Source organism: Xiphophorus hellerii, chromosome 14 (assembly GCF_003331165.1).
Source record: "Xiphophorus hellerii strain 12219 chromosome 14, Xiphophorus_hellerii-4.1, whole genome shotgun sequence".
Taxonomy (NCBI): domain Eukaryota; kingdom Metazoa; phylum Chordata; class Actinopteri; order Cyprinodontiformes; family Poeciliidae; genus Xiphophorus; species Xiphophorus hellerii.
The window spans coordinates 4,730,038-4,853,285 of record NC_045685.1 but is presented as its reverse complement, the minus strand read 5'-3'; the positions used below and the strand labels follow the sequence as shown (position 1 = coordinate 4,853,285).

Genomic DNA, 123,248 nt, shown 5'->3' with positions numbered 1-123,248 from the left:
TGACTTTGGTGTCCAATTCTTTGACATTTTCATGACTTCTTTGAAATGTATAGCTTTAATAGGTCTCTTGCATTTGTGTTGTGAAACAAATTTGTGTGTTAATTTAAATTGTTTTGTGACTTATGTGTTAGCTTATTGACATTTGTGGATAAATGTCTGGGATATTAACAATAGTGTTTGAGAAAAATTGTTATGCTAGTTTGAATAGTCAGATTTCTGTCCAATTCTTGGCCTTTCCTTTTTTTTTTTCCAAAAATGCCTTGACAAACATACTTGGTTTCCATGGCAATCACATCGGACTAGGGGTTTATTAGGACACTCAAAGACGCTTTGCATAAAATTTCCATTCATGCACACGTTCACACACTGATGATAATAAGCTAATCATTATGACTTGTAGCCACAGATGTTTTAAAAGTTATTTCTGGTTTTAGAAGATCTGTTTTGTTTCATTCAGATCTTTGGAATAAGAAGTCAGTGCCTGTTCCAGGTTTCAAAAAATGCCTCAACAACACATTTGGTCTCCTTGGATACGTTGCTTGAAATAAAACCTTAATACTTGAATTCAATCTGGAGAGACTCAGACGGAGATAAGAAGACAATTAGAAGAGTTTATTGACAAACAGAATTTAAAGTCTTTGGCGCTCGGGCCCCCGCTGGGGATAACGGTTATCGCAGCGTTAGCGATAGGCTTCAGATGAGCATCCGCGATGCTGTTAGGAACGTCATCCCCCCAGGGCCCGGCACTGGTGGTGGAGGTTGAAGAAGGGTGCGGGCCTCAGGACCGGGCGAATGGAGGAGAAGGGGTGGTGGTGGGTTGAGCTCGGCTGGAGAGCGGAGGACACCATGAATGAAGGTCATTATCAGCTGGGACTTGGTCGATGATTGGACGTGACGTGGCTTGGTCCGGCGTTGATAGGTCGACGATTGTGGGCAGGTCGCTTCAATTAACGGGTCCCGGTGGGGATAAAAGAGTCTTCCAGTTTGAATTTGCGCCTAGGCTTCATTATTACAAAAGTTTTTAGATATATATTTCTCCTGTATTATTTCCAAGTAGTTTAGTAGTTTACTCAACACATACCTTAAGATGTATGAATATGTACAGTGGAAACCTTGACTCAAATGTTCTGCTAATAATTTTGAGTGACATTCCACAGAAAAATCCACAGACAGGTTCCACTAAGGTCCACTGTGACTAGGTTTGTCTAATTCTGCAGCGGGGCTAAAGCCTAAAAGACGGGGCTTCATCCATGCTGTTGTAACGAGGGCTATCAATAAATGTGTAAATAAAACACAGCAAAGCAGGAAGTTTTCCTTTTTAACTTCACAATAAGAGTCTCAAACATACATGACCTCAGTTTACACCTAAAAAAAAACGACAACAAAAAATCCTTCCTATATAGGACTCTTACACTTTATCAAGCGAGGTTCATTTTGACAAACTTCACATCACAAAACAGACTTCCTGTCAACAAGAACATATTGAGGTGTTTTTCTACCACAAGATCTTTTGACGCTTTAAACTGAATCAAAGTTTCAGTAAAACATCCCGTCAGTTCACTGTGTGTCTGTTTCTTTTGAGACGTTTTAGGTCGTCATTCTAGTAACATGTCTATCTACAAGCTTTGAAAAGAATAACCATGTGGAGTTATGAAACAAAAAACAAAAAGAAAAGCCATAAAGCCATGCAGTACATGAATTTTAAATTTTAGTCTTTTTCTCAGTTTTCCTAAATGTTAAACCTAATAGTTAACATTTAAGGATGATGATGTATTTGCTTCCCAACCATATATATATATATATATATATATATATATATATATATATATATATAGTCTCTGTTCCTTGTGGTATGCTAATCTGACATCAATCTTAAACTTTACCACATTAAGTGTCAGATCTAAGGTTCTTTAACTTCCAACTTGTCCAGAAACTGCTGGAACTCAGGGTGGGAAGAATCCATACAAATTTGGCGTCCATCAGTCAGGCTGACACTGGAAGGCAAAAGACACATCGCTGGGTGTAAATTATGACGTGGGATTAGAAATGAAGCGGTGATCGTAATCGCACTGCTCGTGTCACAGCAGAGAGAAAACCTTACGAGATGAAGGCGGGACATTTGGATGATTGGAGTTTCAAATCCACCAAGTGAACGTCCTTCAGGTCAAAGTCGTTCCACGGTACAATTCCTATGCACTTGGCGCAAAGTTCTTCGAGAACAGAAAAATTCGGAGGTCCAATCTGATCAATCCTATGGCCTTCAGGGACTGGTATGAAAGCAATAAAAATATAATATAAAAAGTTGTACAGCTTGATAAACACAAAGTGCAATGTGAGCATGTTTCTTGGGAATAAAGAGGCTAAACTGGAGAAGGAGAAACACATTTCAGAAGTACAAAATCAGATCAGATCATCTGAAACTTTAGACAGTGAATAAATATGGCCATAAATAACTCACAATCAATTGTTGAAGTATTATTGAAAAGTTCACTGTTTTAGTAACTGAATCCACTAACTGGAACAAACATCATGGATTCATTAGTGTCAAAGTCTGATTATTTCTAGACTTAACATCTGGTATTTTTATTTTTTATTAAAACACAACTTTTAATATTTGAATATTGCGTCGGATTATGACATCAAACTCTGAGTTTTATCAGTGTATTACCTTGAAATGTTTAAAAGCCAGAGTTGAGGCAGAAGGACCCAAAACATTTAATCAAGCATGAGAAGCGACTGTTTAGCATATTTCTTTCCCTTATGCTAAAAAGCGTATGAGACTTTTACACTTTCAAAAGTGTAAAAGTTGCCGTCCAAGAAATTACTCACATAAAAGTAAAAAAGAAAAGAAGTATTTCTTCAAAAGGCTGCTATGATAATGAGTAAACTGATCATAACATCTGTCTAAATATTTCAAAATTATGTAGCCAGACAGACAAAAATGATAAGGTTATGTGCAGATTATGGTATTTAAAAACTACAATGAATAATAAAAAATAGTACAACTAAACAATATAATGATAGCACACCAAATTTAGGCAAAAGAACCACTTAAAAAAATTTTATGTAAAATTTATGAAACAAAGTAGTAAGTAGTAAATATAGGTGAGTCTGTTTTGAGTCAGTGAAGCAAACTACAGCAGGTAGAGCAGCCAGAATTTGTATTCAAGTAACAGCAGCAGTACTTCACAATATTAGTTAAGTAAAAATAAAAAGCTGATGTTAGAAAAAAGACTCATAAAAGTACATTTCTTCCAAAAAGTTACTCAACTCACTGCAGCCAAGTAAATGTAAGTAAGACACAAATCTGTGACGCTATTTTAATCTGTGCCGTTTCCAACCAAAGCCATCAAGTAAACAAAAGCACCAAATCCTTTTGCCACATGTTGATGTCATTAAAGGCAAGCCTGTACCCCCCCCCCCAAAAAAGTATGAAATAATTTGACTGAAGCTGAATCGCTTCTGGAATTTTTGGTCTTTTTTTTTTGTTGTTGTTTGTTTTCTACCAAAGTCACTTTAAACAATCCCTAGAAAATATAGCTTTTACCTTTGAGGTATGAAATACTCTCCACTGGATTCTTAACACGGTGTGTCTCCCTGTGGGAATGGTGGAAGGTTAGTTTTTATATTAGAAACAACTCTACTGCAGAACTGACGGAAGGCTCCTTTAGGGTGAGCCATCAGAGCACTGCCAAGTTAGCATTGGATTTTTCTTTCCCAATATATATATATGTACGTTTTTTTTTTTTTTTGTCAAGCAGGAAGATGGGGATTAGGACACTGACTACATGAAAAGAGAATGTAAAAAATTACACATTATAATTACAGACTGAAAGCACTTACAAACACGCAGCAGTTGTTATAAATAAACGGATAATTGGGGGGGTGGAGAGAGAGGGGGCTGTTGCCTTGAGGGGTTCAAACCCCCGACTCGCCTCTCACTGCAGCACAACCGCAAGACAGCAGTGACCTGTCATAGTAACTGAAGCTACCCTGAATATTTACAAGCCTCATGTTGACAGACTGAAATAACTTAGCTACTGTTTGTCAACCACATTGAAAAGCTTTTTTTTAAAAAAATCTCTATAAAACATTTCTACCTTTGTTCCTCTTCCATATTTTTTCCGCCCCCAAGAGCTTCTTTTCCTGTCTTTCCATCTTTAGCTCTCTGTCATCAGCTTAGAAAACACATTTCAAATGAAAAAAATAATAAATAACATTCTCCAAAAATTTGTTCGGCGCCCCCATTAGCACAGCGCTCCTAAGCTTTGCATAGAGTGCGTACCCACTTTTTGCGCCCCCCCCGCAAGGGTAAGTGGACATAGACGATGGATGGATGATACCCAATGAACATAATTTGTTGGCAAAAGTAAAATATGACAAATGAAAACACGTTGGCATAAATTGAAAAAAGAGTGACTGAGATGAAGAAAGGATTTCTCTTATTATATTCCCTTTATCCATCTTAGAGTTGAACTAAATTACTCTGAAAACTAAGATGAGTTTCACTGTTAGAATCACTGTTAGAATCGGCTGCTCCGGAGAGGCTGCAGTGCCGAGAAGTCGGTCGCTTCTGTTTGATTTCTCGGTAAAACAACTCATATAATCATGTCCAGGCTGTAAGGTTCAGTTTAATCGGCAGCTGCAATAACAACATTGCAAAATAAATAAATAAACGAGGTCTTGTGTGAAGATCTTCTTAAATCATTTTGTGTTGTTTTTTTTTAATCACCAAGAAAATCTGTCTTTTTTTTTTTAGACTTTTGACACTTAAGCCTGAGTGTAGGCTGTCTGGAAGATTCTGTTCTAATGTAAAATATGACAGAGAACTGGATTAAAAAATTCTACGTTTTGGTGACTCAAACATACTATCACACATGACTATCATGAGAATTTCTAAACATTTGCTCTTTATTTGCCAAAGTTATGAGGGGGGTAACCAAATGTTTCAGCTGTCTGGAATAATCTGTTCCCCCTCCATAACATGGGAGCTAATTATTTTTTCCACAAACTCTTTAACTATTTTTTGCCCTCTGTTCATGAACAACAAATCCTGTGAATTTGGTAACATTCGCTCATTATTTGCCAAAGTTAAGGGGGGGAACCAAATATCTTAGCAGCCTAAAATAATCTGTTTTTCCCTGTTTGTTCATGGGAACAAATGAATTGACCAGCAAGTCTTTAACTGTGTTTTGTCCTCTCATCATCAACAATAAATCCAGTACATTTGGTAACATTTGCTCTTTGTTTGCCAAAGTTAAAGGTAAATTAATTGTGCTGTGTGCTGTTAACATACAAAATGTCTTTACTTAGACATGAAATATTGTTCAGTGCGAGCATCAGATTAACAGGTAAAACTTACAAAACGTATTCGCCTCCATCTGGATCTCTATAACGTATAATTGAGTCAGAACCATCGGTTGTGGTTGCCAGGCGTGTCGGGGTGGATGTTGTGGTCTGATGTGTAGTAGATGAGATCTCAGGTGATGCTGTTGACCTTTGCTTCGGTACCCATCTGGGCAGAGACCTGTGGGTCGGTTGAGTCGTACATTCTTATCAGTAAATCAGCTTAGGGGAAACTGTCGCCATGGATACTCAAAAAGTCGCTTTTTAATCTGCCAGGAAATAGTTTTGAGTGCACTCTGACTATGTGAGATAAGACGTCCCGCAGAAGCTGTGCCTTTCGCAGGAAACTGTGATATCTCTCTGCAGAGCAGCATCTTCTGTACGTACCGATAAAAATGAGCCACAAGGCTGAACTGCGTCGCACAAACTTCCCTTCCGTCTTTTAAAACTTCACTGAAAGACAAGAGGTGGAGGCATTGCTGATCCTGTTTGAGTTCAACAAACAAGCATTATGATGATCCCGTAGAAACTATTAAACCCCCAACTTACACAGAAAGAAATACATTCGCGTTAACAAAGAATTTTAACCTGCTCTCTTCAAGCATCGTCTCCCGTAAACACACACCGACTCACATGTATTCAGTTGATCTGCAGGTTTCACTGGGATAGCGTATGCTCAGGCTGCTGACTTGGTAGTTCTCAATGGACGGCTTCTGGTTTTGCTCTTTGCAGTAGCATCCGTCTGAGACTTTGACGTGCCCATCTGACATTCAGCAAAGCAAAATGCATGTATGATCAAACAGAACATGAACATTCAATGACAAAAACTGAAGCGACAAGTTAGCCAGCCAGGAAGAAATAGGATCTCATTTGGTGCATCTGCTCATGAATGTAACAGGGCTCAAATTGGTTGGTAAATCAATCGACAGTGACAACACTATGCTTAAGCATTTGCCAAAACTTAGCCAGCACAAAAAGTAAAAGACCTCATGAAAATACTGGCTAAGGGTTGGTTTGTCTTTAGTGAAAAGTATCCTGTAACAACAAGGCCTTTGGGCACTCCAAAAGCAACGCAAGGCATTCTGGGTACATACAATCAAAACAAACGTGCATGTCCAGCACTAGCGGGCGAAATGGCTCCTGGTCTTTTGTGAAAGACAAAAGAGAAATCCTACAACTGCTAAAATCTGACAACTTCCGCGAAGACGGAAGTTGTTCTCGAAATCATGTTCAGAAGTTTGTGTGTCATTTCCTTCACTCGTTCACGGTGCCGCGTCACCACAGGCGAGGAGAGAAACAGGTTATTCAAAAGGTTTCGTCTGTTCGACTTTGCAGTGTAGAAGTCAACCACATCAGCTGGAAATGTAAAAATGTTGCAACTTCGGTCCTCAGTTGAACCAAGTCTACCGGATTACTAAGTGTGAAAACACCTCTAAACTCTGCGGGAAGAGGCCTCACCTGGACTGTTTAAATCAACGGGGGCGATCCTTGGTACTACTTCAGGACCATCAGCAGATGGAGAGTTTTCTTCCCCAGGCATCGGTGATCTATGAACATCAGGTTGTCCTACTTGTCTGGGTATTGGTGCAGCCAGATTGAGACTGTTGGTTTCTTTTCTAGCTAGTTTGGGTTCGGACTTTGTAGGCTGTGGGGTTTCAAAATGCAAACCGGTCGACCGAGGAGCTTCGGGAATTCTCAAGCAAAACTCTTGATGATGCATCTCTTCATCATGTTCAGGTGGCTTCTGTCTCCTCGGTTCCTTCTCTGTAGAGAGAAAATAATGAATGATTAAGAAGAAGACTAAATACACTTGGTTGGACGTTTCCTTTGAAAATGAAAATGTTCATCGGTGTTGTTGAGTAAACTTGAACAGCATCAGGTGATCCTGTTCTAGTTTGGTCGCCTACTAACTGGACAGTCGGTCCATTTGGCAGGGATTGACAGATTTTAGCTGTTAATCTGAAATGATGCAACTTTGTCATTGCGTAACCCAAACCGAGCAACGAGAGGCCGCTCTTCACTCTTTTCCAGATCTGTTGATAATAGGAAAGAATTCAGAAAGGTTGCGTCAATAGGCTAAGCTACGAAAACCAACAATATCATATCAAAACTTTCAAACAGATTATAAAAACCTCGGAGAGTCGAGGCAAAAAGACACGAGGGCAGCACTGTGACCAGAACAACCCGGTGAGACAGGCAAAACATTCAGCAATGTTTTTGTGCCCAAACAATAAAGTCAACGTGTGCCTATTAAATGAACAAGATTACATTTCTTAATGTCTTTTTTTTTCTTCTTCTTCTTTGGTGGCAAAATGACATGCCATGTTTCTATAGGGTGACCAGACGTCCTCTTTTTCCCGGACATGTCCTACTTTTCAGACCTAAAAAGATGTCCGGGGGGAATTTAAAAATCGTCCGGGATTTTGGTCAACTGCCTCAAAACACATTTCATAGCTTACAGTGCATTGTAGGGCACTGCGCACGGCGCTGCGTGTCACGTAATCCCTGAGCCGCGTCAGTGCGGGCAGCCCTGTTCTAAATCAGAAGATGGCTGTCAGTACGCCAACAACATGCGAAAGCGCAAATGTATGTAGTTTTCTCGCTTTTAGACTTTCTGTCCAGCACCCCCCCCCCCGCCCCCCCCGCTCCAAGGTGTCCTGGTTCCCCCCCCCCCCGCTGCAGGTTGTCCGGGTTTTCCCAAACTAAAATATGGTCACCCTATGTTTCTATCTGTCTAGTTTGCTGTCTGTATTCATCAGGGTGAATACAGACAAAATCCCAAAGCCTCATGGTTCTCATAGGACACAGAAAGATAGCAAAGACTACAGTTCTGTCGTTGCAAAAAATGTCTAGATAATTTCACACAATAGATAAGAAAAGAAATCAAAACTGAAGAACTTTATTCCTTTAGAGAATAATAACCACTTTCATCCAGTAGGTCCCTATTACCTATATTATACGCGTAACTTGTAAATCTGTTCAACACAACTACCCCAAAAAATGGATTATTATTAGACAAACAAACAATACTGTACTGTACTCACTTTCTTCAGTGCGTTGAAGCAGCAGAGCCGTCAGTAGCAGGTGAATGAAGAAGAAGGGAACCATCCTGATCATCTGGATGTGGATTCAACCACTCAGGCTCTGATCAGACTTACTGCCTTTGGTTATGCAACATGGAGTTTAAACTATGGAGGACGATCGTAATCTGATTGCCCAGAAGCAAATAAGGAAGGAAACGAAAGCTGATAAAGAATCTGCTAATAGACCCTACAGGCTGACCTTATTTGGTTGCTCCTGTGTGTATTTGTAATTAAAACAGAATAAAATGATTTGTTATGAACTCATATTAACAGAAGTACAATCAGTCACCCCAGAGTGACGACAGTTCATTTGATTCATCTCTCTGGCTGTTAAAGGTAAATGAATACATTTTTTATTTTATTTTATTGTTGGCTGCATAGTGAGGCCGACGGTAGCACCACTGTCATGCAATAAGGTTCTGGGTTCAAATCCCAGACTGGGGCCTTTCTGTATGGAGTTTGCAGAAAGACCAAGTTTCCATTTAATTGAGTTAAAGAATTTGTTGGATTCATCGAGTGTATTATGACATCATCGTCAAATAGGTCACTGTGAAGATCGCTCACACCCAAATACCTTCGTGAGATTTCAGGACAAAATGGAGGACGCCATTACGAATGGAGATTTAATTGCTGATTGTGTGGTTTTTTTTTTTTATTCTGCGAATGTTGACTAGTTCTGATTGAGCTCGTCTCAGTTTGTGACAGAGATTCAAAACTCAAAAGACTCAACAGTCACACGCTTATGTCAATCTGTGTTCTTCTGATGTTAAATGTTCATTTTTTTCCTGTAATCTTCCTGTTTCTATGAACATTTTTAAACAGATCAACGTTCATTTTTATGAAACCCAGATTCCTGTCACTGTTAGATTTGCTGAATTGGAGCAAAGGCTGTTTGGAACAACAGGAGAAATTGAAACGGCAAAACAATTAGAAAGAAAGTTTACAGATTTTTTAGATTATAGTATATATTGTGATTATATATTATTCCATTATACATTGACCAAGTTACAACTCATGGTTTTTTTTAGGGTTGAGCAAACAACATTCTGAATGCCATACAAGGTGGTTTGTAATTCTGATTTAATCTGGCTTTTCTTCTTCTTCTGTTTTTGACTTTGTGTTGATGTTTTGTGTCTTTCCAAAAAGAGAAACCACAATAAAAGTTAGAGGCTGTCAGTTGTTTTTTTGACATGCACAAACAGACAAAATTATCAAAGCATAAAATAATCATAATCTATCTCCACTGTAAGCAAAAAATCAAAAAAAACAAAATTGGGCTCTTGGTGCCTTTAAAATCTTTTTTTGTCTAGATCCTTCATGATCTTCTGGACCCAGAAGAGCTTTGGATTCACACAGATGTAACTTCCTGACATCATGACGAACCTGAAACAGAAGAGAAGAACAAAGCTGGTACAGTTGGAAACACAACTAAAAATCAAACATTAGCACTATTTTGAGTTAAATCTGAGGCTGTAACGTGACAGAATGAGGAAAGATTCGGTCACATCTCAGAAAGTATCTTTCTTAAGACAAGATACTTTCTTAGGATAATATTAGTGATTGGTATGAACTTGCTTAAACGGCCAACACTTACAAGACTGCAGACTTTGAGCAGTGGCGACCGGTGATGTAGTATGAACGGATCTGTTCTTTTGCCACCATTCTTATAGAAAACGTAAAGCAGCAGTGAAGAGCAACATTTGGACCTGAAAATAAGACAATCAAGTATTTTGCCACCATGAAAAGTGAACTTTTCACTTTTTTTTACACCAAACAGAAAGATGCTAGTAGTTCTGACAGTGCACAGATATTTCTCTGAAAGCATTTGTCATGTTAGCCCTTCCTATGGTAAAATGGAATGTAATTGCCAAACTTATTTAAACTCCAGGGGAAGTTTTGATGGTTGTACAGCCACAGAGTTCAAGAAACAACAAAAGGCAGTGGAATGTCATTGGAGATGTTTCAGCCTCAAAAGAACAATAAGTTTTAGGCTCTTTATCCAACATGCCTGGACATAAAACTGGAGCATGCTTTTATGTTTTTTCCTGATAAATATTCAATAAATCACCTTATAAATTCAATTCAGTTCATGTGTGCTGCACCAATTCACAATAAATGTCATGAGAAGGATTTTCACAAAAAGAAAAGAGAAGGAAATACAATTTATAAATAGAAATTTGAAGTTAGATCCAATATATACTCACTGTTAAAACGTCTTTGGTTGAGGTTCACATCCCGCTGCTCAGGTGGGTTGATGTTGACCTTTGGTTTTACTTCTGGGTTGATGTTGACATTTGGTTTTACTTCTGGGTTGATGTTGATTTTCCTGTTTAAATCAGTGGGTGGAATCTTTTACACATTTAATTTTTACTTGTAAAAACTATTTGAAAAACAAGATACAATTAATTTTGTAATTGGCAGGGCCAGAATTTTTTTTCCTGTTTCTATGAAGAAAAAAAAAACTATTTTATGCCCCCAAGCCCCTTGTTAGCTGGAGATAAGCACCAGCAGCCCTCCTGACCCCACTAGGGACAAAGGTGTAAGAAAATGGATGGATGGAAGAAACCACTCACATTTGAGGTGCAGCACTTGTGAGACACTTGTCCATGGAGTTAAAGTCTTCACTCTTCCCACTTGCTGCAGAGGATGTACAGTGTAGACATGCACATGTGAGTATGGCGCAAAAATAACATGTTATTTAACTGTGGGGAAGGAGGGATGCTGCTGCTGGCGGAAAGAGATGACAGGAAGTAGTTGGAGGATCATGGTGCGGCATTATCTGTAGTTACAAACTTATTCACCTGTGATTTTAATTGCGTTTCTTATTCAATGGAAACATTTGTGAATTTATTTTTGTTAATTATGTTTTCATATATATTAGCGTAATATTGACAATGTTTTTGACACATTTGTGATGGAAACACAGCTAATGTTAAAGCAAGAAATCCATGCACGTCTTTGTACACAAGGCCTTCCGTGCAATGCCAGCTCTTTCACTACCAGTGACGTGACATTCGGTGTCTCATAGTCATGATGTGACCCTGGGAATCAACATTTCCAAGCTGCCACCCTCACCTGCCACCAAGCCTGCGTTGCAGTTGACTTGGAACATGTCTTTAGAACGAGTGTCATTAAATTTGAGGAAACTTTCCATCTCTTTTCAATAACGGCAATACAAATCAGAGTTTATAATAAAGTAAGATGTTAATCTGTTGTCCTAAACTGAAACTTGATGCCAGGAAAACTAAAGCTTACCTTGCAGAGTCGTGCCGGTGGTGATGACTTCCCTTTCTGTTGGTGTCCAGTTAAAATCGAATTTATGTGTCATACAAAACTCCGCCTTCTCAGAGCTGCTGCTTCTTTTCTCGACAAACACTGCAAATGCATTTTATTTTTTTCAAAAGGTAAAGGTAATTTTATTTACATAGCACATTTTCAGCAACAAGGCAATACAAAGTGAATTTACAGGAATTAGAAGGAAATACAAACAAAATAACAAAGCAAAGGAAAAAGCAAAAGAAGAAAAATAATCTAATGTTGATCTGAAGTATGTAAACTAGGTACTCCTATTCAGGGTTGGTAGATACGTATAAGTAAGTATCTTCTAGTCTGAATCCTTTTCTGCTTTGGAACAATAGGAGTCCTTTTCTGGATTCTAAGTTGTAATCCCTGTTCTGGGTAGCTAGCTAAGTGTAAGTAAGTATTCTCTGGACTTTCTAAATATGCTCTAAATTTGTAAAAGTAATGAGTACTCCACAATTTCTAAGTAATAATAAAAACTAAATGTTCCTGTTCTGGAAGAATTTTTTCTGGATTCTAAGTTTGTTCTAATTCCTTTTCTGGGTTGCAACAATAGGAGTCTCTCTGCATAATAATCTAAAAATTAACCTAATATTGCTCTAAATAGTGAGTACTCTAGAGTTTCTAAAAAAATAAGCTAAAGAGTGACTAATAAACTAATAAACTAGAGTCTCTGGACTCCAAGTTTGTTCTAATTCCTTTTCTGGGCTAAAAGTGAGGACTCACTCCACAGTTTCTAATAAAATAAAAACGTCACACAACGTCACACACAACGCTTTAAAGGCCGCAATTTTAAGGCAATGGCAGTTACAAAACAGAAACTAAGGCCGAACATCACAGGACATAGAACATATTATAGAAGCTGCATCAATCAAAGTTCTGCCCCTTCTTCTGTTCTTACCCAAAAAAGAATCTGGTGTTGAAAAGAAGAGGATCCACAGGAGGTTCACCAGAACCAAACTGACCCAAACCCTCCGAATCATGTTTCTGCCTGCTGATGGTTTGTAACATCCTGCTGCTGCTGTTGAAGGTGAACTGAGAAGCATGTGACAGGAAGCTGACCTACAATGCTATGCTCGCCTTGTGTGTGTGTGCATTGGTGGACATTTTTAGATTTTAACCACAAATGACACAGCCCACCGTTTACAGCCAAGCCACATTTACCAGTAAAGCACTTTCAAACAACAGTTATCAAAAAAAGATGAGCATAAAACATTAAAAGTAAAAATTGAGTGTAACAACATGAAAAATAGGAGAAAACAATTAACTAAAAATTGACGTCTTGTTCTGGGCTGAAAATCAAGCAGTTGAGGTGAGTCTTAAGAACAGCTCTAAAGGAGCAGGATTGAGTATTTTCCAGGAACACGATGCCAGTTTATAGTTCAATCAAGCAACTATGTTACCCATCAGTTCTTATAAAAATGCTGTATATTTAAAACATGACTTGAAAAAAATGTACTTTGTAATTTAACGCCTTGAAATTGGGTCTCTGCCTCTTTAAGAAGCTCCTGCTCTTTCTGAAACTCCACCCTCAGGAAGTTATCACAACATGGCTCCTCTATTAACCCTTTAACAATGTTTTTACCAGATCTGGTGCTACAGAAAGCAGGTTACAGAGACTGGAGACGTTGCTAAGTTTTTAGCAAACATCTGGTTTCAAATAAGCAGGTTAAGAGAGTCTAAAACACAAGGTTGAACTTTGGACTTTTAGAAGGTTCCTTTGTCTAAAAATCCTTAAAAGGCCTTAAATAACAAAACCAATTTATAACGGGGAGCAAATTGATTGAATGTTTAGATTTTTTTTTCTTTTTCTTTTTTAAAGAATGAGGTGCACAAGTTTGGTTTTCTTGCCATTTTCTCGATATTTTTGACCTGCATATCAAATTCTCTGTTGACATTCCTAAGGCTGGTGTGAAAACCTCAGCTGATAATCTTCATTTTGTGGTTTCAATGATGCCTGTAGAACAGAGGTCTTAAACTATTTTCACACAACACATCTTGATTGTGAATCCATCCATCCATCCATCGATCCATCCATCGATCCATCCATCCATCTTCTAACACCTTTGTCCCTAGTGGGGTCAGGAGGTGTTGGTGTCTATCTCCAACTAACGTTTTGGGTCACGTTGGACAGGTCGCCAGTCTGTCGCAGGGCAACACAGAGACAGACAGGACACACAACCATAAAGACACTCACACACTCCTAGGGAGAATTTAGAGCGACCAATTAACCAGAGAATTCCAGGTCTCGTTAAATTGTTTCATTTTTGCATACTATTGTTGGCTTGGATCAGCTCATAAAACTTCTATACGTTCACTCTGTTCATTTACTTCTATTAATAATATAAACATTATGTTGTTTTTTTAGGACTCCCAATTCAGAAGTGTGTAAGAAACAACGTTTTTGTCTCCAATATATGGAGTTTGGTTTTATCATTACTTTTTATTAAAGACACAAATACGTCCATATCAAAAAAAACAATCAAAACGGGAGTAAATGGAAGAAAAACAGATGTCGCAAATATAAGTCACAGATTTACAGAAAGGTTAAAACGCCAACGGTTCCACATTCTGGACTTCAACCTGACTGAGTTTTGTGCGGTATCCATTAGCAACAGGGTAGAATTACATTATCTCCATGTAAATCTGTACATAAGGTTATAATGTGGTTCTGACCCAGTTCTTCCAGTTACTGCATCAAAAACACAAAAGTTAAAAATTTCCCAATTTCACTCATTAGATAGATAGTTATTATCTGGCTCATATTTGCTGCAGCGCAGATCCAATGCTGGGAATAAACAATCTGTAAACTCTATGCAACTGAATCCGCCGTCGTTATACTAATCGTTGCTCTTCTGTACAAATTTTCCACTTTTAGATACTAAAACGTAATCACTAAACCAGTTATAAAAACCAAAATAGGGAAAAACGTAATCAAAGAATGAGTCCAGAAAAAGAGAGAAGAATGATACAGATTACATAAACATGTGTTTGATGTACAGGTTTACTAAATAAGTTGTGATTAAAACTTTTTGCTCATAATTGAAACGGAATAGTGTGGAAACATGGAATGTGAGGAAAATGTTGACTCGTTTCAGACTGATTATCTTTTGATTCAACTTTTAAAAAAAGCCTATTAGCTTATATAACCAGATACATATAACTAGATGTAAACACACAAGACGTGTTGTGTGTGTATAATGGATTTATACAGAACGGTTTGTTTTGCTAAGGATGATTGAAGCTGTATGTATGAATTATCTTATAGGAGACTTTAGATGGTAAAAATCAGACTTCATAATAAATTAATTGCATTGATATCATTTAGAAAGTGAAGAAATTGTGACATTAAACATTAGATGTTAGCTCTGTCTTCTTCCTGCTCCTTTTTGAACTGCATATGGAAGTTTTATTTGTTTGATTATCATAATTTCTTTTTTATCTGACATTTTACCAGTTTGAAATAAAGATTTCAGGCTGTTTGTTTCTTTGAAATTCTCGTCACTGCTTCTCTCTTGGCCTAAAGTTGAATGGAACTGTAATGCGTAGACATTTTGCAAAAGTAAACCTGCCTTCCTTTCATTTTACTGTTAGATAAATGTTTGATTTTATTTAGCAGAAAAACAGAACCTGATCAAAGTCTTGTGTGATTTTCTTCAGTCTGAGCCAAAAGCACACCAATGGTTTAAACATTAAACCAGCAGAGTTTAATGAGAACAACAACCAGTTGTTGTACAAAGCTTTGAAAAGAAATGATAGAAAACCAAACAATGATTTTTACTTTAAATCAAAATCTTTGAACCATAAGAGCTCAGATTAAAAAAAATAAATAAATCCTGATCACTTTTCCACATGTGCTTTATTGTTCTTCACATGATCTGATGAAGCAGAACAGACGGCAGACCCTTTAAAGGGATATGTTCTCCAGATGCTCAATAATTTTCTTCACCCACAGTTGCTGTCCATCCACACAGATCCTGCGTGCCCTGCTTGTTATTAAGCTGAAAGAAAAGAAATGCATGTTATTTTTTTTTCTAAAAATAGAAAATAAAATATGATTCCAGACTTTATCATATAACCTACCATGAACAGAAACCCAGTTATCAGTACTTACATAATTCCACTTATGGGGCAGCGAGGATCAGTTCTGTAATATGAAGAGACGAGATTTTTGTTCACTGGGATTCTGAAGAATTGAAAGCAGCAGTCCTCGGGAGCACTTGGAGCTGAAAACAAGACCATTAGACTGGTGAAAGTCTGAGTAAATAAAAACTCGTCTCTGCTGCAGATATCAAACTGTTGAAACTGACTGCCTCCGTTTAACGGGCAGAATGATGTCAGCTTTCTGTTTTCTAGGACAAGAACAGCGTCAGTATTTTCCTCATTCACGACGAACATTGAATGAATCATTTTTGAATTTGCAGCTGTTGTTGAAAGCAGAATCTAGAGTTGATTTAGGATCAAATGATTAAATTAATCCCACTATTTAAATTATTTAAAATCTTCCAGTGTAATTAATTTATGACAAATAATTTGGACAATTTAGAGCTTTACCAAAAAAACCAAACTTGTCTGATTTCAGGTGGAACTCTTTCCATGCGTCTTTGTTTCAGCAACAAGTTGAGGTTGAAACAAATTCATGATCCACACAGAACAACAATGATATAAGAGAACTTTAACACGTTGTCAACAATGAAGCAAATTAGAAAAGAATGAGCTGATCTCTCTTTTTTTTAACACCACCAATATTCAAAAATAATCTTTATCAATTGATCTTACCATTAGAGTGACACGGTGGCACAACTAAGGAGATCCACAGAACGAGCAGCAGAGCCGCACGGAGCTGAAAAACCTTCTGCATGTTTTCTGCAGCTCCTGTCCAAACTAAAACACACTGTAAGGAAGAAGACTCTACTGCAAACTTTACACTTTACCTCTGGTTGTTGCTTGTGACTCCTGAGCAGGTTTGGATTACTGAGTTGTGTAACCACAAAACCAACAAACTCCTCTGCAGAATTGAAAATGTGGTCACAAAGATCAAACTTCACAGATTCACCTTTAATGTTACCAACAAGACAAACAAATCCAACCTCGGCAAAACAGGAGAGGATGGAATGAAGATTTCACCTCTGCAAAGCTACACCTGCTTTATTTTCTATCATTACTCACACTGACAGTCCGTCCACTCAGAGTCCATTCAGGTGTATTTACTCTAATCCGTAGCTCAGACTGACTGCAATTCCTCATTCAATGTGACCATTTTTAACATTTTACTTTGTAAACTGACCAATAGAGGCTTTATCTTGGCTGGGTGACAGATTTCCTTAGAAACTCAACACCAACTGTGAAACCCACTCCCCTCACTTCTCCTCTACTTAGGATTGTTTGTCCTCCAGGCTGTGTACTAAGCCTCATACTGTCTGTCTGCCGTTTTTAAAAAAAATTTTTTACCAGGTATCTGCAGAGATGAATGATTGGTTTTATGGAATCCTCCACAGCCGTTCTCAAAACACTCAGAGAAGGTTGAGCAGAGGCTGAAACTGAATTCGTTCCGTTTCTGAGGCAGTTTTACTCCATCACTGTGTGACTCAGCAGCTTTCCTCCAGGTGGCGCCAGATGAAAATTGGACACAATAACAACTAAACTCAAACACAATATAAACAGCAACAAAATGATGCCCAGTAAACAACTGATCACTGAGGATAATATTCAGAAAGTACTTCCCCCCTGCCATGATGCCCCTCCCCCTGGAATCAGGCTGGGAATCGAACCCAGGGCCTTCTTGCTGCAAGGCAGCAGTGCTACTAACTGCACCACTGTGCAGCCCTGGCCTATTTCCAAAAGGTAAAATTTTCAACTTTCAGCTAATAAATCATAATCTAAATCAATTACAACAGGAAAAAACATGAGCAAAGAGCAGAACTAGTTTCTACAATCAAATTTCAGCAATTCATTTCTTCACAATTTGCATTTCACTGCTTCCTTCTTGGCTTAAATTTGAACATGATCATGTGCATAAACACAACACAGATGAGCTTGTCTTGCTTAAAGCTTCCATTCCAATAATCAATAATCAAAAATCAGTCATTTGATAAAACCTTTATTAATGAAAAACACAGCCAAAGAAAACGCTCATCTTTTTTTTTTTTTTCATTCTTAGCCAAAGAAAGCACACTACTGCCACCACTGCTGACAGTTGTACAAAATTTACAAAAGAATATTTAGGAAAACAAACAATGATTGTAACTTTAAAGCAAAATCTTTAAATTTGTCCTTGAGTTTTCAGGCCTTTTTGACTGTTAAGTAAATTCTGAACAAAGTTGACGGATCTCAGCATAATCTTCGCAGGCGAGTATATAACCAAATGTGATCTGGACTGATGCAAAACATTTTCTTGGTTCTAGTGACCAGCCTGTAGAGAGAAAACAATAAGAAAGCTAAATTATAAGAATAGTTCATGTTAACTGTGGCTGATTACACCGTTTATAATTGAAAGCTGCATCTTTTACTTACACAAAAGCCTTCAAAGAACACAGCTCTGTGGTTCTGAGTATTTGCGTAATAGTTGCTACAGATATTTTCCTATTGGTAAACTTGATGCAGCACATGTCTGGAAACATACATTTGATTGGGAAATCAACTGAGTAATAAGCTGGACAAAGATGATTAGAAAAATAAAATACATAAATGTTTTTAATATAAATGCTGAAAGGAAAAAAGGAATCAATCAATCAAATTTTATTTGTATAGCACCTTTCAGCAACAAGGCATTTCAAAGTGCAAAGTCATAGGACACACAGTTGACATTACATTTTGCACATCAGATTATTGATGAATGTTTCATGATTGTGTTTCAAAAGCAACTCTAAACAGTTGGGTTTTTAGTTTAGATTTAAAGAAACAGAACATACCAGTATCTGGAAAATTTTCGCATGGTTGAGGAACTCTGGGTGGAGTTTTATTTGGAGCCATAGCAGGCTGTGGACCGATGCTGCGGCTCACCTCGGAGGAACTCGGTGTGTGTTCATCCAAGTCTCTGAGAAGATTTCACACGATCCAAAAACCTCATCGATCATCATTCATAACATTTGTTAAAGTGCTGCAAAATAAAACTTGAGCAGAGTAAAATAGCAACTTTGTCTCATCGCTGTAGCTTCGTAGAGTCGTCTATTATACAAGTGAGAGTTTTTTGTAGTTCATTCATTTTACCCTCTGTATACCACATAGTTTCAGGACCCGACCAGAACCCTGAGCTGCCCCCTGCTGGTAAAGTGAGATACTGCACCCATCGTTTAGGAAATTCTTTGAGTTTAGTTCAATTCAAGTGTTAAACAAGAAGCTTTTTTTTTTTTTTTACATGAATTTCTTCCAAACTCATTCAATATTTCAAAGCAAAGCAGCAGGAAATGACTCACCTATTGGCTTCATGATCAGTTTGAGTAGACGGGTTGTTCTGGTCAGCTGAGCCGAACATTTCAGTCTGTTTGAGGTCTTGTTCTGCAATTACTGCAGAAAAACACACATTTGTAAAATCATATGAAAATATGTAGATTTGCAAATAAAATAAAAATTTAAAGCAGCAAATCAAACCAAAGTTTGCAATGAAATGTGTATTTTTATCGTTCAAAAATTCTCAAACAAAACTAAAAGTCTTACCAGTGAGTTCTGTGATGATGTTGATGTCCTCATCTGGTCCCCTGGCTGAAGATTCAGTTGATGTCCACTTCGTGGCAGAAGTGGACATCAAGTCCAGTTCTGCCTTCAGTTCTGGCTGAAGGCAGAACTCCATCATGAACGTCTCATCAGAGCTGCTGTTGCTTCTCCTCTGCACAAACACTAGATGTGAAGAAACAAAACCATGTCGTCTCTTGATGGGTTTTAAAGTTGGGCTTTTACAGATTGAAACATTTGGGTTAGTGTCCATAAACTGCAATGGAAACATTTTTTTCACATCACCCGAGTCACATGATCACCAACCGGATGTTGGACGACGGCAGGAAGCAGTTGGAGGATTGTGACGTGGCATGGTTTATAATGACTTATGCATGTGTGATTTTTTAAAATTGCGTTTCTTATTTAACTGAAACGCTGCATCTGCTAAATTGTGTTTTTTCAACATTAGCAGAATGCAGACGGTTTTGTGCACAGTTGTAATGGAAACACAGCTGGTGATCTGTTAGTTCATCTTTATGAAGCCATCCTACCCTCAACGTATTTCCTGTGTTAATTTCCCAGGTTGAACTCGTTACCTACAGGATCAGTGATCAATAGGAAGGTGAGAGGTCAGCCCAGAACTACACAGGAGGGCATAAAGAGCTGGGACCATGTCATACAACAGGAATTTCTTTTAAAGTCTCTCACAGTTGAGATGTACGTACGAAAAAATCTGCAGACATTTCATTTCTTTGTAGATGGAAAAACTTGAGAAATAAGTAGTGTATGAAATACTTATTTTCTCCACTGATTATTGCGCTAATATGCTGTCCTGGAAAAAATAATGGTTCATTTAAAATTATAAAGAGACTTAGGTGAAATGATATTCATGTTCATGATGAATGGATATTAACTTTCTACTAGAACCTGAGAATTTAAGTAACCAAAAGTTAATCTATAGCATTAACTGTAAATGAGATCCTACAAAGGAAAGACAGACAGACAGGAAGTCTGAATGTGACTAAAGACAAATATGTTCAAACTAATGTCACATCAGCAGCATCAACATTTAAAGGTTCCTCTCCTTTAGCTGCTCTTACCTGAGAAGTCCAGATCTGGAGTTAAAAAGAAGGAGATCCAGACGACATTCAGCAGAACCAGACTGATCCAAACTACCTGCTGCATGTTTCTGTCTGCTGCTGATCTCTGGCTTCACTCAGTCAGGAAGCAGACAGACTGTGAACATCTTATATTAGTGTTACAAGATGAACCACAAAGTCAGATGGTTCACGATTCTGTGCCGCCATGATGAACATTTTTTATAGAACCACAAACCTAACAGCAGACATTCTGCATGAGGTGTGACTCGGTGATGCACCAGGGACTGTTGGTTGAAACCCCACAGACTGCTGCTGCTAACTTGAAGAAGAACATATAGAAAGGTTCATGAACATCTATCTGACTTTTAGATATCAGCTACCAACATTAACATGGTTTTCTTTCAAGATAAGACTTTTAATTTTCAATTTCATTGAAGCTGAAAAAAAAACCAAAGCACCAGGGTGGAAGTTTTCCTTCGACATTCCAACCGTAAAATAAAACATTCATACCATCACAACACCAACAATTTGTGCATAGAATAAAACACTTTGCATGCTATCGCTTGTCACTTAGATTGGTTGAGAATGGTTATTGCCCTGGGAAGATAATAGATGGTCTTAGTTGCCATAGAAACCCTATGACACCTTGCTGAGCTCAGAGGTTCAAACTCATTTAAAGGAGGATGGATGCTATCTGCTATTCCTTGCTGTATCCGATGTTTATTCAGAAAAAAAAAGTTGAGACAGAACTTTTTGTAGTTTCCCCACTAAAGCAGCCTGTGTGGTTTTCTGTTTTGTTTATTTGGTCACATTGTTTCATTTTTTCAAACTTTTAAAAGTTTTAGTCTTTACGGAATCTCTTTGTTAATACCAGATCCTTTTTAGTATAAGAATCAGTTTTCTCTGTGCTCTATGTTTCATTCATGTCCTTTTCTCCATTAAACACCCAGCAGGTATTCCAGAAAGTGGGTTATGGAAAACCCTAAGTTCAGGTAAACTCTGCATGTCTTTGAGTGTGTATCACCATGGTAACATAATCAGTGAAGATAACTGACTTTGAGAGACAGTGAGTTTCTAGATGCCTGCCCTCCAGATGGAGCTCTCTAAAACAAGCTTTTCATCTGTAAACTCTAATTATTATTGAAGCAGAAATATTTTTTTCTCTGGCTCACACCCCTTTGAGCTCAGTTCAGATCATGCTTATTTCATTGCACAATGTTTTTATGAAACTTTGAGAACCGCGGGGTGCTGTGGTGGCGCAGGCGTGAAGCACAACCCACACAAGGAGGCCTTAGTCCTCGACGCGGCCGTCGCAGGTTCGATTCCCAGCCTGGCGACCTATGCTGCATGTCTTCTCCTTACCCTCTTATAAAGGCCAATAAAACCTTTAAAAAAAACTTTGAGAAACGTCTCTTAACTCAAACACCTTAGCCACAAATTGGTGTATTGTGGTGCTAAGCCATTGAGTGATTTATAAACTAACAGCAGCATTTTAAAGTATTTTCTCTGAGCTACAGGGACCCAGTACAGTGACTTCAGAACCAGTGTGATGTTCTCTAACTTCCTGGTTTTAGTGAGAACGCCAGCTGCAGCATTCTGTAACAGCTGCAGCCGGAGGACTGATTTGCTAGGCAGACCTGTGAAGACACCATTGCAGTAATCAATGCGATTTACTAAACTAAAGATAAACACAAGGACAAGTTTCTCTACATTCTTGCTGCAACGTAAGTTCTTTAATCCTGGAGATGTTCTTCAGGTGATAGAAGGCCGACTTTGTAACTGTCTTTATGTGGCTCTGGAGGTTCAGGTCAGAGTCCATCACTACTCCCAGGTTTCAGACGTGAGCGCTGGTTTCTAACTGTAATCACTGAAGCTGTGTGTTGAGTCCAGATCGTTCCTCTTTAGGTCCAAAGATAATAACGTAATAATAATAATTTATCTGAAATTTGCATTTCACTGCTTCCTTCTCTGCCTAAATTTGAACATAGCAATGACTTTAAATGCTACACAGAAAAACTTGCCTTTAAGCTTCCTTTTTAATAATCAGAAATCGAAACCATTTACAAAAATTTTTATTGATGGAAAACAAAACCTAAGAAAATGCATCATTTTTTCATTCGTGGTCAAAACAGACATCTGATTACAATCCCTGCTCTAGGATAGTTTACAAAATTTACAAAACAGTTAGTTTTTTAAAAAAAATAAACAATTATGTTACCTTTAAAACTAAATCTTTGATTACTTGAATGACATTATTCTGATACTAAAAACATGATCACTTTGCCACATGTGTTTTATTATTCTTCACATGATCTGATGGAGCAGGACACCGTGAAGTTCCCTTATGGGGCCTTTTTCTCTAGAAAATTAATAATCATTTTCACCCACTGTTCCTTTGGATCCGCACAGAGGTGTTCTGCTGTTTTTGTTATTAAACTGAAAGAAAAGAAATACACATGTTTAGTTGTTTTTTTTTTTTTTTTACCATTAAAACTCAACTTTCAATTCCATTCGAGTAAATCTGAGATTTTCCAACCCAGCTTGCTGTACTTACACAGCTGCACTTGTGGGGCACAGAGGATCAGTCACGTGAAACGAAGCGATCTCTCTTCCGTCGATGGGAGTTTTGCGAATTTGAAAGCAGCACTCAACCGGACCAGCTCCACCTGAAAACCAGACCGCGGCACTGGTGAACATCTGACTGAGCACATAACTCGTTTTCTGCTGCCGTAGAAACCAAAATTGTCCCAAGCACAGCATTTCCTTTCACCAGTAGGTGGCAGTGTGAAAGAAATATTTCATGGACTGTTTGGGTCCAGGAGCATTAAAAATATAAATCTGGGTTTCACCTTGAATCTCAAAGCAAAAAGAATACAAAAAATAAAATAAAACATCTGTTTCAAAGCTTCAGTAACGTTAAGTAAGCTATTGACTGTTTAACTGTGCAAATTTGAATTACAAAAATACATTTGCTAAATGGAAGCAGATCAATTTTAGCGAAACTAATATTTTTCGATTAAAAAAAAGTTCTGGTGCTGGTTCTGGTTCCAGCTGTATCAAAGTGAGAGAATTTTGAAGAAAAAATAACTGCAATAAAAACACTTTTCTCATCACGAGTCACATGATCAACCCAGATGTTACTACTGGAGGAAACGACAAAAGACAACAGGAAGTGGTCGGAGGATGATGGTGCTGCGTGTTTTTTAATGACTTGTCACTTGACCAAATTTACTGTTGTGGGATTTTAATTGTTTCTCAGTTAATGGAAACAATTCAATTACAAAATTGTTTTTTTTTTTGGTTTTTTTTGACAGTAGAATATCAACAACGTTTTGTGCACATTTGGGACGGGAACGAACGCAGCCAGTGTGTTTTGAACAACGAGCACCAACAGAACCTGAATCCCTGTCTCCACAGTGCCAGTTCTGCCTCAGAGATTTTAACTTCAACATAGATGAAAACCTGCTGCAGTAAAAACTCACGTTCTGGTTCTGTTCTGGGTGGGCTGAGGGTGATGTTGATCTTCTGATGTCGTGGAGTCGTTGGAATCTCCTGCCTCGGCATCGGTGATGAACTGACCTCAGAGAGAGTCAGGCTTTTGTAAGGAGTGGACAGAGTCAGTCCATTCAAATCCCTGAGAAATAAAACATGTTTATTCAAATGAGCTTAGTTTAAGTGATTAGTGACTAGAAAGTTAAGAAACACTTGTTTTCAGGAGCTTTTAACAAATGAGTTGGTTTGTTGTCAGTTTTATAATCCTGTTGACTTTTTCTGCGTTTAACATTTTTATTTTGTTATTGCTTCAGATTTATCCGTCTCTACTGTACAGCAGTTTGGGTAAACATATTGTTTTTAAATGTGCTTTATAAATAAATAAAAAAAAGACTGGATTAGTTACAGTTACTGCTGGAAGATGTATGTCCAAATCTTTCATATGAAATTAAAGAAAAAACAAGGATTATAATCAAAACTTTGGATTAATTGAAGTAGAATAATACTGCTACCATAATCATGATCAATTTCGACACATTCACTGTACTAAACGGACCTTGTCTGGAGAAAATAAATAATCCTTTTCACCCAGGATTCCGTTGGATCCACACAGAGAAGTTGTGCCTTTTTTGTTATCAAGCTGAAAGAAAAGAAATGCAAATTATATCAGTTGTTTTTTCTCAAATGAGTATAAAAGTTTAGCTTTAACAGTTAACGGGGCAGTATTATGTGTTTTCTGGGCACATAGTGCCATTTTATAGTTCAATCAAGTAACTGTTACCTTCAGCTGTGATAAGTTGTTATTTATATATTAAATACGACTGAAAAATTTAGAATTAAGCGCCTTGAAATTGGACCTCTGTCTCTTTAAAAACTCTTTCTGACGCACCGCCTTCAGGAAGTCATCACAACATGGCTTTTCTATTAACCCTTTATCAACGTTTTTACCAATGTTGAACTGAGAAGTAGCTCCTACAATGAGCTCAGCTGTTCCACCAGGCGTCTGCTAACTGCTGCTGGCTAGTCTGCAGGAGCTGAGTGGGGGAGGGGCTTCTCTGTGAGGTGGAATCTTGGGAACTGCAGCCCAGAGGAGGAGTTTCAGCTTGAAGGCGGGGCTAGGTCCACCCAGACGAATGGTTGAATGGTTGCCATGGAGATTAAAGGATTTCTCACACATGCATGAAAGAACCAAAGCAACTGAGAAGGGAATAACATTATACCATGATGTCAAGCTCACAAAAGTGGATTTTACGTAGTACTGCCCCTTTAACACTGCAGTGAAACATTTTGTACGTGTTCTACCAGGCAGAAACCCAACTTGCAGTACTTACATGGCTGCGTTAATGGGGCAGCGGGGATCAGTCAAATCAACGGAAGCGATAAGCTTCTTGTTCACGTGTCGTTTCATTAACACAAAGCAGCACTCTTTAGGAAAACCTAGACCTGAAAACAAAACCGTGGCATCGGTGAAAGTCTCTGCTGCAGGTCTGAAAGGGTTAAAGTTGACTCTTCCTCTGATTATCATGTTGATTTCATGTTTTTTAGGACAAGAGCAGCTTGAGCTAAAAATTTACTGCCAATGCCGCACAGAGCATTTTCACTTTGCAGTGACTGTTGAACGTAGGATTTGGTGTTGACTTTGGAGAAAATCATTTAAATTAAAGGATACTTGTGTCATTTCTTTATTGCCAAAGAATTGGATAATTTAGAGTTTTACCAATAAAATGAATTTGCAAGTAAAGCAGAATTTAAATGATTTTAGATGTAATTGTATGTTAACTGCGTGTTTTGCTTGTTGACGGAACTGAAAAGAGGTTGCAGTGGCTTGAGCCGATCAGCTCCACAGTCAGTAAAAACTCACTCGTTTGTCTGACAGTAGTGAGTGGTTCCTGCTGACCGGTTCGGCCGACGTCCATCTGATTTCTGGGAGTTGTTGGAATCGTTGCAACAAGATCAGAGCTGGAGCTCAATCCTGGTGGTGAAGTCAGTCTCTGTTCGTGAGCAGATACGGTCGGTTCACCCAAGTTGCTGAAAAATAATACAATTGTTTTGATATTTGTCAAATCTCCTGTTGCACAAATACAACACAGGACAGCTAGAATTATTCTAATCAAGGCCTTATGAACCAAAAATAATCAAGATACCTCAGAGTTCACTGCAAAAAACACAAAATCTTACCAAGTGTTTTTGTTTAGTTTCCACTTCAAAAACTTTAGTAGATTTCAAATAAGATGAAACTAACTTACTCTTAGCTTTTCTGTGAGATATAAGACCTTGCTTCAAGTCTCACTAAAGATGTCTTATTATTTCACTAATAAGACATTTTCCCATATTGAAAATGAAATAATCTACCAGTGGAACTAGCGCTTGTTTTTTTTTTTTTTTAAATCAATATCAAGACATTATTGATTTAAGCCAAGCTTTCCACTAGAAATTAGACCAAAAACTCCTGGTGAGATTTTGTGTTTTTTGCAGTGTTGTTCAGTTGAAATGCAGTTTAACAGGGGAAAAAAAATCCATCAGGCTCCTGTTCATGTCCGTGAAACGTCAAGTTGTGTTTTCTTAAAAGGATGGTGCTATGTATGCAACTATGACTGCCTATCAAGCTCAAAATAGGTAGAAAAAAGGAGGAGTAAATTAAAAAAATGATAACATTTGCAAAAGTCAAAATTCTTTGACTTTTCGAGCTCAGATGTTTCCTTCCTTCCCAGCAGTGATTCTCTACCTCAGACCAGTAAGAGCTGTTCAATAACTCGCATGTCACGATTTAAGAACGATTAAAAACAGTTCAAAGTGAATCAACCCTGAATGTAAACAGCTGATTTGATTGGGTCCGGTTCTTGGTTGGTGTTGTTATAATGTAACTCACTTCCCATCAGGATCAGGAGCTGCAGATGTTGGAAACTTGTCGTCTGGGTTGGATTCTTCATGTTGAGTTTTCTTTCTGTTCACTGCAAATAATGCAAGGATTGAATGTAGAACTGTATATGTAGTTATATAAAGCTATATTCACATGAACATGTGCAGCCAGTACCTCGTTACTATTTTGTTTAAAAAAAATAACTTGGAATTTCACCTCATTTTGCCACTTGGCTCGAATAGACCTCAGTCGATTTAATTGGGATTCCACAGAACAGCTGTATTTGTTCTGAGATTAAAAATAATCCAAAATAGAGAATAATTTTATGTTTTAGTTTTCTGACAGAGATATCAAAAACATCCAGATCTTCAGATCTGAAACCAAGCCGTCTACATCTCACCAGTGGGTTCTGTGACGGTGTTGACGTCTTCATCTGGACCGCTGGCTGAAGGTCCAGCAGACGTCCACTTCCTGTCAGAGTCCGGCTGAAGGCAGAACTTCGTCATGAACGTCTCGTCAGAGCTGCTGACTCTTCTCCTCTGCACAAACACTGAGAGACACAAAGAGCAGGTCACAAGGTCGCATCCACTCATGTTGAATATTTAATGTTGGACCTGATTTATTTGAACCAAGGCTTCTGCATGGAACTGGACATAAAACATAAACCTGTGATCCACAAACGTTAAAATTCCACAAAGAGGTTCAAATGTATCGAAAAAAATTTCAAAAGTAAAAGAACATTTGATATTTGGTCAAACATTTTTCTGCTGATTATGTGAGTCAAAGTTTTTCCAGATCCTTTTAACCGCCTTTAAATGAGGTTTAACTTAGGAAAAACAGACAGACAGGAAGTCTGAATGTGACTAAAGACAAATATGTTCAAACTAATGTCACATCAGCAGCATCAACATTTAAAGGTTCCTCTCCTTTAGCTGCTCTTACCTGAGAAGTCCAGATCTGGAGTTAAAAAGAAGGAGATCCAGACGACATTCAGCAGAACCAGACTGATCCAAACTACCTGCTGCATGTTTCTATCTGCTGCTGATCTCTGGCTTCACTCAGTCAGGAAGAAGACAGACTGTGAACATCTTATATTAGTGTTACAAGATGAACCACAGCTCAGCCTGGTTATGATGGTTTCATATCTCTCTGCAGCCATGGTGACCATTTTTAGATACAACCACAAAACCCAACAGGAGACATTCTGCGTAACATGTGATTCTGTGACACAACAGGCACAGCTGCTTGCAAACCAGATACATACACTGCTGTTAACAACTTCCTGACATTGAACTTTGGCCTCTGCTCTTGTGTCTCTCAGTGAGGTTTATCTAGAAAGCTTCAAGGAGTAACATCTGACATGTTTGGTTTCGGTGCAGTTGGAAATCTGTCGGTTAAGACAGGAGGTGCAGGGCACCGGTAAGAGGGGTGGGAATACTTTTCAGCGTATAAATTAGAGCGTTTTTTTTGGGGGGGGTTTTTTGATAAATGCAGGAAGCTGGGTGATCACTGCATGAAACATTCTCACACTGTTTTTTTTTTCTCTGCTGAACTGAACCCTCGCTTTGAGGAACAGCGAGTTTCTGCAGACGCCCGCCTACCGGAGGCAGCTAACATAAACGTTTCATCTTTAAAATCTTTCATTTTTATCATGATTAAAGCAGAAATGGTTTTTAACGTCTTATTGCGGAGGAGGATTCTCTGGTTTGTGTGCATTCCGAGTTCAGAGCACGATGTTTTTATGAAGCTGTGAGAAACGTCTGAACTGAAACACCTCTGCCTCAAGCTTGGCGTTTTCTCTGACCACAAACAAAACTGTCAGAGAAAATTTCACAAGATTTCAGTGATGTAGAGAAAAATGATATCAGGTGATGTGATTTTCTATTAAGATTAATCTCTGTAGTTGAATTCAAGTTCAGGTCAAGTTCACCTGAACAGCACATTTCAGCAGCGAGGCAGATTAAAGTGACTCACTTGTTAAAAACACAATGATCAATCAAAAATTGGGTATCGTAGTCATGGTAACTAATCTTGTTACAACCTGAGCTGTCAAATAAATGTGAACTAAAGTATCAAAGTTTCTCTCATTACTAGATATTATGAAGTCATTTATAATAAAAGTAAGAATTTCAACACAAGCAGCTCCAGTAAACATAACTGAGAAACACACAGAGTAAGACACACTAACTTACAGACATAAGCTGCCCCCTGCTGGTAAAAAAAGACTTACTGCACCTACTATTTGTGAAATTATTCACAGTTCAGCTCAATTCAAGTGTTAAAATAAAAGCCAAACAAGAATAAAAGAATTTAAGCTGGCTTATGCACGTGATTATGTTACGATGTGACAACATTTGATTAATGTATTGTTCAGTGTTTAATATATGTCTCTATTTCAGCACAACCAAGTCAAATAATGAGGTCATTAGCAGGACTCTGAGGAACTGAACTGAACTGAGGAGGTGATTCAGTCATTTGATGAATTTGATTGGACCAGGGATCTAAACGTTGCAGGAAGTTGAACTTGAGGACTGGATTTGAAGACCTGCAGCATGTTGTGATCGCAGGATTTCTTAATGTGACCACCAAACATAGACATTTGGGGGAATAAATGAAAACTCACCCAACAAGTAAAATAAAAGTTTTTAATTCTCAGCCCCCTAAACTGAGATAGGCCAAACGGCACATCATAGAGATCTGAAATTCGTTACATTGATAGATCCTTCCAAATCAACATAAGGGTTCTGTTGGAAGTATTTCCTCAAATGTACAGGACGGCGGCCATTTTGGCTCAAAAAAGTCATTTTTCATGTTTACATCAAACTTTGACATGGCTCCTTTATTAACCCTTTAACAATGTTTTTAGCAGATCTGGTGCTACAGAAACCAGGTTACAGAGACTGGAGACGTTGCTAAGTTTTTAGCAAACATCTGGTTTCAAATAAGCAGGTTAAGAGAGTCTAAAACACAAGGTTGAACTTTGGACTTTTAGAAGGTTCCTTTGTCTAAAAATCCTTAAAAGACCTTAAATAACAAAACCAATTTATAACGGGGAGCAAATTGATTGAATGTTTAGATTTTTCTTTTTCTTTTTTAAAGAATGAGGTGCACACGTTTGGTTTTCTTGCCATTTTCTCGATATTTTTGACCTGCATATCAAATTCTCTGTTGACATTCCTAAGGCTGGTGTGAAAACCTCAGCTGATAATCTTCATTTTGTGGTTTCAATGATGCCTGTAGAACAGAGGTCTATTTTCACACAACTATTTTCACACAACACATCTTGATTGTGAATCCATCCATCCATCCATCCATCCATCCATCCATCCATCCATCCATCCATCCATCCATCCATCCATCCATCCATTTTCTAACACCCTTGTCCCTAGTGGGGTCAGGAGGTACTGGTCTCTATCTCCAGCTAACATTCTAGATGATAGGCGGGCTCACCCTGGACAGGTCGCCAGTCTGTCGCAGGACAACACAGAGACAGACAGGACAAACAACCATAAAGACACTCACACCTAGAAAGAATTTAGAGAGACCAATTAACCTGACAGTCAGGTCAGGTTAATTGGTCTGACCTGACTGGTCAGGACTGTGGGAGGAAGCCAGAGAACCCAGAGAGAACATAGAAGGAGAACATGCAAACTCCGTGCAGAAAGACCCTGGGCCGGGAATCAAACCCAGAACCTTTTTGCTGCAAGGCAACAGTGCTACCAACTGCGCCACTATGCAGCCCGATTGTGAATTCAGATTTTTTTTTTTGCACCTAATTATGTGTGACTGCAATCAGACTTCTGTGTGAACTGTTTGACCCGAGCAATCCGTAAGCACAAACGAATAACATAGAGGTCAGAGCAGGGCATTTTGTTTATGGAAGTAATAACGGATGGCAACGTCTATGGATCAATTTTAAAGTTTTCAAAACAAAGGAAAACTTCGTCTTGAGGTTCAATGGAGCATTGACTCCAAATCCTGGAGTCAATGCTTAAATACTCCAAATTTGAATGTAATCATGATCTGTATAAATGCTACACAGATAAACTTAAAATTTTATTTTGACTATTCAACAAAAAAAAACCATTTGAAAATAAAAGGAAATGCTCATGATAACCATTCTCAACCAATCCAAGTGACAAGCGATAGCATGCAAAGTGTTTTATTCTATGCACAAATTGTTGGTGTTGGGATGGTATGAATATTTATATATATATTTTACTCCTCCAGGGGGTCTTTTGTGGGCTCTAGTGTCCCTTATATGACAGTAGGCTGACAGGAAACAGGGAAGAAGAGGGGGGAAGACATGCGGCAAATATCGTCGGGACCAGGAGTCGAACCCACGACGGCCGCGTTGAGGACTGAAGGCCTTCAAATATGTGTCGTGCTAACCACTACGCCACCACGGCACGCCTGGTATGAATGTTTTATTTCATGGTTGGAATGTCGAAGGAAAACTTCCACCCTGGTGTTTTGTTTTTTTTTCAGCTTCAATGGAATTGAAAATTAAAAGTCTTATCTTGAAAGGAAACCATGTTAATGTTGGTAGCTGATATCTAAAAGTCAGATAGATGTTCATAAACTTTTCTATATGTTCTTCTTCAAGTTAACAGCAGCAGTCTTTGTGGTTTCAACCAACAGTCCCTGGTGCATCACCGAGTCACACCTCATGTAGAATGTCTATTGTTAGGTTTGTGGTTCAATAAAAAATGTTCATCATGGCGTCACAGAATCATGAACCATCTGACTTTGTGGTTCATCTTGTAACTAATATAAGATGTTCACAGTCTGTCTGCTTCCCTGACTGAGTGAAGCCAGAGATCAGCAGCAGATAGAAACATGCAGCAGGTAGTTTGGATCAGTCTGGTTCTGCTGAATGTCGTCTGGATCTCCTTCTTTTTAACTCCAGATCTGGACTTCTCAGGTAAGAGCAGCTAAAGGAGAGGAACCTTTAAATGTTGATGCTGCTGATGTGACTTTAGTTTGAACATATTTGTCTTTAGTCACATTCAGACTTCCTGTCTGTCTGTCTTTCCTTTGTAGGATCTCATTTACAGTTAATGCTATAGATTAACTTTTGGTTACTTAAATTCTCAGGTTCTAGCGGAAAGTTAATATCCATTCATCATAAACATGAATATCATATCACCTAAGTCTCTTTATAATTTTAAATGAACCATTATTTTTTCTTGGACAGCATGTTAGCGCATTAATCAGTGGAGAAAATAAGTATTTCATACACTACTTATTTCTCAAGTTTTTCCATCTACAAAGAAATGAAATGTCTGCAGATTTTTTCGTACGTACATCTCAACTGTGAGAGACGGAACCTTTAAAAGAAATTCCTGTTGTATGACATGGTCCCAGCTCTTTATGCCCTCCTGTGTAGTTCTGGGCTGACCTCTCACCTTCCTATTGATCACTGATCCTGTAGGTAACGAGTTCAACCTGGGAAATTAACACAGGAAATACGTTGAGGGTAGGATGGCTTCATAAAGATGAACTAACAGATCACCAGCTGTGTTTCCATTACAACTGTGCACAAAACCGTCTGCATTCTGCTAATGTCGAAAAAACACAATTTTGCAGATGCAGCGTTTCAGTTAAATAAGAAACGCAATTTTAAAAAATCACACATGCATAAGTCATTATAAACCATGCCACGCCACAATCCTCCAACTGCTTCCTGTCGTCGTCCAACATCCGGTTGGTTATCATGTGACTCGGGTGATGTGAAAAAAGGACGACATGGTTTTGTTTCTTCACATCTAGTGTTTGTGCAGAGGAGAAGCAACAGCAGCTCTGATGAGACGTTCATGATGGAGTTCTGCCTTCAGCCAGAACTGAAGGCAGAACTGGACTTGATGTCCACTTCTGCCACGAAGTGGACATCAACTGAATCTTCAGCCAGGGGACCAGATGAGGACATCAACATCATCACAGAACTCACTGGTAAGACTTTTAGTTTTGTTTGAGAATTTTTGTGTTGAACAATAAAAATACACATTTCATTGCAAACTTTGGTTTGATTTGCTGCTTTCAATTTTGATTTTATTTGCAAATCTACATATTTTCATATGATTTTACAAATGTGTGTTTTTCTGCAGTAACTGAAGAACAAGACCTCAAACAGACTGAAATGTTCGGCTCAGCTGACCAGAACAACCCGTCTAATCAAACTGATCATGAAGCCAATAGGTGAGTCATTTCCTGCTGCTTTGCTTTGAAATATTGAATGAGTTTGGAAGAAATTCATGTTAAAAAAAAGAAAAAAAAAAAGCTTCTTGTTTAACACTTGACTTGACTTAGAGATTATGATTTATTAGCTGAAAGTTGAAAATTTTACCCTTTGGAAATAGGATAGGGCTGCACAGTGGCCCAGTAGGTAGCACTGTTGCCTTGCAGCAAGAAGGTCCTGGGTTCGATTCCCGGCCCGGGATCTTTCTGCACAGAGTTTGCATGTTCTCCCTCCAGCTTCCTCCCACAGTCCAAAAACATGACTGTCAGGTTTATTGGTCTCTCTAAATTCTCCTTAGGTGTGAATGGTTGTTTGTCCTGTCTGTCTCTGTGTTGCCCTGCGACAGATTGGTGACCTGTCCAGGGTGACCCCGCCTCTCACCTGGAATGTTAGCTGGAGATAGAGACTAGCACCTCCTGTCCCCATTAGGGACAAGGGTGTTAGAAAATGGATGGATGGAAATAGGATAGATCGGCGGTTTTCAAAGTGTGAGGCGCGCCTCCCCTAGGGGGCGCCAGAGCACTTTAGGGGAGGCGCGGTGCGAGGGAAAAAATAAACCGGAAAAGAAGCTATCTGCTTGCTGTCTACTGATGTGAGAGAAAGAATGGACAAATTTTTAGTAAAGAAAAATGCAGGGGAGACAAGCTCTGGCATAAGTAATTTCAAGGAAATGTGCAACATTTACAGATGTGTTCCAAAGATCTGATCAAAATGTTTTTGTTAAGATGTAAAAACACTGTTGGTGTCTCAAACATTAAACTCAGAATCTCAGATGTAACGTTTGTTTGAGAAAACGGTTGAAAAATGAGTTTGGGGTTGTTCTTATCATTACAAAATTGAAAAAAGGGCGTATTTGCCATACAAAGGCCCTGATAAAATAAATAAATAGGGAGGAAATGTTTTAAAATGTTCATGTGTTACATTTCATTCAGATAAAGTGTCATTTTAAAAGATGAGATGGTTCTAAAATAAAAGCTATTAGAAGGTGTTTTGTAGAGGCATTTGTTTGTGTGTGGGTTGATAATTGGGGGGGGGGGGGGGGGGGGGCGCAGCAGGCATTGTGCTCCTTGGAGGGGGGCTCACCCTTTCAAACTTTGAAAACCCCTGGGATAGATGAAGCACTTCACAGGATAAGTTCTATTTCTGCCTGTTTGTTTTTCCTTTGTTGATGTTCATTGTGAACAAGTTTTCAATTCATACAAGTTAAAATGACAGTTGCCTTTAAACACCCTTTAAATCAGTGACCGACTGTTTGCAGCTTGCTATAACTGTAAATCATCTGAAACTGAGCGAAACCTTTAGAATTCTTGTTTTATGAATTCTCATAAACATAGTGTGGCAGTAAAATTAAAATAAAACCTAAACATAGCCTGTGAAATAATTCATATTTCAAAAGTTAATCATTGCAACATTTGACTTTACAGTACAGCTGGAACTCTACCGCGTTTTCATTGGCCAGACAATTATGCAGTTTGACATCTTGAAAATAAATTAGCATACAAAAAAAATGTTTTTTGATTGTTTTTTTTTTTTTAAAGTATTGGTGCTAGGATAAGATTTTCATTTTTCTTTTTTTTTGCTGCATCAATATTGCTTTATTTCGCAAAGCTGCAGTGGAAACACTTTTTTTCCGCACTACACAAATCACTGGCGCAAACCACTGTGTGAGGTACTGACTGTACATGTTCATGTGAATATATTTTCATATAAATACATAAAAAGTTCAACATTCAATCCATGCATTATTTACAGTGAATGGGAAGAAAACTCAAAATGAAGAGTCCAACTCAGGTGACAAGTTTTCCATGTCTGCACCTCCTGATCCCAATCCTGATGAAATGTGAGCAACATTTCGAATTTTGAGTAGAAGAAGTTAAAAAGTGTAAACTAAAGAGCAAACTTCAGAGTTCTGCTGGTTGACTTTACAATTAATCAATGCAAACCAGGGAGGACTCCCAGCTGCAGTGACAAAGGTGAACCAAACTAAAGATCTATGTCAGGTTAATTGGCGACTCCAATGTTTCAACTCTACTTAGTGCAACGCTCAGCAGCTGTCTCAGCTGAACAGTGGGAGGTTGGGGGTTGTCCTGTCAGATCGTCAGTTCCCAAAACCACACACACAAAAATCTTGTAAAAGCGCATACTTAAGACCATAAGAAGGCTAAATAAGAGATTGGTTGTAGCCGATTTTGTTTGATTTTTCAGTGATTTGTATGGACCGACTGCATCTACTGATGAACAGAGACTGACTCCACCACCAGAGTTCAGCTCTGAAGCCGATCGTGTTGCAAAGGTTCCAACAACTCCTAGAAATCAGAAGGTCAACATCAACCAACCCAATCAACACAGAATCATCGACAGTTCACGTGAGTTTTTCCTCCAGCAGGTTTTCATTCAAGCAGAAATGTCATAGCTTTGGCATAAAAAACAAAAAAAATCTATGCTTAAATAAAAACATTACAGCGATTTTATCCAAGTTCAACACTTCCAGCTGTCAGAGCTTTTCTACTTATTATTTTATTCCCACAGGCCAAGCAGAAACTAAAATGAAATGTAACAAAAAACAAAAATGGAAGAAAGGCGGGTTATTTAATTTTATGGGAACATTCATTAATTTGACAGAGTATTTATTAATTATTTATTAATAACAGTGTAGCCGAGTTGACTGACACCTAAATGTGTCGGGGCAAACTTCACTCCACCTCTGTCTCGACGCTTCGTTGTGGCCACATTCACTCCAGTGGCGCTCTTCTTCTTCTCTTCCGCCTGGTGTCGCTGTCTGCCGGGTGGTTACGGTCAGTCGAGTCAAGAATCTGTAAGTGGCATTGAGAAAATGACATTTAAACATTCTTTGTTGTTGGTTTAAAAAAATTTAATCTAGAAGGGAGAACATGCAGGAGAATTTAGAGATTAGACCTGAAGTTGATGTTCATCTTTGTCTCCATGTGCAGCTGAGTGACAGCATAACAAAAACATTTAATTATGTCACAAATCACATAATGTTAAGAGTGCTCCAATTCTCCAGAGCCTTAATGACCTAATTATTCCACTTAGGTGTGGTGCACCAGGGCCGTGCAGAGACCTTTGGAGGGTCAGGGGCTCAAAGTTAAAAAAGGGCCCATTGAACAAGATCTTAAAACTGTGTTTAGGGGTGAGGCGGGTTTTGTCCCACTATTGCGAGGACAATTGTGAAAATATAAATAGAAACAGTTTTTCTAATGTCAACATCAGACCTACGTTTTTATTCACAAACCAGTTTATGAAAAATATTCTTGCCCATAATTTGATAGTTAGAGGCACAGATCCGCCCCCCTCCTCACCATGGACCCATGAACAACATGGAGGCAGAGAAACTGAGTCATTATTAGACTGAGGGCAGCCAGTTTATTTTGCTAAATTATTATAGTGAGCTAAATATTATTGCTGAGATGCACAACAGGCCTTGTGAGATATAGATAAAAAAATAATAAAAAATAAAAATAAAAAAGACTCATAAAGGGGACTAGGGGCATCAAGGACAAGAGGGGCAGGGACTCAAGCCCCCTTTGCCCCCCCTACCCCTGTGCATGTGTCTGGTTCACCTGGAGACGTCTCTTCTCCCATCAGCTGATGTTACATTCAAATCAATTTCAAATCTTAGTTGTTTTTTTAACTTTGTTGTGCTTTCTTTGCTCAATGACAATAAAAGGAGTTCTGATTCTAATTCAATTCAAATTCAAAATGACTTTATTGATGTCAAAAGGAAATTAAACGTTGTTGTAACTCATGTTCATTCAAAATTCTTCATTAACTAACGGTGTTGTTTTCAGATGGAAGTTATCAATGCTGCTATAAATTCTTCAGATTACCAATGAACAAAAATCTCATCTCTTCATATTCCATGACTGATAATCGCTGCACCAAGACAGCAGTTGTGTAAGTTCTGATAACTGAGTTCCTGTTATTCTCTGAATGTTAATTATTCTGCTTTATTTTTGACTTTGCTTTAGATCTATTAATATCAAAGTTCATTTATTATTTTTTATCTCTCTTTTGAGAAAAATGTTTTTTCTTTCAGCTTAACAGGAAAAAAAGGACGTAACGTCTGTGCTGATCCAAGTCAGCCCTGGGTGAAGAATGTTATGAACTTTCTGGACAGAATGTCTTTTAACAGTTGCTGCCATCTGTCCAGATTAAAAATCCAATAAAATACATTTGGCAAAGTGATCATGCTGTTAGTATCAGAATTATTCTGTTCCAAATAATCAAAGATTTTGCTTTTAAATGTAATCACTGTTGATGTTTTTATCATTTCTTTTGGAAACTTTGTACATGAACTATCCTACATCAGTGACTGGAACCAATCAGATTTCTGCTGAATTCATTTTTCCTTCTCTTGTTCTGTTTTCATCATTTTCTCTAATCAAACACAAAATCATCAAAAATGTTTCCTTTGCTTGCTTTTGTTCAAAAATAAACCTGACTCTTATTCAGAGTTTTCAGTCTTTTTTTTGTTTTGTGGTGGTTAATTTCAAAGTGTTAAGACATGAAAGTAGGTAAAGAGAGAGAGGAACATGTAGCAAAGGTCACCAGACCGGGAATCGAACCTGCGACGGCCACATCAAGGACTAAAGCCTCCATAAGTGGTTTGTGCTGAACCTCTGCACCACCACAGCATCCCTGAGGTTTTAGTCCTGAAAAATAATATTTAAGTAATATTATTACGATCCCTTTAAAAGTCACAACTTACCAGCAACATAAAACTCATTATTTTATTTCTGTTTGCTGTTTAACAAAAGTAACTCCAGGTCCTGCAACAGATGACCTTGGCTAACCTTTACCAGCAGGGGGCGACAATAAGAAATTCTGCTCCTATATTAAAAATGTATTCAAACTTAAGACATTATTGGACATGATACAAATAAACACATTTAATTTACTGAATTTATTTAGGTGTTTTAGAGGAAAAGGGGCTGAATACAAAAGCACCAGGGCCGTGCAGAGACCTTTGGAGGGGCAGGGGCTCAAATTTAAAAAAGGGCCCATTGAACAAGATCTTAAAACACAGTACAACAACATAGCAACAACCCATATTGTCGCCCCCTGCTGGTAAAGGTTAGCCAAGGTCATCTGTTACAGGTCAAGAATTTAATTCTGTTTCTGCTGCTGACAGTCCTGGAGATTTGAGCTGATCTGAGACTGTAGCTGTTAAACAGACCAGAGGAGAGAAGGTCAAAGGTTATGAAATTATGAAATAATAATATCATCAAAAACATGTTATGATCAGGTTGATTAGACGTGTTATTTTGGTCAACTGAACAAAACGTTTCCATCTGTTGGAGGTCTTCTGTCCCAGTTACTGCAAAAAAAATCACGAGTCTGCAAAATTGCAAAAAAAAAAAGACGAAAACTACAATATTTATACATTGAATCAAGCGTTGTCGTGTATTTAACTCCTCCACTGCTGCTGTTTTGCCTCTGTTTTTACCAATAGCTGTTACTGACAGCAAATCCTTTGTGTGCGTTAAAGCACCACCAGTTTCTCTCTGTCAGGACTCTTGTGTTGGGTTTGTGCATTTAGCGTTCCAGTTAAAAACCAGGCATTCTTTGTATATTTCCCTGAAATTATTGCTACAAACTGTCACAATCCTCAAGCTGTTTATAACTCAAATGTTATCGCTGATGTTTTAAAACATGCAGAACTAAAAAACCTGGACCTGACTCCTTAGTTTGTTTGAATTTCAGACCAATCTATAAACTTCCTTTTCTTTCTAAAATCGTAAAGATAATGATTTATTTTATTTAAATAAAAACCTTTTTAGATGAGAATGACGTTGCTGAAATCTTCCAGTTTGATTTTAAACTCTGAAACATGAAAAATGTTACCACTTCAGAACTTCGTTCTTGTTTGGTACCACAGGGTTCGATTCTGGGTCCACTTTCTAGACATCTAAAGGCTTTGAGGGCCGGAGTCCTGTAACTTTGAAATGCGTCTCTATTTCAGCACAACCAAGTCAAATAATGAGGTCATTAGCAGGACTCTGAGGAACTGAACTGAACCGAGGAGGTGATTCAGTCATTTGATGAATTTGATTGGACCAGGGATCTAAAAGTTGCAGGAAGTTGAACTTGAGGACTGGAGTTGAAGACCTGCAGCATGTTGTGATCGCAGGATTTCTTAGTGTGACCACCAAAAATAGACATTTGGAGGAATAAATGAAAACTCACCCAACAAGTAAAATAAAAAGTTTTTAATTCGATAGTTTAGGGGCCTAGCTCGTAGATGTACCAAATGGTACATTGTAGAGATCTGAAATTCGTTACATTGATAGATCCTTCCAAATCAACATAAGGGTTCTGTTGGAAGTATTTCCTCAAATGTACAGGACGGCGGCCATTTTGGCTCAAAAAAGTCATTTTTCATGTTTACATCAAACTTTGACATGGCTCCTTTATTAACCCTTTAACAATGTTTTTACCAGATCTGGTGCTACAGAAAGCAGGTTACAGAGACTGGAGACGTTGCTAAGTTTTTAGCAAACATCTGGTTTCAAATAAGCAGGTTAAGAGAGTCTAAAACACAAGGTTGAACTTTGGACTTTTAGAAGGTTCCTTTGTCTAAAAATTCTTAAAAGGCCTTAAATAACAAAACCAATTTATAACGGGGAGCAAATTGATTGAATGTTTCGATTTTTCTTTTATTTCTTTTTTCTTTTTTAAAGAATGAGGTGCACACGTTTAGTTTTCTTGCCATTTTCTTGATATTTTTAACCTGCATATCAAATTCTCTGTTGACATTCCTAAGGCTGGTGTGAAAACCTCAGCTGATAATCTTCATTTTGTGGTTTCAATGATGCCTGTAGAACAGAGGTCTTAAACTATTTTCACACAACACATCTTGATTGTGAATCCATCCATCCATCCATCCATCCATCCATCCATCCATCTTCTAACACCCTTGTCCCTAGTGGGGTCAGGAGGTACTGGTGTCTATCTCCAGCTAACATTCTAGACCAGCGTTTCCCAATTCCGGTCCTCAGGCCCCCCTGCTCTGCATGTTTTAGATGTGCCTCTATTCCAGAGCAGCTGATTCAAATGATTGCATGACCATCAAGTGCTGCAGAAACCTGTTGATCACCCATATATTCAATCCAGGTGTGTAGCAGAAGGGAAACACCTAAAACATGCAGGGCAGGGAGGCCTGAGGACCGGAATTGGGAAACGCTGGTCTAGATGATAGGCGGGGTCACCCTGGACATGTCGCCAGTCTGTCGCAGGACAACACAGAGACAGACAGGACAAACAACCATAAAGACACTCACACCTAGAAAGAATTTAGAGAGACCAATTAACCTGACAGTCAGGTCAGGTTAATTGGTCTGACCTGACTGGTCAAGACTGTGGGAGGAAGCCAGAGAACCCAGAGAGAACATAGAAGGAGAACACGCAAACTCCGTGCAGAAAGACCCTGGGCCGGGAATCAAACCCAGGACCTTTTTGCTGCAAGGCAACAGTGCTACCAACTGCGCCACTATGCAGCCCGATTGTGAATTCAGATTTTTTTTTTGCACCTAATTATGTGTGACTGCAATCAGACTTCTGTGTGAACTGTTTGACCCGAGCAATCCGTAAGCACAAAAGAATAACATAGAGGTCAGAGCAGGGCACTTTGTTTATGGAAGTAATAACGGATGGCAACGTCTATGGATCAATTTTTAAGTTTTCAAAACAAAGGAAAACTTCGTCTTGAGGTTCAATGGAGCATTGACTCCAAATCCTGGAGTCAATGCTTAAATACTCAAAATTTGAATGTAATCATGATCTGTATAAATGCTACACAGATAAACTTAAAATTTTATTTTGACTATTCAACAAAAAGAGCCATTTGAAAATAAAAGGAAATGCTCATGATAATAATAACCATTCTCAACCAATCTAAGTGACAAGCGATAGCATGCAAACTGTTTTATTCTATGCACAAATTGTTGGTGTTGTGATGGTATGAATATTTTATTTTATGGTTGGAATGTCGATGGAAAACTTCCACACTGGTGTTTTGTTTTTTTCAGCTTCAATGAAATTGAAAATTGAAAGTCTTATCTTGAAAGGAAACCATGTTAATGTTGGTAGCTGATATCTAAAAGTCAGATAGCTGTTCATAAACTTTTCTATATGTTGTTATTGCGCAATAGCCAGCCCCACCCTAAACCTCACAACTCCCATGGACTGACTACTGACCAGTTCTCCATCTAATGGGTCCAGAAAATCTCTAAACCCTTGAGTCTTACCCTGAGACAGGTCTAGGAGAGATAATCTGTCTAAGCTGAAGTCGAGAGAGATTCATCTTTTTTTGTTCTTTGTCCACTGCCTATCTGGTTTCACTTCTCTAATCTAGTTTCAAAGAAAACATTGCAGTTCCTGTTTTGGAGTTTCCCCTGCCTTCCTGCTCAGCTCAGGCCCTTTACTGGCCCTGACCTCTACTCTAATTATAACACACCTTGAGAACAACATGCCACTATGCTTCACACAATGTATAATTACTTCAGTTACAATTCTGTGTATGCTGTATGATTATCATAAATCATTAAACTTAATCATCTTTCTCATTTAATTCTTCAAACTTCTTTTAATAATCATCTAAGTTTAATTCACCATTTATTCATCATGTTATTCATTTCTTGATCTGCTTTTCATTACATCAACTCTTTGCATAATCAAAATACAAGAATACTTATTTTATAATCATTATAAATCAAAATGCAAGATTACTTATGTCTCTCAGGCTTTTGTGGTCTGTTTTCTGCATTTGCCTAGAAAGATCTCACCACTCTATACTAGTTTTCAAGACAATGTTCTGCGTCAAGTTAATAGCAGCAGTCAGTGTGGTTTGAACCATTCCTGGAGCATCACAGAGTCACACCTCATGCAGAATGTCTGCTGTTAGGTCTGTGGGTCAATCTAAAAATGTTCGTCACAGAACATTTTTAGACATGGCGTCACAGAGTTGTGAACCATCTGACTTTGTAGTTCATCTTGTAGCTCTAATCTATAATGTTCACAGTCTGTCTGCTTCCCTGACTGAGTGAAGCCAGAGATCAGCAGCAGACAGAAACATGCAGCAGGTAGTTTGGATCAGTCTGGTTCTGCTGAATGTCGTCTGGATCTCCTTCTTTTTAACTCCAGATCTGGACTTCTCAGGTAAGAGCAGCTAAAGGAGAGGAACCTTTAAATGTTGATGCTGCTGATGTGACTTTAGTTTGAACATATTTGTCTTTAGTCACATTCAGACTTCCTGTCTGTCTGTCTTTCCTTTGTAGGATCTCATTTACAGTTAATGCTATAGATTAACTTTTGGTTACTTTGGTTCTGAGGTTCTACTGGAAAGTTAATATCCACTCATTATGAACATGATGTATTTCCTATTAACATATGAAATACGTTGAGGGTAGGATGGCTTCATAAAGACGAACTAACAGATCACTAGCTGTGTTTCCATTACAACTGTGCACAGAACCGTCTGCATTCTGCTAATGTCGAAAAAACACAATTTTGCAGATGCAGCGTTTCAGTTAAATAAGAAAAGGAATTTTAAAAAATCACACATAAATAAGTCATTATAAACCATGCCACACCACAATCCTCCAACTGCTTCCTGTCGTCGTCCAACATCCGGTTGGTGATCATGTGACTCGGGTAATGTGAAAAAAGGACGACATGGTTTTGTTTCTTCACATCTAGTGTTTGTGCAGAGGAGAAGCAACAGCAGCTCTGATGAGACGTTCATGATGGAGTTCTGCCTTCAGCCAGAAGTTTTCACGAAGTGGACATCAACTGAATCTTCAGCCAGGGGACCAGATGAGGACATCAACATCATCACAGAACTCACTGGTAAGACTTTTAGTTTTGTTTGAGAATTTTTGTGTTGAACAATAAAAATACACATTTCATTGCAAACTTTGGTTTGATTTGCTGCTTTCAATTTTGATTTTATTTGCAAATCTACATATTTTCATATGATTTTACAAATGTGTGTTTTTCTGCAGTAACTGAAGAACAAGACCTCAAACAGACTGAAATGTTCGGCTCAGCTGACCAGAACAACCCGTCTAATCAAACTGATCATGAAGCCAATAGGTGAGTCATTTCCTGCTGCTTTGCTTTGAAATATTGAATGAGTTTGGAAGAAATTCATTTTTAAAAAGAAGAAAAAAAAGCTTCTTGTTTAACACTTGAATTGATTTAGAGATTATGATTTATTAGCTGAAAGTTGAAAATTTTACCTTTTGGAAATAGGATAGGGCTGCACAGTGGCGCAGTTGGTAGCACTGTTGCCTTGCAGCAAGAAGGTCCTGGGTTCGATTCCCGGCCCGGGATCTTTCTGCACAGAGTTTGCATGTTCTCCCTGTGGGTTCTTTCCTGGTTCTCCGGCTTCCTCTCACAGTCCAAAAACATAACTGTCAGGTTAATTGGTCTCTCTAAATTCTCCTTAGGTGTGAATGGTTGTTTGTTCTGTATGTTTCTGTGTTGCCCTGCGACAGATTGGTGACCTGTCCAGGGTGACCCCGCCTCTCACCTGGAATGTTAGCTGGAGATAGAGACTAGCACCTCCTGACCCCATTAGGGACAAGGGTGTTAGAAAATGGATGGAAATAGGATAGATGAAGCACTTCACAGGATAAGTTCTATTTCTGCCTGTTTGTTTTTCCTTTGTTGATGTTCATTGTGAACAAGTATTCAATTCATACAAGTTAAAATGACGGTTGCCTTTAAACACCCTTTAAATCAGTGACCGACTGTTTGCAGCTTGCTATAACTGTAAATCATCTGAAACTGAGCGAAACCTTTAGATTTCTTGTTATATGAATTCTCATAAACATAGTGTGGCAGTAAAATAAAAATAAAACCTAAACATAGCCTGTGAAATAATTCATATTTCAAAAGTTAATCATTGCAACATTTGACTTTACAGTACAGCTGGAACTCTACCGCGTTTTCATTGGCCAGACAATTATGCAGTTTGACATCTTGAAAATAAATTAACATACAGTAAACATACAAAAAAAAGTTTTTTGATTGTTTTTTTTTGAAAGTATTGGTGCTAGGATAAGATTTTCCTTTTTCTTTTTTTTTGCTGCATCAATATTGATTTATTTCGCAAAGCTGCAGTGGAAACACTTTTTTTTCCGCACCACACAAATCACTGGCGCAAACCACTGTGTGAGGTACTGACTGTACATGTTCATGTGAATATATTTTCATATAAATACATAAAAAGTTCAACATTCAATCCATGCATTATTTACAGTGAATGAGAAGAAAACTCAAAATGAAGAGTCCAACTCAGGTGACAAGTTTTCCATGTCTGCACCTCCTGATCCCAATCCTGATGAAATGTGAGCAACATTTCGAATTTTGAGTAGAAGAAGTTAAAAAGTGTAAACTAAAGAGCAAACTTCAGAGTTCTGCTGGTTGACTTTACAATTAATCAATGCAAACCAGGGAGGACTCCCAGCTGCAGTGACAAAGGTGAACCAAACTAAAGATCTATGTCAGGTTAATTGGCGACTCCAATGTTTCAACTCTACTTAGTGCAACGCTCAGCAGCTGTCTCAGCTGAACAGTGGGAGGTTGGGGGTTGTCCCGTCAGATCGTCAGTTCCCAAAACCACACACACAAAAATCTTGTAAAAGCGCATACTTAAGACCATAAGAAGGCTAAATAAGAGATTGGTTGTAGCCGATTTTGTTTGATTTTTCAGTGATTTGTATGGACCGACTGCATCTACTGATGAACAGAGACTGACTCCACCACCAGAGTTCAGCTCTGAAGCCGATCGTGTTGCAAAGGTTCCAACAACTCCTAGAAATCAGAAGGTCAACGTCAACCAACCCAATCAACACAGAATCATCGTCGGACCAGAATCAGAAAGTGAGTTTTTCCTCCAGCAGGTTTTCATTCAAGCAGAAATGCCATAGCTTTGGCATAAAAAACAAAAAAAATCTATGCTTAAATAAAAACATTACAGCGATTTTATCCAAGTTCAACACTTCCAGCTGTCAGAGCTTTTCTACCTATTATTTTATTTCCACAGGCCAAGCAGAAACTAAAATGAAATGTGACAAAAGACAAAAATGGAAGAAAGGCGGGTTATTTAATTTTATGGGAACATTTATTAATTTGACAGAGTATTTATTAATTATTTATTAATAACAGCATAGCCGAGTTGACTGACACCTAAATGTGTCGGGGCAAACTTCACTCCACCTCTGTCTCGACGCTTCGTTGTGGCCACATTCACTCCGGTGGCGCTCTTCTTCTTCTCTTCCGCCTGGTGTCGCTGTCTGCCGGGTGGTTACAGTCAGTCGAGTCAAGAATCTGTAAGTGGCATTGAGAAAATGACATTTAAACATTCTTTGTTGTTGTTGCTTAAAAAAAAATTAATCTAGAAGGGAGAACATGCAGGAGAATTTAGAGATTAGACCTGAAGTTGATGTTCATCTTTGTCTCCATGTGCAGCTGAGTGACAGCATAACAAAAACATTTAATAATGTCACAAATCACATAATGTTAAGAGTGCTCTGATTTTTGCACATGACCTTAAAAGAAACATTTATGTCCTGTAAAAATGCACAGTATCTGAAAACCAATGAGCAAAATGCACGTAATTATTCTACATGAAACGTAAAATTCTTCATTAACTGACGATGTCATTTTCAGATTCAGGTGGTCCAGACGACTGCTGCTATCAATTCTTCAGATTACCAATGAACAAAAAGTTAATCTCTTCATATTACAGGACTGATCCTCGCTGCCCCTTCATAGCTGTTATGTAAGTACTGATAACTGAGTTTCTGTTATTCTCTGAATTTAATTATTCTGCTTTATTTTTGACTTTGCTTTGGTTCTATTGAAATCAAAGTACATTTATTATTTTTGTCCCTGTTTTGAGAAAATGTCTTTTCTTTCAGCTTAACAGGAAAAAAAGGACGTAACATCTGTGCTGATCCAAGTCAGCCCTGGGTGAAGAATGTTATGAACTTTCTGGACACAGAGTCCTCTTAAAGTTGCTGCCATCTGTCCTGATTAAAAGTCCAATAAAATACATTTGGATAAATGATCATGTTTTTAGTATCAGAATTATTCTGTTTCAAATAATCAAAGATTTGGCTTTTAAATGTAATCACTGTTGATGTTTTTATCATTTCTCTTGGAAACTTTGTACATGAACTATCCTACATCAGTGACTGGAGCCAATCAGATTTTTGTTGAATTCATTTTTCCTTCTCTTGTTCTGTTTTCATCATTTTCTCTAATCAAACACAAAATCAACAAAAATGTTTCCTTTGGTTGCTGGATGTGCAACAGATGACCTTGGCTAACCTTTACCAGCAGGGGGCGACAATAAGAAATTCTGCTCCTATATTAAAAATGTATTCAAACTTAAGACATTATTGAACATGTTACAAATAAACGCATTTAATTTACTGAATTTATTTAGGTGCTTTAGAGGAAAAGGGGCTGAATACAAAAGCACCAGGGCCGTGCAGAGACCTTTGGAGGGTCAGGGGCTCAAATTTAAAAAAGGGCCCATTGAACAAGATCTTAAAACACAGTACAACAACTTAGCAACCATCCATATTAATCAAGAATCTAATTGGATCCTACTATATCATTACCATCATGTGGGGACAATGTAAAGCAAATCTAGTCTATATTTTCCCCAACAGGTATAAAGTTTCTGTTTCTGCTGCTGACAGTCCTGGAGATTTGAGCTGATCTGAGACTGTAGCTGTTAAACAGACCAGAGGAGAGAAGGTCTCTGCGCCGCAGTACTCTGATGTTGTTTTGTTACTCATTCTGCTGCAAGTTGGCTCAATTTTGACGCGCAAGACGTAACCGGTAAAATCCGGTTTAGGATTTTCAAAATAAAAGATCCGGAAGTAGTTCATTATTTCTTGCGCGGCCCGGTACCGGTCCGCGGACCGGTGGTTGGGGACCACTGCGTTAAAGTACCACCAGTTTCTCTCTGTCAGGACTCTTGTGTTGGGTTTGTGCATTTAGCCTTCCAGTTAAAAACCAGGCATTCTTTGTATATTTCCCTGAAATTGTTGCTACAAACTGTCACAATCCTCAAGCTGTTTATGACTCAAATGTTATCGCTGATGTTTTAAAACATGCAGAACTAAAAAACCTGGACCTGACTCCTTAGTTTGTTTGAATTTCAGACCAATCTATAAACTTCCTTTTATTTCTAAAATCGTAAAGATAATGATTTATTTTATTTAAATAAAAACGTTTTTAAATGTGAATGACGTTGCTGAAATCTTCCAGTTTGATTTTAAACTATGAAACATGAAAAATTTTACCACTTCAGAACCTCTTTCTTGTTTGGTACCACAGGGTTCGATTCTGGGTCCACTTTCTAGACATCTAAAGGCTTTGAGGGCCGGAGTCCTGTAACTTTGAAATGCGTCTCTATTTCAGCACAACCAAGTCAAATAATGAGGTCATTAGCAGGACTCTGAGGAACTGAACTGAACCGAGGAGGTGATTCAGTCATTTGATGAATTTGATTGGACCAGGGATCTAAAGGTTGCAGGAAGTTGAACTTGAGGACTGGAGTTGAAGACCTGCAGCATGTTGTGATCGCAGGATTTCTTAGTGTGACCACCAAAAATAGACATTTGGGGGAATAAACGAAAACTCACCCAACAAGTAAAATCAAAAGTTTTTAATTTGATAGTTTAGGGGCCTATCTCGTAGATGTACCAAATGGTACATCATAGAGATCTGAAATTCGTTACATTGATAGATCCTTCCAAATCAATACAAAGATTCTGTTGGAAGTATTTCCTCAAATGTACAGGAAGGCGACCATTTTGGGTCAAAAAAGTCATTTTTCATGTTTACTTCAAACTTTATTAAAGTAATCTGAGAGATTTTGAGCTGTGGGCTTCAACAGTGCTCAGTGTGGAGATAATGGATGGAGGATGTAAAGGTTTAGTTCAAAACTTTTAAGGTTGGTGTAAATTGTGAAGCACTTTGGTCAACTATGTTGTTTTAAATGAAGCATACACATAAATGTGACCTTTACATTTTACTGCTAATTATGGAACTTTCATGCTTTTGTTTTTTTATTTTTTTTACAACATTCCTGTACTCAAGTGTTTTGCCTCATGTATATGTTTGTAGTGAGTTCTTCTTGTTGAGTGTTAATGCAGATTCAGGCCTCAGAAAGTGCAGCTGAAGAGGAAGTTGAGGGAGAAAGATATTTTAATGCTTTTTTTAATGTAGGTTATAAAAGTAAAAAAAAAAACATGTGTGTGTGTGTAAAGTTTGATCTGGTTTGGTGGTTGAATATAGAGTCGCACAGCAGGGAGATCTGACAATGTTTGAATTCAACTGGAGCGTTTTGATTCTGGGAGGCTGATCGTTGGATGCGAATCAGGTGAGTCTGATGAGTGGATGTGGAACAGCTTCTGCAATTTTTAACAAGTTTAAAGTACAAGCTGACTTTTTATCAGCAGGAAACTAAATGCTTCATTATATAGCACTAAATATGAGGTTTCACCTTATTTCTGCAAAAAAAAATAATAATTCTAAAGTTTTTTAAGTTTGATTCCTAAGGTTTATTACTTGACGTCATTCACAACTAATTCCAGTCCATTCAGTTTATTTATACTGAGCCAATTCACAACAAATGTCATAGGAAGATATTTTACATGTCAAATAAATTTAATTCATATTCCGAAATATAAAAATCAAATGAACCTCATAATACAGAGAGTGAAATTCAAATTGATATGCTTCAATTCTGTCCTGGTTATGATGCCTAATAACTCTTTTTGTTTGTTTGTTTGTTTGGCTTTAGGAAAAATTGTAAAATCCAACATGAAATCATGCAGTAAATGGTAAAAACAAAGATAAAAGCACAAATACATACATGTAATTTAAGTCTTGTGAAATTTTGTTTCTATCTTATATTAGAATCATAGAAGCTTTACATGTGGTAAAATGTTTTTTACTTCATGCTGTGGAGATGCATGTTGGTCTAACCGCCACTGCATTTCCTCTGTAATCTTCCACTCCACCTAATCAAGTGGAAAGTTTCATTGTCACAGAAGCATTCAGTCACTGCAAAACCACAGAAACCCAGACTTTTCTGAGAGATTTTTTTTTTTTTTTTCATGTTTGGGTCTTGATAAAGGCAGCACTGCAGCCTGATGTTCGTTCAAACGATCCAGAGCGTTTCTGTCGTCGCTGTCAGAGGAACATCTGGTCATCATGAAGGCCGCTAACATCCTCCTGCTCTGCATGCTGGGAGCCGCTCTGCTGTCCACGGTCCTCTGCAACAGTAAGTTCACCTGGAGACGACGCTTCTTCTCCCATCAGCTGATGTCAGCCTGACCGTCTCATTTTTCAGGTGGAAATATGCCGGTCGACTGCTGCTTTGATCTCTTCAAATACCGCATGGACAAAAATCTCTTCTCTTCATATTACAAGACTGACCCCCGCTGTTCGTCGAGTGGAATCGTGTAAGTACTCCTGCTGTCCTCTGTGTGTCATATACGTTCATTTGTTCTGTTTTATTTTTGACTTTGTTTTCCTTCTGTAAAACGTGAAGCTCGTTGGCGAGTTTCTCTTCACTTGTCTTCTTTCCCCTTTCAGTTTAACGACAAAAAAAGGACGCTCCATCTGTGTGGACGCACAGCAGCGCTGGGTGAAGACGATTACTGACTTTCTGGAGAAAAAGTCCCGTTAAAGGATCTGCCTGTTGTCCATCTTTATCAGATCATATGAAGGTTTATAAAAGGCGTGTGGCAGAGTGATTCTAATTTTGGCATTCGATTTTGGTTCAAGTAATCATTGTTTACGCTACAATTTGTACAACACCTGCTGTCCTACAGAATTGACTGTAGTGGAGTTTTTGATTGTTGTTTTTTCCCCTTTTTTTGCTTTTCTATTCTATTTTTCTGTAATCAAACACAAAGTCTTCTGGATGTTTCCTTTGGTTGTTGCATGCTTTCTTTTACTGGATTTTATTCTAAAATAAATGGAACTTTGTCAAATGGTTCTGATTTTTTTAATATTAATAAGGAAGCTTTAAGCTAGGCGGGTTTAAGAGCAACATTGATTTATTGTTTTATTATCAATTTGCAACTTATTTAGGTAACCTGTACATAAAACGCATGTCACTAAATTTTATTTATGTGATTTGTTTTAATTAACAGCCAGTCCCTGATTAGATTGTCTTAGTTAACTCTTACCAGCAGGGGGCGAAAAGAATACATTCTGCTCTTAGATTGAAGAGGTGTTCAAACTTAAAAGATCTTTGTACATGTTAGTTTTTACATTAGGTTTTTAATGTCGAAGGTAGAATATAAAATCAACTTTATTTAGTTGTACATCATAATATAATGTCACTTTTTTTTTTTTTTTTAATCAAAAACATACCTGGAGTTGCTTTGATTCTTTGGTGCTTGTGTGAGAAATCCTTGAATCTCCTCCGACTCCTGATTTTCCCGCGCGTCGTTCACTGGTGGACGCAAAAGGCGCGCGGATCGCTGTAGCACGTAACTGCGACAGTGACAGACAGACGTACGTAAGTTATTACGCTGCCAAAAGCTATCAGTGTAAAGTTTACATATATTCATAATACAAAAACATCCATTCATAATATATAAACAACAGTAATTTAACTCTTAAATATCGTTTGCGTTAAGCCTATTAGTTATTAGGCGACAATTTAGCGCAGTAAAATATGAAATATCTGCTCGATATATTAACATATCGCTTAATTTACCGAAATGCTCAGTCGTGTTCGGACATGTCTGCTTCCGCTTCCGCCACCGGCTCGCCTCGCCCGCTCTACCGGCTGACGGGCGGAGAGAGAGCGTCTGTCTCCCGGGGACATCGCGTTCAAACTCCCGCTGGTTTTCAGCAATGAGCTAAAAGCAGAAATAATTAATAATCAGCCAATACCTAATGTTATTGTTTGGTAATATTTTTCATACTATGGAACTACAGATAAATTGATTTAATCTTTGTACACAAAGTTATTGTTAGTGAAATATGTTAAAAGTTTTACTAATACATTTTTTAAAAATGGTTGATTAATGGTGGGAGTCAAATAAAAATATAAAACAAGAACATTTTAAATAAAAGATTACAAGCCATCAAAAATATGTAAAGGGGAAGTACAGAGACAGCTTGAATTCAATCATTTTTGAATCTAAAATTTATTCAGGTGTTTGTCTTGTCCGATGTTTCGATTTTTCAGTTTTACATCCGTGATCTTCAGGGGAACAAACCACAAACTGGAACAAACTGCACAATGTTTAGCGAAGCTACAGTGACCTGAACAATCGGCTGTCAGCAACATTCAACACTGAACCCATTTCATGTGTTTCTGCAGTCATGATAAACTTTTCTAGGTAGAACCACAAACCCAACAGGATACGTTCTGCTCGATGTGTAACTTTGTGCTGCAGCAGGGACCGTTTGTTGCACCTCAAATTTCCTTAATAGGAAATTAATTATATTCAGAGAGATGAAAAGAGGAGCAAACGTTCATGTACAGTTGGGACCATACAGTCAGACTTTTAGCTGAGGTTTAAGTGGAGGTAGACCTCACCACTCGTGTCAATATAAATTTTAATGGTATGAATTTATCCATATCAATGTTTTTGTACTCTATCCATCTTGGTGAGAAAGCTCATTGGCTGTTTCTGGTAGTCTTGAAAATCAGGTTGAAGCTTTCACATTCTTCTGATGCTTTGAATATATTTTTTATTCGCGTTTGTCATTTTGTTTTGCTGATGTATTTTGTGTTATGATGGTTGATGTACATTGTGGAATACTTTGGTCAAATGTTTATGTTTTCAAACGTGTAATACAAGTAAATTTGACATTGACGTCTAGCTACTAATCCTGAAACTTTCATGTTCTTCAAGTTTTTTTCAAATGCTTCATTTGAACGTATACGAGTCTCTCATGTCTACATTTGTAGTCAGTGTTTGCTAATGGCTAATGCAGAGAAGCTGGCCTATGCAACATTCAGCTAAAGAGGAAGTTGAGGGGGAGAAATATATTTTGTGTTTTTATGTGGGTCAGTAAAAACACATGTGTGTATGTATAGCTTGACTCGGTTTGGTGGTTAAAGACACCTGAAACGACAATCTGTCACGGTTCAGAAAGGTTGCTCAGTGACAACCCAACTGCAGAAAACATCTAGAAAAACATGCAGAAAACCTGCTGGAAAAAAGTCATTTTGGTGTAAAAACTAGACTAAATCAGCCAAGTTTGGGCAAACAAACAAGGAATTTGAATGTTCAACATTTGTTGCTGTCACAGAAAACTTTCATCTTACTCTGCCGTTCGTCGAGCCTGTGACTCGCTGTTACACACTCAGCCCCTCTTGCTGATTTGTATGGCCTACAGCCTTTTGCCTCCACAGGTGAGAAATGTCTATGGCGTAGACAGTGCAGGCCTGACCATGCCACTCTGTCAGCTATGCAGTAAATACTGCAAATCATGCACTGTTTGTGGTAAGAGACCTTGTAAAGGAACAGGCCAGGCCCTTCCACATGCCTTCATCCTACTGCACAACCTCTCCGCTGTTCTTTACGAAGTCTTACAGGCTGCGAAAGCTGCATACTGACCCCCGCAGAGATCCGTCAGCACCGACTGAAGCCTGCTGACCGGACGGTGCTGAAGAAGCTCCATGGAGAACACCGGCGACTTGGCAAGGACTCTTCCTGGGGCTGTTTGCGACTCGGACTGCTGGAAGAACCAGCTGTGTCCACGCGAGCCACTGCAGACGAGTTCCTGATCCGCCAGTCGAACCCCGTCCAGACGTCAATCCACCTGATCGCAGCGAACAGATCACAGTGTAGTAACAACGTCACTCTAACGGTGCGTTCAAGTTCTAGAAACCTCTGAACCCAAAGAAAGAAGACATCCGGAGGAGATCCTGCCAGTCGCCTTCGATTCAGGCAAAATCTCAAGAGGGATTGTCTGCAGAAGCTCCTGTCCACATGCTTCATCAGCGTCATCCTCCTTCCATGAGGGTGGTGGTTGGTGCTGCCAGAGACATCCTCCACCTTCCAGAGAACATGTTTCTGAGAATGGAAAGAATTTGTCAGTGACTTTCTTCCATGGTTTTTAAGCCCAACCCCCGTCACTAACTTATTTCATCATAATGAAAAGAAGGGAATGTAAAGGAAAACGTTATAATACGTCCCCCGTCCCTCTTTTGCTTTAGATTATCTAAATTGTCTCATCATCAGACAGGAAGTAGGCCCTTGATGCTCCAGACTATACGTGTTACTTTCCTGACCCAGAACTTATCAGGATCAGAGCTGAACTCTTTAACATCAAACACAATTCTGTTTTCTTACCAAAACGCAAAAAAAAAGACTAAAAAAAAAACAACAACCTCAAATCATTCAGTAAATAAAGGTTTAAATATATTCATTTCAGCCTTTTTCAGAGTTTTTCGTTTTTCTTTTGGAATCATAGAAGTTTTACACATGACGTTTTTTTTTATTTCTTGCTATTAAGGTGCAGCTTTGGTCCAACCACAGCAGCATTTCCTTTGCCATCTACTCTTTCTAATGAAGTGGAAAGTTTCACCATCGCAGCAGCATACCGTCATCGTGTAAACCACCAACACCTCCTCTTTCATTTGACACCTCTACGCCTTTATAAATATTTTAATATTTATAAAAGGCAGCATCTGTCCGCTGTTTGTTCATAAGACCCAGAGCGTCTCGATCATCGCTATCAGAGGAACATCTGGTCATCATGAAGGCTGCCAACATCCTCCTGCTCTGCATGCTGGGAGCCGCTCTGCTGTCCACGGTCCTCTGCCAACGTAAGTTCACCTGGAGACGACGCTTCTCCTATCAACTGATGTTACATTCAAATCAATTTCAAATCTTAGTTGTTTTTTTTTAACTTTGTTGTGCTTTCTTGCTCAATGACAATAAAATGAGTTCTGATTCTAATTCAATTCAAATTCAAAATGACTTTATTAATGTCAAAGGGAAATTAAACGTTGTTGTAACTCATGTTCATTCAAAATTCTTCATTAACGAGCGATGTCGTTTTCAGATTCAGGTGGTCCCGACGACTGCTGCTTTCAATTCTACAGATTACCAATGAACAAAAAGTTCGTCGCTTCATATTCCGTGACTGATAATCGCTGCCCCTTCAGAGCTGTTATGTAAGTACTGATAACTGAGTTCCTGTTATTCTCTGAATGTTAATTATTCTGCTTTATTTTTGACTTTGCGTTAGTTCTATTAATATCAAAGTTCATTTATTATTGTTGTGCCTCTTTTGAGAAAAATGTCTTTTCTTTCAGCTTAACAGGAAAAAAAGGACGTAACATCTGTGCTGATCCAAGTCAGCCCTGGGTGAAGAATGTTATGAACTTTCTGGACAGAATGTCTTTTTAAAGTTGCTGCCATCTGTCCAGATTAAAAGTCCAATAAAATACATTTGGCAAAGTGATCATGCTGTTAGTATCAGAATTATTCTGTTTCAAATAATCAAAGATTTTGCTTTTAAATGTAATCACTGTTGATGTTTGTATCATTTCTTTTTGTACATGAACTATCCTACATCAGTGACTGGAACCAATCGGATTTTTGTTGAATTCATTTTTCCTTGTCTTGTTCTGTTTTCATCATTTTCTCTAATCAAACACAAAATCAACAGAAATGTTTCCTTTGGTTGCTGGATGTTTTCCTTTTCTTGCTTTTGTTCAAAAATAAACCTGACTCTTAACAAATGGTTCAGAGTTTTCAGTCTTTTTTTTTGTTTTATTTTTTTGTGGTGGTTTATTTCAAAGTGCTAAGACATGAAAGTAGGTAAAGAGAGAGAGGAACATGCAGCAAAGGTCACCAAACCGGGAATCAAACGTGCGACGGCCACATCAAGGACTAAAGCCTCCTTAAGTGGTTTGTGCTGAACCTCTGCACCACCACAGCATCCCTGAGGTTTTAGTCCTAAAAAATAATATTTAAGTAATGTAAGTTTATCTCAGCATTAATGTACTAAAGTTGCAGATCCCTTTAAAAGTCACAACTTACCAGCAACATAAAACTCATTATTTTATTTCTGTTTGCTGTTTAACAGAAGTAACTCCAGGTCCTGCAACAGATGAGCTTGGCTAACTTTTACCAGCAGGGGGCGACAATAAGAAAATCTGCTCCTATATTAAAAATGTATTCAAACTTAAGACATTATTGAACATGATACAAATAAACACATTTAATTTACTGAATTTATTTAGGTGTTTTAGAGGAAAAGGGGCTGGATGCAAAAGCACAGCACTGTTTCTATGTGTATTTAGTCTGTTTCCAATCCTAACACCATATTTACTGCAATTATAAAAATAATGTTAGGATTTACTTGTTCCATACTTAAAGTTTATCCCAAAACAAACAACTGAAATAGAGATCTGTGATGGGGTTTATTTCTTCAGCTCACTGATGCTCACTGACTTCATGCTTTTTTCTGGTCGACCCACAGCATTTCCTCTTCAATCTACCACTCTGTCTAACCAAGTGGAAAGTTTCACCATCTCAGAGGCGTTCAGGCGCTGCGTAGCCACAGAGACCCTGCCTCTTCTAACACCTAGGCTTTGATAAAGGCAGCACCGGTCCGCTGTTTGTTCAAACCACCCAGAGCATCTCTATCATCGTTAACATCTGGTCATCATGAAGGCTGCTAACATCGTCCTGCTCTGCATGCTGGGAGCCGCTCTGCTGTCCACGGTCCTCTGCAACAGTAAGTTCACCTGGAGACGACGCTTCTTCTCCCATCAGCTGATCTTACATTCAATTAAATTTTACTTTTTAATTTTGTGCTTTCTTGCGCAACAAAAAACAAAAGGAATTTTGATTCTGATTCAATTCAAATTCAAAGTTCGTTTATTGATCCCAAAGGGAAATTAAACGTTGTTGTAACTCATGTTCATTCAAAATTCGTCATTAACTGATGGTGTCATTTTCAGGTGCAAGTGCTCCCGACAACTGCTGCTTTGAATTCTACAGAAACCGGTTGAGCAAAAAGAAAATCTCTTCATATTACAGGACTGATCCTCGCTGCGCCACAAGTGCAGTTGTGTAAGTACTGAGAACTGGGTTCCTGTTCATCTCTGTTATAAAATGATCAATTCTGACTTGGTTTTACTCAAAGTGAAGCTTGTTTTTTCCATTCCTCTTTTGTGAGAAATAGAAATCTGTAATGTTTTTTTTTTTTTCTTTCTTTCAGCTTAATAACATTCAGGGCACGCCACATCTGTGTGGACTCAAATGAAGAGTGGGTGAAGAATATGGTTAAGAATCTGGAGATGCAGTCCCTGTAAAGCATCTGCCTGCTGTTCTGCTTTATCAGACCATGTGAAGAACAAAGTGAACTGGCAATGTGGTCATGATTTTGGTATTAAAGCTTTTCTATTTCAAGTAAAGATTTTTGCTTTGAATATACTACTGTTTGTACTTTTAAGATCTATCAATAATGTCTGGAATGTTAATTGTAGTCTGTATTATAATCCCACTGTAATGTGACGTTTCCTGCTTGTCAGTTGTCACGTTTTCATCATGTAAAGCACTTTAAATTGCCTTGTTGCTAAATTTAAAGACTGTGCTATAAAAATAAACTATAAAAATAAACTTGTCTTACCTTCCATCTCTCTGCCACAATCTTTAACTGGGTTCTATTTCCTGGATCATTGCTGCAGCAGCCCTCTAGAGAAGTCAAATAACCTCTGGAGAAAAACAATTATGGTCAGAAAAGACAAAAGTTGAACAATTTGACAAAAACAACAACTAGTAAGTCAAGGTGAAGCTTTCAAAACGCTGAAGAGTTCTTGCGGTTTGAATCAGTGGCTGGCAAGAACATTGTTATAAATTTAACTCAAAATTTACTGAAAAATGGTTTTATTGAAGACTGACCTGTCTCTTTAACATGCTAAATATTAGTGGGTTCCTGTAACATATTTAAATATATTTGAGAATCCATGACTAGTTCAGACTCTGAATTAGAGAGAATCTGCAAGTTCACAATAACATTTAGCAGAACAACAGCGACCTGAACGATCTGCTGCAGGCTGCAGTTGACATTAAAACCTTTTCATGTGTGTGTGTGTGTGTGTGTGTGTGTGTGTGCGTTTGTTTCTAATACTTTGTGGGGACCATTTTCCTGACATATACTATGTTGTGGGGACCCACTGCTCCTTGTGGGGACCGAAGCCTGGTCCCCACAAGGGGAAACGCTGTTTTTGGGTCAGGAGTCAGATTTAGGACTAAGGTGTGAATTGAGTTTTGGTTAGGATTAGGTTTGTAATGGATAGAGTTAGGATAAGGGTAGGGGGTAAGGTTTAGGCTGTAGAAATGAATGGAAGTCAATGGAAAGTCCCCGCAAAGATGGGGTGCGCAAACATGTGTGTGTGGGGGGGGCACGTGTGTGTGTCACACACATGGTGATGCTTTTGCATGGTGTGCAGCCATGCTAAACATTTTTAGACCACAAACCCAACAGGATACGTTCTGCTCAATGTGTGACTATGTGATGCACCAGGGACAGTTTGTTCACCTCGACTCTCTTCAAAGGCAAATAAATAATATTCAGAGAGACAAAAACAAAAGTTTATCTGCATTTAGGATCGTATGGTCACACTTTGCAGAGCTGAGTGACTGATGATGATGATGATGAAGCTGTTGAAGGACAGCAGCTCTGGAGGAATGGACCTGAGGTCACTGGTTGGTCAACAGACATTAAGACTCGTCTGTCTTAATGGTTTTGTTTGGTTAGGAGAATAATTGGTTTCCCTAAAGCTGAATCTCTGACGTAAAGTTGTCCAGTGCTCAATCACTCACCATGGCAACCGAATGCACAGCTCTGGAAAAAGTTAAAATGATCAGTTTCTCTGATATTACTCTTTACAGGTATATGCTTAAGTAACATGAACATTGTCCTGTTATTCTATGAACTGCTGACAACATGTCTCCGAAATTCTGAGCAAAAATGTAATATTTATTAGCAGAAAATGAGAAGTGGTGAAAACAACGAAAAAAGATGCAGTGCTTTCAGACCTCAAAGAGAACAAGTTTATATTCACTTAGAAACAAAAACACTGATGTTTTAACTCAGGAAGAGTTTAGAAATCAACATTAGATAGAATAACCAGGAGGTTTTCAGTGGGGCTCTTCATTTTTTTTCTAGAGCTGTAGCTGCACAACACGGCCTGCTGACATGGGCATTTATTAGTAACAAAATATGACTGGTTTTTCTAGTACTGCACTGATGGTGTGTGTGGTTTGGGAGAGTTAGGTGCTACTTAGACACATGAATTTCCCTACGTGGGTATTAATAAAGTATTGGTCTGTCCGTTTGTCTGTTTAGTAACAGGTATGTCAGTAAATGGCTGAAACTGGTTGTCAGTAAGAGTCCTGAGGTTTAACACATTGAGTAAAAAGGGGATGTGGTTTGGTAGACCAGGAGTAAAAACTGTCGAGTCAAATGTCAGAGCTGGAAAACACCAACTGGTTCTGACAAAGATGTAATTAACTTGTTTCTAAATAAATGAATGTTCCTCTATTCAGTTCAGATCTTTAAGTTTTTCAATGTAACTTCTTGAAACTTGCAGAAACGTCATATCTACTGATCTGATTTTCTAATCCTTTCATCTCGTCTTACCAAAGAAGTTATTATAAGCCTGAGCAATGTAGAAATACACCGCTAGAGCAGATGAGTACATGTTTTTATTTTTATTTGAGATGCAACCAACAGGTACAGCAGATCAGTTTAGAAAACACCAGAAAACAAGATCAGATCAAAACCGGTTTCCAGTGAGGTTAACCCGTCAAGATAATGAAACCACTGAAACAAGGTCAGATGAATGACTCCGCTTGGAAGCAAAAAGCTCTGAAAGGGTCCGTCAGAATAACACGCTGAGTCGTCAGAACGCCGCAAACGTTCTCCAGCTTTTATGGGGGGCGAAACAAAGCAGAGAAAGGTGAAAGGATGAGCAAGAGGTTCACTTCAAGTCCTTTTCATCCAGATGCCTCATCATGTTTTCAACCCACAGGAGACTTGCGTCCACGCAGATGTGGCGACGATTCTGCTCTGTGACCAAACTACACAAAAAGGAAGGAGATTTGAAAATAAAGATACCGTCAACACTTCCTTGTACAAGGCCAAGGGTAATGTCGATATGAAACATGTCTACTTTAAGCATTATTGACATTATTCTTCTGATCATTTCCCTGAGAGAAAATCCCTCCCTACCCATTTGTCTTCTTAGGACTCGTTCAAAACTTGACCGACATGAACCCAGTTTGGAGTTTGAGTTACTCACATGACTGCAGCCTTGGGACAGCGGTAATCGGTGAAGTAGTACGAGCGGATGGCCGTTTTTTTCATCTGCCGTCGATAGAATTTGAAGCAGCAGTCGTCGGGTCCAATTCCATCTGAGGACAAGAAGATCACAGTAAACGAATCGTCTGAGAGCCTGAAGAAGCAGCTGTGGTCCGGCTGGAGCCTTACTGCTGCAGAGGACCGTGGACAGCAGAGCGGCTCCCAGGACACAGAGCAGGAAGACGTGTTGGGCCTTCATGATGACCAGATGTTCCTCCGGAGGTGATGATGATGAAGACTTACGGCACGTCTGGGGAAAACAAGGTTCAAAATGGATGGGAGGAGTGACAAGGTGTCAGTGGGGTTAAGGTGGGAGGGTGTGTGGTTATGAAGAGACTGCATGTGAAACTTTCCACTCAGTTAGAATCGATGGTGCAGTACAGAGGGAAAGCAGCCGTGGTTTGACCAACTCTGCATCCGTCGAGCGAGACGATGACGGAGCACAACACTGGTTCTCACTAAGCAATAAGAGAAACGATACGAAGACGACATCGAGATTCAGATGTTGCGTTTGCTGCACGTTTCCATTGACTTTCCTATTCTTGGTGCTTCTGGTTTGAAAACCCACCCGAACGTCTCGAGCCGATTCCTGATCAGGTTTTTTTTTCGAGAACCAATTTTGCTCAGAACTATTTCACAACAAAAAATGAACTCAATCTGAATCAACTTCACTGTCCTACTTTGTACACAGAGGCAACGAATTTCAACAAAGTTTTACTTGTAAAAACTATATTTCTACATTACAGCTGGGCCCAACACGACTGAAAAACAAGGAGTGTACTGCATACAGAAACCGATAAATACTCGGACTCCCAGAATGCACTTATTAAACGTTCTTGATGGCCAAAACCAAAGCCACTGCTGAACAATAATTCATCCCAGCATTGTTGACGATTTCGAGTCTTGACCAAACAGTCACAGATTATATTGGTGCTTGCAGATTTCCTTCCATTTGCATATGATCTCATTTGCTGTGGCGAACCTCTAAAGACAAAGGTTGATCTCCCTCCAGTCTGTATCGGACGTCCTCACCACACATGGTTGTCTCTGTCTGTGGTTGCCTTGATCTTGAAATGAGACAACATGACCCAGTTTGGATTCAAGCAGAAGAGAAATTTCTGAGAGGTTCGTCTACGGAGGAATTACTTCCATATATGAGGAAAACAAAGCTTTTTTTCACATCACTGAGGGAAATGACCTTAATTATTCAGTTTACAATCGTGATCCAGTCGTTCAGATTTTGAGTCTTGATTTATATTTTCTATATATCGCAAGTGGAGCATTATAGTGAAAGCTGTATTTGTTGGGTTGTGGTAAGAAAAGGTGCACCGGCAACAGGTTGTCAAGCAGAATCCCTTCATGGACCGAGGTTGGTGCATCAAGAGATGTTTTATACGGAGGATTACACGTATATATACTTATTATACATCATATGTAGGATTCATCTACGTATAGATGAATCCTATGCAGGGCAAGCATCGTATCTGCGTCAGAGAGAAAAACAACTGAACTGATATTAGTAAGAGAGAATTTAAATACGCCGCCCCCTCACTGTGGAATGCCTTTCAATGAGAGTCTAAATTGACAGATCAATTGACTTTCACTCGATTTTTTTTTTTTTTACTTTATACTTTGATGCCTTTGAAAGTAGGATACGCCATCGTTGGGATGTGAATGGTGACGCTTGTTGCTCTTGAAAATGAGATTGTGCATCTCGTTTGTAACCATTCTGGAAACATCTCTAAAATTTGTCGGAATATCAACGTGAAATACCAAGAAAAAAACTGCAACATCCTCAAAGCAAGTTAAAGAATGAGATGAGAGTCGGGTTTTTCTTTCTCGGTAAATTCCACTCATCCTTCGTTCTAGTTCTAGTGACTGCTTTAGGAAAAGGTGACTGACTAGGCAAACGTTGGTAAACCTAGTCATCGTCCAGGTTTGTCTTGTTTTTAGGCAACGCTTGCAATTTTGATGACAAGGACATTTTTATTAAACAACTTGCTTAAGTTGAGCCCAACTTGGTGATCACTTAGTGATCCAGTCCTCTTTCCAGATGAAAACATAAAGGATCCCATTTGGAAACCAATGTCCCAGAGTTTTTAGAAAAAGGATGGTTACACAGAATCCTGGTGGGTTGGAGTTGAGAGAAAAGTTTCTACAGTCGGTGAAGGTTTGGGGGAGCAGTCTACCATCTACAAGGACATTTTAGAGCAACTTTTGGTTCCTTCTGTTGACAAGCTATATAGAGATGCTGAGTTCATTTTCTAGCTAGGACTTGGTACCCAGCCCACACTGTCGAAGGTACTAAAAGCTGGTTCAGTGGCCGCGGCGATACTGTTCTTGATTGGTCAGAAACTCTCATGACCTGAATCCTGTAGAAAATCTTTGGCGTACTGTCAAAGATTCTCTACAGAGGAAGAGGAAGATGAGAATCACCAACCCAACAATGCGGATGATCAACTTGGGCTTCCATTATATTTCAGCAGAACCACAGGCTGATCTTTATTGTAACCAAAGCGACAATAAATACCAAAAGTTTTTTTTTACACGCATCTGTAGATTTAACAAAGACTCAAAAAACAGGAGGGTATGTAGAGCTTTTTATTATGATAAAACCATCATTTATGTACATTTTCAAGTGAGATACAGTTGCATGACGACCCTCAGTCCTCAACAGCACACGGGTCTCGAGAAAAAAACCCAAAGGTGACGATATAAAATAAAACCAACAAATCAACCTGATTACTGAGCCAAGGAAAATAACACTTCTGATTGAGTATTTTTTTTTGTGTGTGTGTTTTAAGTGCTGTGGATTAAAGAAAGGACAGGTAGTGTTGATAGATAACACCAGGTTTCACCTTTAATGTAACATGTTGGGAACCAACATCTTTGTGCAATTACCTTCTCACCACCAAGCACACATTACGGAGAAAAGGTCGGCAACGACAGTGCGAACGACACGAAAACAAAAAGACGGAAACCCGTTTAACCGTGACCGATGACATGAAGTGATGATGCGAGGCACAACTCAATGCAAAGGCTGACATGTTTGTGCAAAAAGCTTTATTGCAGTCCTGTGTGGCTTTTAGAAAAAAAAAAAAAAAACCACACAGTGGAGGAGTTGAATGTTGGGTGGAGGGGTGGTGAGGTGCAGAAAGATGATGATGTGAAAGCAGAAAAGAAACAGAAAACCGTCTAGAGACAGTCGAAACGTGTGTGAGAAGAATCCGACAAGTCAGAACCGATTTTTGGTTTCAAGTCATCTCAAGACTTCGGTGTACTTAGAGAGCGTGGTCCCAGGGAGAGGAGATTTTCACAGAAAACGAAAGTAGCCTCTCATAAAAAATAATAATAATAATAATAAAAAATCAGCAGCAAAACAAGCAAGAGGACACACTAATTTTATCCACAGTTGACCTTCAGATCCAATCAGATTTCTATGCTTTCAACCTTTTAATCTGATCAGATTAAAAATGGGGCTTAAAATTTGTTTTTTTAAAAATCGAGAAAAGTTTCAAGAAATACATGTTTAGTTGTTTTATGTGGATCCTTAAGCTGTTACTTTAACGTTACAGATGACAGCAATGTCAATGCAGGCGTCGCCTGGTTATGATGGGATGACACGTTTACCACCGTGTGAATCCACTGTGAAGGCCACAGAAGTCTGACTGAAGCAGAGCCAACATCCGATCCCCAACATTTGCAGCCAGTCGTACTTTGAATGCAACCTGCTGCGCTTTGGAGCAGCAGAGTTTAAACCAGGAGCAGCCGTGTAGTGTGTGTTTAGGTGGGGGGAAGTTTCTGGTATCAAGTCAAGAATTCACAGCTTCTTAATTCACACTTTAAAAAAAAAAAAAAAAAAAAAGAGAGTCTAATTTAATAAAGTTCCAGTTAAGAGCTGGAAGAAGTTAGCTACAACTTTCCCTCACTTTTAAAGACAAATTGTAACTGCAATCCGAGCCAGACTTTAGAAAGCGCCGACATGGGCAGTAGCCCAGGGCTCTGAGTTGTGTGGGCGCACAAAACAAACAACAAAACAACAACAAAAAACAACACTTTTTTGTGGGTACGTTGCATCTTTCACAAACATTATATCTCATATTAAAGTCGTGGACTAATTTTGCATGTAGTGTGTTTTTTTCCTATTAATTTAAACTTCTTGAATATTTGAAATAAATCATTTTGGGACCAAAATGGAGTCATCTACAGACATATAACAGGACCTATTATGCTCTGTAATTTGCATGAGTTCAATTTTTTTTTGCTATGGCACCAAACCTGGCTCGAATCCCTGGCTCGGGGCCCTTGTACTTCTAAATCCGGCCCTGACTGCAATAATCTGTCATGTTATTTTACAGCAGGAATAATTATTGAATCTTAACATTTCTCGTTTTTACTCACATACTGTAAGAAGCTTACAGTAGCCTATGTCTACATGTGTTCTTCAAAATATATTGGAGCCTGTTCCAAAAGTGGGAGGAGCCTCCCCAGCTGCAACTTCAAGATCCAATATGGCTGCCTCATGGAAGAAAGTGCTAAAGGAAAGTATAAGAAAAATAGGTTGTTGGGAAACTTCATTAATTCATGTATTCATGTTTAAAAATCAATGACATGTTGCAGCTTCAGACATGAATCACACTTTATATTAAAGCTCTTAAACTGTCTCCATCAGCCCCTGACGGCTCCTTCTTGGATTTACAGTATCAGCGAGGCAGAACTTCAGAACTTGCACATTCTAAACTGCAGATCTTGCTTGAGAATCCGGAGTTCATTTTACTATCACAGCTATCATCTGGACAAATTTTAACAAAGACAAAAAAACGATAAAATGTTTCTTAGTAAATCAAGTAAACCGGTCCCGACTCGACAGTAAAGCACAGTTACACGTGTCGGTTTGTCTGATGCAACATGTTCACACACCTCTCACTAGCTGAGGAGGAACTTCCCCGCATCCTTCATTTCAATTTTATGCCTTGTCACATTTTCGATAAATATTAAATAACCCCACAAAATGACTTTGCACACCAGGACACTACAAAGCTGAAATGTACCACAAACACATTAAAAGCAAGAAAAAGAAATCAACATCTGCAGTGTCTAGACCAAGTTTTCCACTTTTTTTTTTTTTTTTTTTTAAAGTTAACCCAGTTTCATTGATGCACCTGGGAAAATAAAAATTATTTCCCAGGCAGCTTATTCAACCTCAATGAAGAGTTTTCATTGCTTACATGTTGGATAGAAGCTGCAGAGTCAAGCATGTGATCGAGTTGCAGGTTTGTGGATTTTAACGCGACAGAATGGAATGATTCAGAAAACAAGCCTGACTAATTAAATAAAAACACACGCAAACACACCATGAGGGAATGAGAACTGTGCAAACAGAATCCACTGGCCACATTTTAAGCTAGCATAGTCATTTTGAAAGAAAAAGGTGGAAATTAAAAATGAGAGTGATGTTCCCTGACTGGTACACATCCAGGAAAAAAAAAAGGGGGGAGGTTTGTGATTCTTGTCACGGTAACCAGAGGAAGAAAGAGACAAGATGAGTGGAACGTGGTTCAGGTAGCCGACAGCAGAGGACCCGGCGCCGGGTGGAGGGACTGGTGGAGTAACTTCAGCGGTTTCCTCCCTCCGCCTGAGGAGATCTGAGTCAGCCTGGTGTTGATGACAGTGGGAGTGCGATACAATCTTCACCGTTTCCCAGCTACAGTTTCCAGTTCACTGCTGGGCTTCGTGGTGGGTGTTGGGGAGTAAAACAGGAAAATAAGGCCTCGTATTCCTTTCACCTCCCGGAGCTCCCTGACCGGCAGACCCTCCTGGTGGATGCTGGTTTAGGGTCTGAGCGGCGACACGAAGGAGAGCCCCGTCTCAGCAGCTACAGTAGTTCACTCCCCCCACAAGCTGATGGGAGGCGGGAGAGGGGAGGGTGTCTCTGCTTTCAGGTGCAGGATGCCCTGAAAGCTGGAGGGGATCTGAGTGGATTAGTGTGTGACCTTCCCTCTGACCTCAGCTCAGCGCCTCGGCTCCGGACAGCCTCGCTCCAGATCTCTTCTGCTCCGTCAGCGTCTGCAGGACCTGCGAGGATGGAAGGCGGCAGAGGCGGGTTTATACTCTCTCGCTTCTCACAGGTGGCATGAAAAAATAAAATAAAGCAGAAAATACAAGACCAGACGCGTTCACACACCTCACACTTTTCTAATTGTGTCTCTAAAATGCTAAAAAAATAGTCAAAGGAGTAAAACAGACAGGCGCATGAATTAGAGAGCATTCAGTTCAAGAACACTTCAACCCTCAAGGGAAACTGAGGTCTCAAGTAAGGGTCTCCTGCAACAGTCTGTGTTACAGCGGCTCTGAAGAAGCCTCTGACTGAACACTTTAAAATCTGAAATGTATAAATGTGTGAAAAGTAGAGAGTGCAGCAAACAATAGAATTAATGATGCACGATATATTGGCATCAATATCAGTATCGGCCAGCAGTCAGACAAGTATATCGGGGGTCGGGGGCGATTTGCAAAGATTTGTGGGTTTACTGACGCATCGAGGAAGCGTAGTCAGTGAGATAGTACTTTTCATCATGCTGAAACATTGGGGAAAATATAATACATATATCGGTAAATATTGGTTACAATCCCTAACAGCAGTATTAGTATCGGATATTGATATCAGCCCAGATTTTCACATCACTGCATAAACAGAGCTTCACATTCTAGCAGGATAACGACCTTGAACATAGAGCTCCAGTGGAATGGTATAGTTTAAGGCATATTCCAGTCCCAAAACGGCCCAGTCAAAGTCCAGATCAAAATTAAATGGGATGGGTGTTCATAGATGACCCCCATCCAGCCTGAGCTAGTTTGGGCAGAAGAATGAGCAAAATCTTTATTCACATCATCTTCACTGCTGACAGACATGAACCTGTAAGTGGTAGTAGAACTACTAGATTAGCCACACTTTTCAGATTTGTATTTAATTTTCCTTGCACTTCACAGTCATGTGGTACGTTGTGTTGGTGTATCACATACGTTTAATGTTGTAAAAAAAAAAAAAAAAAGTCTAAGGAGAGTGAATCCTTTTGCAATGCACTGTGAAACAGACCCGGTGGACGAACCAGTACCTGAGCCCACTTCCTGTTGCGGCTGGTCATGTGAACGGCTGCGATGTGCTGGAAGAGCTGCTCAGGGGGGATGAGGTCAGGCAGGCGGGTGAGGAACTGAGCCATGTGGATGAAGTCCATGGAGGTCAGGACGTCCTGGTAGAGGCGCAGCACGCCCAGCGCCGTGCGGAACAGGAACTCCTCGCCGTCCCTGCAGAACACGTCCCACACCCGGCACGCCAGGTCCAGTGGCAAAGACTTACTATACAGTGTGAAGATCCTGGGAGGAAAGGAAAAAGAAAAAAAAGTGGAGGAAGACTGTAAGTGGCAGTCAAAATAAAAACTGCATCTCTCTGTGAGAGACAACAGAGGCAGCCAATAGTTTATTTAGGGGTAATCAATTCATTTACATTCATGATGTCAGTACACGACCGTCAGAATTAACTGTAAACTTTTAGACCAGGAATCACCGTCTGTTCTGAGTGATCAGAAAGAACTTGCATGGTGCTAAAAATCATGATGTGAACTCATTCGAGACAGCTTGGGACACGTTTTTTTTCCTGCACTAGTTTGGGAGTCTGAACACATCTGACTCCCCTAACCATCGCCGATTAAAGAAAACAAACAATAGGAGCCATTTTTCCGGGGTGCAAGGTTTGTTTTGATCGATTGTTGACCTGGTTGAACCTGTTACCAAATTGCAAAGATCCATTTATCTACGACAGACGTCATCAGCAGGTGTTAGCAGTCGTGTCTGAAACTGTCGACTTGTAACTTGCAACATGTTTTCCTCATTAAGCACCTGCCCAGCAGCACTTCCATTAAAAATGTGAGCAAAACTTTCAATACTCTGTTAATGTTGAAAACAGAAAACAATTTTGCAATAGCAGTGTTTCCATGAAACAAAAATGTAATTAAAAAAAAGTCACACGGTAATAAACGTGGTCATAGACAAGTTGCTGTACACAAACAGGGAGGAATAAAATGTTTCTTTCGCAGTTTTGCAAAATGCCCAAATTTCAACACTGCTAAAAAAAAATATATATAAAGAAAAATAAAAATACAACTCATCCTGGCTTAAAACCTTTTTATTGTAAAAATGTGAGTTCTTTGAAAGCCGGCGTTGCCATTAAGTGAATTTGTTTTCGTAACTCCAATTTGTGCAATTCTATGCTCAACACAAGCAAAGCCACGGATGAAAATTCTGAGTTTGTGGTTTGACACCTCAGTGTTTCATACTTGTGTTAAATACCTCATTAAACAAACAGTGTGATAAGAACTGTTTATTCCACCTCTCTAGGAGAGAGATGGAATAAAATGACATATGACATTATCGGCCAACGTTATTTTACTTTATTATAAAAAGGGGATGCACATTTAAGCGTGGTTAAAACTGTGCCCTCTAAGGGGAGGTGTTATTTGAGCAGCAAGTGAGAGTGAACAGAATTTCCTCCAGTGGAAGTTGCAGACCACTAACACAGACTGATGTACAAACTGAGCCCATCCTGTTTTCTCAGAAACCCAATTGAGGTTCTGAGTGTGACCCGCAGGCAGCATGAAGTTCCCCTACAGCAACATGGAGCGCAAAGTTCACTGCATGCAGGTGAACACATTAGCAGCTCCACATGCCGACTGACGGGGCAACTTTAAGACTTGGGCCAAAACTATCTAAAGCCCCTAGTCAAGTTCAGAGTAGGTCAATTATAAAAAATGTAAAAAAGAAAAAAAAAGCAGTAGAAATGTGTAAAAGTGACAAACTCACCAGTCAATTAAATAAATATCAGGAGTCAAGCTGTTTTTCTTGAAATGTGCAAAGAGCTTTGGTAGATTTTCTTCAAAGAACACTTCAAACGCTGCAAAGTACGTCAACATCTGGAAACGGGAGAGAGGGGAAACCATGGAAACAAACCAAACTGTTACCAAGATACCAACATTTAACAGTCATTGCATAGGACAGAGTATTGATGCACCAATCGACTTTATTGACTTCCAAAACCGATACCTGAAATTTATCCAATACAGAGAAATAGTTGAATTGACTTAAACAGTCTCTCTCTTTTTATTTTATTTTTTTTAACACAGACATAAACGTACTGAATAACTCATTTATCTGATAATTCAGCACCAAAGCAGCACACTTAAATACATCAACAGCTTCACAAGCTTGATCACATGTAAAAATAGCAACTTTCATTTATTCAGTCAATGCAATTAGGAGTATCACAACCTATTGTAAAAAATAAAGAAACTGATAAAACAAAAATAGATCGACTACATTGGTCACAAATGTAAAAAATAAACTGCAGCAAACCTTTCAAATGGTTCAGACAGAGCAGTAAGGATTTCTGAATATTATAGAAAATAAATTATAAAACATTATGTCGCTCAGATCCAACCTTATGGTTCAGGAACATTGTCACCAATACGCAACATAGATTTTTCCCCAAAATATTAGGATAGATACAGATATTAATATCTGATTGGTAAATCTCTAGAGTAAAGTCCCCGGCGTAGTTTTTCAGAAACCCTTTAATTCTATTTCCTACCCAAACATTCCGTCAGAACAAATATGAAGCTTGTAAAGAGGCTCCCCACGTGTGATTTTTATGTATGTATGATGTGGTTTCTGAGTGTTGGCGTGTGTGTGGGTGTGTGTGTGTGTGTGTGTGTTACTAACAAGGCTGTGGTCGACTCTGAAGAAGGCCATCTGACAGGGCTTGTTGAGCAGGTTGGCGAAAGCTATGAAGGCGTCGGCCGTGTCCAGGTTGAGGATGAGCACGGCGGCGATGAACGACATCCCCTGCACCTGAGCACGACAGAGGCAGTAAGAAGAAATGTTGAAAAAACGGGCAACACCGACAGCTACAGAGGCGAGTCGGAGAGATTTGTGTCAGAGACTCGGAGCACGGCCGTGACTCAACACCTGAACTTTCAGTCCGTCGATACAAGGAGCATTTATTGTTAATCAGACTGAAAACAGAGGAGATTCACATAAGCTGAGGCTGATGCACATAAACTGTATGTGCAGTGGTGAGTGCACAGATGTGTGTGCAGAGGTGGGTTGGGGTCAGCGCAGGAAGTCACAGTCATTTCTATAAAAGTGTATAAACAGCAGCATGGTGCTGCGGTTGAAAAGCAGCAGAGCCGACATCACAGCTCACATATTTCAAAGAGCGCTCCGTGATGCTGCGACTTCTTAATTTCACTGACTGATTCGCTAAAAAGCAAAGCTCAAAAATAAACTCATTTGAACAATAAAGTGCTTTAGTTGTGTCAAAGTTTCTCATTTTATTTTGTTTACTGTCCTGAGCCCACATCATTTTAGCTTACATTGAAGTTTGACAGTAGTAATTTTGCTATTTTTGAGCTTTTAAAGTAAAATATTTTATATAGTTTTTGCCGGTTTCACCAACTCAAAATGAAGACTTTTCAGGACCACTATGAATGAAATTTAAGACCTATATCTCCACAGAAATGTGCGAACTTCGTCCAGCAAACTGGCAACAAATTTTGAACTCTGACACAAAGAACCTATCTAGGTAGGCAGCAAGGATATGTTAGCAGTGAGTTTAGCAGTAGCCTCAACCGTCTGAAGTCAGAGCGCAAAGAAGACATCTGAGAGCGACTCAAATATGTCTGACAGAAAAGTCCAAAAAGAGAAAAGCAATATACAGAATATACATGATGAAATAACCCTGTGAAGACAAAATTTAAGACATGTGATTATCTTATTTTTGAAATGAATATAAGACATATTAAGGCCCTAATTTTAGATACATGAATTTAAAAGCTTTTAAGGATGCATTCACACTCAGTAATATAAACTCATAAAAATAAACAACTTGACACATCAAAGTTGATTTGACATCTGTTGAGAAAAAAATGTAAGACTTTAAGGCATCCTGTAACATAATTTACTATAAAGGAATAAAAAAGACTTATTGATTTGACATGTGTTGATGTTTGTTTGTTTTTTTTTTAAATCAGACATTTTTTCCCCATCTTGCGGAGCTAGAATGTGTTTTTGTTCAATATTAAAATTTATTTCTTTACTGATGATAAATTACTTTTTTTTTAAACTCATCAGATCAATTAGAGTTCTTATTAATCACCCCAGCAGAGTATTTTGTTGGTTTTGAACTGTTCGTACGCTGCTGAAACTCCAGAGTCATAGCTGATATCGACTGCTCACCTTTCGTAACCCACTCAGCTTCTCCACAGCGCCCACTCAGGTGAAAATCAGATTCGAGAAGATGACATCTACTTGATGATAGAAACAGCTTAATGATAGAAAGCGTGGGTGTTGGTGTTGTGTGGGAGGCTTGTGCTGCGCTATATTTACCTTTTTACGCTCTACAAGAATTCCTGTGGTCAACGGCAGAAAGTCCATTTAATATTTCCCTACAGCGTTTCTGTGGTGTTAAATTGCAGGGTAAAATATTATGCTAATGCTACGATATTCTAAGAATGTTCCACTGTACTGTGACATAGTGGGTATTTCCCCAAAGCTGGTGAAGAAGAGGGCAAACGGCTGGAGGGAAAATAGCCTTAAACGACACCTATAGAGCCGTATCGGATCGACTGTGACCGCTACAGACAAGAAGGTTGAAAACAGTAACTGTACTCATAATGAAATATCTCAATTTAACTAAGTAGTGTGACGTAATTGGGAGTTATAATTTTGTCACATTTTGTTTTAATGACAACTTCATTTCAAAGCACTTTTAGTGGAATGGCTTCATCCTTTGTGCCGATGCTGTAAAAACAGAATTGGACAATTTGAAACACAAATCTGTCCGACCGGCTGAAACTCAAACACCGACTGATCTCTGATCTGTGTCGAACACAGAGAGGCAGAAATGCATTAAATATTTGTTTGTATAATTAGAAAACCTACAGAATCACAGAGCAGCTCAACGGTTTAAAATGTGAGCCAATTCTAGGAAACTTCCTTCCCTGCTTGCTCTGTAACTTAGTTTATATATATTTTTTATTACTTTATATTATTTTTTAAAGATATAAAGGTAATTTTATTTATATAGCACTTTTTCAGCAACAAGGCAATACAAAGTGCTTTACAGGATTTAAAAGGAAATACAAACAAAAGAACATATTTTATATATATATATGTATATATACTGTATGTACCTGTATATATAGTTACAATTTAGCATGCCGTTTTTCAGATATCATTTTGTCAAGAGAAATAAATTAATCTTGTTCTTCTAGTTCATCAGGGACCAAAATATTAGATTTTCTTTTTAATATTTTTTTTTTCTTCTCTTGTGAAGCGTCAGTGTCCAAAAAAGTGCTATAAAAATATGATTATTATTATTATTATATTCTGTGTATATTGTTCTAGTTAATGAGTGTATATACATAGTTAAATAAACTTGTGAGTCATTTTATGTAAGAACGAGATCAAATTTACCCTAACAGTGTGTTTAGTCATAAAAAAGATGGAGATGATTTAAACGTGGATTGTAAGTATTAGTGTGACTATTATTGTCCCTTTGGGTAAATTTTCATTGCAGTGATATGACAAAAAGAACTCCAAAAAAAAAAATCTGAAGATACAAACAGAGAAACACTACAGCACTGGCAAAAAAGAATCAAATATATGAAGCAACAGTATAAATATCAATACAAAACAAATACTAAATGACAAATAAACACATGTAAAGGTTTATCTGAATAAAGGCCTGGCCAATAAAAGAGTTTTTCTATCCATTAGTCATTTTTCTTAACGTCATCCACATATATATGGATGGTAAACAACCAACATGAAAGAGATGAGATGTAATCTCACCACAGGAAGTAGGGAAGTGTTTGGACGGACTTACATAGCCGACGTCTGGCCGGTAGCACGTGTACGCTCCCAGAATGCTGTGCAGCACGTCATAATAAGGCCCGCCCTGAACATCAACAGAGAACCAGTAAAGACAAAAGAACCAAGAATTCCCCTTAAACAGCTTTCAACATGGCTCAGCTGTTTGATTAGGTTCAGCATGACTGCATCTACACTCTGGACACAACCTTCATGCAGCTTCCTGTCACTCACCTGCTGGAAGATGCAGAGTTGGGGGAAAGTTCTAGAGATGTCCAGCTTGATGAGCTCCAGGCTCGACTCGCGGTCCGAAGAATCTAAAACGTCTTGAAGAAATCCCCGTTGAGTTTTACTTGGATCAGAAATGAAAAACAAAGAAATCCACATTTTACGTTTGGCCTCTACCTTCGGTGTCGGTGGTGGGAACTGCTGTGCTCCTCCACTTCTCCTTCGCCCGGGCCAGACAAATGTTATACAGCTCTGCAGGGACCAATCGATATGAGAGAGGAGAGGGCAAAGGTTAAAGACGTTGAGCAGAGTACAAGATGAGAGGACAGAGAGGTGTTTACATTTCAGAACACATTCGTCCTACTTGTTGCTGCCCTCTAGTGTTCAGATCCAAGTACCGAATTTAATGAGTGGAGCACCAGAGACCTCCATCATGTTCAACAGTCGCCTCTCATCAGCAGATTTATATTCCTACAGAAAGTATCTATAAATGGCCCAACAAAGGCGTTTAGAATAAAAGCTACCAGCTGAATATTGTGATAAAGGAAAAAGATATTTTGGATTTTTTCATGCATCTAATGAGCCTCTGCTATGGTCAGGGCTGGAGATGAAATGTTATGTTGTCGAAAGTTGCAGAGGAACCTTTGACCTTGTTCTTTCAGAACGACATGGCGATAAACAGAAGCACTGATGTGAACAAATGTTTTATGTGCAAAGAATTTCTTTTCAAAAACATGTTTGTGGATCCATACAGTCAACTTCCTAAAATAATAACCAAAGTCATTTTTTTTGGCCAAAAGTGATTTAGATTAAAAAAAACAAAAACAACAACAACAACAAAACACTTTTGGTAAAAAATGACTTGGGTATTATTTTAGGTAGGTGATGATATTCAAGCTTAAGTGCTAGGAACACATGGAGATTTTTATAACTACCTGCATATTTATACAGCAGAGATCCTGGAAGCTAACATGTCGTTTCCTGCAGTGTGTAGAGGAGGTTTTATATTTTGAGCCGTCAAACTGCACATTTTTTCCATCTGTGTAAGTACACTTGCACCAACAGCGCAGATCATTTTTCATACAGTGCATCAGCTAGCTTTGAAAACAGTTATCAAACTTAGCTTCCTCTAATTTAGTTTTACAGGATAAATTCTGAAACTTTAATTCACTTGGCTGTTTTGTAAACATCCTCACTCCCAAAGGGTCTATAGGAACAGGATTATGTAACTTCTCCTATATAGTTAACTCTTCTCACCTAGATTTCAATTAAGTATATCAATAAATTACTCAGCCAATAAGTACACAGATTAGTGTTTGAAAAATGATACCACTGCCTTTTTTAACCTTTAACCTGTAGATTTCAGATTTATTTGTCTGCTTCATGTTCTCATGAACTCGACCAGTGAGAGGAAGCAGGTTGGTGAGCTGAACTAGAACTCTGTAAATTGAAATTAAAACTGAAATTAACAACAACAAAAAAAGGATAGTAATAATAATAACGTACCATGTGTGATGTTCAGCTCGTTGCCCACAGCCAGGCTCCACACTTTCCCCCTGACACTTGGAGGGATGCCTTGCCACCAGAGGTCTCTCACTCGCCTGGAGGTACACCTGCAGACAGGAAACACAAAAACTCAGGCTGGTTTAGAACTTTTTTCTCTCCCTTTTTAAAGAACCCATTACTGATCAGTGCCACATGGGGGCGATAATATCCAACTGCAGCAGCTACTGCCTCCACTGCCACAGCAGGAAATAGCAGGTAATCCCCCAACACAATGTATCTGGCTACTACTTCCTGTTTAGATTTTCACAACTCCTTTTACTGTTCTGCGTGCGTTTGGTTGTAGCAGCTAATGTGGTATTAAAACAATGTTTAGGACCACGAAGAGATTTTAGTTGGTCTAAACTAAAGCAACTAAGTAGAGAAAGTATCCTATAGGCACATGAATCATTTCTGAAGAACAAGTATGCTGGGAATGTCACCCAGGAATGTTTCAGTGAGAAATGTTTCCCTTCTTAAGCTGCTACTCCCACGAGCCGACCCCCGGATAAGCGGAAGAAAATGGATGGATGAATAAATGGGAAAAAAATAATCAATCAATATGTGCCGGAAATAATTGAGAATGTTTAGAATGAATAAAATATGTAGAAAAAATTGCCACAATAACCAATATTCATTGATTCAGTCTACTGTGATGTTGATCTATAGATCCATATAATGTTAGAGCTGTTATAATAATTCTTCTATTTGGTTTTATATGCTTCATTTCTGTTTTTACAAAAACCCAGATACAGATGGAAGAAAAAAAGTGTTATTCCAAAGGCTTTGGAATGTAAACTAATCTTTTCTTTATTATTATTTTTACTCAAGTCAAACATATAATTTTGCATTTATTTCATTTACTGTAGCACATATACTGTAAATGTGACTTTTTGAAACTAAAGAGAAGAAGAACATGACTCACAATGTGCTCCAGTTGGGTAGGATCTCCTGGTTCCAGATCTGGGCCGCCGTGCCGATGCTCTCCTCCAGCTTACAGCGATCCTCCAGCTGCTTCTTCCTTTTCTGAGCTTCCTTCAGCTCTACAGAAGACATGATAGTGAAATTAACAATACGAAAAAAAAAAAATATGACGAGCTGATGTGGTTCAGTGAGGAGTGGAGCTGACTGACCTCTCTTCTTGGCCTGGGCCACCATCTCCTCATACTGCTGTCGGTGTTTCTGGGCCTCCTCTGCAGGTTTGGCGGGCAGATTACTGCAAAAAAAACAGAATTGAATGTAAACACTGGGTTTCTTCCATGTAACCAAAACAAAAGCAGGTGGGAAAAAAAACCTCCTGGTATTCCAAGAGGAAATTTTGATGAATTAGTTGTTTTACAATGAAATAAATTAAGCAGCCCAGAAAAATGAGGTCGAAGAAAACGGTAGGACCAAAAAACAACAACAAAATTTTTTCTTTTAACAAAGTGAGAGGTAAGTGGACAAAACATAAAGCATAAGCTCCAATGATCATGTTAATGAAGACACTGGTAGGATGGAACGATGAGGAAACGTACGCAGGTCTGTCCTCCAGGATGAGCGCGGTGGTGGAGAGGGGCTCAAAGTCCAGGTTCTTCCTCACTCCCTGCCTGGGGGACGTCGGGTTGCCAGGTCCAGCTTTGCCACTCTTTGTTTCATATTCCTGAGGACAAACACAGACAAGGATGGAGAAAAATAAGAAAACAGAGTGACGACAGACGGCAGAAGAGGTTAAATTATTTAGTTTGGGCGGCAGCTTTTAGTGTCAGAGTGGTGCTGGTATCGACATGTAGCATCAAGGGGAAAAATAAAATTAGAAACATTTCACTGAGGAAAGTCCCACAAGGGTCTCTCCACTGGCTCAGAAAGTCATGTGGAAGGACAAACTGATGGGATTTAGCGAAGGACAGACAAAACTATAAAAATAAAATGATAAACAAATCAAGAGACTTCGTTATGGACCGACTTATTTTCAGTTTGTCTCTAATGAGTCTGCAGCTCTGATTAAACGCCGGGTGAGACAGAGACGGGGGAGGTCATGTGATGTCACAGAGCAGCTTAACTCAAGGCCAGCCATCAGCTGACTTTCACACTGCGTGTGGGCACAGCGTTGTGGAGCACACGGGTCAGAGGACGGCCTCTTTAGAAACACGGCGCAGACTTCCTGACTGATTACCAAGCAGCTAAAAATAGAACAAACGCAACGTGGATGCACATCAAACTGAATCACAGACGTTTTCATACATTAGCAACAGAGACGGAGGTCTGCCAGAACAGCGTTAGTCACTGATCAGCACAGAAAACCCCAGGCAGGAAATCCATTTCTACACTCAGAATGACTAAAGTAGTCCAAGGCTATTTCTGTCTTTGTTTTATTGTTACTCATTTTTATGATGCACTGTAATTATCTACATTTTGTTACATTGTCAAGGAAAAAAAGAACTGTATGTCCAGCAGGGACACAGTCTGACATAGATCCTTTGAAGAAAACTACATAATAATTTGAACATCAGAGAAAAGATAAGGAAAAACAAAAAGCGTTTTCCGTCTTTGTCATGCTGCCTGTAAAGCTTCGACTGTGGAGAACTATGAGAAGTGACTGAATTATGCAGACTTTTTACTAAAGGTGGAGTATTTACCTTCCAACTTAAAAAAAATTATAATAATCTACATGGTCTGTTAAATCTTGATCAAAAATGCTATATCTGTGCTGCACCAGTGGGTGGTGATAATACCCAAAATTCAAGATTCAGAGCATGGCTAAATCACTGCTGGGCAAAAGATTTGATTTAATAGAAAGAAATGTTATTTACTTGACTGAAAAACACAAAAAAAATATGTACAAGTTCTCCTAGAACTTGTACATATTTTAAAATCAAAAACACTGTAAACAGTAACATCAGCATTAATATAATGAAAATTCAGATGCTTGTGTTCTTTGACAGGTTGGCCATTTCCTTGCATCCATATAGCTAAGCTTAATGGACAAAGAAAAATAAATATAAAATTAACTCCACAAGAATAGCTTCTATTCTTCTGCTTCCTTTTCTAACATAGCATGAATTGAGCCTCTATTATTGACTTATAAATAACTTTTGGTGACAAAGTACAAATAAAAGAGAATTTACATTTTACAAAGAATAATGCTCTGCACCAGCTTGGAATACGGCTGTATTAAAAAAAAAAAGAAGAACTATTGTTCATAAATATTGGAAAATGTTTAACAAATTGAACATTTTGGCACTATTTTTTTAAATAGTGCTGTTACAAAATTTACCTCTGGCATTCATGAGGTAAATACTGTGTGAAATAAAACTCTTTATTTAGAAAAACAGGTCTGGGAGAATAAGAGACTCTGACCTATAAAAAAATAAAAATAAAGTCAATATGTGTGTCTGGGAGATATTCTATTTACCTACTGGTTTCCCTAAAAGACATTCTCCCCACTGACTGCAGTACCACATGAACTACAAGACATTGTGAAGCTTTAAAAAAAACAAAAAAACAAAGCTAATCTCAACAATAATCGAAAGCCAATTCAAAAAGATATTCAAATAAGAAACTCCCTGCAACGGTTACAAAAGAAACAGGAAAATAACTAAAAAACAAAAGTGATGTAATGGAGATAAAAGATAAAAGAGGAATGCCAAAAGCATTTCCAAGGGTTCAGGGGATCAGAGGTGAGCAGCTGCTGATGCAGAACACAGGAAGCATTGTGGGTAATAACCGGGAGCACAGCAAGCAGATACGAAGCTACTGGAAGACCGTTCTAGCTCTGCTGGATGTGAATAAACTTTAACATCTGAAGACGAGCTGAGATTAACGATACGGTGACAGGCTACTTGTTTCTCTGACTGTCCTGAAGGCAGCTGGTTCGTCTGAATCAGCGACAAAGATAAAAAAAAATAACAAATCCAAACCATTTCCTCTCTCTATCAACACATGCAAAGCAGAGAAATCCCTCATAGCCGTCAGCTAGTTTGCTGAGTTGTTGGAGATAACACTCATACGTCATTGCTAATGTCTGGATTTCTTTTTTAAAGGAATATTACCAGGAATTTGAACAGAACTGTAATTAGACTGTAAACCCATGTAGAATGGTATTGATGTCACAGTACTAAATACGGCATGAAATTTCTCGTCGAAATAAATAAAGTTAGTGTCAGAAACTGCTCTCTACCAGTAGCTATACTTATGTTTAAGACTTTTATTCTGAAGTAACAAAGTACATAGTTTTTGAACTGAGAACTTGCACAGTGGACTAATCAAAACCACATGTTGGTTTGGTTGACATGGTTACAAAAGCACTGAAAGTGTCTACTTCAGGGTACAGCTAGCATCAGGGCTAACGGACAGCTTCTTATTGAGAGTGGACAATCTAGTTCAAACTCTTTTGAAAATATATTGAATAAGGCTGAACTGGATAATTCTACATTGAACAGAGAATCCTTAAAGTGCAGTTTGATATTTCTGAGATATTTATCTAAATTCTGAAAACAAAAAAGGAAAATGTTTGATACTTTTGTTTCAATATTTTGCCTTCCATTTAGATGAGCATGAAAACGTCAACCTATGGTCTAGATTATTGTTAGGGATGTGTAATATTTCAGCATCCACATCTGTATTGGCTGACTTTAATCTTTCTTTAACGGACTGGAATCGCTTCAATAAATAAAACTGGGACGATATTTATTCCCAACTTGTTGCCATTTGTGTTGATGGTGCGGTCGCTTTTACACAGTGTTGATATATATAATATAATAATGCTATGGTAATACGTCATAGTGGAAGTATAAATATCAGCCAAATTGTCAAATCGGTGCATTCCCGATTATTGTACAAAGATTAGATTATTTAGGACATATGGCCAATTGTAAGATTTTGAGTATTTAACAAAAACAATTGAATCTTGTTTTTGTGAACTCATGTAATGCCTGAAACAGACTGGATTCATGTTTAATTTTTTTATATTTTCAATAACAGAACCAACACCACACAGTGAAAAAAAATCTAATGTCAGATTAAGTAAATACTGTCAGTCTGTGTGTTTCAATACGAAGCCAAAATGGATTTTGCTTTGTTCATTAATCAGTGTGAACCCTGGGAGCGGCGGCACTAGACTAAAACAGATTAGCCAGAGTTCTGCGCCACTGAAGAGGCTGGATGCAGCAAAGAGAGGGAGTGAAGAAGGGAGGGAAGGGGTAGAAACTGCTAGTAGTATCTGTTCTGCAAAGAACATGATGTTAACGTGGGGAATGCAAGAAAGATGGAAGGATGTGTGAAATCTGTGTGTCAGATTGACAAATTAAACCACAATATAAATCAGAGGTTAAAGCTGTCACAGTACAGCAAATTCTGCTGTCGAAACAGCAAATTAGCTGCTAATGAGTAAAAAACATGGCAGCTTACAGTATAAATCTGAAGACATTCATCTAAAATTAGGTTAAAGCAATAATTAGCAACATTTATGATCTCTATTTTTTTTTTTTTGATTCACCCATTTCATGATTATTGAAGAAAAAAACGTTGAATTATCCAGATCCTCTGGTTCGTGTCGGATCCCATTCCTAAGACAGTAGATTTCTCAGCCTGCTCTGTGTGCTTTAGTTCTATAATTCCAGTAAGAGAGGGAACATCAATCAATAGAGGAATTGCTTTATGATAGAAACCAGGCTAATTAAAGTCACTGGTGTTTTCCTGTGCTTCAGAAAAAGGATTCGTCTACATTATTAGCCAGCTGTTCGTCTCACAGCAGAGAACCTGGCTTTGGTTCAGATGAAGCACTGGAAAGCAGAACTCTGTTTGTGTGCATGTGTGTGTGTGTGTGTGTGTGTGTGCGTGGGTGTGTTTCTCACACAGCTTAGCTCCGTGCGCAGCAGCTCTCCTCTGGAACAGCAACCGTATCCCGTGATAACCTGGCGCCACGGCAACATGCTTTGTCATGCTGCCCTTCAAACTGAGGTCTCCAGTTTCCGGAAAGTGACGAAAGAGCTACTGAGAGCCTGGCTCCACCGACCGACCGACCGACTGACCGACTGGTGTTAAAGCTGGCAGCTAAGAGCCTTTACATCTAAATTCTTAACCTGAACAGTAGAAACATTTATAACTAATCTTCTGTCATCATAACCTGCTGCTACACAAGGCAGGCAAGAGTTAGCAACATCCCTTAAACGTATTTCTGGTGTTGTGCTTCCTTAGGCGTTGCCATATATTGTTTCTTTGGCATCAAATCGTCACGGAAACTCAACCTCCTCACTAAATAATGTATACTGTCAGATTAAAGGCTACAGCAGTGACACGCCTCCTGGTTTCATGACACCATTAAGTGGAATCTGCCTGAGGCTAGCTAGCAGTACACGCTGTGAACAGGTCACTAGGCTTCATTTGGTTTAGCAGGCAGGAACTACAGGACGTTTTCCTAGTTTAAGTAGCCAAACCACATGTTCTTTCAGAGTAAATTAAAAGCAGAGACTCGGATAGATGGAGAAATATAACCAGAGTGATCATTTGCTCAGGGAGTCTGCAGGTTTCAATAAGTCAACTTTAAGATTTTTTAATGCCAACGCAAATTAAATTGAAGACCAAAAAAAAAAAAAAAAAAAGACAATACAGGGGATGACTGAGGGATTCTGCTGGCTTATACGGGTTGGTACCAGTGCAGAACCAGTGGTAAAAAACAAACAGGCAATATATTTCTACCTGCTATATGATAGATGAGCGGGGGGAAGCTTGTTAGCTTGCAAGGATTTTATTTATATACATATATACTGTATATATATATATATATATATACATATATATATATATATAATGATGAGCTGCTAATATAAATTCAGTATAAAATTAGACATTTTCTAGAAGAAAAACAAGGACATTTCTGCGTTTGAAAAGTTGAACATTTGCTGGAAAAAACCTCACATTTTGAGATTAATCTCAGCAATTTGAGGGAAAAAAAACTTTTGAACTTTTTGAGTAAATATGACTCTTTTGAAACACACAAAAAATCAAAGTATTGAAACTCAGAAATTTTCAAGTTTTTTTTCTAGAAAATATCAGAGATTTGTTTCTGGCAGAAATGTACTTTTTATTTTTCTATCTGCCTATGACGCCCGCAAATATTACTTGAATAAATACGCAATAGGAAATATGACTCTTTACACCTGGAACTCGGCATGAACTGGTACGAAATTCTGACGGCATGATTGATTAAAACTAGCAAGTGTCAAAAGTATTCACACAAACATTTAAAACAAAAAAAACAACAACCAAGTGCTTCAAGTTAAAAACAAAAGGACCAAATTTTTATACTACTGCTAACAGTACATTAGCGATAGCACGTGTATTTGTCAAAGTTAAATATTTCCAAATTCTTTCTTGCACAGGAGTAGGTGGAGGGAATTACTCACATTACTCTAAAAGAAATGTATAAAGGAACATTTTGGTGATTTTGAAACCGTTTTTAAATTGTGGGTAGTAATTTATACCGTTATTAGATGGGTGAGAAGTACTAAGCTGTGAACGAGCTCTGATCAATTACAATGTAGAATATTTTTTACTTCACTCTTTAAAATAATACTTAAAATAAAAAATTCTGAAGGTCTGTTTGAAATCTAAAGACACTCGGTGACTAATTCAGCCAAACATCTGACACTCCTGGGCAGCAGTGCTGTTTACCAGATCAGTTAAAGCAAAAAAGATAAAAATAATGAAATGACTTTGAAACGGATTCGATAACCCTCGGATGTAGAACGTAAACATATCAAACAGGATTTAGTTGCTGACCGGAGTGTTGAATCACAGGGAGTTACTAATTTAGCACATTTTTTACAACTAATGTAGTCAGAGAGACTGAACTGAGATCAACTGTGTGCTGAGATACACTGCAACGTGGTCCATTACCGTCGTTATTCATGCAGTTTGGAATCAGCAGCTATTGATCCGTTTGAGGACAGAAAGTGAACTGTCCCTTTAAAAGTCTGTGCTGACACTCAGAAGCACAGCATTGCTCCAACATGAGCACTTTGGGTCAGAAATTGATCGCGAGTTTGCAATCGATTTTTTCGGACTACTTTCAGGTAACAAAAAAAAAAAAGAAAAACATTCAACAGCACGCCAAATCTGATGCTACAATTAGCTCGTGTTTATTCACAGGACTTGCAACCAAATGCATAAAAGTACTTGTCTTTGTCTTCATTATGGTCAATTTCAGTAGTTCACTAACGGCAAAGCTAATTTTATTTTGTTGCACACTTAGCTTCCCCTACTTATGATACTAAAGAGCTACTTTACTCAGCTGCTTTGCAAACTTTCAGTTGAACAAAGTTCAACATCTGTGTTGACGTTTTAGTTATTGACCGTTACGTAATCTTCAAGTAGTTGCACATTTATATCCGTGCTCTTGTTTTGAAGTGGGTGAAGACCGGTAACGCAGCAGTTCCATTTCCTCTCCACACATTCTCCCTTTGCATAAAACACAAATACAATACCCAAGTGCATTATAGAAGATAGAAATGTCAAATTTAAATGGGAGCTTGTGGGTTATTGTTCTGAAAGAGCAGATTAAATTTGAATTTAAGTTAACGCTTTAGCATTAGCTTCTGCGAAATACGTATCAGTGTGGCGTTTAGCTTTAGTTTTATAACCCTAAAGCACTAATCATAAATATTAGGTCTAGTAACTAAAATAAATTGAAATACCAACAAATATACACTGAAATGGATAACAGTAATAAAATTAGATTACCAAAACAAAGCAACCAGGTGGCACGGCACCGTACATCATCATCACCAAGGTAAAGATTTTCTGCCTGGATTACTCAGCGGTGAGAGTGTGAGGGTTTCTGGAGTGCACACACTCAGGTATACCACAAATAGAAAGAGACAGCTAAATATTCATTTAAAAACATTTGCCATGGGGGACAAGTCAAAGTTAAAGAGACCAAGCCAGTATGTGCACCCAAGTGGAGAATGTGGTTTGCATCGTCTTGAAAACTGGCCGTTAATATTTGCTTCATAAGCTGCTGTGGGGTCAGGGTAAACTCATCTGCATCAAGAGTGAAGCGCCAGAACAATTTTCTTATTACTTAAAGTAAACTTAAATCATTGTAGTTGCCCAACTTTCTAGTGATTTACAAATTTTCCCTCATTTGCAGAGATACCAATTATGGTTTAGCAGCTGATTTGAAATTTTTTTTATAATCTTTGGCATTTTCATACAAATTTTAGCCAAATGGGATTTTTCTGTACGAATTACATTAGTATTTAAAATATGTCTTTGTAGCCTTTCTGCCACGAGGTCAATTTTCTCCATTAATTTGAATAAACATCCCTAAAGCATAAACAAATTGATGTCTTGTATCAGATTGCTCATCGTTGAGCATGAAAAATCCGGATACTAACTGCTGAGCAGCAGGCATGCCTCCACAGAAAGAATCTTCCTTTTAAAATAGCTGCAAACACCTTTTGTGATTCCCCTCACTTCATCTATAAACATGTTATTAAATTGTGAAAAATAGCCAAGTCTCCAGTAACAACCTTCACACTGAAGAGTGTTGTTAATTGGCCTGACTTGGTAGAACTTAATATACGCGGTGCGTTAACTGAAGAGATTTTTGCGTTTCAGAACTATAATGTTGATAAAAAAATAGCAGTTTTCTCTGAATTTGTCATTTTAAGAGGAGGTTCAATCTCTTTTCAAAAAGTTTGAGCCTAAACAATTATTTAACAATGGTTTCATTTCCATGAAATCTATTCTACCCACAGCTGAATTACAGTTCCCACTGAATGATTTTCCAACAGGGGTGCAATGATTTTTAGCAAACAAGGAAGAGTTCTCAGAGCATCTCAATGGACGGCTGTACAGCCAGTGGCATAAACACGGGGATTTCATGCAGTCCATTTCATCCAAACATTGACTGAAAAGAGGAATTAGACAGCCATGGAAGCAACAGTTAAATGAGCCGCATCTCTTTAACTGCAGGAGGAAATCCTACGAGAGCTTCAAAGAGAAGAGAGCTGGCGGTGGAACCCTGCTGCACGTGTTTTTGATGCGCAGCTGAAAGCTTCGCGTCAGGACGAGAAAGCTCATTACTCCGTCAACGCTACGCATCTTTATCCATCTTGAGACGGAGAAGTTATCATCGTCGCCTTCCGCTCACACAAAGCGGCGAGGCTATTATGTGAAACCGGAGCCATCCTCCTTCTGTACAGTCTCTTTTGTGTTGCAGCTAACCGATGTCCTCTGATTCAGCCAGACAAGGAGACGGTCGCTCGGTGGGGGTCAGGAGAAAAAAAAAAAGAAAAGAAGAAAAGCTCAGCAGCTACTTCACTCACCATGAACGCTGCGGTTCCTTGCAGATGGACAGTTCTCCGGTAGCCTAGCGTAGCATCACGGTTGCTCGGCAGGGCTCACTCCTGGTAACAGGACACCCGGGGCAGAGGGACAGGCAGGCTGCCGATGGAGGGACACACCCCGCATTGCAAAGGATGCAGCAGCAGGGACATGACACCCTATGATCCACTCAACGCCCCCCACTCTCCCCTTCACTCTCTCTCTCTCTCTCTCTCTCTCTCTCTGAGCAGTGACGCTACGCAGATCCACTCTGCATCAGGTCTTCGGCTGCTGTGTGTGTGTCAGCAGAATCAGCCCTGCCTTGCGCCGTTGGTCTGCGTGTCTGCATAGAAAGGCTCTGCGCTCGTCTCATCTCTGGCAGTCCAGCTAATCAAGCCCAGAGTAACAGATCCGGTTTCACCTCGGCTCTCCCAGTCCGGTCGAGGCTGAATGAGCACCGGCAGTCTCCTTATCTGCTATCCTAGAAACATTGTCCCCATTGTTCTTGTTCTCAAGCAGAGAACAAGAACATTTCCTTCAAATGTGTTATTTTATGTTTTAAAGGGGCAACGTCATCTGTTAATGTGCCATTTTATAGCACAATAAAGTGACTTAAAAGACATTTTACTTCCAGATTTAATGCTTTGAAATTGGGCCTCTGTCTCTTTAAGAAACTCCTACTCTTTCTGAAACTTCTGCTTCAGGAAGTCATCACAACATCACCATTTGCCCTTTAGCAATGTTTTTACCAGCATCGCACTGAGGACTCTCTCCTATAATGAGCTCACTATGTGTTACACCAGGTGTTTGCCATTTGCTGCTGGCTAGTCTGAAGGAGCTGATTGGCCGGATGGGCTGCTCTGTGCTCTGTGAGGTAGAAGCTTTGAAGCTCAGAGGAGGAGCTTCATCCGAGGAGGTGTGGTTGGGTCCATCCAGGCGTTTTGCACAGCTGAATGGTTGCCATGGAGATTCAAGGATTTCTCAAACATTCACGAACAAATGAAGCCAACACTCCAGGTATGTTTTTGATGAGGGAATAAAACTATAATATGATGGAAAGTTCAAAAGTCGATTTCACCTGATACTGCCCCTTTAAAGACAAAACCGTTGTTGGACATTTTCACTTGGCGCAAGACAAAATATGGCCAGTAGAAACAACGGAGTTGTTCACAGTTGTTGAATTAGAGCTTTGGCATTAAACGGAGTGCAATGAGTTCATCTTTAAAAACAGCCAGAGTTGCAGGACACAAGCCTGAAATCTGAGCAGCGTTAATCAATCTTGCAGTGGAGTGTAGGGTTACAACCAGAGATAAGATAGGAAGCACATGTGTCACTGTGCACGTGCCCATATGTTTACACCGACACGAGCCACTGTAAACCATTGAAAAGTAATATGAGAGGTGTTAAAAGACAGTTTCTGAAAATATTTGTTGTCATTTGTCATTTATTTTTAAGAGAAAAAAAATAAAATAGAATTTGGTATGAAAGAAGAAAAAAAATCAGATTTTAATTTTTAGTTATATTGCCCTTCCTGTAACATGACTTCATGTTAAAAAGTCAAAGTGATGTCTTTGCAAGGCATTGCAGGAATCAGCAATTGAGCTTTTCAGCCAGGACTGTAATACACAGCGATTGTTCCGCCTCTGGTGTCAGCTGGAGAACAAAACGAAAGCAAAACAAGTGGTTCCTCACCCTGCTAATTACACACTAATCCGTTTCTTTGGTGCATTTTACTTGTCAAGAGCTGCGCTTTAAACGGGTCTGAGACCATTTCCCATGTGATTAGCAGCAGGAGATTATACAGAGGCAGTTCAGCCTCCCAACAGGAGACGGAGGCTTTCAGCAACACCTCAAAGGAACTTGGAACGGAGCGAACATAAATACAACAGAGCGCTGGCACTAGTAGTATATGCTGCATTACAAACAGAGACGAAACAACAGCTCAGCTGATCACTGGAACCAGCTGATTCTGAAGTAGACAAGCCTAACCAGTCTAATTTGACAACTACATTTTTTCTATCGTGAGACAACACAGCTAAAGTGGCCAAGTTGCACTGCAAACAACACGTCTTTGGCTGCGTTCACAGCCAGTCTTGATGCTTAATTGCTGAAATGAGATTTTTTTTTTTACCTGGTCTTTCATACGACTAAAATGCAATTGCAATCAGACTTCTGTGTGACCGGTTTACAATCCCAAAGCGACCTGCATGCGCAGAAGAAGAACGGAGACGTCACACAGCAGTGCTCTGTTTATGGAAGTAAGAATGGATGCCGCAGTCTATGGATTGATCTTTAAAGTTGTTCAGCAATGGGAGCCAACAGTATTGTCACAAGATCATAAGACGAAGGAAGCTAAGGAAAAAAAAAAAAGAACAAACAAGTAAGTTTTGTGGAGCACTGACTGTCAGAGCAAAGAGTGGTGGGATTGTGATGAGCTCCAGTCACACAGACTTCTTCCATAATTTCAGAATGTTGTGGAAGACGTTTGTTGCGGAAGTATATTTGCACCTCTACTCTAGCGTCTCGACAGAAAACCGACTTCCGACGAATAAGGCTGCATTCACACTGCAGCCTGAAGTGAGCCAATTCCAATTTTTTGTCAAATCGGATTTTTTTTCCCGTTCACACTTCCAAACATATGCGACCTGTATGTGTTCTCCAGTTCTGCAGACGACCTGAAAGTGTCCCGCATGCGCAGTAGAAGGCGCAATAACGTCACACATAGAGAGAGTGTTCAGTGTTTTACCAACCGCTATGAATAAGAAGTGCTCAGTGTTTGCGGACGTAAACATGGATGCTAATAATGCAGCATATCTTATGAGTTTAAAGTAGTTTTCTGACCGGAGCCAGCACTTTAACAACTTAGCCCTCATTACAGTCTGCCATGGTTGTTGTTTTTCTTCCCACTTGTGCTCATCATTTGTCGAGTATCAGTGACATTCAGGTCGGATGAACCTGGACATTTGAATCGGATACCCAAGCGGCCTGGGTCGCATTCGAAAAGAATCCGACCTGTGTTGTTCAGACTGTCATGTAAAGATCAGATACAGGTTGCATTAAGTCAAATAATTTTTTTATTTTTATTTTTTTAAATCGGAATTGGGTCACTTTAGGCTGCTGTGTGAACGCAGTCTGAAGTTCGACCATGTGTGGCCCTTTAAGTGATTTTGTACGGTTTCCTGACTACAATGGTACAAAATTCCCATACAGGCACAAATGGTGGATAAATTGCTCAATTGTCTGAGGCCCATTTTATATTTCAAAAACAACAATTACAGAACAATTTTCGACCAAGATCAGACTGCTTTGTTTCTTTCATTAATGGATTCCATGTCTAGTTAATGGTTAAGCATGTTAAACAAAAAAAAAATTCTTAAATTAGTTTTTGCATTTTCTTTAAAAATCAAATATTTGTGCCTCATGAGTACTTGAACTTTACAATTTCAGTCAGCATGACAACAAGTTGATCTACAAACCAAACAGAAGACTCTCACATAACCCCCTGACTGCACGCTTCCTCCTGTGACAGTGAAACACTCGGCAGGTTTCTATGAACTGTCGAAACAAACACAGGTGGTTGTTTGCTCTCCAGCACGTGGCTTTCTAAAATTAGCAGTCAAGCCTCAGTGACACCGATGCGGGTGTTTCTGCTCGGAACGCCGTGCTCATTTCACTCAGAGACGCGACCTCTTCATTATTAGGCTCCGTTTAAAGTCCAAAGGGTTAATATGTAGCTGATTTATCAGTCAGCTGTGGGATTTTATTCAAGCTACAGCCCACAAGCAAACACTGACATCATCAAGCTAATTCAGTCAATATAGGAGGATGGACCACTGCTGCTGGTTTACGTCGATACATTATTACAGTGTTGCAGCTCAGCCTAAACCACAGCTGCCTGGCCATAAACCTGGGAAATCTAATTCATAGCACACACAGAGGACATATAATAATAAATCAATGGCTTTGTTGAAAGCTTGTCGGGACTCTGTTGTAAAATGAAGACGTATTAATTTACACTTCCTTGAAACAGATTCCTTAGAATCCATCAGTTTACTGAAAGCCCTTCTTCTCTGGCAAAGTCAGGAAGGCCACGTTCTCTTTGAAAGGCTTAAGCAAACAGGGAGCAGAGCAAATAACCAGTAAGCAAACAATCTATTGTTAGGTTGTGGAAGAGATTTCCTCTCCAAGGATGACAGAATATATTACAGAGATGCAAGGCTTTTATATGGAGTTGAATACCTTTCTGCCGTATGAAAGGTATTCATATGGCAGAAACATTTGATTGTTGGGTCATCTAAAACTTTCAGACCGGTGCGGCACTAACTGGTTTGGAGGTGTTCCGTCTCTAATGTTGTGAAGCCTTTGTGCTTTAGAGTCATGAGACCACTGAAGCTTTCGTTTCTACCTTTTGGATTTTCTTGGGGTCCTTTAGGGGGCCTTCCCGGGGCGGGATCTTCCCAAACAGCTTCCAACCCGGATTGTTCTGCTCCGTGGGATGACCGTCCTTCACTTTCTTGGCAAACAGGTTCCTGAGAGAAGGCAGGGATCGAGAAAGCGAATTAGACTGGAGAAGAATCAGAAAAGTCAGACATACTTTACTAATATATGACACTTACTAATGATGTCCATCATTAGCATCATCACCACTAGACTTCTCTGGACAAACATGCGGCATTAGCATTAGCTGAATAGAAGGTAATCGGTCAGCTGACTGATAGATCTTGACTTTTTGTCAATTTTGGTGATCAGACAATATGTATACATTTCTTCTAAAATGTAAAAGAAATATATTTTTCAGACTGTAATAGTAAAAAGCTTATTGGACCCATAAGTCTAAAAAGTGACAAATCATTTCTCTATGTTTTTAAGGAGAATTTATCGATTTATATACAGCTCTGGAAAAAATTAAGAGACCACTTAGAATGATCAGTTTCTCCAATTTTACTTTTTATAGGTATATGTTTGAGAAAAATTTATGTTCTGTTAATTCTGAACAGAATGCCATTCTATTCATGTCGAATAGAATGCTACATTCACCATGTGAATTACTGATGACATGTAAAATTAATTTGTATTTAAAAGCAAAACTTTTGTGTTTGTAGAAAATGAGAAATGGTCAAAATAACAAAAATTGTGCAGTGCTTTTAGGTGTCAAATAATGCAAAAAGAACAAGTTCATATGCATTTAGAAACAGCAGTACTAATGTTTAAGCTCAGGAAGAGTTCAGAAATCAATATTTGATGGAATAACCACCAGGTTTTCAGGGAGGTTCAGTGCAGCGGTCTCTTCATTTTTTTCAGAGCACACACTAAAATATATTTTTCCCCTTTTGAAGTGACAGTTCACTTCAAAATAAAGTTGGGAAAAAAGTAAGCAGATTTTTCAGAGAACAACTTAAAGTATAGTTAGTTGTGGTGTGTATAAAATAGTCCATGTTGTGATATGATTTCCCCCCCCCCACGTAACCCACATCTTATCCAGCGATTGCATTTTAGTTTGGTTAATTTCGTAGTCTCGACAGCAACGCTCTACACATTTTGTTCACATTTGAGAGCACTCTCTCATGAAAAACTGCACTCGATGCAAAACTAGCAAGTATGAAACCACTGCATGTACAGCTGGAAGGCAGAGGTTCTGTTTCCAGCCTGGGTTCACTGCACCATTTAGCTCACTAATCCCATCATTTGTAGGCAGACTAGCAGCAGCTGCAGCAGGAGCAGTTCAATTAAAAGCCTCAATAGATTCTAAATATGGTCAAATATAGACTTGATGTAATCTGACAGGAGAAATAATGGCTTGTAATGTTAGAGGCTCCTAATAATGGTGGTTTATTTGCGCTGCAAATCTCATTTGGAGAGCTTATTCAGATGGCAGCTGGTTCCCATTAACAGGTGATAACCGATCAAACCAGGAAAACATAGGGAAGTGTTTGGTTTATGCCGCAAGCAGCTCAAGGTCTGATGTTCGAAAAGCTGATAAAAATGTTTACGACTGAGTATTATAAGATTACTCTTTAACCCTTTCACAGCTTCTAAACATCGGTGGTTATCAGACCAATATCAGCATGTTAAAAGAATGACAAACAACGGCCAGCAAGAACATTAATGCACGTATATTGTGCATTCCTAATGCAATTACATATCTCAGTCACTTGATGTCCAATAATAATAATAATAAAAAAAAACAGATATGCCAAATAATTATCAGCCAGTGACTGGAAATCCTAAAGGAGCATCAGTACAGAAGTGGATTTCCAACACTTTCTTTAGTAGTCTCTTGTAATAAGAATTAAAATGGGATTAACCCTACAAATATTACAAATATTACGCTGAAGATGTAATATGTTACACTGATTATTACAGTGTAATACACAATGGTTATCCACCTGGAGAACCATTGAAGTGACATCATGAAAGATCACTAGAACATTATGTACAAAATGTGCTAATGTACTATTACCTGAAAGAAAACTGTACACCAACAAAATATTACATACAAGCTGGCCTTTACTTGTGTGAAGTACTGCAATAGCAAACAGCTACAGAGTTACAGTGTGAATCTACGATGGCTGTTCTGGCAATGCTAACTTTGCCTATTACTACTATAGGATGCTATAGCTATGCTAAAATGAGAACTCATCATTTTGTCTTGAAATAATTGTAAAGCCTAGAATATAAAACAGTTCTTGGAAATCTGAATCGGCTGTAAACAGTAGTTATGAGTCAAAGAAGGTCTAATAGAGCTATAACGATGAGATAAATAAAAAAATAAAAAACAAAGAGAAAACTACAAACTGTCGTTCTTTGGAGCTGATGGCAAATAGCAACATTAACTGAAAAGTAGAAGAGTGGATTTAGCGTTTTCCAGTACAGCACTCTGTGCAGCTGCTCAGACAACCTCAACTAGTATTTTCTAAAAACCAGCCACACAGACATCGACTACACCTCACAAGTGGAAACAGTGGGGAGAGGTGACACTTTCAGTTTTCAGTTTGACAACCTATAAACACAAGACCCCTTCTGTCTTCTGTTCTTCAACCATTGCATCTTCAGCCAAAGTGTCAAGTTGTACTTCGCGTTCAATCACATCTACGTAGTAAAAGGTCAGGTATGATGCATCTACATGAATATGTACTGTTGGATGCTGACATTTCACCCCACATTCCTCAAAGCAACACATTCGACACCGGACTGCTCTATTTTCCACTGTGCTCTAGCTAAACTGAAGCACATGAAGCTAATAGCAGCAGCTCAAGGCATTTCCTCATTCTGTTGCTGAGTAAGATTTGATGAGGGAGGAGGGACCCAAAAGATACATCAACATGTCCTATTTGTGGTCGGGTAATGGCAGAAAGTGACTTCTTTCGAAGAAGTTTGTCTTTTATGACATCGAGTTGCTCCTCTCTTAAAAAGAGACACAACACAAATTCAGCATTCTGAGATGTTGAATTTGCCAAGTCAAGAAGTTCCACTGGCACCAAAGAAGCAAGAACACTATGTACGCAAGAAGCCAAAAAGAACAGCAGGTAAAGCAAGCAGATACTTCATGAAACCATCAATCTGATTTAAATGCTGATAATGACTATCAGTAAACTGAGCTATTCTTAGCCTCAGGGTGGAGAGGACAGATACTGTCAGTCATTGAACTTGAGTAACCTTTTGAACCAAGACATAACCCAACATGGGTCGAAGGGCAATGGCCACCTATAAACTAAGAGCCTTGACTTGTAGTCTATAACGACATAACAGAGAGTGTGCTCTTCAGCAGAGCTTTAGTTCACTCCATCCAAACCTCCACAAAGCAAGAACAACAATTTGCATTCAGTCCGGGACAAGTGTGCCTCAACATGACAGCTGAATGGCTGCGGCTATGCTCGAGCGCTCAAGTGGAACGGCTACAAAGACCGACAGAAAAATGGTTGTATGTTGGATCTGTGCTCAGATTTGTCAAGTCTCAAGAACCTCAAAGGTTGACAGAGCTGGTGTACAGCCCTGACTTCTGGGAATAAGATTGCTCAAATGCTTGAGCTGGCAGCGAGTTCAGTTGTTACGGAAATACCAAACAAGCCAGAACAAGAAGGCAAGAGAACATCAAGTTTTTCCCACGTCGGGCAGCAGTCATGTGAACGATCCAGGCCATCTTCTCTAAAACACCTTATGCAGGAGAAACTAGCAGGTGATCTCATCTTTTTATAACACTGATCAGATTCAGGAGTCAATGATCGGCAACTTTTGTGCATCACAAAGCTTGTTGCAAATGTGCAAGCATTCATTCACCTACCTGTCGGTGTACAGAAGAAGGGATGGAGCTGCCATCCTGCTCACTCGCCTCAAATCAAAGCCGAGAGTCACAAATGTAATGGCTAAATGTTCACAGAGAAGACTACTCAAGAGCTCTGCCTCAGGTCAACATTCAGGTCCGCTGATCTCACAGTTTGAACAAAGTCCTACAGACTCGGACTGCTTAAGAAGAATGAGAGCAGGAGCCGACTCCTCCTGAGCGTCCCCGCCTCCTCACAGAGATGCCTCGTCTAAATGGGAGGAGGAAATGAGTAACTTCTCTATCGGAGGTAAGAATGATAACAGAACCGTAAAAAGAGGAGGGAGTGGCGGCCATGTGACTCATTATCCTATACAGAAACAGATTTGATTTGTTTATGGAGTGTGTGTGCTTGAAAGATTGGAGATTGCTTTGCTCACATTTTCTCAGGTTCAATGCGAGACTGAAACAAGCAATAAGTAGAAGAGGATCAACGTCCTTGGCTGTTCTGTATGTGTTAGAAATCCAGAAGTGACTTATTCTGAAAGGACTGTAGCACAAAGACAGTAAATGACACTGCAAAACAAATAAGTACCAATGAAAAAGTCAAAAAGTTAACCAACAACAGAACATGAACTGAAAAGCATTTCCTTGATTTCAGGCTTCAGCTCCTAGTGTGAATCCCCTTAGTGTAGTAAAAGTACCATATGAAGTAGTTTCAAAAGATACAATTTAAGAAAAAGACTGGAGCTGCTGGTGGCAAAGTTCTTCTATTTAGTAATAAATTAGTTAAAATTTATTACGTAAAAGATAAAAAAAAGAAGAAGAAGAATTAAATTAAAAAAAGAACACAGAAAACTTTGCATCAATGCCAGAAACCCTGCAGAGCTGGATAGCATTTACCTCTTCAGAAGTGAAATAGAGAAATGATGACTTGGTACAGATGATTCAACGGTTCTGCAGGTGAGTCACTGTAAATTCAAGGAACTTTCAGGGGTCCAGTAGAAAGTGTAATGTGGAAAAGCAGTGAGGGGAAGTGAAAGACAAGTTTTGTTTTGTTTCTTTAACACTTAACAAGGATAAAATCATGTTAAGCTCCAGGGCTACTATGAAGCACAGCTAAGAACATATGAAGATTTATTAACCAGCTGTTCTGCTTTCTAAGAGTCAGTCCAGCTGGTACAAACCTTAAACAACAAGAATTTGCAAATCACTGCAATATTTTAAGAAGTACGTAAGCATTGATTGAACATCACGGCAGAAATCACACTGTGATTCCTACCCAAAGCACAAAGTCCAGGGCAAAGTTGCATAAACAAAAAACCCAAGTATCCAGTTTGGTTCAATTTGTGGAAAAATTGACCTTTTCACAGATTTTATATACAATATGTACTAAAGACAATGATACTTGGGAAGTAAAACTATTAGCAATGCTACTTGACAAGCTACGATTTGGTGTTTTCAAAGAAGCCAATCCAGTAGCTGTATTCATTTTCCTTGGCATTGATTGGCTGTACCCTGACGAGTGGAGGCATAGAAGAACGTGGATGTTAGCTTCTGCAGTAGTGCTATGACAATTTCCATTGTCTATTAATGCGCTACATAGTACTTGTGGATGTTAGCTATTCACAGGATGTTACGGTTCCTAACCCCCATGAATACCAGTGAGCCGTTGCATTAAAATTGTGCACTTGAGTGAAGAATTCAAATGCCTCATTAGATATTCATGAAAAACTATATATAAAATCTAGACTCACTGAACTAAGATCTACAGTATTTTTTTTAAAAAGCGGTGTGTGTGTCCTGTGAATGTTTCTACTTTGAGAACATTTTCAGCAACTCTTACACATGTTTCACCATGTGGGGAACAAAAGGTCAGGGTCACCGGGGTCACGGACTGGGTAAACTCCAACATAAGGTAGTTTGAGGGATTAGGGGAAAGTCTTGGCCAAGCCAAGTTTGTACAGCAACCTTGAGCAATGTCTACTTCGACAAGCTCTCTCAAGCACAGAACACGCTACTGCTTCACTAAGATGACGGCTATTTGCTTCCCCCACTTTTAGCCAGTATACTGATAGATCTTTGTAGCTCTCTTTTTGAAGCCTAAGTTTCGAAGCAGGGGCTGAATGAGGTGTGAAGACAGTTGGCAACAACTTCAATGTCTCTCCTTAGCAAATATAGAACAGACTACTGTTTAAAAAAAGAAAGAAAAAAATAAGGTGACTGTATCTCAGAAGATAGAGCCAAACATCAATGCAAATTCAGTAGTAGTCATCGTGATGATGATGTCATTAACAGCAAAATAGGTTCGTGTGTGAACATATGAGCAACAAGTTCTGTAAACGTCTGTATTTACGCAAGTCGGTGTGTTGTAAAAATATATCCGTACCTCTTTAATATTTCTACACGGTGTTCCTCTTACAACCACAATCATAAATATGTTTTGTGACAGATCAACAGAAAACACAGTAAAGTGGAAGGTATGATTTATATATGGTTTTCTACATGTTTTGAATCGGTCAAAGCATTTTTAGAACCAAGTTTCACTGCAATACCAGCCGCAGGTGTTTAGTAGCAAGTCTCTACCAGGCTTGTGGACGTAACATGGCAAAGTTATGAAGAAGTTATGACATTTAATTTAATTTTCAGGTGAATAAAAATAATTTCACCATTTAAAAACAACAAATGGGGGCGTGCTGTGGTGGCGCAGGGGGTTAGTCCTCGACGCGGACGTCGCGGGTTCGACTCCCGGTCCCGACGACCTTCCCCCCTCTCCTCACCCTCCTACCTGTCTGCCTACTGTCGAAAAAACACGAGCCACTAGCGCCGCAAAAACTCTTCGGAGAAAAAGAAAATAAAAAAAAATGTGTGTGCATGCCGTGTGTGAGCGCTAATAAGGGTTGAGAATTTCACAATAAAACGGCAAAACAGGGAGTCACAAGCATCAATGTAGCGATATGTCTTGACAGACATTGTGAGGTGGATACAGTTAAGACTGTCACAATAAGCAATAACTTAATTAATGACAAATTAAAATGAGAGCAATAATCTCCATTTAGCCAACCGTCTCTGTACAGAGGGTAACCTTTGACATTGCTGAAAAGTCACCATTTTGAGAAGAGCTGCGAGCAACCAGTTCACACTCCCTGACACTTTTGCCTGTTTCCCCACAGAGACTTCATAATTCATTTTACATATTGTTGTTTTGTTTGTTCATATTTAAAATGTTTTCCAGTTCCAGTATTAAATCTTCTTTAAAAATTCAAGGTTTTTTTTCTCTTTGATTGGGCAGACTTGCTTTAATAAGTCTTCTTCTCAAAATGACAACAACAGTTCATCGCAATAATTTATTGTCCAGTAAAATTTGTTGTTGTGACAGGTGAGCGTTTACTTGCCTGTTGAACAAATTTGAAAGAGCTCCCAGTTTCTTGAGCTTTCCGTCGTCCAGCTGCAAGCCGTCCGTGCCCGAACGCCCGCGCCCGGTTCTCCGGAATTCTCCCGGAGGCGGCGACAGCGCCACGTCCGAGAAGTGGGCCGAGCCGCTGAGATCCGTTTCCAAGGTCACGATGGCGCTGGAGTCCGAAGTGACGGTGAAGTCCAGGATGTCCTCGTTGGAGACGGACAGCTCGGTGCTCATGCTCGACACGCTGCACACCGAGATGTCGTCGCTGCGGTTCAGGGCTCCGCCCCCGACGCTCAGCCCCGACGCGGCCATCAGCCTGGCGGTGGGGCTGAAGTGTCGGACAGAGTCGTAGCCGCTGCGGGGGAAGGTGGAGGACCTGTGCATGCCATTGCTGTCGGCTGGGTCCAGAGGTAAAGTGGCGGGACAGTCTTCAGCGGCGTCTCCCGGGTGATGGTGGCCGTGGTCCGGAGGGTTGATCTCCAGAGTGGGGATCCCCGAGTCCTGAGAGGTCAAGCTGTGGCGGTCCGGGTCCACGTCGGAGCAGTTTTTCTGGGGACTGCTGTAGTAGATGGGAGTGGAGGAGCAGGACGGCTTGTAGCGGGGCAGGACCAGCTCGCTGGCTAAAGCACAGCTGGGTTTGTCGTACGAGTTGGAGGCGCTCGATTCATTGCCCAAAGATCCGTTCTTCACAACGACTCCAGCAGACACCCCTAGACAGAGCAGAGAGCACAGTTTCACACATCGCTTCAACTGAGCTTGTAATGCATTAACTAAACATAAAACTTAAGAAGAAGAAACCAGCTCTGGCGTCCCGTTTGAACCTCCTCTTTTTTCCAATTTGAAAAGAATGACTGAATATAGGGCTAGTAGATCATTCCAGGTATCTATAAAGATCAGTCATTTTTAATGATTGTTCACTTTCACCATTAAAAAGCAATATGTTTATGAGTCACCCAAGGTCTCTTATTTATCAGCACAAGTGCAAACACAGCAACAAAGAGCTGAATTCAATATTCAGCCCATTTACCAGAATCTGTTCGCAAATCTCATGTGGGTGTAAAAATATAATTTATATATATGACAAAAAAAAACACAGAAGATAAACTTACTTTTTATACCATTCTTCCACAAAGCACATTCACGTCACGATCCAGTGAATACACACCGTCTTCGGAACGATACATTGCTAAGCTACTTAATGGTTCATAAAGCTGGAGATAAGCACTTAGCATTCTGATTTCAAAGGGCTTTAAAATGTAGAAACAGCTTCACTGATTTCTGTTCAGTTCAGTTCAAAAATAAGAACCACTGCTTTAGGCTGGGGGGGGGGGGCTATCAAGAAGGATCAGAACAGGTGGAGAACAAAAACTGGGAGGGTCGCACCCCCTCCAAATCATTCTGATTCTCACTTGTGTAAGAATGTAGGAGCCATTAAAGTGACACTTGCATCATTCTGCAACATAAATCAGTTTTATGAGACTTAATTCAGTTATCAGCTCCTTGTAAATAAACCATGAATCCATTTTAAACCGTCAGTAAAGCCCTTCGCGATGCAAAGTACACTGAAAAATATTGGATCGACAAAACAGAAAGTCATTAAAAACCTCCTTAAAATTTACTAAGACGCAGGATACAAAAGAAGGAAATTTAATGCCACAATAACCGGGCTGTAACTGGAGCCTGGAATGTAATGTGAACAGAGCCCCAGCTGGGCTACACCAGGCTTTTAACTGCAGCTTTGTGGCGTGTGTGAGTGAACAAAGTGAAACATTAACATGGAAAAACACTTGTTTAGCAGCAAGATGGCAGCCAGTCGGCCTGTTCAGCCGTGTTCCCCGGCCAGATTCCTGCCCAGCTCTACAGCCCTGATCTGCTGGCTGCCATGTGAGACCTGCAGGCTTTTTTCTTTTTTTTTTTCCTTTACAAAACTATGCGACAGGTTGATCCTGCGCCACAGTGACCGCAATCTACAAGAAGCTGGTTTTTAGGGCTCAGTCTCCACTCCTTTTAGAATCAATGCAGTGAAGAATTTAGCAAACACAAAAGTGGAGAAGTGTTGTCGCGCTTTCAGCGTTTTAAGAACGGCCGGACTCGCAGAACCGCCTGTTTGAATGGATGCACAAACCTTGCTCCATGACTCATCGCATGAATATTAACCAGCAAAGGCATTTAATCTCTACACTGACAGCATGACAAAAGCTGGGATATGGGCTAAGTCATTTAGGTGTCGCCTCTGAAAGAGGAAACAATATTAAGCAATGCCTTCAGGTTCTGCATTTAATTAAACTTTTTTTTTTTTTTAAAAAGAAAAGCTATTTAACCCAACTAAGGCAATATTTTTGCTACAATTGCTTGGTAATTATGTTGCTCTATTTAAAACCAGAGTTAGCTTGTTAATTCTGGTTAAATAAAATTATTATTTTGCACCTATTTTTTATTCCTATTAATAACACAGGTTGATTTAATAGAATCCCGTGTTCAGGCAAATCAAACTTTTAGTCTTTTAGCTGTTCCTATAATTTAACATTTAAGTTGATGTCATTTCCAATTCAAATTTTAGACGTTTGACTTTAAAAAAAACTACAAAAAAAAACCATCAGCTGAATTCACTTTTGTCAAATATCATTTGTTGTTTTTAAATGGTGAAATTATTTTTATTCATCTGAAAATGAAATTAAATGTCATAACTTCTACCATTGAGGTATCTTCAATGGGTGACGATGCTGTGAGCGGGAAGAATCTCCAGCAGCTGTCAGTCTTGCAACTAATTTGAAGAGGCCTCTGACTGAAGACTGTTGTATCAGTCTCATTACATGCTAACGGTCCAATTTTCAGGCAGCAGAGACATCATCAGTTGTTGGCAGACATTGGTACTCCGCCTCAGCTCCTGTTTCAATTTCTACCTGGTTGTATCCCCGTTTGGTGGGGATGTGGCCTTTTGATGGGACAGACCATAGAGGGACTATTACAAGTGATATTTATTCTCATTACTGAGGAAAAAGTCCTGCATCCCAAACGGTGTGCTGGATGTTCCGTGGGAATATGTAAAAGTAGCAATTTTATAGCAACAGTTAAATTTAGCCGTTCTGAAAAGCTGGATCGCGACTTTTTTTTTTTTTAAAGTGTTAATCTGTTTCAGAATTTCAGCTTTTTCACAGACTTTTTGACCAATACAAAGTTATTTGGTTTCCTCTCAAATAAACCACGTATGATATACGTCATTTTGCAGGAGGTCTACACTGAACTGAAATGCTTTTTTTTATTTTTTTAAGTTAAAACTAAACAAAAAGTTGATTTTGTCTTTCCAATTTGCGTCGTGCGTTGTAAACATATAAGCCGAATTAATGACATACTTCATTAATACACTAACATTTACCTTTCAAGTCTTGATAAGTTCGCTACTTACAGTAAATGTGATTTATGTTCCAGTTTCACCTCTTTTCTCACGTAGTTTGGCGAACATTAAAAAGGGACCGAGACTCGAGGGCGGCACGTCTAATGGCAGGGTCAAAGGGAGTGTTGCTATTTAAACGTGGAACAAACTGCCTTACCAGAGCGGCCGTCCATCTGGTTCTGTGGGCCGAGGCTCGGGTTTGCCATGCCGCAGCCGGTGGACGCTACAGGTGGATGCCAGGTAGCGTCCGCTTGTTGAGATCCATGATGATGCTGCGGCTACTGCGGCTCCACCGTCGCCCCCATGGCTCCTCCACACAAACGGCTCCGGAGGGAGGTCATCCGCTGTCGCATAAAGTCACTACAGGTGGAGGGGGAAGGTGAAACAAGCGGCCGGTAAACACAGGCACCACGTCGCGCCGCCGCTCTTCCTCAGAGTGCACTTGCTGCTGCTGTCGCCAACTCACTTCTCTCAACAGCGCTTCCTCAACTGGAAACAAACGTGAACAACTTTTGTAGTTTAATTTCTTCGCTAGCATCAAAACGGGAGACGACAGCGGTTCCTGCTACTTTATGAAGTGTACAAATGGCACATTTAAACCTTTTACGCTGGGACGTTTTTTGTTGTTTTTTTTTAGAAAAAAAAATTATACCTGTTTCGTCGCTTCCGCCGCCATTTTAAAACAAACTTGTACGTGGAGTGCGGTGTAATCGAGTCAAGAACGTCCGCTGTCGATAGATTCACCTGTCTGAACCTGAAGGCATTAATAATCGACCTACGTCACCTGCACTCCCGGTTAAAATACTATTCACGCTATTTGAACTATTTTTTTCCCCACTACAACCATAAACCTCAATGTATTTGTGGGGCGGGGGAGGCGGAAGCGAAATGTCGCGTGGGGTTTAGTTAGGTACGAACACTTGTCCTTAGAAGTCACCTGTTAAGAGGTCAGGAGTCCACCTGGATTTAATCCCGGTATAAATACAGCTGTTTCGTCGAGGCTTTGGAGTGTTGTAGCAGCACATGAGGAAACAGAGATTAGGAACACTTCAGGCAGGTCGGAGGTGAAGTTGTGAAGCAGTTTAAGATTGTATTTTAAATGTTCAACACAAACAATAAAAAGACATGGCTGTACACCCGACATTGGCGCCCTCAAGGCCGGGCCATGGCCACCCTACTGCCCCCCTCCAGGGGGGGGAATCATGTTCAATTCATGAACAAAGGCATAGCGAATCATCTTCTGCAGTCAAGCAGAAGCAAATAAATACATTTTATTTACTTTTGTTTTGATTTCTGCCACCCAAAACTTTTTACTGACTTGGTCAGCATCCTGAATTTTTTTCTAGGGGCGCTACTGGCACCCAAACTTATCGAAGGGAAGGCAACCAACCCAACAGGCAGAACACTATTTTCACACTACCCTGAACACAACCTTCCAACTGTGAAACACGGCAGTGGCAGCATCATGTAGTGAAAGATCATTTATTTCAATAGGGAGCCAAAACTCCGGGATAAAAACTAGTGATCCATCAGGGCAATGACCCTAAAATATGTGCTAATGGTTTCAAATAACATATATTCATGGTTTAGAGTGGCCCTGTCAAAGTCCTCACTCAAATCCAATTGAGAACATGACGCAGGACTTGACAACTCGCTTCAAAAACCTTTATCCACTATATGTGAGCTTAAGCTATTTTTGCAAAGAATGTAAAATCTTCACCAAAGAATGGTAGCTCCTTTTGAAGCTAAAGCAACTCTAAAAGAAAACATGGTCTTCGAAGGAATCGTCTTTAGTGAAGTTGCTAACTGCTGCAAGTTGATAAACCAAAAAAAGTTGTTTAATACTTCACAATGGAGGCTAAACTGACCACATTAGTTCACTTAAAAAAAAAAAAAGCAAAGCACAGTAGCATAAGATTGCAAATGTAGTTCCAAAGCTTGAAGCATCAACTCACTCTCTACTGCCACCCTGAGGTCACATAGTGGAAGTGTAGAACTGGTACTTGGAACAAAAAACGAGCAACTCCGACTGAGGTTTGCTTTATTCATTTATTAGATGTTAAGGAACTCCACAATGAAACAAAATAATTTACTCATGGCGTACATGAAATTAGAACACATCTGTTAGGGTCATAAAGGAAGAGGGAGGGGTTTGGAGGAGCATCTTTCTGGGTGGGAATGAAAATGACGAGGAAAATTCTGATTTTCAGCGTCGTATGGCGTTCTTCAGGCCGGCACTTCAGACCAAAGTGTCGGTGAAACTTCGTCAAAAAGTCCATCTCCTTTCAAAACGCGTCATACAATCAACTGAATACATTTTCCTGCCAGAGAGGGATTTTTTTTCCCTTTCCTTGTTTTGAAACAGCTCATTTAAAAAATGAAAGTTGAGGAGAAAGATGTGATGCAGTCCATCCAATGTAAGTGCTTTTTGTGACCGTTTCTCGCACGCATTCACACACATGCACACATAACATTCTCTCGCCAATTTAAACCTTTAACTAAAATGTGTTTCATCCAACTTAAAGCAATGGAGTGTGACGTTTGCATGCTTTATTTCTCAGAGACATTCCACTGTGTTCTCAGGCGTCCCTCGCTCAAAAGTAGCCCCGCATGCAAAAAAAAACAAAACAAAACAAAAAAAAAATCAGCTGCATGACTTGCGTCCGTATACTTTAGGATTCTTTTACATGCGCCAACGTATTGCATAGAACTCAGGGCTCCTGAAATTCCCTCCCACGCCGTTTATGCAATCAATGGCTTCGATTTTTTTTATTTATTTTTTATTTACTTTTTTCATAATTAAAACTATAGCTCTACATTAATGACAGTCATTACAACGGTATGCTTGAAAACAACTTCTGTCACCAATTCCTGCTCGACAAGAAACAAAACAAAAAAAAAAAACATTAATGCATCACTGCACTATCACAGGTCTGAGTGTAGATTATGCTTGTATTAAAAAATTCCTGAGTATCTTTGACTGTTAAGGAAAGGGGACGAGACCCTGAAGTTAAGTTTGCTTCGTTTCACTACTCAAAGGAATTTTTTCATTTTTTAAATTATTTTTAGTTAAAGTACCACAGGGCTAAACTATCATTGGGTTTAAACAACAGTCACACTCAGGAAAGTGGAAGCAACACCATGAAGATACAGCAGGAGGATTTTTAGTAGCCTGTGCTTCACTTCTGTGGTACTTGAGACAATTAGTTCACTTATGTTACTTTCAATCTTCACGGAAAATAATTTTTGATGAAGAAAAAGAAAACCGCTTTCATTCAATTTGATTTTTTTTTTAAGCCTGGAAAACTTTAGAGGGCTTCTAGAGAACAGCTCAAAGGGCGGAGCGGGAGGAGGTGTGGTTCCACGTTACTGCGCAGAAGCATTTCTGCGGCCGTTCCCGTTTCTTGGAAGTCAAAACTTTTATTACACTCAGTCTGAACCAGTGTCTTCACAAGTTCTACACCACCACACACAAAACAGAGAAGACACAAATCAGAATTTCAAAAGATAAACCCAAAAGAAAGATTTAAGAAACAAAAACAAAACAAAAAAAAAAAAACACACACACCTCACATGGGAAAAACAAAATAAATCTGTAATTTAGAGTACTTCCTCTTTGTTTTTTTTTTTGGTTAGACGGTTGCCCGGCCACTTGCTACAACACAGTTTGCTTCCTTTGTATCTGCCGTGATGTCGTCCTTTCCTTTCTGCTTTGGGGGGCTTTGAACTCAAAAAGACGTGTTCAAAAGTGAGTTTTTTGATTTTTTTTTTAAACATGTCTACTAATCATTAAATTACAGGTCAGATAATTCTTAAAAAAACAAAAAAAAACAAGCTTACGTTAAATTAAGAACTGTGTTCGGTCATAAATTCTCACCAAAAATATTTGCAAAAATAATAATGGGAAAAAAAACTGAAGCATTTCTGGAGTCTGGCTACAAACTATGTCATAAACGTATCGCAGCCAGATTTATTGAACTTCAAAAGATTTTGGAACATTTTAATAGCACCAATGTTTTGTACCATAGAATTCACAAAATATATATATATATATTAGAAAAATGTTTCAGCTGCAACTCAGACGTCTGGAGAGATGGCTGCAATTGGGCCACCTTATGTAGGATCTTTAGCTCAAAACCTTTATTTTTATTTTTTTATTTTTTTATATGTAGATTATTTTTAAACCAATTTTGTGTACAGCATTGCAATTTGTAGGAGACCATTGGTATTGTTCCCCCGACAAAACATTAATTTATGGTTATTTTTATGTTTTAACCTCACAAACCACACTATATCTACAACTAGCTCTTTAAAAGACTATCACCATTCGAAACAAACAACAAAAAAAAACTCAGACAACTTTTCACACACAGGGAAGTTGAGGATATTTAGAAGAAAGCTGAGCACATTCTCTACTTCGCTTTCAGAAAGTTGCACAATCAAGATAAATTAAACTCTCAAATCCGATACAGAAGTCAAATAAAAGAAAAATCTTCACATCCTTGTTTTTTCTTTCTGAATCCAACGTGGAGAAAGTAGAGAATGTGGCAGCAGTTGTTTCACGCAACATCTGTTTCAACTAGAAAAAAAATAAACAGGAGTGAGACTGCCTGGACGAACAAAAACATGCACAACCATTCAGACGGCACCGACCACCAGAAACCTTGGTTCGCTGTAAAGAAAAATGGTGGGAACGGAATCGGACGAGGATAGAACAAAAAAAAAAAAAAAAGAAAAAGACAAATAGAAGCATCTCTACAAGCTAACTGTGAGATTTGAAAAAGGACTGGTGTGCAGAATAATCATTGCATCACTCAAAGACAGAACTTTTTTTTTTTTATAGCTTTTTTTTTCCACTCTTTTTGTTGATCTGATTGTTGATTACACAAGGTTGTTGTTTTTACGTTAGTAAATGAAAAGCCAACAGGGTTATGTGTTGGGATGGGGAGGTTTTGGAGAGGGAGTCTCAGAAAAATTAGCCTACGTTAGGTTTTCCTGAATCTTTTGCTGGTAGAGGTCCAGTCCCAAGACCAGAGAAAGTTCTCCTCTTGGTGACAGGTGTCCTCCGCAAAACTGGAGAAGTCAAATGTTGCTGCTCCCTGGGGAGGGGAAAAAAAAGAGGCAGAATAGAAAAAGTTAAAAACATAATGACCGTCATCAAAACGATACAGGAAATGAGGTTGTTAGATTTTAATTTTTTTGATGGACTGAAAAGAGTGCCTTCCATGAATAAAAAGCTGAAGATTTTGTTTCTAAGAACAGTACAGTAAATATTGTATAACATATATTACATAACACTAGTTTGTTTAATTGAACTACCAAATTTATGGCCTCCTCTTCCTAGTTCTAGTATTTATTCTACGGTATTATCTTTAAATTCACAGTGGTTCACTGAGATCATTCTTCACTTCCTAGTTGTAAAACTACAAAATGCAGTGAGACATAAACCCCACCAGATGGCACTGTGGAGCAGAATCTTCAACAATTAAGTCCAACAACGACTCTATAATTTTAAATATTAAAATGTTCTTGTTTGAGCTTGATATTTGACAGACAGCTGACAAAGTCCATAAATCATTCAGAAGCTTTCGAACTTGTAGTTTACAAATATGAGTCCATATCATAAATGGAATAGAAAGGTGCGTTAATATTAACATTAAAAACTTTGACACTTGTTTAAAATTGTATTTAAATGTTGGGAGAATACCATCAGTTTAAAGCTTCTACAACTTTCTGGTGCTTAAAAAAACATATTGGTGACAGCAAAGCTTAAATATCTTCAATATGATGTCAAGCGAAAGCGAGTTTAGGAAATACAAGCAGCAAGTTTTTAACCCCTAAATGGCAAAAAAAAAAAAAAACGGTTTTGAAGTGCAACATAAAATGACACTTAATATTTTCTACAGCTGTTATATTTTTACCCACATGAGACTCCACATCTGAGATTATTTGCAAAACCCCTGAGAGATTTAAATTCCTTTGTGCTGCACTAAACGTCATGCCTTTCATTACAGCTTAGAATACAACAGAGTAAGAAAAGAAACAAGGTTTTTTGGAAAAAGACTAAACTGAAAAAAATCTACCAGGCTTCAACAAATAGCCTGTAGACTGACTACTTTAAAACAATAATAATAATATTAATAATAATGTTTTTAGTCAGGTCACTTTCACAGGCCAACTCTTACTTTGTTCACTACTACATTGGTTGCTATGAATATGTGAACAGAGCTCTAATTCATGTTCAGTTGTACCACTGAGTGCATTACCCACATAAAGGAAAGACCACAGATTACCCTGTAAAATACAATGAAAATTCTGGAACAACTGGCTGAAGTTTAGAGTTAATCTGATAGAAAAAGCCCACTTTGAAATCTGGACTTACCTGTACACTGAGAACCAGGGAAAAGGGGGGAACAAATTGTGTTCTGCCACCAGAACTCATCTTGCTGGCTGCCAATTCCTCCCTGACCACTTCTATTTAACAGAGGGAACTAGAAACAAAAAAACAGGAAACATTCGATCAATGTTTCTGTGAAATTCACAAGCGCAACAATTTGTGAACCTTCATTACCTCTTGCATGTCGCCAACATAGTCATAAGCGATCCCGTACTTGGGGGTCTGACCTGCTGGTGAACATAAGTGGGGCTGCTTTTCCTCTGCAGATTCTTCTTGTTGAATCTTGCCCACATCCACCTGTTCGCCTGCGCTCGGAACGGCCGCTGCTGTCATTTTGCAGCTCAAGCCGCTCTCTTGCTCGGCAATAGGCAGAAGGGTACTTGAGCCCTCCTGCGAATCCAGAGAGGTCTGGGCACTCTTCTCCATGCCAGACTTCTTTAATCTTGGTAAAAATTTACCAGATTCCAGTTCTGACTTCCCGTAATAAGGTCCCTCGCATTCGGCGTCCTCCTCCAGAGGTTTGAGGTCGGCCTGAGGATCGTCGAACACGTCCACCGGCGCCGCAATGGGAAAACTCATCTCCTCTTTGTCGGTCTCGGCCTCAGAATCGCTAACACCGCCAGGAGACAGCTCTGAGGCCGATATTGGTCGGAAATGAGTCCTGGGTGAAATGCGGATGGCTCTGTACTGCGTCCGGTTGATGCCGTAAATTCGAGTGTGGAAGGCTTCGCTCTCTGAATCTGAGCAAAGAATGGATTTAGGCTTGAATCCCGGACTGAAAGAAGCCATGTCCTCAGGCTCCAAGGAACACTCGACATGAAGGACTTGAGAGAAGGGATTGTTCAGGTTGAAGGATGCAAACGGGTATTCTAGACCTTGCTCCTCTTTGTGCAAGCCCCCATATGATCCAAGCAAATCTTCATGGAAGATCAGAGAAAATCCCTTATTCAATCCGTCTCCACCTCCTTTAATGGCCTGGTCGCTCTGCCCAAAGGAAACGAGGGGCCTCCATAGGGGCCGGTGCCCAGGGGCGAAGCGGCTGCCCGTGAATACATCTCTGCCTGTGATGGTCAGCATGTCGGAGCTGGACGCGGAAGCAGCGGCGGCGGCGCATTGTAGCAAGCTATCTTGAGTATCGCTCGGCGGCACGACCGCCCAGTTTTTATCGCCGCTTAGTGTTTTCAACTCTCCATACACTCCTCCGAGGATGAACGATGTACTTTCCTTGTCGGAGTTCAAGTCCCAGGGCTTGGACGGAGTCATGTAATCCCCAGCGGCGTCCACTTTGGAGAGTTTGTTTTTGGCCAAGTCCTGTTCTTCTTTCTTGCCGTCCCAAAGGCGATACTCAGATCGCTGCACAGCCTTTTTCTGAGGTCCCTGAACCGAGACTCCTTTAGTCTGGACCTCTAGACACCGGCAACAGCAAGTGCCCGACTCATCGGAGAAGAGCCCCTTGCCTGGCTTGTCTGGCCCGTGCTTCGATGCAGCAAATTTCCCATCTCCTATGGCGGTCCAAATGTCTTTTATAATCCCTGAGCTGTAATCGTCACTCTGTTGGTTCGCGTTGTCCGAAAACACATCTGTGCTGTACGGTTTGCTCTCATCCCTTTCTAGCGCTATGCCACAAATGGACTCTAATTTAGATTTTTTGGTAAAGGTCTGATTGGGTGCTGTGCTGACGCTGACTTTTTCACACTTTTTGCCCGAGTCCTCCTGCAAAAACTCCAATATTTCATCTTCTAGATATGTACCCGAAAGAGGAGGAGGGATGACTCGGTCCGGTTCGTCTCTGCCGAACGGAGTGGCGTCCTCCGCCAGAGCATTGCCCTGCTCGTTGTCCGACCGAGTCTCCTCTGAATGCGACCATGGGCTGCAAGTTCGCGTCGATAGGTTCGAACAGTGTTCCGTTTCGTCAAAGGCACTATTTTTGGTCCATATTAGCAAGCGGGACTGCTTATTAGAATGCGGGTCGAGACAGCTACTAGAATTGGTGTTGTTTTCGTGACTGACAGAAAGCGAGTCTCGGGGGAAGGGAAAAGTGGCGCCATCACACTGCACCTCGAAAAGGGAGAAGCAGGATGAATCCAAAGCAGATGCTTCACTGGGAGCTTCAGGAACGGCCGGTTCTTCTACTGGTCTGGATAGCTTGCTCAGAGTCAACGACACGCTATCCAGCAGCGGAGAGAGCCGGACGGGAGAGTCTCCAAGGAAGCTTTCCCCGTCTATGTCTTCGGAAGAAGACGGTGAATAACACCCCCATACATGTACCAAGTTTTCAAAATCCTCCATTAAGAATCCAACAGTTCCCGAAGCTTCCTGTGAGTCTGCCTGTATTGCACTTTTCCCTTGCTGCTCAAGGCCATCTAACACTAAACAGCATTCTGCCTCATTGTCTCCTTGCTCTTTACTTTTCTGTCGAATCAGGCTCAAGATCCGACTCTCTTGTATCGTGTCTGAGGCACTAGTATCCAATATGGATTGATAAATATCGACTTCATAGAAGTCGGTAAATTCAGACAGATGCTTGTCATCTAAATCTCTACTATCTTCTGGCTGAGGGCAGCGCAAAGTGTCAGTGAGGTCGGCGGGTTCGTTGTCCGCGTCGCCAGGTGCTTCCACGAAGTGCCCGTCCACAAATGAGCCTGCTGGTAGATAGGCCCGCTGGTAGCTCTCGCTGGCAATGCAGATTCCCTGGATTTTTTCGGGCAACCTTTCCATTTCTTCAGAAAAACCGAAGCCATCCGGAGAGCCCACCTTGCTGCGATACTTCGTTTCAAGCTTACTTTGACAGCTGCTGAATGGTACAAAGTACTCCGTGATGGGCTCGGTGTACCACAGGGGCTCCTCCTTGTACTCTTTTTTGTTTCTGGCTTCAACTGCAGACTCCCTCGCTTCCAGCCAACCCAGCTCTTTACGAATCTCCTTCAAAGGTCTCTTCCCCTTCTTATAAACTTGTGGTTGTTTAGCAACGCTGCCGGTCGCGCCGCCGCCACTCGCTCCTACTTTTCTTCTTTCCTCCTTATCGACCACCTTCATCTGCAGCTTCACCTGCCCGTTGTTACGTGTCCTCTTGTTCTTGGTAGCCTCCCTGGATTTGTGCCTTACTCTAACTGTTTTGCTTCTGGATGACTTTGTGTCACCCTGGTTCCCGCTGGAGCTCGACCCTGCCTCACTAGAACCAGAAGACCAGGATCTGGGTCGATATTTGCCCTCAGATCTGTGTCTGATCTGTCTCTTAAAGTGGCTGATGGTCTTCTCCTCCGCTGCTGCGCCACCATGGCATCGGTTTTCCTTCTCTTTCTTGCTTCGTCGTTGCTGGCCTCTCTCGCTGGTCACAGAAGGGATGGTACCACATGCCTCGAGGTGTCGCTCTTTTGCAGCCTCACCGTCACTATTGCAGTCTTTGGGGGAAGAGGTGTCTGTGCTGGTTTGTGGAGCTGCAGAGGATGATGAACTGGAGTATGTGCAGGCCTTGGCCTTGTTCCACACCGTCATGATCTCTTGGAGACAAACAGGTTTCTCTGACAGAGGAGGAAAGGCTTCATAGTACCTGCAGTCACACCAAAAAAAGGAAAGGGAGATTCAATTGCAATCAGAGTAGCTTTTAACTTGTGACAAACTATACAAAGGACAATAGAAGACCACAAAGCTGAACAAGTAAGATTAAATTACAAGAAAATGTACAACTATCAAGATAATGCTCTACTTATAAAAAGCAATGTTAAAAAATGACATTTGCCTACACATTTATGACAAATTAACCATGCTTTATTGTCTTTCAAAAGGAAAATTTTTTAAATGAGATTTACATTGAATCAGATCAGCTGCAACTCTGCAGTTGTGTAACATACTGACAGACGAGTTCAAGATCAAATCTATTTTAAAGGATTTTGTAGAGAAGATCCAAAGCAAGTTCAAAAATCTATTCATCCAAATTTCTTTATTCACTCATAATGAGACAATGGCAAAAAAAAAAAAACTGTGCAAGAATTCAGCATTCATCTGCAAGAACCTCAGAATGTCAATATGAGAAAATACATGGACTGTATTCATTAAATAAATTTGCTGTTTATGAAGACTTAATTTATGTAAAAATATAAAAACAAATTACAATCAGATTTCAAACTTACATTTCCACCTGGTCCTTAGAAGAAGGCGAATCGGCACGTTCTGGTGACTGACAGCCATCAGATTTCTTTTGAATGCGTTTCTCTTCTGGAAAATGATTTTTTTTTAAAAACAACAAAACATCTTACTAAAGTTACCATTTGTGACTTTTTCTTTATCAAAACAACAGCAAAGACAGCTGAACAGGAGAAAAATATTAGTGTCAAACCTTTCTGTTTGTTTTGGATGTCCTTAAGTTTAGAGCAAAGCTCTTCAACCAGACTCTCAATTCCAGAGTTCTGCACAGAAGACAAAAAACAAGAGGAATATCTGAGATTCACATCTTTCCAGGTAACCAACCAACAGTATGTAGCTACTGAAACTACAACTACTGAAACTACTTTCCACTCAGGAATAGGAGAGAACTCATGCTGATTACGGAAAATAGCCTAACTTCCCATCATCAAAAGTCCTTTTTAAAAATTTTTTTTTCCAAAAGCAAAACAACTCTGTTAAAGTTTATTAATTTTCCTTTCCAATACTACCCACTTTATGTATCTTGAAGCAAATTAAACACTTGAATTTTCCCAATAGTTTTCAGAAGTTTTTTGAAAAGCCTGCTTGGAACGCATTGTTTATGCCAATTCAAACGCCCCTCCTGACACCACGCTGAAACATTGTCCAAGAAAGTCGGTTTGGGCGTCGCGAACAAATGACCAAATGAGCCAACAGTGATATCATATTAAACCTTAAACTATATGCTTTCTAGACATACCCGGTTTGTCAAAGGTTATTTTTTTAGTAAATCATTTTTTGTAAATCATAATTTAAGCTAATTGAGATATTTTTATTAATTTTTTTTTTTTTTTTATTACTTTATTCATCCCAGCAGGGAAATTGTTTATTTCCCTGCTGGGGCTTATTTAACCTTCGACAAAAAAGTTGAAGTCTATCTAAGCCAGTTTTGATTTCCAGGGCATAACGAGGCAGTTTATCATGATTCAGCCAAAGTAACGAAATAATGAAGTCTGATTTTTTTTGTTACTGTGTTTCTTTCTATTGAGCAGTGAAAATAAATAAAAGGTTTACATGTCTTTTGCTTCAACTTTTTACTTAGGGTTTGTTGTTAGTGCTGCAGAGCCTGTGCCTCCTGCACTTTGGACTGAACCATTGTTGCAACAATGGTTTCTTATTTTTTTCTTTGATGAATGGTGGATTTACTTCGTTCTACGTTTCTTTCGCCTTTACATATTGATATTGTTTAAATACAAAGGTTATTTTTATGATTTTTTCAGGGGGACAAATAAGGTTAAAATATTCTCATATTGTAATTAAATCATTTTTTTTCTCTTAACTAGAAAGAACTATGTGCTTTCATAAAATGTTGCAGCGATATCAAAAATAGTATTGATTTTTTTATTTTTGTTTGCATTGGCACTGAGTTTGAAATTTGAGTACTCTACATTCAGCACAGAAAGGTCAATTAGCTTGTTTTTTCAGTCAAATCAGATAAGATGACTAATGCTAAGGAAAGAAGGCTTGTACTAACAAAGTAATGAAAGGCCAGCAGCTACAACTGCAGCCAGCTGATTTGTGACACTATAGGCATGTTCATTTAACAGGAGCGGACATATCCTCCCAAAGATAAAGAAAGCAGCAGAACAGTGAGTTTCATGCACTGCTTTCATCAGCTAACGTTTACTGCAAACACATCCTTGTAATTTACTGCCTTCTTAAATTAAACGACAACGTGAATTACTTCATTTACAAACTTAGGGTTTGTAATCAACAAAAACCACGAAGCAGCTGCTCTTGTTTCCAACCCGACCGATTCCTGCTGCGCTCCGGTCTGGTCCGAAATAGAAAGTGTTGCTGTAGCGCTTTGCTCCGGCCCTTTTATTTCCTCCTGCATAGCTGCTAATGCCGGTCAGCTGACAGGCAGCTGGCTTTGCTGCAATCACATGCAGCGCTTACTGCTTAAGAAAACAGAGCACAGAGTCCGGCCCCCAGAGAGGAGCATGACACGGCTCCCGTGTTGCAGACCTTTCTCTCCAGCTTTTCATGTTGCATCGACTAAAGCAAACTGCCGTTTAGTGATGAAAACAATATTTCTGTTTCCTTTTTACACAGAAACAGAAGTGCGTTTTTCTGCCGGGTTGCACTAAATGTTTTCTTCTGTTCCTTCTGGTCTTCATTAATTATAAAACACAGCGTGGCTTTATGCTTAGTGAAAGCTGGAGTGCTGACCTGATGATGAGAAAAGCTACAGTCACCTGGCCAAATAAAGTGACGATGCATTTTCAGTCCAGATCTTCCCTTTTTCAATGCTGTGACTTCCCTCTTTGACCCAGCTTTGTTCATTGCTTCTCTGCTGTGACTCATGCAATTAACATCCGCCTGACTTCACCTAAATAACAATGACCAATATAGTCGATTCTTAAAGCACACAGTGCCTAGTAAACATGTTCATTTCAAATTTTGGGGGGTTTTTGTCAGAGTGTGAACAGAGAACAGAGTGAATTTTATGTGGAATCAACACAAAAACTGCACCATCCTGAAGCGGGCGGGAATATTTATGGTTTTATTTATGTTTATTTAACAGAGAAATCTATAAATCTCTCATTTATACTCAGCTTTAATTCAGCAGCATTTTTTTATTATAACTTAATTTATTATGGTTTTAGAAACTTTTTTATTGTTATTTATTTTTAGTTACTTTTTTTAATCATTTTTTTCTAATTTTTGGCCCCTTCTCTGCGACTCTTACAAACCAAAAAACAAACAAACATTTTTTTAATAAGAAACTGTCATTTCAAGATCTTTTCCATAAGTTCTTGTGCAAAACCTGCTTTTAATATCTACGGCAGACTTTTAAAAGTAACTAACTTCAAACTATGCTACTTATCTTTTTTCATTATCCATATTTATCGAAAAGGCTCGCATCATTCTACAAAATACTTTTTCTCCCTTCTTGTAGTTGATTAATTTTATTCTAAAATCTGAAAACAGAAATAAATTTTAGTTTAATGTTAAAACATTTACATAGCACATATATAGAACATTTTTGCAGCTCTTGGCAAATTTTATTTTGTAGCAGCGGGGGGAAAGGGTTGCAGACCCCTGCTTTACACTAACCCTACACTTTTCCTGGTTGTTCCTTGGTCATTACTGTAATTAATACTCTCCAACAGAGCACATCTGTACCCAAACTGACTTCAAATCACACAAAAGATTGACTACTTATATCGTGTTTTGACTTTTGAAGGTTGCAATGGATTTTATTTATCAGAGTAAATAGGGTAAAATAATAAAGCACACCCATGTAAGTCTATTTTTGTTGTTGTTTTTAACTAAAGAACTGAAAGCTTCCTTCCACTGCACAACTACACATTATTTCCTGCAGGTCTATTTTTATAACATAAAATATGAAAATGTAACAGGGATGTGAATACTTGAAAACATACAAAACAGTTTTTATTAGAAGGTTAGGTCATTGCTAAAGGCGGAGTTCAGTGTGGATTTCCCTCAACCAAGAGAAACTTAAACAAGTTGACTAACAGCAGCTGATAACCACACGATTTCAACCGCTGCGTGGAACAGAGCTTACTTCATCAGATGCAGAGCGAAGGCATTGCACGGCGGCTTGCTTCTTTATCTCCTCCAGACTCAGGTCGGTCCCTCCTTTCTTCTTGCCCTTGCCCCACTTCTTCCCAGCTCCTTTCTCCCATCCCAGGAAGATGTCATTCTCCTAGAAAAAAAAGAAGAACAATAAAAAATCGTTTATGTGACAATTCAAAAACAGAAACAATGACTTTTAGGGTTTCTCTTCTTTGGTTGGACGAGAGCCCACCTGGTCCTGCAGGTCGTAGTCGTAGCTGTCGTGCAGGAGAAGGCTCAGGACGTAGCGGGTGTAGATCATGGCGTCGATCCCACACTTCTCGAGCTCCTGGCCGAGCCAGCTCTGCACCGGCCCCAGCGACTGGAGCAAGGACATCTCTGAAGCGGGCAGGGGGAAGGGGCAAGAGAGGTTCTCAGGAGGAGCAGGACCGTCTGAATCGGTGCTCACGGGACGCATGGGACCTCAGGTGTAGGCCATCTTCAGGCAGAGCAGCCTCATAGCGGGAAGCTAGCGAAGGCGAAAAGGGATGAGGAGGAGCCGATCTGGACGATGAGGTGAGGGTCGGGGGGGGGGGGGTCACTCCAGCAGGATGTACTTAAGGGGTTCTACATGGGGATGCATGTAGGAAGTTTTTTTATTGCTTTAAGCAAAAAAACAAAAAGAAAACAGAAAATAAAAAAGGAAAGGTGATTTTACTGGCGAGGCATGGCTGCTGAAAGCTCCCGGCCGCTGAGCAAAACACAAGACGTGTTTCTGTCTCAGGCAGAGAGGTCCATGGTGGGACTGGGTCTTACTGCACCGGCACGATCTGGAACACAAAACCAGCCTGTGTGAGTTTTTATGCAGAATAAGAAAAATGCAGCCTGTTTACATCTCAAAATATACAAGTATCAAGAATACATCTTCACAGTTTATGGTTAAAATGCGAGTGATTATAGGGCTGGGCGATACGGACTTAAAGTTTTATTACAATACTTTCCGGTCACAATAAAAGTGACAATAACAGCTATTTATTACTTCTTTTTTATGTAACTGTATGACTGTGAGTCACAGCAAATATAGCTCCACAACCTCAAATAGAGCTTTGGAAAAACATTCCCCTTAGCAATGCACTTCTTTAGGACACCAGTCACAAAGACATGGGGTTTGTTTCACTAAGATGCACACGGTAAATGGATTTTCAAATTTATTGGTACTTATTGATGCTTTCATTGAGCAAATAATGGAGAAAATAGTAAAACTATCAATCACTGATAAGGACGGTTGTGGGGTTGGTTTTTAAACATCATGAATTGGAATTTACTGTGACAACGATGATTCAGAATCAATATTTGAGGTTACAGACATGAACACAGCTTAAATTGGTTGATTCCTTCATTTTCTACTAGATTTAAAACTAATATGCCTATCAAGGCTCCTCCAGAACGTCCTTTAAAAATATGAACTCGGATAAAATCAGAATTGGCTCATTAAACTTTAAAAGAAAATCGGAAATGTAAATGAAGGCAAAGCAAAAACTGTGTCAGAACTATATGTATGTAATCTACAAGGGCAATTCTATCCAGCTAAAATAATAAATTTATGCTACAGAGACCATTATTATGACAGTAATAATAATAAGAAAAGTTAGAAATAATTCTTGATTATAATATAACTTGTGCATAAATAATGTTAAAGTCCCACACTAGCCTGTCCTTACACGAAGAGGCGAGGTCTGTTTTGAAATTCATGAATTAAAGTAAAAAATAATAAGAATAATCCTCGAACACATTTACTTCGACTTATATCCATTCTCAAAAACAGTAAAGAGCAAGGCAAAACGCGTTGTCCTGGATCACCGACGCCGCTGTGAGCCACTTTTGACAGCTGGGGGAGGAGAGAGAGAGAGGGGGGTGGAAGTGGGCAGGGAAAACAGAAAGCATGCGTTTCAGATGGTGAAACTGCGGGTTCGGACACCGACGACGCGAAGAGCAAATGGAGGCTGTGGAGATTTGATTGGCTGATCCGGGCGTCATTCAGCGGTGGCATTTACAGAGTCACCCGTCGGAGACGTCAAAAGGGCAAGATAAGGAGCTTTGCTGTGCGCTACCACACGACTTGAGCGATCCGCACCCTTATGCACAATAACACTGAGTCACAGGCAAACTGAGGGAGAACAGCTGAGAGGTTAACGAGCCCGGCCGGTACGGCGGTTTCTAAATATGGCTGACCGTTGTCTAGAAGCCAGCAGTTCTCTTGTACGCGCAGGAGCCCCGGCTGCCACTTTCTGTCTGCGCTGTCAACATACTAACTTCATTCAGCAAGTCAAACTTACCCGTACGGCCGTTCTCTGTACAGGACATGCGCTTAATTAGAATAAAATCTTTCCCAAGACACTTTGTAATTTAGAAGCGTTCGCAAACAAACGTGTGAAGCATGAGACGCTAAAAAGAAGCAACACTACAATAATCATTTTTAAAAGGTTTCAGCTGTACATGGCGTTACATACCGGCAGTTTGTGGCAACAAAAAATAATAATACTGCGTTGTGTTAAGGCAAGCTCCCCAACTGCGTGGAATAACATTAGGTACCAGCACAGCTATTTAACAAACACACGGCGATAGTGACTTCTGTTATTAAATGGCGATATTTACGTCGCTTTGCAGTCAAACCGCAAGGTTAGCTGGACCACCGACCTTTAGCTCATGTTAGCCAAGTTAGCTACCTGGACCTCCACGTATTCCGTCACAAACTTATCTCTCTTTTAATAATATGGCATACGTATATTACCCCAGAATACGTTTAGGCGTTTGCGTTTAATGACGCTGTTGCCGTATGCCTGCCATTAAGAACAGAACACTTTGTTACGGGCAGGTGAAGGGAGGTTGCGCTCAGTGGTGGCGTTACACTGCTTTTATGGCTTTCCATTAAAATGACGACAAACACAAATACGTCAAATATTGGGCTGAATTTGCAGTCGAAAAGAACCGGGCTTTAAATATCTAAATGCCAACAATAGAAGTAAATGCGTCCAAAGAGGCTGGAACCATTTGAAAGCTAACGTTAGCTTTCACGTAGCTACGCTTGTTGTTGTGACCGAGGGGGAGGAACAGCGGCTGCACGGTACCAGAGGACTGTCAGACGTTTTTTTCCCCTCAACAAATGTGCGCCATATCGTCATAAGGCGAAGGAGTTAACAAACTTAACATTATTCACCAAGCGGGAGCAAGAGAAGCTCAACATGTAAAGAACACCACCGGAGACGGTTTACTCACCTGCCGTGGCCTGAAGTAAAGAAGCAGCGAAAGGGGAGCGGCTAGTTCTCTCCCGCTGCCGTTCCGAGCTCGAGCTCTGGAATCTGCTGCGGTAGCAGCGCGTATCATGGACGCCAACAGAAATGGCGCTGTTTTCGCATCTAGCGCTTCTTCACCAAAGCGCTAGCGAAACTGGCGACATTCGGGCTCCCGTCCAGGAAGGTCATTCGTCGATGACAGGGGATACGCGGAACCACAATGTCCACCGTCAACGAGCCAGTTTCATTCACGTACGACTATTGAATGCGCCACCCTCCGCGTTCGTATCTAGGCAACAAGGCAAACCTCTACTATCCCGCTGCGGTAGGGTTGATTCCTCCGCCCGGAGTATTGCATCAGAAGTCCAACTAGTACTCCCACAGTTTGCGCTCACACAAAGTGAAATTGAAAGACACTGAGCAATACTGAATGCAGAGATTGAGCTGTACAATAAATACTTCAATCATCGTGATCAATGTTGATATTCACAAATTTACAATTGGATTATTCTAGCTGCATTTGACAATATTTAAAGCACCCTGTAAAAGTATCGACACCCTTAGGATTTTTCAGCCTCAATATATTCTAATCTAATTTGTAGTAGACAAAATAGCACCTTACAGGAAGAAAAATAAGATTTTATAATTTATTGTTTGTTTGTCATTTGTTTTTCAAATTCAAATCTGTCAAGCATGGTATTCGTTTCTTTCAGCCCCCTTTACTCTGAAATTCCTAAATAAAATTTGATGCAACCAACTGCATCCAGGTCACCTAGTAAGTCAGTATAAATCTAGCTGTCAGGGCCACACAAAAAGTTGACATTAAGTTTGACACATATCCTAAAGTGTCAGTTGGAATGTCTATACACTTTTACACAACCAGATTTCTGCAGCTTTTTACAATTTTACCTCCAACAAATTATTTAGCTTTTCATTTAAATAGTAGAGAGTATATGTCAGATTGCCCGTTTCAATGCATCACAAAAACTGACACCTTAGCATGGGTCTGTAGACCTTTTTTTCTTATATCCATACACTTTTTTAAATTATTTTTTTAAAATAAGAACAACAATAAAAGGCATGTGTATATCGACAGGTAAAGTGACTTTGTGAAATAGTATTACTAAGGAACTAGTGAAATGTACAAGCATAAATATATTCAATAAAAGATACAAAATAACATTTTTAAATAGCTATATGGAAGATGAGTGACATACAGAAACAGTAAAATAATACGGGATGTTCTTAGATGATTCAGTTAAATATAGTATAAAAAAGATAGAAAATCAGCACAAAAAACTAAAAAATAAAAACCTTCTGTACATACATCCAGTTCTTACCGGTTAAGATGGTTAAGATACCTTAACCAGTACCTGGTTAGTGGATGAAACCAAGGATCGTTTGACACTCTAAATAAAAACTTTGTCCGAAAACTGAAAATAGGATCTTTCAGAAAGATAATGGTCAGAAACATAAGGCCGAGTGAGAGATATAGTAGTTTTGTCAGTAATTTGTCAGTAATTGTTGATGTTGATAAGAACATCAACACACAACCTACACACAGTAAAAGTTAAAATAATAATAATAAAAACAATCCTCAAGAAAGTAAAGAAAAAAACAAGTTTTCTATTTAAGACATTGATATAATGTATATGGTCACATCTATTTTTGACATATGGACACAATGAAGAATAATATAACTAAAACGACTGATTCTTATATTGCATGTGTATGTGGATTTTTCTTTACATTTTTTCTATTACTGATTTTTTTTCTAAACAAATGAAGAAAGTCAGTCTGCATTGGGGGATTCTCCAGAGACTGACCCTCTTCCATAAATCAAAGGTGTGTAAACGTGAGGCCTGACCGCAGGGGTCACCACCTGTAGCGTTACATGAGTTGAAGCCCATTGCCCAGCTGTCTGCACCGCTGTCCAGATGACATAAAAACGCTGCCTCGTTGTTATGCTAGCAGCTAAAAAATACAAAAAATGTGTACATGAGACACTGCTGGAGCTAGTTTGTGTGCAGTTAGCAGCAGTTCAGAGGATCCCTCAGGGCTTTTTAACAGATAAGCTTTTGATTTGTATCTGGAGCCGGAACAAAGCCACCCGACGGCCCGCTGACCTTACAGACGCAAAGCCAAGTGGAAGCCGTGTCAGCCTCCACAGTCAATATCCTGCGTGTCCTTGTATGAGTCATTCTAATCATTATTGGAATCTTTCTGCTTCGTCAACGTTTCTGTCTTCCCTGAAGCTGATAAAATCTCGCCTCAGCCTCGAGCTGCAGGCCGCGATTTAGCATTTCTCTGCTCGGAGCTTTACACTCTGACAACTTCCTCCTTCGGCACTGTTAATTGAAACTCGATTTAGAGCATGTGGCACAGCTATAAGATTCCTTATAATCCTCTTTCAAGAAGATGGTTTAAAGGCATTAGGGCAGATTTTTTTTTCACTCCTTAAAAAAAAGACAAGACCACAACGAGGTCTGTACTGGCAGCTCGTTTGAGGAAATGCTTTTTGCATTTCAAGTTGTGTCTATTGAAACCGAATTTGAAACCAGAAGCTTACACACACTGCATGAAAAGACGCACATTTTCTTTAATCTCACTGTTTAATCAGACCAGCCTTCTCTTGGTTTAGGTCAGCTAGAATTACCGACACTATTTCTGTTTTTCTAGATGCCACAAGAATGAGAGAAAGAATATGTCAGAGATGTTTTTATTAATGTCTTCAAAATCAGAAGTTTGCACACTGACTGATTACTATGTCCTGTATAGTCATGAGCTGAAAGGCCGCTCAGAAAGGAGGAAGCCGGTGCTCCTAAAGGAGAATTTAAAAGACAGACTGCAGTTTGCAAATGCACACAGAGACAAACATCGTTATTTCTGGAGACATGTACGGTGGTTTGATGAAACTACAAATACTATGACCATATGGCCATAGCATTTGGATAAACCCAATAGCTGAACCACCTGGAATTTGTAAAGACTTATTCGTTCCCATTTTGCTGGTTGAAAAAGTTTTTAAAAAATCAAATTGAAGGTGGGATTTTTCAAAATTAGATTATGCTATTACCTGGTAAAAACCAGCCTCTTGTTCTATGTTTTGCAGATGGTCTGGACCCTAGTCTAGTGAGAAAAGATGGCTTCCTGGAGGCATGGACTCTGTTGAAGTTTTTAATGTCACCCAATCGCTAACATTTGCCTATGACGCAACAGTTGACGCTGTGAAGCTAACCGGAAATTGCTTGCTCTGTAGAAAAGCACAGATCCGAACGTGGCAGCTGTTGATGTTAATTCAGTATTTGGATGCGCGGCCAACAATGACTGAACGGCTTCGTTCGCTTCCTTTGCTAAAACTACAGGCAGATTTCAATTCTAAAAAAGCGCAGAAAAGCGCATTGTTCACAACGTCTCCGTCTACTCGCTAACTGGCCATGTAGAAATTCTACTGGAGAAATCCAAGTGAATGGGAGAAAACCCAGACTGAGTTTTAAAGTGAGATCAGAACTGAGCAGAACTGCGTAGGAAGACAATGACAAGGCTCTGCCACTAAAGAGGGAAATATTTGAAGGTTTTTACACAGTTTTACTGAAGGTGCCTGCAAAGGTAGCAGACACATGTTTGCATGTTTGACCAACCTGACCTGACAGGTATGGTTTGGAATTTTTGTTGTTGCATTTGGTTCGTCTCAGACAATTGCAGTTAATCAGAGGTAATCCAGATAATCTGACTGGTCTCATGAAACCAGTCAGTCAGTGAGTTAATCATCATCATTTTCCTCATCAATATTGTCATCAGCATCCAGTCACATGCCAGCGTTCACTAAAGCCACAAGAGCAGCAAGTGATTCTTGGCTATTGAGCTGACACACTTCTCACTCTAATCCTTTTAGTGAATTGAAATAGTTGCCTGTGCAGAGACCAATCACAGCCAGATGAATTAATCAAAGGGGCCAATAGGGATCGTTGAGGAACACTCTAATCCCCGCCTTTATCAAAGCCATATGACTTTAGTTCCTCTTTATTATCTCCAGACCTGTTTACCACAGTCTGGTTTCAGTCTCTGTGTTGTTGCCCAACTGCATGCTTGTTCTTCACACAGACCTTCACTGCGGCCTGTCTGACTACGGGATATTTTTCTCCCTCTTCTGCTCACAGTTATGCAATGTTTTTGCTGGCAGCCAGCTTTTATTCTCTGTCAGCCATTATTGTAGGCCAGTCGTATGTATGGTAATAAAAACAAACTCAGCCATGAACCTGTAAACGTCCATATATTCCCCTGATTGTTGGCAATCTCCTCATTCTCGTTTGCTGGAACGTGTTGCTGGGATCATGCTCTGTCTTGCAGAGGTTTTATTGCAAGCCAGATCAGAAAGAAGAGGGGGATTGGTGTAGTTCTGCCTTGCAGTGAAGGTTCAGTTTAACAATGTACTGTAAATATGTATTGCGTTACGACAGTCAGCGGTCGACGAGTGAGTAATTCTATGACTACCTGACTAATGAAAGTCAGAATTTTTATGCTTTTAGGTCTGTAATTTGCAATTTGGAGTCAAAACAGACGATTGTCTTTAGCAACTATGCGCACCGCGCGGCAGAGCGTAGTCCAAGCTTGACTCAGTTCAGCTCCACTGTTGAATTTTTGTATAGTTTTCCATAGCTTCTTCTCCACAGGTATGGCTTTCACTTGTTCTCCCTGCCCCGGTCAACCCTGACCAGATTCGTCTCCAATTGCAGACATGACGCGGTTCTTCCCCTTTTTTTGTGGAATCACCTCAGGTCTGGTTCAAACCGGACCTAGCCAGGTATTACGAGCAGGCAATGTGATCGGCAGCAGACTGCAGCTGTTGATTGGCCTGTGGGTTTACGTCGACATCTCAGCCACCATTGTCAATCTGCGATGAGACCCAGTAGTTGGCCAGACAGGCAAAACTTGAAGTCCAAACCTTTTTATCAATTGCGGCAGAAGAGCACTGGCAGCATCAACAGGACATGGCAACCGGCAACAGACAAATATATGAAGAGAGTTTGGAGAAACTAACCACTCCAGGGTGCGCGCGCAAAATCGTCGCAGGTGATGGCAAACTAACCCGGAGCATCGCCCTGAAAATTCCGGATTTTTTAATCAATAGCTGCAAAAGCAAATGAGGTTGATTAGCAGTGCTTGCCTACGACTGATGGTGTCATAACATGCTACGGTGAAATATCATCTCTGTCACTGAATATTGAGCACATCATGACAGTTCTGTGACTGTCAGACAGCAACAGCTCCATCAGTCAGAGGCCTCCTCAGATTCGCTACCTCATGTGACTGCCTCCTCATGGTAGTCACATGACTGACTACCAGCCCACAGCATGACCATCCGCATCAACTCGCTGAAGATACTTGGACGATATGAGTTCCGACAACTTTTTTATTTCCCTTTGGGATCAATAAAGTATTTCTGAATTTCTGAAGAGTGGGTATAGTTCATGTGTTCAGGCTGAAACATGTTCAGTGGAAGCTCAGAAATTAGTAGCTACAAGCCAAGAACAAAAATAGAACTTGCAATTTCTCACTGAGATTGTGTTCTAAAGCAGATTCCAGAATACAGATCTTGGAGACGATTATTGTTTTCCTCAAACCACTGAGGTTAAGATGCTTAAACAACAACTTCTAAAACTGGTAAAGAATATCATTGGTTTGATCTACTGTGTATCTCTTCATTTAAACATCCATTCATTGTCTTTACCCGCTTGTCCGTGCAGGGTCATGGGAGCTGGTGCCTATCTCCAGCGGTCATTGGGCAAGTTGCCAATTCATCACCGGGTAACACAGAGAGGCACAGCACAAACAACCATGCACACACACACACACACACACACCCACACGCCCACACACACACACACACACACACACATTCAGATCTTAGGGAAATTCAGAAAGGCCAATTATCTTAACAGTCATGTTTCTGGACTGTGGGAGGAAGCTGGAGTACCCAGGGTTTGAACTCAAGACTTTCTTCTTGCTACAAGGCAACAGTGCTGCCAACTGTGCCTTTCATAAAAAAAAATAAAATAAAAATAAAAGAACAAGTTATAAATCATAAAAGACACATAAATATAAAGGTATGACACATTGTATTACTTTATTCTTTATTCAAATCACAAGAGCGTATCCTAAACTTTAGAATGAACTACTAAATGCTGCAGACTGTGAGCTTCTTACGGCTCAACTAAATGCTAAAATGCATCTCCTATCCTTGACAGTTTTCTTGGTTCTTCTTTCTTGGGCCCCTTCTATCTTTCTCTTAGGTGGTTTTCGTGACATTTGTTTGA

At 39.4% G+C, this 123,248-nt stretch overlaps 10 protein-coding genes and 1 long non-coding RNA gene across 18 annotated transcripts; 3 read left to right on the top strand and 8 right to left on the bottom strand.

Moving 5' to 3' along the window:
- Window positions 1-1,301: 1,301 nt before the first annotated feature.
- LOC116733491 (uncharacterized) lies at window positions 1,302-8,524 on the bottom strand. Its single transcript, XM_032584344.1, has 9 exons — window positions 8,391-8,524; window positions 6,805-7,110; window positions 5,980-6,109; window positions 5,734-5,799; window positions 5,363-5,527; window positions 3,548-3,597; window positions 2,102-2,267; window positions 1,834-1,994; window positions 1,302-1,801 (listed from the first exon to the last, which is right to left on the bottom strand). Exons 1-8 carry the CDS (start codon window positions 8,461-8,463, stop codon window positions 1,901-1,903), a joined length of 1,050 nt encoding a protein of 349 aa, XP_032440235.1. The 5' UTR covers window positions 8,464-8,524; the 3' UTR covers window positions 1,302-1,801; window positions 1,834-1,900.
- A 547-nt stretch (window positions 8,525-9,071) lies between these two features.
- LOC116733494 (uncharacterized) lies at window positions 9,072-12,913 on the bottom strand. Its single transcript, XM_032584348.1, has 6 exons — window positions 12,631-12,913; window positions 11,685-11,804; window positions 11,003-11,066; window positions 10,634-10,755; window positions 10,024-10,135; window positions 9,072-9,812 (listed from the first exon to the last, which is right to left on the bottom strand). The coding sequence occupies exons 1-6, from the start codon at window positions 12,773-12,775 to the stop codon at window positions 9,719-9,721; spliced, it is 657 nt and encodes a 218-aa protein (XP_032440239.1). The 5' UTR covers window positions 12,776-12,913; the 3' UTR covers window positions 9,072-9,718.
- A 2,656-nt stretch (window positions 12,914-15,569) lies between these two features.
- LOC116733492 (uncharacterized) lies at window positions 15,570-27,896 on the bottom strand. Its single transcript, XM_032584345.1, has 9 exons — window positions 27,777-27,896; window positions 27,235-27,384; window positions 26,844-26,925; window positions 25,836-26,002; window positions 25,306-25,417; window positions 24,531-24,614; window positions 23,965-24,116; window positions 23,037-23,148; window positions 15,570-15,730 (listed from the first exon to the last, which is right to left on the bottom strand). The coding sequence occupies exons 1-9, from the start codon at window positions 27,859-27,861 to the stop codon at window positions 15,637-15,639; spliced, it is 1,038 nt and encodes a 345-aa protein (XP_032440236.1). The 5' UTR covers window positions 27,862-27,896; the 3' UTR covers window positions 15,570-15,636.
- On the bottom strand, window positions 17,507-20,592 carry LOC116733493 (uncharacterized). The gene is made up of 6 exons (XM_032584347.1): window positions 20,483-20,592; window positions 19,386-19,565; window positions 19,145-19,235; window positions 18,641-18,765; window positions 18,243-18,339; window positions 17,507-18,141 (listed from the first exon to the last, which is right to left on the bottom strand). The coding sequence occupies exons 1-6, from the start codon at window positions 20,565-20,567 to the stop codon at window positions 18,060-18,062; spliced, it is 660 nt and encodes a 219-aa protein (XP_032440238.1). The 5' UTR covers window positions 20,568-20,592; the 3' UTR covers window positions 17,507-18,059.
- Window positions 27,897-31,628: 3,732 nt separating the features above from the next.
- Window positions 31,629-46,168, top strand: LOC116733417 (uncharacterized). Its single transcript, XM_032584267.1, has 6 exons — window positions 31,629-31,758; window positions 32,607-32,786; window positions 32,942-33,032; window positions 35,278-35,438; window positions 36,882-36,987; window positions 46,020-46,168. Exons 1-6 carry the CDS (start codon window positions 31,674-31,676, stop codon window positions 46,111-46,113), a joined length of 717 nt encoding a protein of 238 aa, XP_032440158.1. The 5' UTR covers window positions 31,629-31,673; the 3' UTR covers window positions 46,114-46,168.
- Window positions 45,007-57,153, bottom strand: LOC116733422 (uncharacterized). Its single transcript, XR_004342024.1, has 7 exons — window positions 57,018-57,153; window positions 56,746-56,830; window positions 54,978-55,064; window positions 52,713-53,171; window positions 50,855-50,999; window positions 50,506-50,628; window positions 45,007-45,426 (listed from the first exon to the last, which is right to left on the bottom strand). It is a non-coding gene; the product is annotated as an uncharacterized LOC116733422 (long non-coding RNA).
- LOC116733420 (eotaxin-like) lies at window positions 49,263-56,749 on the top strand. Of its 3 annotated transcripts, none has more exons than XM_032584269.1 (3): window positions 49,263-49,405; window positions 49,475-49,586; window positions 49,720-50,122. In XM_032584269.1, the coding sequence occupies exons 1-3, from the start codon at window positions 49,336-49,338 to the stop codon at window positions 49,811-49,813; spliced, it is 276 nt and encodes a 91-aa protein (XP_032440160.1). In that variant the 5' UTR covers window positions 49,263-49,335; the 3' UTR covers window positions 49,814-50,122. The 3 variants fall into 3 exon arrangements, with proteins under 3 accessions (XP_032440160.1, XP_032440161.1, XP_032440159.1); XM_032584270.1 differs by lacking the exons at window positions 49,475-49,586; window positions 49,720-50,122 and adding exons at window positions 56,075-56,186; window positions 56,335-56,749 and having other exon boundaries at window positions 49,264-49,405; XM_032584268.1 differs by lacking the exons at window positions 49,263-49,405; window positions 49,475-49,586; window positions 49,720-50,122 and adding exons at window positions 55,658-55,848; window positions 56,075-56,186; window positions 56,335-56,735.
- LOC116733421 (eotaxin-like) lies at window positions 53,708-54,850 on the top strand. The gene is made up of 3 exons (XM_032584272.1): window positions 53,708-53,926; window positions 54,166-54,277; window positions 54,419-54,850. Exons 1-3 carry the CDS (start codon window positions 53,857-53,859, stop codon window positions 54,510-54,512), a joined length of 276 nt encoding a protein of 91 aa, XP_032440163.1. The 5' UTR covers window positions 53,708-53,856; the 3' UTR covers window positions 54,513-54,850.
- Window positions 57,154-58,806: 1,653 nt separating the features above from the next.
- LOC116732814 (eotaxin-like) lies at window positions 58,807-59,816 on the bottom strand. The gene is made up of 3 exons (XM_032583310.1): window positions 59,611-59,816; window positions 59,423-59,534; window positions 58,807-59,201 (listed from the first exon to the last, which is right to left on the bottom strand). The coding sequence occupies exons 1-3, from the start codon at window positions 59,678-59,680 to the stop codon at window positions 59,102-59,104; spliced, it is 282 nt and encodes a 93-aa protein (XP_032439201.1). The 5' UTR covers window positions 59,681-59,816; the 3' UTR covers window positions 58,807-59,101.
- A 2,250-nt stretch (window positions 59,817-62,066) lies between these two features.
- On the bottom strand, window positions 62,067-100,273 carry tbc1d14 (TBC1 domain family, member 14). 6 transcript variants are annotated; one of them, XM_032583305.1, is made up of 15 exons: window positions 100,190-100,273; window positions 99,695-99,897; window positions 96,136-96,853; window positions 88,886-89,009; window positions 75,690-75,814; window positions 75,306-75,388; window positions 75,098-75,215; window positions 74,137-74,243; window positions 72,808-72,882; window positions 72,637-72,728; window positions 72,419-72,490; window positions 69,253-69,381; window positions 68,338-68,447; window positions 66,597-66,855; window positions 62,067-65,556 (listed from the first exon to the last, which is right to left on the bottom strand). In XM_032583305.1, exons 2-15 carry the CDS (start codon window positions 99,741-99,743, stop codon window positions 65,488-65,490), a joined length of 2,130 nt encoding a protein of 709 aa, XP_032439196.1. In that variant the 5' UTR covers window positions 99,744-99,897; window positions 100,190-100,273; the 3' UTR covers window positions 62,067-65,487. The 6 variants fall into 6 exon arrangements, with proteins under 6 accessions (XP_032439196.1, XP_032439194.1, XP_032439195.1 ...); XM_032583303.1 differs by having other exon boundaries at window positions 99,695-100,026; window positions 100,190-100,263; XM_032583304.1 differs by having other exon boundaries at window positions 100,004-100,245.
- A 1,294-nt stretch (window positions 100,274-101,567) lies between these two features.
- Window positions 101,568-117,191, bottom strand: kiaa0232 (KIAA0232 ortholog). Its single transcript, XM_032582293.1, has 9 exons — window positions 116,915-117,191; window positions 114,357-114,468; window positions 113,892-114,265; window positions 113,649-113,789; window positions 110,271-110,340; window positions 110,065-110,149; window positions 106,109-109,484; window positions 105,920-106,028; window positions 101,568-104,636 (listed from the first exon to the last, which is right to left on the bottom strand). The coding sequence occupies exons 3-9, from the start codon at window positions 114,114-114,116 to the stop codon at window positions 104,620-104,622; spliced, it is 4,023 nt and encodes a 1,340-aa protein (XP_032438184.1). The 5' UTR covers window positions 114,117-114,265; window positions 114,357-114,468; window positions 116,915-117,191; the 3' UTR covers window positions 101,568-104,619.
- Between the last annotated feature and the right edge of the window lie 6,057 nt (window positions 117,192-123,248).

Excerpts from the sequence above, each read along its gene's own strand:
- LOC116733491 (XM_032584344.1), bottom strand. The coding sequence starts at position 8,463 with ATGATCAGGATGGTTCCCTTCTTCTTCATTCACCTGCTACTGACGGCT. Across the intron at positions 5,800-5,979 it reads TGCAGATCAACTGAATACAT|TGAAGTTTTAAAAGACGGAA; the intron begins GTGAGTCGGTGT and ends CTTGTCTTTCAG. Across the intron at positions 5,528-5,733 it reads CTTGTGGCTCATTTTTATCG|GTCTCTGCCCAGATGGGTAC; the intron begins GTACGTACAGAA and ends ACCGACCCACAG.
- LOC116733494 (XM_032584348.1), bottom strand. The coding sequence starts at position 12,775 with ATGCTTCTCAGTTCACCTTCAACAGCAGCAGCAGGATGTTACAAACCA. Across the intron at positions 10,756-11,002 it reads ACAAGTGCTGCACCTCAAAT|GAAAATCAACATCAACCCAG; the intron begins GTGAGTGGTTTC and ends TGATTTAAACAG. Across the intron at positions 10,136-10,633 it reads CAACCAAAGACGTTTTAACA|GTCCAAATGTTGCTCTTCAC; the intron begins GTGAGTATATAT and ends TCTTATTTTCAG.
- LOC116733493 (XM_032584347.1), bottom strand. The coding sequence starts at position 20,567 with ATGCAGCAGGTAGTTTGGATCAGTCTGGTTCTGCTGAATGTCGTCTGG. Across the intron at positions 18,766-19,144 it reads ACTGATCATGAAGCCAATAG|AGACTTGGATGAACACACAC; the intron begins GTGAGTCATTTC and ends AAATCTTCTCAG. Across the intron at positions 18,340-18,640 it reads CGAAAATTTTCCAGATACTG|ACATGTGCTGCATCAAGTTT; the intron begins GTATGTTCTGTT and ends GTATGTTTCCAG.
- LOC116733492 (XM_032584345.1), bottom strand. The coding sequence starts at position 27,861 with ATGCAGCAGGTAGTTTGGATCAGTCTGGTTCTGCTGAATGTCGTCTGG. Across the intron at positions 25,418-25,835 it reads CACTACTGTCAGACAAACGA|GTCTAGGTTTTCCTAAAGAG; the intron begins GTGAGTTTTTAC and ends TTTTGTTTTCAG. Across the intron at positions 15,731-23,036 it reads TGCCCCACAAGTGCAGCTGT|CTTAATAACAAGCAGGGCAC; the intron begins GTAAGTACAGCA and ends CTTTTCTTTCAG.
- LOC116733417 (XM_032584267.1), top strand. The coding sequence starts at position 31,674 with ATGCAGCAGGTAGTTTGGATCAGTCTGGTTCTGCTGAATGTCGTCTGG. Across the intron at positions 33,033-35,277 it reads ACTGATCATGAAGCCAATAG|TGATTTGTATGGACCGACTG; the intron begins GTGAGTCATTTC and ends TTGATTTTTCAG. Across the intron at positions 36,988-46,019 it reads TGCACCAAGACAGCAGTTGT|CTTAACAGGAAAAAAAGGAC; the intron begins GTAAGTTCTGAT and ends CTTTTCTTTCAG.
- LOC116733420 (XM_032584270.1), top strand. The coding sequence starts at position 49,336 with ATGAAGGCCGCTAACATCCTCCTGCTCTGCATGCTGGGAGCCGCTCTG. Across the intron at positions 49,406-56,074 it reads GTCCACGGTCCTCTGCAACA|GTGCAAGTGCTCCCGACAAC; the intron begins GTAAGTTCACCT and ends TGTCATTTTCAG. Across the intron at positions 56,187-56,334 it reads TGCGCCACAAGTGCAGTTGT|CTTAATAACATTCAGGGCAC; the intron begins GTAAGTACTGAG and ends TCTTTCTTTCAG.
- LOC116733421 (XM_032584272.1), top strand. The coding sequence starts at position 53,857 with ATGAAGGCTGCCAACATCCTCCTGCTCTGCATGCTGGGAGCCGCTCTG. Across the intron at positions 53,927-54,165 it reads GTCCACGGTCCTCTGCCAAC|ATTCAGGTGGTCCCGACGAC; the intron begins GTAAGTTCACCT and ends TGTCGTTTTCAG. Across the intron at positions 54,278-54,418 it reads TGCCCCTTCAGAGCTGTTAT|CTTAACAGGAAAAAAAGGAC; the intron begins GTAAGTACTGAT and ends CTTTTCTTTCAG.
- LOC116732814 (XM_032583310.1), bottom strand. The coding sequence starts at position 59,680 with ATGAAGGCCCAACACGTCTTCCTGCTCTGTGTCCTGGGAGCCGCTCTG. Across the intron at positions 59,535-59,610 it reads GTCCACGGTCCTCTGCAGCA|ATGGAATTGGACCCGACGAC; the intron begins GTAAGGCTCCAG and ends TCTTGTCCTCAG. Across the intron at positions 59,202-59,422 it reads TGTCCCAAGGCTGCAGTCAT|TTTGGTCACAGAGCAGAATC; the intron begins GTGAGTAACTCA and ends CTTTTTGTGTAG.
- tbc1d14 (XM_032583305.1), bottom strand. The coding sequence starts at position 99,743 with ATGGCAAACCCGAGCCTCGGCCCACAGAACCAGATGGACGGCCGCTCT. Across the intron at positions 72,883-74,136 it reads CGAGCTGAACATCACACATG|AGCTGTATAACATTTGTCTG; the intron begins GTACGTTATTAT and ends TGGTCCCTGCAG. Across the intron at positions 68,448-69,252 it reads TCAGAGTCGACCACAGCCTT|ATGTTGACGTACTTTGCAGC; the intron begins GTTAGTAACACA and ends TCCCGTTTCCAG.
- kiaa0232 (XM_032582293.1), bottom strand. The coding sequence starts at position 114,116 with ATGCGTCCCGTGAGCACCGATTCAGACGGTCCTGCTCCTCCTGAGAAC. Across the intron at positions 110,341-113,648 it reads TTCGCTCTGCATCTGATGAA|AACTCTGGAATTGAGAGTCT; the intron begins GTAAGCTCTGTT and ends TCTTCTGTGCAG. Across the intron at positions 109,485-110,064 it reads TCTAAGGACCAGGTGGAAAT|GTACTATGAAGCCTTTCCTC; the intron begins GTAAGTTTGAAA and ends GTGTGACTGCAG.